The sequence below is a fragment of the Ochotona princeps genome, chromosome 5 (genome assembly GCF_030435755.1).
Source record: "Ochotona princeps isolate mOchPri1 chromosome 5, mOchPri1.hap1, whole genome shotgun sequence".
Lineage (NCBI taxonomy): Eukaryota > Metazoa > Chordata > Mammalia > Lagomorpha > Ochotonidae > Ochotona > Ochotona princeps.
In genome coordinates, this window is record NC_080836.1 from 45,865,005 (window position 1) to 45,986,900 (window position 121,896).

The window sequence follows — 121,896 nt, forward strand, 5'->3', positions numbered from 1 at the left end:
AGGTATTTCTAAACAATAAAGTCTATTTATACTTATATTTGAATGTTCCATTGTATTTGTGATTTTATTTTATTTTTATGTGAATTTCTCAAATTGGGTGCAAGGTATCCACAATACTTATTTTTTAAATCTCAGTATCTCTGATATTTGTCATACATCAGGCATTCTACTGAAGTGCGAGAAATATTGGAATTCTGGAGGTAGAAGGGTTAGAAGGATAGATAAATCATAATGATCTGTCGACAGACAGGTGTTATATGCAGCATTTTGAAGATGATACCTGGCCTAGATTTTCTGAATTCCATACTCTAACTTCAAGTTTCTTGCTTATATAATAATAGCTCAGAAAGAACTACCAGGGTGACATGGGCATGCAAAGGCTGAGACCAGCTTCTGATTGTGCTTTGGTCCTTTAGCAGCCCAATGTATTCCCTAGACCATTGCTCCCATGGACTATACTCATTAGTTATACAAGTGGGAGTTAATGGTTAGAGTGGTCCAGCCGTTCTGAGAATAAGCTTAGAGATCTTGGAAACAAAATGACAGGAGACAGTTAAATATTTAGGCTTAATGAAAGGTGGAGGGATTATTCGTGTAATAAAATGCCATTAAACTTATTTTTCATTAGATCAGCATATTTTTGTGTGGTGTTTGCAGTTCATTTTCTATGCCTTGATCTGAAGGATGAGAATTGTTTCTTATGGGAGACACTTCACCAAGTATACTAGAGTTAATTGCGTTTAGTTACTTTAGATTGTGAAAAGAATGCACATTGAATATTAAATTGTTCATATTACAGTCTTTTGCAGAAATTGAAAAGCAAAAGGGCTTATTCCCACATGTTTGTTTAAATTTTAATTGCATTTTGAAGAAACCCAGAAGCTTGTAGCCAAGATTTGTAGAATCTAGGTCATTAAGCTAGTGTCCAAATTCTATCTCTAGGATTATACAACAGTGGTTTAGAAGAAAAGGTTTAAGTGGTTTGTTTTTCTATTGCCTAGCAAGTGAATAAAACTGTTTGAGAGAATTATTATAAGTAAAAATGTTAATTCTGGTCATCACATTCTTTGATTATTTCTTTTCAGTGATTGCTCAAGTGCAGGTGGTTTCTAAATCATGCTTCATTAATAATTTTTGGAGCTATTAATTGAAAATGTAGACTTTGAATTCCTTTTCTTCCTAGTGTACTGCAGAAGCTTCTAGCTGCTTCTGGCAATATATAAATCTAGTCCAAGTTTTTAAAGGTTTCTATATTTTCTTCTACTTGAAAGGTGACAAAGAAGTAGGAGGAAATAAGGCAAAGAAAGAGAAGGAGATAGAGATTAGTTTTCCATTACCTACTCACGAGTAACCACCGCAACCAGTGTTGGACCAGGATGAAGTTAGGAACCTGAAACTCCATCCAGTCTCCCACCAAGGACAGTAGTCCAAGCACTTGAACCATCACCTATACATTAGTCAGAATCTGGATTGGCCGTGGAGAATCAGAATTTAAACTGTCATTCTGATTTGGAGTCCTATATAGCATATGGCAATTTAACCTGCCATGAATTCAGGCTTTATTGACTTTTTTCTTTCATAAATATCTATTCAGGAAAAAGGAATAAAATAAAAAGTTTCTCCAATCTCCATTAACCTGAACCAAACATGAATTCTTGTCTTAATTGCTTATTCGTTTTCAGCATTTCTTTGGTTTCTTTTATTTATTCATGTGTAAAATTTAAAGCAAAGGCAGGACAGTGTGAATTTTCTAGGTTTCCTGTTTGTGGGCAACATCATTTCTAGCTTTGGCTAGGCAACCCTGCACTGTTATTTCTTCTGTGTGCTATTGAGATATTTGCATCTTTTTTTTTTCAGAGAAAAAGAGAGGGTACAGAAGGTTGTTAGGTACATTTTAATCAGATATTCAGAAACATTTCTGGTTTGCATTATAAATTATTTCAAAGAAAGTCTACTGAGCATCTAATATGTGACATCCATGTGTCAACATGAGAATTACCAATTCGAATAAACCTACGCCTCATATTTATGGGAAGATCTGAGTCTGGATTTTATTCTTAGTTATTGGATTTTACAAATGTGCCCTGTTAACTAATTGATGATGAAGGGACCAGTTCTTCAAGAACACATAGCAATCTTTACAACAAAATACTAAAAGATAGGCAAAAAACAAAAACAAAACAAAACAAAAAACAGTAAGCTCAACAATAAGTGAACATCCTGATGATAAAAATGAGCAGAAGTTCTAAACAGACACCTATCCAAAGAACTACAAAGGCCAAGTAAGCATATTAAGTGTGTTCAACATCCTATGTCCTAAAGAAATCACAAATCAAGGCAGTCACATTTTATTACATGCCTATTAGCATGCCCAAAATCCAAGACACTGACAACCGTGTAAGTAGTGAGATGGAGCAGTAGAAATTCTCCTCCATTACTGGTGAGAATGTAAAATGGAACAAACACATAGAAAACTGTTCATCAGTTTCTTACAAAACTAAATATTTTTAACCCATGTATCTGGTAATTGTATTCCTTTATATTTACTCAAAATAACTGAAAACACATTCCTACACAAAAACCTGTTGATGGATGTTTAGCGCAGCTTTACTTAATGTCCAAAATTACAAATAACCATGAGTCTTCCCATAGATGAATGGATAAGTAAATCGTGGTATTACCAGACAATGAAATATTAATCAGCATTAAAAATATGTAAACTGTCAAGTCATAAAAAGACATGTGAAAAAAAAAACCACTAAAATACATGATACTCAGTGAAAGAAACTAGTCTGAAAAGGCTATAGGTTGTATGATTTCAAATATGTGGCATGTAGAAAACACAAAACTGTAGAGCTGGCAGAAGGGTCAGCGCTGGCCAAATCTGAGGTGAGTGGAGGGGGTTTGATGAACAGGTGGGCAGGGAGGGTTTGATGAACAGGTGGGCAGGGAGGGTTTTCCGGCCATGAAACCTTGCAGGATATTGTGCACTGGTGGACACATACCACTGAGTGTCCACAGCAAGCATGCTCACTGATGTGAGGAACAGGCTATGGGTGGATTCTGGGTGATTATGAGGTTTAAAAGGAGTCTCCTCAGTTGTTAACAAAGTACTGTCCTAGTAGAGATTGAGAGAAAGAGCAGGTATATTGGATCTCTCTGGGTTTTCTGTTCATTTTGCCCTGATATAAATAGCTTAAAAATAAATTGCATTCATTATAAATGTATTATTCATTTTGATTTTCTGGTAACAAATTAATACTCTTTATGTAGACAAAAATGATTTGACAGAATTCCCCATAGCCACTCAGAAAAGGAAGACAGATTTCAAATAACTTTTGAATTAGTAAGCATGTATGCATTTATATTAATAAAATGTGTCTCTGTTTGAAGTGTTAATTTTATGCCCCCTGACTCATAGAACTAGATACTATACCTATTTGCCATGGCAACACTATCTTGATGAAATGTGGCCTCCTTATCAAAGTGACTCATGCTTCTGGTAGTAATAGCATGATTCTTCCCGGAGCACTGCAGCAACTGATTCCTGTGCTAGGAAAACAGGGAATGCTTCATGAGTGTGTGGGTTGTAAATAGAACAAAGGGTTATCTGCTATTCAGACTAAAAATAAATTGCAGAGTTAGCAGCAGCATTCTCACTAAGGCCCTGCTCCAAAAAAGTTCCAAAAAAAGATAAAAATTTGCACCCAAAAATTTCCTATAGAAAAATCCAAGCACAACACAGAATTGTAGCTTTTCTAATATCTTCCTCTAATGATTTAATCCCCCCACATCCCAAATAAAGTCTATTACCAACAGATTTACTCTTCTCTCTCCTATAATAAGATTGTGAAAATTTCCTAAGGATGCTGTGACAGAGCATTCAATGTAAGAACCCACATAATGAAATCCACTTTTTAGCCTGGAACTGGCAGTCACACCTTTAGCATCCTTAGCTGTCAAGCCAAAAGACATTGCTATAAACATGAAGGAAAGCAGGTTTTTTTGTGTGTTTGTTTGTTTGTTTGTTTTTTCATTTTCTGGCTTAGTGAAAACAGAACATAGTAAATGTCAAATTTTCTATTAGTAATATATGACTAATCCATGACCTAACACTGTGTATTTTGTGCAGAAATAACAATTTGAAATCTTTGGATGTACTCTGTATAAGGAGGTTATCACTTACAAGAGAAGTATTAAATGCAACAACGCTACAGGTATGCCTCCTAAGAAAGATTATCATACAGTTATACCTGGAAAACGCTGAGAATTCCTCTTCAGATGCCATCTGTGGATGAGTTTTGGTAAAGCTGTTTCTGATTCTGGGCCTTCTTTGCTTCTGTGACGTGAGATCCTAACATCCTTGAGAATCGTGTAAACAGGCAGACTGGCAGTGCTTATTAAAATGTCATGTAAACAGACATTTTAGAGCAGTGTCTTTCAAATCTTTCGATTCTAGGACTCTTTAATACACTGAAAAATTATTCAAAATTCCAATGTGTGTGTGTGAGAGATAGCCATATTTACTGCTATTCACTATACTAAAGATTATAACCAGGCATAGCTGTTTGACCTAGTGTTTATGATGCGTGTAGAAGGGCCACATTTCATACCAGAGTATATGAGTCTATACAACCCAGACTCTGTGTTGTAGGGTGTTTGAGGAGTAAACTAGTAGATGAGAGTTTTTCTCTCCCCTAAAAATTAAAACTAAGTTTAAAAAATGTGTTCTTATTAATGGTAATGAGAAGTGTCTATAGTTTGGAAGTGACAGGTATTTACTTAACTCATTTTCAAGAAAAATTCCTGCCAGATACTTAAGTGCAAATAACAATAGTTTGTCTGTCAATTAATCTTTCAATCAAAACTAATGTTCTATGAAAAATGTGCTAGTAAAGCATACATTATTTTTTAATGCATTTTTATTTTTTAACAGTTCAAAACGGCACTTAGTAGTTAAAAATTTATAAAATCAACAATTTTCAGTGCTTCTACTGTCATCATTTTAAGTAGCAATTCTACAAAAATTATGTGTAGCAGTGTGAATATAATGCCTGCTCATACAGCTTGGAATCATCACCTTGATTCAGGCTAAGGCATGAGCAGTTTTATCTGCTCGTACGACAACTGCAATTGTCAACATAGTCATAGTGTTACAGCTATATGAGCTAACAGGTGGTCAGGGCCATCTCTCTATTGGAATGAGAAAAGGGACGTCTCTTTAAAAGTTTATGAAATGCTTGTTTCTGCCCAGAAGTTACTTTCAAGAGTACAAAGTTCCTTCCCATCCTTCTGAGGGATGAAAGGAGCTAGCAGTCACACCATTGGGATGGAGTTTTGAATTTCCCATCAGTTAAATTCTGCTTATGCCTTTAGGATTTCACTAGTTTCAGCTTTTTAGAGTTAAAACATCTTGCCTTGCTTAACTATATATTTTTTTAAACTATCATGCTTTAAATACTGGTTACTCCCATGGACACATAGCAGTGTGCTCAATGCTAAAAATGAGGCTTCTTTCCAGGCTATTTTCATTGTACCTGTGATCTCTTATTGACATTCAAGAGTAGATCAATCCAGAAATTGCTGCAGCTGGAGGATGTGGTACTGGGTCAGGTCCTGAATCATAGATGTGTATGTTTGAGATTTGCAGTGGTGGCTAAAGCTTTTGCATGATGATCTGAGGCCTCACGGGACAATCCTCCCAAGCTTGTCTGTTTTTCTCATGTCCTAACATAACAGTCATTACTGCATTTTCACTTTTACTATAGAGCTGCAAAATAAAAAAATATAGAAATGACAAGTCAGAAATCATGACCTATCTTGTCCATATTGACAACTGTAGGAAACAGCCCAATGGACTACCATTTTGCTGAATAAATCACTCTTTTTCATTTTAGTTGATATGTTTGAGTACTTCATCTCTCAATAAATTTGTCCCTCTTTTCTTTTCATGAAAATATAAAAACAGAACAGTGAACTCTCACAAAAAAGCTAGGTTTTCAGCTAGGACATAAGCAATTAAATCTGTATAGAATAAAAGTATAAAAGCAATTAAATCTGTATAGAATAAAAGTATAAAAGCAATGGCTTCTCTTAAACATAATTTTCATTGATGTTCTTTCCTTCATTAATTTCAGTAAAGGATGGAGAGGAGCATGTCTTATCTAGCCCCATTTCCTTCAGGTGTCATTCAACATTTAACTTCTAAGGCTAAAACCCTCTGACTTCTTGCCAACAGGCACAGCACCACTGAGCCTGTTGAAAATTTCCTTTCAATGAACAGAAGTTTACTGGAAATATTTGTATGTATCAGGTGTAACAGAAATTTGAAATTTCTTTTTTTTCTTATTTATATAGCAAAGGAAAAGCACAATTGTTCAAGAAAACATCCCATCAATGAAGTTGTATTTTAAAACATGTTTCCAGATTGTATTGATTTCCTTCTCAACAGTCTCATGATTACAACACTGTTTTTTTTCTTAAATTCTTCCAAAGTAGCTAAAAAATCTTTTGTTTAGGTGCTGAATTTCTGCAGTCAAAATTAGCTACAATCAGCCATAATCTGTAGCTGTATTCTACTTCTATCTTATGCTCCTGGCTGTTTAAGTGTCTCACTGAGATACAACTTATACTCAAGAAGCTGTTACAGGATAACAGGTGTAATGAATTTGAGCAGATGAAGGAATTTTCTTAGAAGATTGTTTCTGTTTTTCTAGTAACTTGTGCTGTACTGAACTATCTTCTAAAAATAAGGTTTGGCTTCCATTTAAAACACAAATCACAGATGACTTCATCTTCTAAGTCGGAGGACTGCCAACATTTGACTTCAAACTTACTATAAAGCTGCAGAAATCAACAGTGTGGTGCTAGCAAAAGAAGAAACAAATAAAATCACACTTTATAAATCACCATTTAGCAGCCTCTCTTCAACTGTAAACTCTTATCCTGGCTTCTTGCTCCTGCCTAGATTGAATTCAATATACCTTTCTATTCATTCATTAGATTGCTCATTTGTACAGTTGGATAAGGCACAACATATGATCTCTTTCTTAAGGTTCTATGCCAGGCACTGTGGCCTTAGGTAGTTTGTTCTCTTGAGTTTTTTCTTTCCCATTCCTTATTGCACCCTGCAATTTCAGAACCCATCACAGAGCACTGGCATTGCTTGTTTGCTTCCCATTTTTAGTTGGATTTTTCTTGATAGGTGTCATTTCTCAAGACAGTACAGCACCAGGCACAATAGGTGCTCAATAGATGTGTTATGTGTACATTTTTCTTCAACCTCTCGCTTGTCTCTATTTATAGACTTTTGTTTTTTTGTTCAGTCCAAGAATTTAATTATTCACTGTGTGTGTCAGTGCTGCCTGACCTTAATTGGGTAAGACATTGTCTATTTAATCAATCTTTTTCCATGTCCAGAACAGAATATTTCTTATGACCAAGCCATTAAACTCAAAATAAATTGTTCTGCAATTAAATTATTTTAAGCTCAAGGGCAGAAACTGTAGAGTTCCTTTCCTAATTCTCTAAGACCTTCTGATTTTCTCACAGAAACATATTCAATAAGTATTAAATTGTATAAAATGTGACTTCAAAGGAACATTGCCTAACCATACCAGTTGGAGAGCTAATGGCCTGATAGCTTTAAAGAGGAATTCTAAAATACAAAAATGACATTTAGGCAGGATTTGTCACCAGCTAAATTTGAATTTGAATACTGGTTCAGACACTGACTTTTTGGTGCCTGGTCTCAGTCTGTCTCTATATATATGCATATTAATTGCAGAACTATATATATATATATATATATATATATATATATATATATAGAGAGAGAGAGAGAGAGAGAGAGAGAGAGAGAAACGTAGAGATAAAGGGAGAGAGGAGAGAGAGAGCACAATGGTTAATGAGCAATATTTGATGAGGTTATTATAATAAAATCTATTTCATTTGGTTCTCAAGAAGGATAAATAGGATTTTATAAATTTTGGCCACATGGTACTATGGGTCACAACAGTTGTTTTCATATTTTTACTTCTGATCAGCGTATAGTCAATGTTAAGATAAAACTACACTGCACCTTCATTTTTTTCTACACACACAAAAAGATGTTTTTAACATGTAAAAGCCTCTGAATCTTTATAATTCTTGGAAAATAGGAGTACATGCAGTATGTAAATGAACTTTTGGCTGCAACTTCCAGACAGACAAGTTTGGAAGCAGACCCAGAGTGTCAGCATGATGCAACTCTGCCTATTGCTTGCTTGCAACTTGCTGAACACGAAGAAGATGATTTCCATGATACATTGCTGGAAGTACTCTTTAAATTAAGGATGGTTGATCACTATAAACTAAAATTCTGGATATATGATTTTTAAAAAATTATTGTTATTGGAAAGGCATATTTACGGAGAGCAGGAGAGACAGAGCAAGAGCTTCCTCCAAATGACTGCAATAGCTAGAGCAGAGCTGAGCTGATCCAAAGCTAGGAGCCAGTAGCTCTCTCTGGGTCTTTCATGTGGGTACAAGTGCCCAAGGCTTTGGGCTTTTCTCCACTGGCCCCATGTAGGATGCCTGCTTGCAGATGGTGGTTTAACTTGCTGTGCCACAGTGTCAGCCCTGAGCATGAGGTCTTTTATTTTTTAAAAGCATGTTATTTGAAGTGAAGACTAGAGTTTGAAATGAGTTACCTCAAAATCTGGTTTTCGAACCAAATTCAAATTCAAAATAATTTAGCAAATTAAGGCTAATATTAGTGTTCAGGATTCTATGACATTCTTTAATTTAGAGTTACTTTAAAAATGTAGGTGGAAGAATTGATTAAATTGTCCTATTTTATTTCTTGCATGATAACCACAAATTAAGAAATCATTGAATATTTGAAGCTGGGTTAACTTCTGAATGAAATTTGAAAATGAAAGCTAGAAAACTACATACATGGACACACAGAGACACATGCCTACCTATGTTGGGAAAGGACAGACTTATTCATCTCAAATACACAATCTACAATCACATTCTTCTGTGGGAGTCAAGGCGGCACACAGGGACAACTGCAACTGACAGGCTGTCTAAATGTCTCTGTATGAGATAAGGCCTGGGATTCCATCGCAGAAAGCCAGAGCCAGTGCTCATCATCACTTTTACTAATATTTGCTATCAGGAACATTACTTCACCTCCTCTGGGAAGAGTAAGAAGGTGAACAGAGGCTAGAACTGTTCTTTCTTTTCTTTTTTTTAATATTTATTTATTTATTATTGGAAAGTCAGATATATAGAGAGAAAGAAAGACAGAAAGATCTTACATCTGTTGATTCACTTCCCAAGTGGTGGCAAAGGCCAGAGCTGAGCCGATCCAAAGCCAGGAGTCAAGAGCTTCTTCTGGGTCTCGCTTGTGGATGCAGGGTCCCAAGATTTTGGACCATCCTCGACTGCTTTCTCAGGCCACTAGCAGGGAGCTGGATGGGAAGTGGGGCCATCAAGATATGAACTGGCACCCCATATGGGATCCTGGCGCAAGTAAAAGGAGGGCTTTAACCACTAAGCTATCGTGCTGGGCCCATGGCTAGAACTGTTCTTTCTACACTTTCCCCTCTGAAAAATGGGATTGGGCTAGAAATTTCCTTTGTGAAAGCATAAGAGTGCATGCACATGGTGTGTGTGTGTGTGTGTGTGTGTGTGTGTGTGAGAGAGAGAGAGAGAGAGAGAGAGAGAGAGTGAGTGAGAGACAGATTATTTTCTTTCTACATATATGTATATTTACTATATTAGTATATATGTATATATAGGCAATCACACATGGATACTTTAAAAGGTTCATGAAAAAAATCAAAAGATAAGTTTATTTTGGCATAGAACATTGATTTAGAGAGAGGGAGATATATCTTTCACTCACTGATTAACTGTTCAAATGTTTGGCAACAGGTAGGGTTGGGAAGCCAGGAAGGGTTGTGGAAGCCAGGAGCCAGGCATTCCAACCAGGTTTCCTGGATGGGTGGCAGGGATCTAAGTACTTAAACCATCACCTGCTGCTTTCCATTCCACTCATTAGCAGGAAGCTAGGTTAAAAAGCAAAGTATCCAGGGCCTGAAGTGGAAACCCCCAAATGGAACCTGGGCATTTCAAGCAGCAACTCCCACTGCACCAAAAATCCACTCAACTGTTAGTAACTTTAGAGTGCAAATAATTCATGTGTACTACTAATGGTATTTGAACTCAGACCTGACTGAGTGATACCTAAACATATAACTGTTATATCATTTCCTCTTGGAATATTTTTTAAAGTAAGCTGCAGTAACACAAAAATAGTTTACATGTAATTTGCTATTTTATTAACCTTATTAAATGTTCAGTTACACACTTTTTTCCATTTGCATTCTCTGCTGACAAATACAGAATCTCAATATAAACTGAATCGGTCACCATAGATTTTTCTAGACAAAGTAACTGTGATTTGAATTTAATAAAACTATTGAATAGACAAAAAGTTGTTTCTATTTCACCCAGTCAAGTGAAATACAAAGAATACTATTTTAACACCATTGGCTATTGTTTTCACTTTTAATCTCTTTTCAAATTCTAGTTAAATTAATTTTGCATTTTGTAATAGAAATAAGATGTATTTATAAAATATAAACATTAGTAGGTTGTTTATTTCTCTTTGTGTTTGTTTGAACCATTCTTAATTTTACCAAATTTGCTAGCTTGTGCTTTCCTTTCCGTAAACAATTACAGTTATTTCATTAAGTAACTACCCTTATGTGTTACTTTAGATAAAAGTTAGAACAGTTTTGTTATAATGTTAATCGATTATTCTTATTGCTAATGATGCTTTGCTTTTATATGAAAAGAATGAATTATATTGGAGCAATAGCAGATTTGTTTTTATTGGACCTTAAAAGAAATGCATGGCTTTTCTCAAAACAGCCCTTTGATCTTTTTCAATTTTATTTAAGCAAATAAATGAAAAAGAATGTCTTTATTGTCTCAAATGTTACTGTGTCAGGGTGTGTGTGTGTGTTTAGGGGTCGCTTTCATTTTTCCCTTTTATGTGCACTAGGTAGTCAGACGGAGCTCATCATTGTGTTCCTGCTTGCTCCCAGCTCGCCCTGCTGTTTCTGCTCTGAGGAGGAGTGCCCCCGCGTCTCCATGACAACAATGTGTCCTCTGGGAAGCTGCTCACAGCTACAGACCACCTGAGAGGCTGGTGGGGAGCCATTTCTAAGCAAATTCTCATCTCATTCTCTCTTCCAGTGCATTTTGCCAAATTGTGTCTCTGTTTAACTGTATTGCTACATAATGGTGCCACCCAAATGTCACACATCTAAAAATGATACTTCATAAACAAAAGGCTCGTACCATGAGGATTTTTCTAGCAGTTGGCCTATGGTTTTGTATGGCTTCCCCATTTTGTATGAACGTTAACTTTGTACTTCTCCAGTTCCTTGAAATAATTAAAATATTCACAATCATTAGAAAGCCAGACAATCCCTTACATTTGTGATACAGTATTTGTAAGAAGAAAGTTTCTTCCTTGCTTGTGCCTAAACAAACTGACTAGTGAAATTTAAAATTATGGAATTAAAAAGTATTTTGATATTAGGCGACATAGATATGCACAATACGTATAAAATCCCAAATTTACCAGGTTATAACTGCTGCAAAATTCAGCAATTTTTTAAACACATAGTTGTTGTTTTAAAGAAACTGTATTCTTGATAGGCTTGTCAATACTCTTGAGGAACAGTGGTTTTTCTACTTACTACCTGATGAATTATTTACTTAGTGGAAGTTTGTGATTATACAGTAAGTTGCAAGTACGTCATTGCAAAAATGAAAAGAGGGGAAGAGTGGGAGCGATAGAGGGAAGAAGGGTGGACGCTTTTAAAACAACATATGTGAAATACAAGAAATTTGTTCCCTTTCTGTAAATAGAGTAATAGTAATAAAGGGGTTTTCAGATGTGCTGTGACTGTTCCTGGAATAGTCAGTGAGCAGCTGTACTTACCCTCCCTTACTTCTCTCCCGCAGGCTCCTCTGGCTTCGCGGCTTCAGCCAGCATCCTGAATCAGATGAATTACCATTTGGTTCAAGGACGTTTTGGGCCCTGCCTCAGCCTGGATGAAGACTTAACAAAGACTGAATTTAAACAAGTTGGAACTACATTTCCCAGAATTCTGTAGCATTGGCTTGGGTTCGTCCAGCACACCTAATATAAACGGCAGCCATGTTGTTTAGTGTTTGCTTTCTGCACCAGGCTCGGGGCCCTAGACAATGTGCTAAGTTGCCCCAGCTGCTCTTTACTTTGTAGCACATGGTAGGGCTGGGGAACTTTCAGTCCTTCAGCTCCTGCCGTGGCTTCTGCTTCACCGTCTCTGAGTCCTGGGTCAAACCAGTGTTGTTGCAATCCTAGAAAATCGATGGCAATTTTTCTGTATGGATTTCAGTTCTTTACATTGTGATATTAAATTAGGACTGACTGTCTTGGCATCAAAAAATGGAGCATATGTAAAATTTGATCCATTTGAAAATAAGGACAATGATGTTCCAAAAACACATGATTTTGTACACCACACATACTCACATACAGTACATGTGAGATGTCTCCTTCCCACCTCAGTTTGGCTAATTAAATGTAGACAGGATAGGACTTTAGATAAAGGTTGCTTTGTCTTACTGTTTTTGATATAGCTGTGCTTGCATCTCAGTATACATTGCTTAGCTTAGTCTCATGTAACGCAAGACATTGTCAATTTGCTTTGCCAAGGATGGCAGCCAAACTCACACCTGCCTACAATGACACACACTCCAAAATTGTTCCTGTTTTCAGCAAGTCCCCAACGATTCCATTATTGTAAGTCAGCTAAAATTATTTTAGAGATAATCTACTGAAATAATAGGAAAAGTATTTTTAGCTCCTCTGACTTTAGATTATCTAGCCTGGTAGTTGATCTCACTTTGAAATCAAAATGTTTAACAGCTATTTGAATCATTGCTACTATTCTAAAAAAAATGAGAATTTTATAGTTATTTTATAGTTATTTTATCTAATTCTCTTTTATTATTTTCCTCCCATAGGCCCTGAAATTTCCCTTATCCCCTCCTCAAATACCCCCTCAACTGAGTTCCCCTATGTTATTACAACAGTATAGGTCTTCATAAATAGTCCTAAGTCCATCATCACGGGCTTGAACAATGTCAGAGAGTCCAGCATCCTATTGTCAAGATATACTTAGCAGTTTCATTGAAAGTTAATCTTTGATCTGGAAGTAGAGATGCATACTAAATGGTATCCTCACATCTGGATATGATAATCTCCATTACAATTACTATACATCCCCTTAAATGAAAAGCCACAATACAAAATCAACAATAGGAAGAAAAATAGAAATTTATAATGCAATGAAGTTAAATAATATGCTATTGAATGACTAATGTGTCACTGAAGAAATCAAAAAGGAAATCAAGAACCTTTTTGAAGAAGATGATGATCTATGGGTCAGGTAATAATTTAATGAGAAAGAAAGCGTTTTGGAGAAATGAAACTAAAAAAAAACATCAAAATCCATGAAATATAATTTCCACTGATCTTTGTTGGTTAGCTGTGTCTCTTGTAAGCAACAAAGAGATGTGGTTTTTTTTTTTTAATCTGGTCTATTAATCTATGACCTTTGATTGATGAATTTAAGCCAGTTATATTCAGGGTTAATATAAATAAGTGGTAATTTGGTTCAGTCATTTAGCAGTGGGTTGTTCATTGATTAAGTCTTCTATTGCTATTTTACTGGGATATTCTTCATATTCGGTTTTGGTGGGTGCTATTCCTGTTCTCTGTCAAGAGAGCATCTTTAAGTATCATTTGTAGGGCAGGTCTGTAAAATGTATATTCTTTTAACTTTTCTTTGCTGTGGAAGAATTTTGTTTCATTTTCGAAGGCAAAGGAAAGCTTTGCTAGATATCACCCTGGCCAACAATTATTTTGCTTTTAGAGTCTAGAATATGTTGCTCCATTCTCTTCTAACCTGTAGCATTTCCAGTTCTAATTCTCTTATTTAAATTAAATAAGTGAAATTTTCTTTTCATCTTATGAATACCAACATTGGAAATAAAAAATAATTGCAATTTCTCGAATGCCCAAACTAGGATATACAGCACATTGCCTAATTTAATCTTATTAAAATATTGTTCTTGTTTTGTTGATGAGAAAATCAAATTTAGAGAGTAGCTAGTTTAAGTAACTGGGAACTTGAAACCTTTATTTCTTTGAATATTGTTCTTCCACTAACTCTTGTGGATTGTAAAACAAGTACAGATAGCAAATGGGACTGTGGTGCTTGTTGATCACTATAGCCAGTAGTGCATTAAGTTTGTGATTATAGAGCGGATTGTATAAAAACTAATGAAACAAGGGAAGCCGGATGGGGAAGGAGAGAAAAACGATTGTCAGAATTGCGTTTATGGTTTGTATCTTGGGGTTGGGGCAAATGCAGCTCCCTGCAGGGTGGTAGCTGTGGGGGGTGTCCCAGCCAGGCCAGAGCCAATGCTGGGGACTCAGGCCAAAGCCACTGCCAAAAGACAGCGACTGAGTCCTAGCCTTTGGGCAGCCAGTGCACCAAGTGGTGCCAAGCTCTGCCTGCTGGCCACCTGGCGGCAAACTCTGAGGTTTTTAGGATATGTAATTGCTGCCTAGGGACACCCATGAATAAGACCAGTGTTATTGTAGGTGAGGGATGAATTCTGGGTGACTCCCAGTAACGGGGTCCCGGAACTTTCCAGCAAGCGTGGGGACTGAGACCTGATCATTTAGAGGGGAGTGTCCATAAGACCTATTTGGGACAGACTAATTCACCAGCCCAATTAGGAATCCTGAGATGGGCTCTTAGCATAGAGCATCACTGACTGCACATACCAGTCCAAACCAAAGCTATGGATGGGGGCCTGTCTGGCAGGGCTAGGTACTAGTACCTGACTGGGTGGTGGAATAGTGGGCTGGTCACACTTGGCAAGGTCAAGACACTAACCATCACAGGAGAAAACTAGATCTGGGGGTAAACTCTATGGGGAAAGTGTGGGCCCAACGCTGTGGGAAAACAAGTCCCACAGGTTAGCTCGCGACCTGGGGTGGTGATGGGCTGAGCTAGGCGTGACCATGGCACCTGCCATCACTTACGGGTAAAGGAACTGATAGCAGTCTAGGCAGGTCAGGGCAGCAGCACCCAAAAGTGCATCCTAAAATAGGATGTGGGGTGGGCCGAGCTGCAACTGGAAGGGGGCCGATTGGGCAGGGCCAAGCAAATCTCAACTCACAAGAAAGAACAGAAATCAGGGTGGAGCACATGTCATGCCAAACTAGACTCTTACACTGACTGGTCTGCATGAGCCAGGGATACTAGGCCACAGCATTGAAGGAAAGGCTGAGACAGGTGAGGGGCTAAGCCAACTGGGTCAGAGTAACCACTGGCATGTGCATAATCTAGGACTGAGAATAAACTTGGTTGGGGAGCTATGGAGGTTTCTAAGGGAGAGTAGGGGGCCGGAGTGGGGGCTGCATTCTGGTCTGGATATGGCTGCAATCTCCTTTGGCACAAGTCTGAACTGGGGCTGGGTGCACCGAGCTGGGCTAGCACCATCTGGTGCTATGGAGAACCTGGGTAGATATAGGATGGACTAGGCTGGGTCTCTGCCCCTACTGAGCCATGTGTGAGCAGTGTCTGGGTATGGACAAGCCTTGCTTGGGCTGAAACATCCAACAGTAAGAACTGGAATGGATTGAAGGCTAGCAAAGAGGGTTGGCCCATGGAACCACCAGTATGTGCAAGATCTGACATAGGGAGAGGTTCTGATGGAGGAGCTTGGGAAACTCCTTTGTTGAGACACAGCCCGTACAGGTGAGCACAAGAACCACAACATGGAGCAACCCAGGGCCAGAGAAAGATACTCACCAGCATGCATATGGCATAGATCGGGGGCAGACCAGACTGAACCCATTCACATCACCCACTGGCGAATCTGAGCACCAGAATAGAGTGTGGGTCGGGCCAGGTTTCATTTGTGACACAAACCAGTGCACATTACAGCATGCCAAGGTGGAGTGAGCCATACCAGATGTGGCTGCAGCACCCAAACAGCACACATGAGAACCAGGGAGGGAGGGGGCAAAGCCAGCAGGGGGAATGTGGCCTCCCCTGCTGGACAACCACTCCCACTGGAGAGCATGAGTTGGGATGGGGTCAGACCAGACCAGGCAGGGCTACAACGCCTGTGGGCCTCATGTGAGCTAGATCAGGGAAGGGCCAGGTTGGGCTGACTGTTCTGACTGATGCAAGCAAAAATTAGAGTGGGTGAGGATTGGTTGGGCTTTGCCGCAGTTGGCAGAAGCTGGGACTGGGGCTTAATCTGTCAGGTTAAACTCCAGAACCACCTGGCGAGTGCATAATCAGGGAGTGGGAGTGGCCTAGTAGGGAGATAGTGGGCACCTCCCTCTTGGGTTACCACTCCCACCGGAGAGCATGAAAACCAGGACAGGGGCAGGGGTGACTAGACAGAAAGGCACTTGCCAGTATGTGTGCAGGCTGAATGGTAGGGTTGATTGGGTTGAACTGGGCTTCAATGCCCATTAACATGTATGAGAGCGAAATGGGATGTGGGAGAGACTGAACAAACCTGCAGTACATACTGGCAAGCATGGGAACCAGGGTAGGGGGCAGGCCTGGTGGGGCTTATGGGGAGTTGCCCCAACTAGGCTGCAGCTCCCACTGGTTTGCGTGAGGGCCGAGTATGAAGTGGGCAGGAACGGGCTGGACTTCAACATCCATCGGTTTGCATGGAAGACAGGGCTGGAAACACAACTGACTCAGCAGTTGCAATGACCAGCATGTGCATAACCTGATTGGGGTGACGGACTCTGCTGGACCCTGTACTGGCAAGCACACATAAAAATCAGGTCTGGGATCACCTCAGACGAAGTTTCTTTGGAGATCTGTCCAACTGAACTGCTGATCTCAGAACTCCAACCATGAAGAGACTATGTCAGCCAGTGGATTCTGAATAGATTTCATCGTGCTTGAAACGGCGAGATTGGCAGCCATTCAGAACTCTGAAACTATTAAAGCTGCTTGAGCAGGACCCTCAGAGTGTGCCTCACATCGGGAACCTGGGATGTGTGGGAGGCTGGGTGGGGTTTCTCCCCTTATTTCTCCCCTGACTCCAGATACAGGGGAAAAAAGTGATGAAATTAGAGTGGAAACAATGATATTGCCCACTTAAAAAAAAAGAATCACGTTTACATAATACATTCTCTTTTTAGTAGCAAATGGTAAATCACAAAAGTTCCTAGTCCACAGTCATTTCTCTGTATTTGTAATTAAATGACAGAAGACCTCTATGTTTGGGACCATGGACGATATGGAATTAATCCTGTGTATTTTCCATGTGCTCTTTTCACCTCCCTCTTCCTTTTTTAAGATTCATTTATTTTTATTGGCAAAGCAGATTTACAGAGAGAAGAGGTAGGGAGAGAAAGATCTCTCATCCACTGTTCAATCCCCAAATGGCCGCAGTGGTCAGAGCTGAGCTGATCCAAAGCCAGGAACCAGGAGCTTCTTCCAAGTCTCCCACATGGGTGCCATGCCCCAGGACTTGGGTCATCCTTTTCAATTTTCTGGGCCTCAAGGAGGGGGCTAGATGGGAAGTGGAGCAGCAGGACAATGAACCAGCACCCGTAATGGATCCTGGCACATGCAAGGAAGGATTTAGCCACTAGGCTATGTCGACAGACCCCATCATTATTTCTATTTTAAGCTCTCTTGTATCTATTTAATGGCATTAAACTTTCTTTTATTCTATATCACTTGTAGGTATATCTCCCCCTCTCCAGCTAATTTCATTTTGTTTTCTCATTTCCTTATCATTTCTCATAATGTAAGTTCATATTTCTTGTACTTTGTGAAACTCTTGAGAGCTGGCTTGATGTGTGGGTTCTCAGCAAAGACATCTGTGCATTTCAAAGACCTCTAACCATTTGCTTCTAAGTGAAATTTTTGATTCGAAATGCTTTGTACTAAGCTGATAATATGACTTTTGGCTTGAAATCAGGTGTGTGAGTGGTATCAGTATGAACTTTAAGCAAAGTTTTTCCACAAATCCCCTATAAAATTTTGTTGCCAGTTTTATTTTGTCTTACTTCTTAATTAAAGTATAATCTTTAGCTCCTGAACTTCTGCAGGGCTTTAACCCATACATAGATTGGAAGCTTTGTCCTCTTCCCCTTGTGTGGGCAAACAAAACAAGTCAGCTCACTGGAGTTAGCAGAAACCTAGGGAAAACTAGCCTCTGACTTCAGTGCTGGATTACCTTTCCCCAGCAGCCCCAGAAAATTCACTTGCATTCTTCTGAGTTAAAATGACATTTAAAAATTTTTTTCTCTTATTTTATTGTAGGATGGTTTTTGGCTGAAGGTTACATTGTATGCTTAAGTTATAAGTAGGTTACCAGTGTAACTGTGAATTAAAATGGAGAATGTCTCCTCATTAAGGCGGTGAAATGAAACCTGACTGTGCAAAGTATTTCTGATATTACACAAATGATTAGCCTATTTTTTCATTGAGAGAAATAATGCAGGGTTTTTGATGTGATGGTTTCTGTTAGGTAATCCACATTACTTGTATACCACAGCGACAGGATATACAGTAATGATAAAGGTTTTTACATATCTTACTACTGATTTCTAAGGCCAGTTCTCTGGTTATGGATGCTAATAAAATTTGTTGAACATTTCCAGTAGGAATAGGAGATTTTACTGGTATTTCAATTTCATGTGCAAATATTTTAGTGTGATTGTCCAAGAAGTAATAATAGTAGCGTTGTATCTTAGTACTGAAAGTCACATTATCTTCCGGTGCTTGCTTATACAGGCAGGAGGAGGAAGACACTGATGCCTGCAGCTTGAATGTACTACAGCCTACTAGAAGAGATAAATGTGTGGAGGATTATTATAGCAATGTGATAATCATCATACATGAAGAAATCCATGGAGCATCTTAGGGATGATGACATTGGAGTCAGTTTTAGAAAGGCGAGCTATTTTTTCTTCTTTGCAGATAAAAAAGCATAGCGGTGTAGCAAGGCAATCCTCTACCCAGGGCTCCAAGACCCCATATGGGTTCCAGTTCTGGTTTTGGCTGCACTACTTCCATCCAGCTTCTCGCTTATAGCCTAGGAGCGCAGCAGGGGATGGCCCTTTCACCCACGTGAGAGACGGGAAGAAGCTCCTGGCTTCCTACTTCTGAGAACTTCAGATCAGGCTGTTGCAGCCATTTACGGAGTAAACCAGTGGATGGAACTTTTCCTCTATCTCTCTGTGTAAAATCTGCCTTTCAAGTAAAAATAACTAAATCTTTTTTCTAATGTACCATTGTAAAGGAGAGATTATAGCTACTTTTATTCAAAGCTGTTATTCAAAGCATCCTTCCCATGTGATATAAAAGCTTTGAGAGTATTTTTTTCTAATGAGACTGAAGATTGGCATTATGTTCTAACCTATTTAATGCTATCTGAGTACTTTTTAAAAGTATATTTACAATAGGCATATTTATCAATAAGTATTCCCCATGGATAGGAAACTATTTACTGTTAATTGGCAATTTGATTTTTAAAAGTAATGTTTTGAAATTAAAGGTATTCTTTATCTTTGAAACTCCCATTCAGCATTTACTATTAGCAGAAGAGGAACTTGAGGGGCAAAATTTGATTTACCTGAGTTGTGTGGCTTACTGGATGCCAAAAACTGAAGCTAAAAGACAAGTGTCAAAACATTTGTTCCTTTTTAGTATTTATTCTTTGTACAAAAATGTTGAGTTTGACCTTTCTTATGATTATAACTGAATAGTTAGACATGAACAAATATGATTTTGCTCTTGTGAAATATCCTGACTATTTGAAAATTAATAAAATGTATCCACACATATAATATTTGAAATACAGAATATTCATTTTATTTCCCCACAATGATTTTTCTTCATTAAAAATAAATCATTTAAATTGCCATCATATTACCAGGAATGAACAGAGTAAGAAAACTTGATGTTGGAAGAAGTCCTGTACATATAAATAAATATCGAGAATAGGGCTGTTTCTTAAATCATATATCAGGGACTTGTCAAGTAATGAAATGGACTATACATAAATATATCAATGTATATCTTGTCCTACATTATGATTTCCCATTGCCTTCTGAATAGTGAATAAATGCTTCTTGGAAAGGAAAAAAAAATAAATCATTTAATATCATTTATTAGTCACATTGATAGACGAAAGAACAAGTTATTAATGAAACTAAAATAATAACTTGTTCTTTCGTCTATCAATGTGACTGATTCTACCATTATATACATTATATATATACTATTATATAGATACATTCTACCATTACATATAATATAATATTATATATCATATAACACATATTACATTATAGATTATAATGTACAATATAATAATATATAATATGTGACATTGTATTATTAATATTATAATATTATATTATAGTATTCTATAATAATATTATATATTATTATAAATAAATCACATATTATTATAAATAAATAAATAAATCACATATTATAATATATTATATCATAGATTACATATTATTATATATAATGTTATATATCTATATCTATCTATCTATCTATCTATCTATATATAAACTTGTGGAAGTAGTTTTTTAAAGAATTTTTCAAAGTACAAAATCAGGGCCCAGCACAATAGCCTAGCAGCTAAATTGTTGTCTTACATCTGCCAGGATCCCTTGTGGGTGCTCGTTTGTATCTTGGCAATTCCATTTCTCATTCAGTTCCCTGCTTGTGGCCTTGGGAAATCAGCAGAGGATAGCCCAACACTGTGGGACCCTGCAACCATGTGGGAGACACAGATGCTCCTGGCTCCTGGCTTCAGATTGGCTCACTTCTGGCTGTGTGGCCACTTGGAGTGTGAAGCAGCAACTGGAAGATCTTTCTCTCTGTATTTCCTTCTCTCTGTATATCTGCTTTTGCAATAAACAAATAAAATAAAACAAACCTTTAAAATTGCGTAATCAGCTGTCTATTCTGAATGGCATTTCAGAATATTCTATAGCTAGATAGCCATATTTTGAAAAGCATTTTCTCTTGAACTAAATACTCTTACAACTGTTTTGGTAGATTATCTTTTAGATATATAATGGATACCAATTAATTGATTATTTAACAATTTTACAATGGGATGTATATTCAAGAACAATACTTCTCAATAGTATCAATGGAATCTTTTAATTGACCTGAGGCAAAAAATGTCACTGAATTCTGATTAGCCACATTATATAATTTAGATCTAGGTTAACTTTTAATATTTATATTTATGACCAAGTTATGTTTTATTTTATTTTTTAAAATTATTTTTTATTATTGATACAGTTCCATAGGCTCTGGGATTTCCCATCCCTCTCCCCAAGTTCCACCCCCGCCACTGATTCTCCCTTCAGTATTATAACAGGTTGTCCTTCATGAGCAGTCATAAGTCCATCATGCTGCTTTATGCTATATTTTAAAATCTGCTTTATAATTTAGAGTTTCACTGAGAAAAATGAATAAACTCAAGGCACTCTTAAGATAAAGTTAATTATAAATTTTCAATAATGGTACCATTAATAATTTATGTACAAATAAGGGTTCACAGAGTGAAATTAAAGGAAAAACATAACATTTGCTAGCTCTCAATAGTTCAGATGATGGTATCAGTTATGTTGACAATGATAATAGCTGGGCCTGGCACGGTGGCTCAGTGATTAAATCCTTGCCTTGCAACTGGTTGGGATCCCATGTGGGCGCCACTTCATGCCCCGGCTTCCCAACCTCTCATCTAGCTCCCTACTTGTGGCCACAGAGAGAAGTAGAAGATGGCCCAAAGCTTTGGGACCCTCCATCCATGTGGCTCCTGATTTGTGATCAGCTCTTGCCATTACGGCCACTTGGGGAGTGAACCAGCCAATGCAAGACCTTCCTCCTTATCTCTCCTTCTCTCTCAAAATCTGCATTTCCAATGAAAAACACATCTTAAAATAATAAAACAAGAGCAATAATAGCCAAAATAATTTGGGTGACAGCCATTATAGGTACCTACCACTTTTACCTTCAAACCTGAAAACTGCATCAAATAGGCTTGATTTTTTGCACATGTGAAAGTTTACAAAAAACTACTTTTAATATATCTTTATTGTATAGTACCACTTTGTGGATCATGTACTAAGTTGTCATAAAATCAGTGTGAACTTTTATGAATCAAAATGTCAGGCAATGTACAGTTCTAGGTATATATCTATATCTATATCCCTAGATATATCTGTATCTGTATCTACACCTATATATATATACCTATAATAAAATATTACATACATTAAATTGCCAATAGTAACAATAAAAAACAGAGGCCAAGAGATGATATACAGTAAAAAAATGAAATATTTATTCTTTTGGCTCAATAATGGCGTAGCTTACCATTCTTGTTAACAGCCATTCCCTGCATGCAGCTCATCAGTACACTACAGTGATAGTTAAAGGAGTTAACATGAAACTTCTGGTTTGTGCAAAAACCAAACATTTAGGTAATTTGCACAACTTTGCCACTTTATTAATCTCTAAAAAGGACAGAGTCCATGTTATATCTGTAATAGCATTTGTGCTGTAGGAATTAAAAAAATAATACTAGTCTGCATACAGAAATACTACAAAAGTTGAGTTAAAAAAACAAACTTCTATGAATAAAGGGTTATAGTGAGACAATTGTAACCAGTAGAAAATGATCTACATTTTAATTTGTGACCAATGTATCTCCTATTGGAATGGTAGAAAATATATTATAACAAAGAAATCCACAAAACCCGTTGTCTAACTTTTATTTTAGGAAATTATTCATTGAAACTTCTTATGGATTCAAACTTTTTGAATTGTGATTAAAAATAAAAAGCAAAAGCATAAAGTAAAATAAATTGCCATGTCATCAACTTGAAAATAATTTTCTTATGTACAAAATGCTGACAAATAAAATTGATTATATTTTTACATTATTTATATTTAAACAAGCACTAGAAATATTTGTAACAAGATATGAAGTATAAGTTTTAACAATAGGCAGTATGCAGTGTGTTTCCTTGTAATCAAGGAAGACACCTTATGACACTCAAGTTGAGTTAAAAATGCAAAATAAAGATATTTTAAAAATAACTTTAAATTATTCGGTTTGACATACAGAGAGACAGCTGATCGAAGTCATTACATCACCAACCATTGACTTCAATCAAAACTTGTGAGGAATGGATAGAGTAAAATAGAGCAGCATAGGCAATATTAACATGCATTAGTGATAGCTTTTAAATTCTTTAGGTTTAATGAATGGTACAGGATACATTCCTGTTAAAAGATTGCAAACGACACATACACTGTGGTACATATTTGAATTTTAATAGAAGTTGTTTATCAGGCTATATATATGTGTATGTATATTTATATATATATATATATATTTGCCCAAACATGCACCACAGGAAAAACTAACTATTTACAACAACAGAGGATACGGGATTGATATAAACCATCAGCTTTGATGAGAGCAGAAGGTGGCAAAGCAATATTGCAGCCCCAAAATGGAGCAACTTTTAAAGCAATATTTAAATATACTTTTCTAGAACAGGTTTAATAGATTACGTTTTTGGAACGCATTTAACCAAAATTAAATATAGAGCTCTGGAACTTAAAATAACATTTGCACTTGCTGAAACAGAATACTTTGCATAAAAATAATTCTTTAAATATTAGAGGAGAATTTACAGGCACATAACTTTTCAAATATTAAACAAACATAACAGATTAAAACACTTTGAAAATTAAAGCTGTCTAGAAAATGGAAGTATTTGAAATTGCCTATAAATTTGTTTTCTGATTTTGAGAAAAAATTTCATTTTCTAGGCAACATCTGATTATTTGAGACTCGTGGAGTGGGGTTCTTACATACTTTTCCTCAACATAAACCTCATTTACAAAAATAGTGACATAGTATTATGAATAAACTATGAATTAGGAACCAGGGAAATCCACCAGAACATATTTTGTAAAAATATGGCAGATATGAGGTTAAAAATACAGTAGATGCAAGTACTGTACTAAAGGTGTTTGGTGCAATGATAATGATCACTTAGCACAACTATCCCTAAAGTCTAGGTTGCCATTGGGTTCTCCTCAGCAGTGTCAGCTGGTAATGAAAACAGCAGCCTCTTGTCAATGTTGATACCCTGTCGCACAGAGTTGCAGTGACAGAGAGGTCACTGTCTTGTATAGGCACTGACCTTGAATATTTGTTAAAACAGTCAGTTTGGCATGGACCTTCTCTGAGAGTACAGTTGACACATGCACGGTACCTCATAGGCTGTAAACAATTGGTCACAAAGATGGAGCGTTCCCAATTTCTTTTTACTTTTGATTTTCCCTCACCTCTTTTCCTTTGCTTTCTTTTTCTGTTTTGTCTTTCTCAAACTTTTCTTTGTCTGGTTTTGTTACACTGTCATAGGAAGGAGGAGAGGTGGTTGAGGAACTCCCATCTGTTTTTTCTGGGGTGGTGTTGCCATTTAATTTGTCAATAATCATGTCTTCCTTCAGGGGTAGGTCAATCCTCCCTTTGATTGCCTCCTTGTTGTATTTATTTGACATCCTTTTTAACCTTTGTTTTAAGAGATAGCATCTGTAATTTCGCTGAATGATAGCAGCAGACACCTCCTCCTGCTTGCGTTTCAGAGTGGTTGTGATGGGCTCATAAGAAACTTTGGAGGGGTTTGATGCCATGAACCGGTCCTCCATCTGTATTCTAAGGGCGTCCATCTCTCCACTCTCACCCAAAACACGCTTTGTAAAAGCAAACAAAATGTCGAGGCAGTGGATCCGGTCGCCACTGACCATGGGCAGGTCCATGGCAATGAGCTGTACTTTGTTTGGTTTTGCTATGAGAAGAGGAGGATCCAGGGCAGCGGCAAAATCAGAGAGCTTGGAGAACTCTATAAACTGGGTGGCATCTGGGTCAAACTTCTCCCAGACCTCGTAGAACATCTCAAAGTCATCCTCACTCAGGGGCTCTGCACTTTCCTCGGTGGCAACACTGAAGTTCTCCAGGATGACAGCGATGTACATGTTCACCACCACCAGGAAGGATATGATGATGTAACTGACAAAAAAGAAAATCCCAACGGATGGGTTCCCGCAGTCTCCTTTAACAGAGCTTCCAGGATGAATTGTATCAGGGTCACAGTCGGGTGGGCCACTATTGAGGATAGGTGCTAGCAGTCCATCCCAGCCAGCAGAGGTGGTTATCTGGAACAGGCAGATCATGCTGTTGCCGAAAGTCTCAAAGTTGAACATGTCATCAATTCCAGCTTCCTTTTTAACATAGGCAAAGTTGGACATCCCGAAGATGGCATAGATGAACATGACCAGGAAGAGCAGGAGGCCGATGTTAAACAACGCAGGAAGGGACATCATCAAAGCAAAGAGCAGGGTACGGATCCCCTTTGCTCCTTTGATCAGACGTAGGATTCGGCCAATCCTGGCCAGTCGGATCACGCGGAACAGGGTAGGTGACACAAAATATTTCTCTATCAGCTCAGCGAGAAACATGCCTGTAGAAAAACGCAAAACACAGCTGAAACAGAATCTTTCAGTCGCATGGTCTGTGAATATAACAGATACTGTATGTAAGCAAATCTGAGTGAGATATTTGGATCCACTCTAACATTAGCAACAAAGGTTATAAAGTTCTATTGAATGATTCTATACTGCTATAAAATTTTCATAAAACCCAAGATAACCTCATAAATTAACATGCATTTTAATACTATATATAATTAATTACTATGAATAGTTATTTTCATAAACAAAATAGTGACAACTGCAAATAAAATTTATTTTTTAAATATTTGAATATGATTTGTACTTTGAATAATAACATAACATAGTTGGAGGAAAATGGAAGATATTTGATACAAAGATAATGTTGAAATTTCTAAATCTGAAATTCCGTCATAACTTATCTCTTTTCTGTGCTATTAAACCTTTTTTGTATGCTATTAAGTATTATTGCTTATTTCAAGACTTAGCTCAGATATTATCACTGTGCTAACTCATTGAAGCACAATTGATCAGCTCCTCCTCTGTGCTTCCTCCAGTACTAATTTTATTGGATGAAAACAAATTTTTAAAGCAGTCTACCTCATTCCTCAATCTGTGCTTTTGCTTATCACTGAGAGGTGTCTAATGATTTTTGTTTCCTGTTCTCATCATTTATTCCCCAAATCCAGTATTTCTAACCCAGTTTCTAACTTGTTCACTTTGTAAATAAACCCAGAGTTGAATGTTTCATATAAATATGTGGGTGTTGAACTTTGGCACACACTTAGAATTATTTCCATATCTAATTTCCATTGTCAACAGGTGGTAGGTATCAACGGATACATTTGCACACAAATGCACCTCTTTGGTGGAAACATTCTTACCTACAATGGAAAGAATCACCACCACAAAATCAAAGATATTCCAGCCTATCGTGAAGTAGTAGTATCGCAGGGAGACGAGCTTCAGTACAAATTCTCCAGTGAACAGGACAATGAAGACAAGGTTGATCCGGGACAAAACCAGAGTCATGTATTTGCTCTGGTCGTCCGTTTCCACCATCATGGTGACCATGTTGAGACAAATGAGGATCATGATGCTGATGTCAAAGACTTGTCTTGTGACAAAATCGAAGACCATCCCCTGAAATTTATTCTAGAAATGGAAAGAAAAGGGGTATTCATGATGTCAAATAATGGTTCTGATCCAGAGCAGTGCTCAATATTATTATATGAAAATACAGCTTTGGCATATTCAAGATGAGTAGTTCTTACTGATGGCCGGGGAATGGGTTTCTGAGGTTTCTTGGAACCAAGTTTCTTCATTGCATTGTAATACTTTTTCTGTTCCTCTGTCATAAAGATGTCTTGGCCTCCAAAGTGAAAACATAGTATAAAACTGTTTACAATCCCAGCATGTGTTAAGATAGCACTTTCAACAAAAAATTGAGTCTTCAGTATTTTCTCAACTTTTAAATGTCATATAAACTTGTTCTGCTTTTCTCACTTCTATGAAATTCTGAATACTTCAATAATATCCAAAATTCTCTAAGTATATAAAACTCTGGTTAGTGGAGAATCTGAATTTGTTTTTACTGTGTTTTTAATATATATTTTTGTGAAGAAAAATATACCTTCTTAGCTCATTTAACTATTGACAGATTTAGTTCCTTCCTCAAGATTTCTGAGCATTTTCAACGTTACAGGTCATATTTATCATACATATGGTGCAGTGTCTTGCTGCTGACAGGGAAAGACATTGATAACACAGAAGGTATGTAATGATATGCTGGGATAACATATGGGCTGCTGAAGCAACAATAAATTTAGAGACTTAGAGACAGGCTTTTCTTGAGAGCTTGTTTGGAGATTCTAGCAGGGGAGCACAGCTACTCGTATACTCTTGACCGAAGACCGGTCCTCTAGCGGGGATGGTCCTCCTCTTCGACCAAGTGCGCAGCTTCGGGAGGGACGCACATGGAGCGGTGAGGGAGGAAAGGGACACCCGACTAGCCAGCCAGATCAGCCGAATCAACCCTGGCGATCAATGGGGTGACAGATGTCGCAGCCAGATCGCCCTCATATCCGAGACAGGCTTTTCTTATAATGGTGCCTTTCAGCGAGGCATTAAAAAGTTCTTAAGGGTGTGTTAGGCAAAGCATACAGAAAAAGCAGATATCACATGTAAAGTTACGCAGATATAAGCACAAAGCTTGTTCATCGAGGACAAAATGTTCATGCAGCTGAGTGCCAGTGGTGATTCTTAGAGGGTGAGTGGAGGTGGGGAAGCAGATACAGAGAATGGGAGTGGGTGAACATGCAGCTGGGAAATTGGTACTGAACATTTCTGTAACCTAGACTCAAATATTGGAGACATGGTGGGTGTCCTGATGCCATAGACACAGCTCAAGATCAGAAGGACATTACAGCATCTCTGCAGTGGATGAGCCTGGACAGAGCCACTAACTAGAGGCTGGAATCCACCGCAGCTGAACTGAGCATGAAGGCCATCTAAACCTGTTGTGAGTGACTGTCCTTTGGAACCTCAGGAGGCAGAAAGGTGTAAGTTGAGGAATACTTATCTTCTTTTTCTGCTGATTGAAGTTATCTATGATGACACCAATGAAGAGATTCAGAGTGAAGAATGACCCAAAGATGATAAAGATGACAAAGTATAAATACATATATAGATTTTCTTCATATGCAGGCTGAAGTTTAACCTAAATAATATTAAATATCAATACAAATTTATTAATATTAAATATAATTCAAATATTTTAATTATTAAATAATAACTAATAATAAGTAAAATTAAATGCCATTCCAAAACCACAATGAATATTTAAAATACATTAATAATATGGTGGGTACCATTATTTGATATGGAATTAATTTGTCTTGCCTTGAAGTACTTTTAACTACAAAGCAATTTTTTTTCAAACTAGCATGCTCTAATGTAATGAAGGTTTGCAACTAATACGACTGTTCTTGAATCTATGTTCCTATGAGACTTACCTGTAATGTTTTATTTTGTGTAAATAACAATGGCATAAACAGATTTATTTGACCTTTTCTTACAATTACTCTTCTTACAATTTTTTGTAATATTTTAAGTATGCTTTTGGAAATGATCTTAGAAATACATCTTCAACAGCATAACATTGACTTGTAAGAGGAAAGTTCGGCATATACTTATGCATTCTACATAAAATAGTTTAATTTCTATTTTCAAAAACAATGTTTTCTTGAAACTCATTTACTTTTCTATATCATGACATACTTGCACATTGCTTTATGAACTCTGTTAACCACACTCCTCAGGGATGGGGAGACCAATTAATTCCCCACTGACTACCTTTCTTACTCTGAATAGTCTCACTAACTGGACCAGTCTGATATCGTGATTCATGCAGTTAGACTCATACTGCATATTGGATATACATTAACCATCGCAACTAAAGCTTATTGGGTTGAAGATCATCCCAATATGCAATGGTAAATATTCTGATATCATCTAAAGAAAAAAATGTAATTTATAAATTTTTCAGTTTTCACCAATATTCTTCATCAAAAATTTAGTAGATACAAATATTAATTTAGTAATACTTACATCTCGGGAATCAACAGCTGCATACATAATATCCATCCAACCTTTAAAAGTGGCCTGTAAAAAACACAAATTTGAATTTTGCATAAAATCGACATCCGATAATATGGCATTACATTAACTTAAAATCTGACAGCATTATTATAAATAATTTTTGTACAAAATTGTGAAATTTTCCATGAAGAGCCTGAAATAAAATTCATTAAAATTAGATTTTAAAAATCTATATTTACAGTTGAATTTTTTTCTTTCAGAGGATATTCTATTTTCTTTCTACACTAAAATTCAACAGGGGTCTTGATTCATGTAAATTTCACCTCAATCTGAATTCCCTTTCATTCCCAAATGTAAACACTTTGATGCAGTCCAACAGTCGTGACCACACAAAAACAATATTAGAAGTGCTTTTTCAGTGGTTACTATAGTATCAAGCGAATGAAAATTACACTTCATACATTTTGAAATCCATCCCCATAATATTTTAATTTCTATACAGAATAGAATTATACTTCTTAGACTTTAGCACAGATTATCTAGCAAATAATTCATATGTTAAATTCAGCACTGCAGTATAAGCATTCTTACAACTTCTTTGGCAACAACATCTATGGTGAACTAAAAGTGATCATAGCGTTCAATAATATGACAAGGAAAAAGTAAAACAAACGTAAAACTACATTAAAACATGCTGAAGGCTTATCACTGAGAAAATACAAAAAAACACTATCATTTCCTTTTCATATCAAGTAAAATTAAAACAGGTGTCATCAGCAAGTAGTTTTTCTACTGTGAAACACTAATGATTCAAAGAACAGATAAATAATCTTACTTGAAACACTTTGAAAATGTAATCAAATCTGATACTCTAGCCGCTTACCACTTGAAGCAACGCAAGGTATCCAGCTCCAACATTATCAAAGTTGACTTTCACATTTTTCCAGCGAGCTTGACTGCCAAGAGCCTGACAATCACTCCAATTGTTGACTTCCCTAACATCAAACATTTTGCCCGTTGTCATGTTGACACAGTGATAGTACTTGCCGGCAAACAAATTCACACCCATGATGCTAAAAATCAGCCAAAAGATGAGACAAACCAGGAGCACATTCATGATAGAGGGGATTGCTCCCACCAGAGCATTCACGACCACCTAGGAAAGGAATGAGGGCCAGGGAGCTTAGGGATGTTTACCATGGAAATCATTTCTTCATTGATTCATTAGATATTTTAAAAAATTTTCATTTCATTTCATTTCATTTTATGACACAGTTTCATAAGCTCTGGGCTTCTCCCAACCCCTCCCCGTGCCATTCCCCCATGGCGGATTCCTCCACCTTGTTGCAGTATTACATTTCAAATCCAGTCATGAATCCTTCATTGCAAGCATGTACCATGCATAGAGTCCAGCATCTTATTATCCAGATAAGTTGAACAGTTTCTTGGAGAGACCATATCTGGTCTGAAAGCAGAACTGGCAGAATATCATCCCATCCAATGAAAAGCCACAACATAACATCAACAACAATTTACAACATTATGGAATTAATTGACATGGTATTGAGTAATCAATATGCTTAAAAAAATGCATGTTCTTAACCACAGCCTGTGATTACTTCATTGACATTTCAATTTTCGTTTATACACAGAACCAGCTGCTATACACCTTAAAATGGCTATAAGGTACTATTCATCTGTCTCCTGTCTATTTTCATTTTAGTATTTAGCAGTTTATAGTGTTGAAGCATAATTTTCACTGAACTTGGCAGCTTTTAGCATAGTCTAAACAGGCTTATAACTGTAACAAGGCATATGTCAACAGTTGAGGCGCAGGACAGTTTTAGGAGGCGTGTGCAGATAAATCTTCAATACCTTAGTGAGGAATAACTAATCTTTGCGGGAAAAAGGGAACCCTACTCCACTGTTGGTGGGACTGCAGGCTGGTACAGCCTCTATGGAAATCAGTATAGAGAACACTCAAACAACTGAAAATCTGCAAGAATTTTCAGAATCAAGAATATAACAGGTAACTTATAGATAACAGATTCGAATCAGCATCAGACATTAGCATAACTATAAGACATACAGGGGGACTCTTGGACCCTCACCAAGGACTATCAGTATGGGCACCAAGGACTACATCCCAACCGCCAAGAAGAACACAGGGAATTGGAGTGCCTTTGGAGACCGAGAACTCTGAGTTCACCCCTCCCCCCGTTTGGATCTACCACATGGGATGGAAGAAGCCCATATCCTTCCTCGCAGGATCCAAGGTCATTGGAACAACAGCCAGGAGCCCTGAGTGGTCCGCAGAAACAGGAGAACAGTAAACTTCCTTTGGTACTTGGGAGGGGAGCTTTCTCTGGTCCTTAGCTCCAACTTTGGATCCCCTTCCTCTGTTGCAATGACCATCAGGGTCGCTCCGGAGCCCCGCCCCCCAAAGGAAACAAACAAAAAAATTAGAATAGATAGACAGAGAACAACAAGGAAAGCTTAGAACCAGACAGGAAATGGTCAGCACGGATCTATATATACTTTGCTAGGCAGGACAAAAAGATTAGTTACTCTTCACTGGGGTATTGAAGATTTCTCTGCACACCCCCCCTAAAGCTGTCCTGCACATCAACTGTTGACATATGCCTTGTTAGAGTTATACGCCTGTTTAGACTATCCTAAAATCTGCCAAGTTCAGTAAAAATTATGCCATTAATGTGTCAAGCACATTAACAGTGAACTGAATCAGAAGTGCTGAATTCTGTACGTGAACAGATATTATCAGAGATGGTTGCTTAACCCCTTATGCCACAAACTTTGGAGAAGCAAAACATTTTAGTTTTCATGAGTCTTGACAAGTGGATGGTGACTCGAAAAGTGGGCAAGCCCTTTATGAATGCATAGGGTATTAAAAATATCTTAAATCTACAGCCTCAGATAAAGTTAACATTTTGTGATGAAGAAGAATATGATTAGGAATTCACATAGACCACTCCCCTTTTTTTTTGTCCTAGATAGGGAAATTGCAATCTAACAAGGTCACATTCAATTAAGAAAAGAGGTGAGAATGATGTTTGAACATGAGAGGTTTGAGTAGAAGTGCATTACTGTTACCGTGCTATCTTTTAAATGTTCACTTTGCGACACATGCTACTTTACAAAACAAGGCTGATCCAATGTATGATGAACAACTTTAATCACCATTCATCTCAATAAATTCCAAAGATGTTGAGGTATTCTGAAATATCTAAGGAGGTCAACAGTAATATTGAATCTAATCTACTTGACATTTGAGTATTTTGTTGAACATTTATATTAAATGGAACTATTGATTTATTTTTAAAAATACTTTCTACATTTGTTGAAAAAGCAAGAAGTTTTAAACTGAAATCAAACCTGAATTTCAAAATTACAAAAATTCTGTTATTGCATTCTATTTCCTTAAAATTATATACATCATGTTTATCAGTTTTGTCCCTACTAAAATTTGTATAAAATAAACTCCATGCCTCCACGAATTATTTTATCCTCAAATCAGATGACATAATACTTTTGTCATATTTCACAGCTGACATGTTAATTTTCTCATATGACTGAATTGAAAATACTTAACAATACTTTTCAGATCAGAACAAATTTGTAAGTTTTCAGTTTTTATTTTTAAAAATTGCACTCTGAAGCAGGTGGTGCAGTGGTTCAATTGGCTAATCCTCCACCTCCAAGTGTTGGCATCCCACATGGGCACTTGTCCTGGCTGCTCCACTCCCATCCAGTTCCGTACTTGTGGCCTTGGAAAGTAGCAGGAGATGGCCCCATGCCTTGGCCCTTTGCACACACATGGGAGACCAGAAAGAAGCATCTGGCTCTTGACTGGCTGAGCTCTGGCCACTGCAACCATTTGGGAGTGGACTAGCAGATGGACTTTTTTTTTTGTCTCTTCTCTCTGTAAATCTGCCTTTCCAATAAAAATAAATAAATTGTTAGAAAAAAATTGCTCTCTGCAGAAAAAAAAACTATTAATGTGAAAAAAATGTAAAACCATGTAAACAGATGAGTGCTGACGAGCATCCATCATGGTACAAGAATGATTTGAAAAAAATTATATTATTTGATAGTTTGTATAATTATCATCTTGGTTTATTACTACTGGCTATGATTAAATACAGTTACAACATAAAGACCAAGTAATCATTAACTTACAATGTTTCTGGGAAAGCTGATGGATTCTTTCATTTTCTCTGATGAGTCAATTTTGAAGTCAATATTGAAGCTTATTGCCCCCAAATAAGTCACCTCTGATATAAATGCTTCATGGAATAGATTAAATTCAATATCCGTGTGCATTTTCAAGCCAGATTAAACAAAGCTGGGCTTTGTGTTAAGCACTATTGAGAAGGGTGTGGAAGTGGCTGTGTATCTATATAACTGTTACTTCATGTTTACACATATAATATACTTACAATGTAAGAGCTCTGGAAAGGAACATCTAAGTGCTATGAAAAAGTCAACCTCAGAATATTCCTTTAGAAAGGAGAGCTATAAAACAAACCCCAAGAGTAACCTCAAATAGATGGAAAATTATCCTAAGACTACTCCGGTTGCTCACAATGTACAGATGTTGTTAGAGACTTCAATTTAACACTGTTTTCCCGATAGTAATTCAAGCAGTGAAGCACATAAAACAATTGTGTGTACTAATTCAAGAAGTAAAGCACACAAAACAATTGTGTGTTTTTATTCATCATCAGTAATTTTACACTAAATATATTTTTAATATTTAGTTTGAGAGGAAGAGAGAAAGCACTTCCACACTCTGCTTCATCTCCCAAATCTGAAGCAGATTGGAATGGGCCAAGGCTGAAGCTAGAAGCAGGAAATCCAATCCATGTTTCCATGGCGGTTTCAAGGACAGAATTACATGAACCATCACCACTGGCACCCAGATCTTGCATTAGCAGACAGCTGAAGACAGCAGTCAGAGCTAACTGTGGAACTGACACTATCTGATGTGACTTAACCCTGTCTTGATTAGAAGGCTAAATGCCTAACCTCTTTGAGGAATCAAAGTATCTATAGAGAAGTTGAAGAATTTCTTCCTGGGATGAATGTGAGAAATTCATAGTCACTTCAAAGAGTGGCAAGAATGGAGAAAAACAAAACACGAGCCAGCCTATGGTTTTGTGGATGTTGTGGGAACAATCCCACAGTGTGATCAGAACATTTGAATTCTAGTGGTAGCTCTGCTGTAATTTCTAAGGGCATGCTGAAACAAATTCCAACTTCTTCTGGAGATCAGGCTTAGTAACATCCAAATTTCTGCTCTCAGATCCTATAATTCTATGAGACAGAAGAGTATGGCACTCTTCAATTTGCAAATCATTCTCTGTATGCAATTTTGGCATAAGTCATTACAGAGCTTCTATTCTTACCCGCATGCCTTCAAATCGGGATAAGGCTCTTAGAGGTCTTAAAGCTCTTAGCGTTCGTAGTGATTTGATGGCACCAAGTTCTGAATAGCCAAGAGCAGTGGCTACCAAACTCACCAATGAAACCTATAAAAGATTAAAAAAAATAATTAGTGCACCAGGATATAAGCTGTTGCTAAAGACAGGAAGTGGCATCTATTATTTAAAGTGAAATCAGTAAATGTTTGCAGATAGCTTGGCAACCTTTATCTTCCAACTAGTGGAATTGTTTTCTATTGTTAACTTCATTTCATACTATGTCTTTTCTTACCAGTGAAACTGGAATGAATCCTACCTGTATCTATAAATTTGTAAACCCTTTCAAATATTTCACGTCATGAATCACATTTCAACCTATGTGTATACTATGGTTCAAAAGACAGGTCTTCATGAATCTCTACTGAATAATATTGGTCAGAATTCATGTTTTCTCCTGAATAAAGGTAGCATATTGGATGTGCATTTTGGAGGCATTTACTATGAAACAGAGCTAATTGGTTAGATATTTTCCCTTTCAAGCCAAAAAGACTTTTTTAATTGGTTGGGATGAAACATTCACTTCTTCACTTAACACTATTTGGGGATACTTCAGTCAAAACACATTGGTTAAAATAAATAAAGGAAAGATTTTATTTGGAAATACTGTATTCAAATTACTTAAGATTTATATTACAGTAACTTACATTTAGAGGGATTGTACATCATTCTGTCTGTTATTTATTTAAATGTTAAATTTACTGAATTATATGAAAGATGAAAGAACAGATGTTTTTCCAGAGGACAGACCTCATTTAATTTCACTTTCTTTTTAAATTTATTTTTGATTATGTTTAAGTTGTTTATCATGATGGAAAAGAACAAGGGTCAGGAAAAAGTGGGTGTGATCATTGTTTCCAAATTTTCCATCTCTTCTTCCTGTTTCTGAGGAAAGGATGAAGCCATACCCAGCCTCCCAACCATCCCAGTAGCTGGGGATGGAGATCTGCCACCCAATATCAACCCAGGGTACTTCTGTGGCGCATGCTCCGAGTGTTCTGCCTAGGTGGTTTCAATAGTAGTAAAATGTTGATCTCGATGATCCAAGAATGAAGAAAGCATTCAAATGTCCATTGGTTGACATAATCGAACTTAGAGTCTCCATTTGTCCAGATTTTGCTGTCATTGTTTGGCTGGAGTAGTTGTCCTCTGCTATGGTACTAGTTGTCCTCTAAAGGTCCCAATGGGCTGCCATATCTTCCATGTGCATCATTGTCGGCCATCTACTGCTCTGTCTTTTCTACTGAGGAGGACCAGTTCTCATAGGTGGGCGCAACGACCCGGACCTTAACTTTCTTTCAATACAATAACCTACCTATATGTGTAAGTCCTGAGAAGCAGGAATGCTTAGTATTGAGTTTTTACTGATGAAGAAATTGAGTTTCTCTCTCTCTCTTTCTTTCTTTCTTTCTTTCTTTCTTTCTTTCTTTCTTTCTTTCTTTCTTTCTTTCTCTTTCTTTCTCTCTCTCGCTCTCTCTCTCTCTCTCTGTCACACACACACACACACGCACGCACAGAGAAAATGGCTAACAAAAATAGAGCTATCCACATGAGCTCCAATGATTTGATCTTTAAAAAGCAGTATCATAACATTTGGTTCCATTATAAATATTTTTTCCTTCATCTAAACTGAAGAAATGGCCACCCAATCAAGACTTGCAAGGAAGATACTTAATTAGTGCTTTCCTTGATGCATAGAATAAGATTTACTTATTACATCAATGGAATGGCTTATGGACATTATGGATTAATTTTTGTGTGTGAAAGAGGATTTGCAAGTGATTTGTTGAAAATGGATCCACCAAACAATCTCGTGAAGTAAAATGAAATCAGTGGTCTTCCCAAGAACATAAGGTTTCAAAGGTGACACCAAACTTGGAAGCTAAGTTAGAAAGTCAACTGGAGTTCTGCACCCTCATTGTTTAAATTAGGTTGTTTCACAGAGTTGAATCAAATAATACATGACTTGAGAGTTGAAACTTGATTTCTGGCAGGATAATTTATGGAACTATTCGTTTCTGTCTTGGCTTTGCTGCTATAGAAGACTGGAAAGATTGAAAAGGTCATTAGAGAACACAGGCTTCCATCTTTCAGGCTCTTTTGCTTTAGGAGTCACTAAGTATTCCTTGATATTTCTGGGATTACTATCTGAAGACTTTCCCTTTCTCACTGAAATCCTTTATTGGTTATGTAGGCTCTTAAAGAGAAGTGGATGAGATTTCCCATGCCTCTTAAGAAAACTCATGCTTTGAAAGGACGTGAAAGATAATGTCCATAACCAAGTGCTTGAGGGACAGAAAGCTGGGGGTTTCAAGGCTGAGAGACCTGATTGCATAAAACCACCCTTCACAGGGATAAAAATGGGCTTTACAGAAAGGTTGACCATCAGTGAACCTGCACTACTCATGAACTTCGTGGCACAGAGACTCAAACGGCTACTCTGTCCATGATAGGATCAAAGCCTGCATGTGACTTGGATTTTCTTCAAGTTCCTAAGTGGAGTTGATCAAAAACTGCCTGATATTGTGATTACTGAAAAACCTGAACTGGAAACTGCAGAATATTTGATTTGTTAGAAAAACAAAGATGTTTGGAATTTTGAGAGTATGGATGACAGATTGTTTTTATCATATAAATTCAAATGATTATTTTTTCCATAAAACCACCATTCTAACCAATCATACAAATATATGCCTGGTTTACATTTGACTTGAGTCAAAATATCATTTTGTATGGTATACAAATTCATTCCACTGGGTTAATGAATCTAAAAAGCTTAATTTGATCTTTAAGGTGATTTTAAAAATGAATCTCTTTTACAAAAAGAAGCTTAAAATTTTGTAGCATGTTTAAGGTTTGAAGATAAACACTAAATTAAATCCCACATTAAATTCCACAATGTGATATTTAGCACATTGGAAAGAAGAAAAAAATCAAACTTAGTGTTTTCTAAATCAGAGAATATTTGGCAGAAAATAATATTAGAACCTTATCTCTTAAGCCAAATTACGTTTCAGATAGCTAAAAAATTCAATATGAAAGAAAAAAAAGCACTAAAAGATAGAGACATAACTCCCAAACGATAAAGCTGCCAAAAGACAACACACACACACACACACACACACACACACACACACACACTCCTACTTGAAAAGCAGACAGACAAGACTGGCTCTCCTATCTACTGGTTCACTCTCAAAGCTCCTGTGACAGCTAGGGCTGGGCTGGAGCTGAAGTAAGGGTCCAGATTCCTCTATGTCAGGTAGGGACCAGTGACTTGGACCGTCACCTGAAGCCCCTTGAGTCTGCCTCAGCAGAAAGCCGGAGTCAGAAACCAGAGCTGGGAGTTGAACTAAGCACCATAAAATGGGAGGCAGAGTTTTAAACTGTTAGACTAAATATCTACCTCCAAGAATTTTTTTTAATAGTGTTGAAGTACGAGGGTCTTCACAGGCATGAGAAAACCAAGAATGAAGAAACCAACTGATAAATCTGATGAAATGGGTATAAACAGTTTCTACATGTCAAAACAAACAAACAATCTTAAAGGCCTAAAAAAGAAATATATTGTGTCTCATGTGACAAAATATTAGATTTTATTAATACAGAAAAATTTCTTACAAAAGATTAAGTAAAAGAAAATTAACCAAGCAATCCAATATACTAATTTAAACAATTGAAATCTGTATATAGGAAACCTGGGAAGTTTTTGAGTCACTTCACTTATCCTTCTCTAACTTTGTATAAGAGCTGAATAATATTCATATTCCCAGCTTATGGTTTACTTCACAGAGAAAAATCTATATTGGCTACAGAGGGCAGAACGTAAAAACAAACAACCCATTTGTGGTTGTTGTTTCTGTCAGACCACAAAAGCCTCATCAATATATCAAACAACTGAGGTTTTCCTATTAATAATACCAAAAGTTAAATAGCATGTGGATTAACAGTAGATGTTTGGGCAAAGACATCTGGAACATTGGATTTCTAGTTGCACAGCTCTCCACTTTCACTTGACATTAGCCTTTTTTGCTATTTGCTAGGAGTGCCTAGAGAAGACACATACATGGAAGTCACAGCAGACGTGGCAAAAGTTTGTTGCTGAAAAGGATTCTTGTATGGGGATATTTGAGCTTGAGGTGGAAGAATCTGGGTGAGTGAGGCACACAAGAGGAATGAAGCAAAGGATTCCAGCAGAAGTAATGGAGGGCTCCTAGGCAAAATCAGTTAGACATGAGGTTCATACTTTTAGAAGGGGATTTTGTAGCCCAGCTGGCCTCTTTGCCTTGGACATTCTTTTTTTTTTTTTTTTTAAGGCTCTCAGTTTATCAATCTTAGACTTTGTGCATATGATTTTAAAACACATAATGCTTACGATATATGTAAAAGCCAACATGTGGACACTGAGGTATTGCTCATGGAAGTAAAAGATCCAGGAATTCACCTCTGGGAAATCTGGCGGGTGCCTCCCTGGGCAGTATTGTATAACCCATGAAATTCATGGGCCCCATAGGAATTTCAATTAAACATTACAAAAATAATTTGTTTTAAAATGAGGACTTTGGATCAGTTTGATCTAAGTTAACCTCCTTTGGAATTAATTCAAAGGTTAATTCAAGATGATGAAAGTGAAGTCACACCATATATTATGTGTGCTCAAAAAGAAGCCACAGCATCTTCGTTAATGGATTCATCATCTTTAATCAAACACACTACTGAAAAAAGTATGTTAGGTACTGATTTGATTGATACTGAGCATGATTACTTCTGTTTATGGGTTCAGTTATTATGAGTATAATTTCAGTTTTAATTATCTTTGAAAATATGATTTCTTTGAAATTTATATGATGAGTGCATATTGTATTGTTACTTGACAGTTAAGTGATTATTCTATGCCTTGATTTCCTCATATAAAATATTGAAATAATACTACATGCCTCACAGTTTGTAGTATGTATTAAATTAATTAAAACACATCGAAGTCCTAGAACAGTTTATAGCTTGATAAGGGATATATAACACATCAAATTCTACAGCAAACTAAGGCTTGATAAAAGATAGGTGTTGTTGGTATCACAAATGATAACCCTGATTTGCCTTTGTTGTCTCCTTTTAGAATCCTGCTATTAAGTTATGTTTCACTGGAAGGTTTCAAGAAAGATTAGTGGCCACCTAGATGTTCTGATAGGAGATTTTCAATGAGGTTATGACTGGAGATAATTACTGGGTGCTGTGGTCATGAAAGGAAACAAATCAGACTTACAACTCATCTATTAGTTGGTAAGATGGAGAATTTGCTGACTGGTTATAAGAAGAGAAAGAGGTTGAAGATGACATTAGTTTGGATTTATAGGTTTGATCATCAGACTAAGAGCGGAATGATAATGAGGGCATATAGAATTAGAAACTAAGATTCCATGTGCCAAAAATCCATCTTTGAAAGAACTTTACATAATAATTTATAGCAGAAATAGTTACAATATTTGTAAGCCTCCTATGAGAAATTTCTTCTTCTTAATAATGCTAAAAATGAGTTCAGTTCTTTAAAATTTTGAGCAGAATGTATTATTTCTGAAGGATATTTATGTAAGAATCTATAAGAACCAATGAGGTTCTTGCTTTCATTAAAATATTTATAGATTATATATTATTATAACAATAGCATCTGCAATACAATTTCAACACAATTACAATAGTAGTATAATATTTTTGTGTTGTATATGAAGGTAGTATCTTCTTGGCCTTCAGATAGGGAGGAAAGAATCATACAGAATCAGAAAAACTAGTCCATTCAGTTTAGTATTCTGACAGGGCATGGGTTAAGCTATGTTCCTTGGTGTGAGCATAAACTGTTACCATTTGCTGTCTCCATTTCTTTATCTCCCTTCTAGGCTAAGTCTGTTCCATTAGCACCTGATCACCATCATCTCCATGAGACATCTCTTATCCACAACACCATGACTTCGATTTTACCAACCCAAGTGTTAATTTTCTGTGCTTATGTGTTTTGATCTTCCTGAAATCTTTGTCAAAATTCATCATTGCTCTTTTGTTAAGAAACACCAATCTTATCTGGACTTCACTAATGCCATGTATTTTCCATTTAACTCCCTTTTCCTTTTAACTACCACTTACTAGTTTAATGCACTGACCTGCTCTCTTTTGCCCAACTTCCAAATATTGAAATATCACCATATTTTTGTTCTGGATTCCACTGTGAATTCTCACTTTCTGTCTAGGTTAACTAAAATATGTTCATAGTTTCAGCTACTACCTCTACCTTAATGGTCCAGCATCTCTCCCTCTCCCTCAAGCTTTAGCCATGTATAAAATTCAATATCGCCACGTGAAGTCTAACAAGATTTGCAAATCTACTGCATTTCTCTTCTAACCAGCCTGTGCCTACCTTGCTATTATCTAATACCACAATTGCCTAATACAGTTTTACTTTTAGAAACAAATTTGACCAAATAAAAAATTTTTAGATACATTTTTTCAAGGAATTTATTTTTTTAAAATTTACATTTTAAAAGAGTATGTCATTTTTATTTATTTATTTTTTATATTTCAGTAGCTATTAAGTTTTGTTATGGAAATACATCCTATGGGTCTGAGATCCTTTAGAGTATATTCACTCATACTTTCAAAAATTGCTTTAACTTTATGCTTATCTGGTTTGGTGGATTGAGTGGTCTGAGAACAAGATGTTTCTAATATTATACTAATTCATGTGGTTTAGATCAGAAATTGACTCATTTTAGATAAAATAACTTCCACAGAGGTAGACTGGTTTAAATAATCAGGTTCAATCTGCTAATTTTGGCTCATTCAATGGGAAAATTTTTGAGGTATTACTCTTTTATTCATTTGCTTAAACATTATTCAATAGATACTTATATGTTTATGTTAGGTGTTTGAGGATACAAACATGATAAGGCCTTTTACTCTTAAGAAATTTTTGCACATAATCATATTTCACATATGAGAAAATTACACAGAAATTCATGAATTACAGTGCAGTAAATACATGTCAAAATCTTCTGGATAAGATTTATTACTCTTTTACGTGTACTTCATACATGTTGAAGTGCTTTTGAACAAAAAGACTTGTTGACTGCATTTGATGTGTCATCATTTATGGAAAAATGGAGATTTTAAGGCTTAATGCAATGCCCTCCTGTCTTCCAAATACGTATATAAGAGAATATTTCAAAAGTTAGTGGAAAAGCAAAATTAGAAAATAAGTTCACTGGGATAGGCACTGTGTACAGAGAGGTAAGCTGCTGTTTGCACCAACAGCATTCCTACAGAACTGCTGGCTCAGGTCCTGGCTCTGCTGCTTCTGATGCAGTTTGCACCTGATAAGCCTGGGAAAACAGCAATATTCCTCTTGCTTGGATTCCTACTACACTCGTGGGAGGCTGAGCAGGTTTCTGGGCTCCTGGTATAAGCCTGGTCTAACGCTTGCTGATGCAGCCATTTATGGAACGGACGAGCAGATGAAGACTTAACTCTCCACCTCTCCCTTTCTCTGTCTTTCATATAAACAATGTTTTTAAAAAGATATTCTTTAGTACACAAAAGTTGTGAAATCCATGCATACATTTTCCTTCTGATGTGCATTTTCCATGCATGAACTTTCTTAAGATTTCATGAGCATGTGCATGTATGTAGAGGGTGGTAGTGGTTATGGTGGGGGATGGAATTCTATTGAATAAACCCACAAAAATGAAATTTAAAAATAAGCTAATTTGGAATTCTGGAATCAAGATGGTGGAATAGGGTAAGGACATGTTTAAACAGACAGAAAGACATCTAATAAGAATGAAGTAGAGAGGACATATTCCAGGAAACAAGAAAGGACAGAACAACAGCAAAGGGGTACCTGGAGACTGACAGACACAGGAAAGCAGCAGACATAACGGTGTGGTGTTGCAGTGACTGATACTCCAGCGGCATTCAGCTAATGGCGATCTGAACTCCACCAGCAGCCAGGTGGGAAGGGACTTTCACTGGGAGCTTGGGAGGTGAACCCAGAGGAGGAACTGTCTGTCCTGCTGGTCCGTTTGATTTGACCAGGAGCAGACAGAGCAGCAGATTCCAGACGGGCAGTGTGAGAACAGGGTGGATTTCACAGCCCAGTCAGCCCCCTTGAGCTGAATTGGGTGCCACTTTCCTTAAGGAGGCAAAGGCAAGGAAAAAGACTGAGCATACGCTGAGATGGGGGTGAACTCATTTCTGACTCAGAGAACTGCAGCAACGTAGCATTCTACAGGTTCCACCCAAGACAGGTCTGGGTAGCCCTCAAACCTGATGACCAGCAGATCAAAAACTCTAGTAGGAGCACGTCAAGTGCCATTTTGCACACTGTGGCAATAGCTTTAGGACTGCAGGGACAACAGTGAACTGCGCATGTGCTGAGCTCGCGAGAACTCACTGAGGTCCGTGGATTGCACTGGTCCCGCAGGAAAATAATACTGACTGTGGCATTGTATGGGTCAAAATAGGTCTGCGTGGCACGCAGACCTAACGTCCAACAGGTTCTGACAAGATCATTGCCACCAACAACCTAATTATCTAGGACACCTGGTGTCTCCCTAATCCTGGGACCTGCTCCAACCACAAGGGGCAGAAAGGTTGCAGAGACAATGGTGCAGCCACAGCACAGTATCACAGGAGGTGGAGAGTGGTGAGCCAGGAGCTGGGGCTGTGGAGACTACAGTGGAAATCTAACATAAGAACCCAGACCTGGAACTCGCTAGAGGGAGTAGCACAATTGGCTGCAAGCAAAGTGTTGTGTACCAACTGCAATAAGTAAAATCACATTGTAGACCTGTGGGTGACACAGCTTAGAAACCTGCTCCAAGGAATTCAAGACTCTGCTAACCAGAAGTACAATGAACAAGGGCAAAAGAAGAGACAAAAACACAATGAATATTATCGAAAACTCCCCTGCCAAGGAGCAAAACCCTATGCCAACCTCAGAGCTAACTGAGAAAGACATCGAGAAAATGGGGCATACAGAATTCATAAAACTCATTTTAAAGCTTCTGATAAAAAATGAGAAACACATACAAGAGTTCAAAGAATTTAAGGAAGCAATAAAGCAAATCAAAGCTAATATATCAGAAATTAAGAACACAGTAGAGCAAATTAAAAGTACAATGGAGAGTCTCCAAAATAGAATGAAGCAAGCAGAAGAAAGAATCTCAGAATTGGAAGATATTTCCTGTCACCAGGGGGAAGCAAACAAAAAGCTGGAAGCAGAGCTGGATCAGGCCAAAAAAAAGTATTCAAGAATTGAAAGACACTATTAAGAGGCCAAATATGAGTCATGGGAGTCCCAGAAGGTGCAGAAAGAGAAGCTGAGCTTGCAAATGTATGTAATGAAATAATAAAGGAAAACTTCCCTAATCTAGAGAAAGAATTGGGAAACAAGATCCCGGAGGGGCACAGAACTCCCAACAGGCTTGATCAAAAGCAATCTTCACCAAGACACATGATCATCAAGCTCTCTTCAATTGAACATAAGGAAAAGATCCTTAAATGTGCACATGAAAAAAAATCAATTGACATATAAAGAAATGCCAATTAAACTCACAGGAGATCTCTCACAGGAAACTCTATAGGCCAGAAGAGAATGGAGTGACATATTCCAGATTCTAAAATAAAAAAATTGTCCTATGATAACATATCCAGCAAAGCTTTCTTTTGTCTTTGAAAATGAAATAAAATTCTTCCACAGTAAAGAAAAGTTAAAAGAATATACCTTTTACAGACCTGCCCTACAAATGATACTTCAAGATGTTCTCTTGACAGAGAAGAGGAATAGCACCAAACAAAACCAAAGGCAAACGGGAAGAACATCCCAGTAAAATGACAACAGAAGACTAAACCAATGACCAGCCCATTCCTAAAATGAGAGGACCAAAGTATCATCCATACATATTAAACTCTGATGTAAATGCTGTAAGCTTAATCAAACCTCATAGATTAGTAGACCAGATTAAAAAACAAAATAACATCTATTTATTGTCTAGAAGAAACACATTTCACCAACAAAAATCAGCAGAAACTATATTGCATGGGTTTTATTGTTTTCTGTTAGTTTCATCTCTTCAAAACACTTTCTACTGATTAAATCATTCAATGACTCGTAGATCATACAGTAGCATCATTTTCTTCAAGAAGGTTCTTGATTTTCATTTCTTCAGCTACACGTTAGTCATTTAATAGCATGTTATTTAACTTTTTGGTGTTGTTAATTTCTTTTTCTCCCTGAGGTTGATTTTGTTTTGTGTCTTTTCATTTAAGGGGATGTATAGTAGCTGTGTAATGGAGACTGTCATATCTAGTGATATATCATTTAACTTTATGGCATTGTAAATTTCTATTTTTCTTTCCATTGTTTTTGTATTGTGATTTTTCATTTAAAGGGATGTACAGTAACTGTGAAATGGAGACTAACATCCAGATGTGAGGATACAATGTAGTATGCATTTCTACATCCAGACAAAGATGGACTTACAATGAAACTACTCACTATATCCTGACAATAGGATGCTGGACTCTCTGCCATTGTCCATGCCCGCAATGATGGACATATGACTGTGTATGAAGAACTATATTTTAGTAATGATATAGAGGAACTAGGTGAGGGGGACGGAATTGGGGAGGGGATAAGGGAAATGCCAGGAGCCTATGGAACTGTATCATAAAATGACAATAATAATAATAAAATGTAAAAAAATAAGCTAAGTTGGCTGTAAACATTTTTTCGAAACCTATGTATTAGTTTTGCATAGTATGCATTTTCTATGAACTTTTTTGAAGATCCTCATATATTTGCCCACTAAACCTAATTTATTGATACTGGATAATTTAGACAACTAATATATGCATGGGTGTAGCAGAACTGAATCGAGAATCAGAAAGTTTGAGCATTGGTGTAGATTATAATTGAGCATTTTTGCCATTTCACAAATTTGTTTTAAACTAGGTTTTACATTTCCTAATGTCTAGAAGTACAATCTGAATATTGCCTTTGACCCAATTCAGCTGCAGAATGAGAGAAACTAAATTTGCTTTTGTGGGTAGCTTTTTGGGATATAATTAAGAATCCTTCTATTACTCTGGGGAGGTCAGTCATGGAAACTGGAGGTCATTTATGATCCATTAAAAGCAACTAGATACAAATTTCTTAGCAACTCAAAGGGTTAAATATATTTTGGTTATCTAATTATAAACCAGTGCAGGGAGGAAGACAGGAGCAGAATTCAGAAAGATCCAAACTAGCCACAATGATTAAAAAAAAGAATGATTGCAGATATTGAACAATTATTGGTTTATATTGGCAAATGTGTGAGCTGAAAAAATCACAACACTTTATGGTTGGTAGGAAGCTGCTGGAGATAGGACCTAAAGCACCGAGTGTGTGTGTGTATGTGTGTGTTTCTGGTAGCCTATGAAGCCTTGTGTAACAGACTATTAAAGACTACAAAGAAGCAGTTAACTGTCATTTTTTACCAACACCTCTTCATCACTTATAATTTAAAAAGTGTGACACCATTGAGTTTCATAATTCGCAACATTCCCAGGACTCCTTGACCAGACTAATCAAATTGAGATCTACACATTTACATGTAAGACATCAGATTAGCTACAGAATTATCTACCTTCTGGTTTAACATGCTTTTTGTTATCTCTGTGAATATGTTGATGATGAATACAGCTATTAGGTTAAATTAACATTATCCAGTCATATGTACGCTACAAGAGCTTCAAATATAATTTTTTAATTTGTAGTCCCAACTTTGTCTTGATTTATCTTTTGAAGATTTGCTTTAATTAACAGCTCATGAAATGATGTTTAGCTGTTCCTTACTTTGAGATCCTTAGTTTTCAGAATAGCTTAGAAAAGCTCACATCCATGTCCAGTTTTAGGTGACTTCTACTATTTCCATTGGATTTAAATTTTTTAATTAAGCTTTTGTTTTACTATTTTTGTTTATTCGAACTACAGAGAGATAAAGAGAGAAATCTTCCATCACTGGTTCATTCTTTAACTACAGGGCATTCCTGGACCTGGGCTAAGCCAGAGCTTAGAACGTGGAATTCAGTTTGGCTTTCCTTTATGATGGCAGGGATGCAAGGACTTCAGCCTTCAACCGCTACAATTCAGGATGCACAGTAGCAAGAAGCTCCAGTTGGAACTAGAGCCAGGATGCAAAGCTAGGCACTCTAATGGATGTGAGCATCCCAAACAGTGTCTGGTTTATTGAGGATTTATTTTATTTATTCGAAAGGCAGAAAAAGAGAGAGGGAAAGATAGGAATACTCTCCATCTGGTGGTTTACTCCCTAATAGCTTCAAAAGCCAGAGCTGCATCACACTGAAGCCATGAGCTAGGAGCTTTCCCTGCGTATCCCAGGAGGTTACAGGAGCCCAGCGACATGGGCCATCATCTGTGGCTTTCGCTGGCACATCAGTAGGGATTTGGATTTGGATCAGAAGGGGGAGCATCTGGGTCTCGAACCGTCACCCATATGGGATGCCAGGTTGCAGGCAGCAGTTCAATACAGTTGTGTCACAACGCTGTCCCATAAGCAGTGTCAACTTCTGACCACCTTTGTTGTAATTTTTTTAAAAAAAGAATAACTGCTTAATTATGTGAACATTAATAAAACTAAGTCTCAAAGTCAAGTTAAGGTTTTAATTACAGAAAATAGACAGAAAATAGATGAAAGGTCAGTCTTGTCCCTTAAAAACAGTTTCTTAAAAATTATTGAAGATACTTACATCAACTATCAAGAAATCTAGCCAGCACCAGGCATTAGTGAAATATGCTTGAAATCCATAAGCCACCCATTTGAGAAGCATTTCCAAAATGAATATATAAGTGAAGACCTTGTCAGCATATTCCAGCATGGTTTTGATAGTTTTTCGCTGTTCAATGTATATATCTTCAAAAGCCTGTGAACCAAGAAAAAATTATTTTTATTGGAATGGCTTCTCTCCCTTGAACATTTGAAGAGATAGTTCAGTAAAGGAAGTAAGTGACTTGGCAAATATTGGGTAATATCCACTAAGCATCAAACAACAGAAAATATCTAAACTGAAACAAACTGAAAACATGCTGATGGGAAAATGGGAATGTCTTGATTGTTCAGTAAGTTCTGTCTTCCCTAATTCTCACTGCTACTCTCTATCTCAATTACTGTTGCAAAGACACAATTTTAGTAAAATATTATAAACTGAGAAAGTAAGAAGACATTCACTGACTGAGGGAGAGAATTGGACTATTCTGTTATTACTTTGTATGACTTCCTGAATTGCTTGGCTTATTTAAAAAGAGTAGTTGATTATACATAAAAAAACAGGATATACTTTAAATCTATAAATATTGATATATTAGGGAACACTGGATAATGTTTACCAGGAAAGGTAACATAGTTACAGAACGTCTCTGGGTTTCTCAGCAAGGAAAACATCTGTTAGATAAACCCCAAATGAGAGATCCCATCTGTCGGTCTCATGGTTTTGATTTGTTCTGAACAGAATTTTGCAAAGTTCATTCCTGGGTACAGGGATGCAGACATGCCTCCTGTTTTGATTTCCAAACTTGGCTTATGCTGTTGGGGTTTTTGTAGACTGAGATATTTCACTAGAAACTGGTTCTTGCTAATACACATTCCACTCACCAAAGCACCGCTACTAAGAAGGATCATGAAGACAATGAATGTCTCAAACCAGTTGTGTTCAACAATACTGTAGCAAGTTTTGCGAAGATTCCACCAGATCTTCCCCTTCCCTTCTTCTGTACTTACTTGACAGAATGGAAATTTTTTAATACATCCTGAAAGACAAGATTAAATATGAACAAACAGAAAAAAAAATACTTGATCTTGAAACAAGTGAGAGAAAAGTTAAACTTTCTTGCTCCCTCTTGTGTCCAGTCTTAGTTCATCACTTTATAGGCTATTTCATTCTCTAGTTATCTTCAGCCTCCATCCTGCAAAATGAATACTTCTGACTTATATATTCATCAAGCTAGTCAGAACTAAAGGAACTTTAGTTTAATCTGGTTTGCTTTGGTAAAAATGAATTCATTCTTCAATACCAATCAAGATCTCTTTGTCTCAAAAATCCTTACAGAAATAGGTTCCAGGAATCTCTCTTACATAGGGGAGAAAATACTTGCTCCAAATTGCTTATTCATAGTTTTATTTTATCCTTCATTGTTATGCCAAATTGTTTTCATGACAGAAAAATCCTGCTGTCTTTTCAGGTATTAGCCACTTTCAATTTTTCCAAGCTACTTTATTTAGAGTGTTGGTACTCCTCTTACTCACAGAAATGACTCACTGGTCATTATCTCTTACTTCTTTGCCCACCAAATCCTAACTTTCATATTATTTCTAACTTCAATCCACTCTTCCAATCACATTGAATCCATAAATCCTTCATGGTTTGTGGGCAAAACACTGCACTTGCTGATGTGAGAATAGTTTTTGCTTTCTCTGCCAACTCTACAATGTAGCTTTGTCTCAAATCATCTCAGGCCACAATGAAAAGTGTTTATAGTTGAAACTCTATGGAATGGGATATATTGATCACAGCGTCTATAAATCATATCACACCATTGAAATGAAGAAATTTAGTTGCCAATGAATGTCATGAAATGCCAGAGGCTATTTATCTCACAAGATCAGATTTCTCACATTCTGGAGAGGGAGTGAAAAGGACACGTTACATTATACTATTTCTCCAGGCATAGTCAATGTTATAGTATAACCCAGTAACATATATAAACTCTTCGGAATCAAAGCAGAAAGCAATGTAAATATTCTTTCACCATTTCTTCTAACTTTCCTTCAAATGAGTTATGGGGGTGTTTCAGCTATTTGTGAAAAATGTATACAATGAAAAAACAACTGCATAGATTTCAACTTTCTCACAACAAAATAGAAGTATCTTTTCATTGTTTCTTCTCATGGACTTTCTGAAGTACCCTTGCACGTTCAGGTGTGAGAACGAGGAGTGCTGTGTTGAACTTGTATCTGAGCTAGTTTACCTTCAGTGAAACAAGCTTCTGGTTTAAGGTCTTCCTCGGGTTCCATTTCAGCTTGTTCACCTTCTCGGGGTGGAGCAACATCAACTGTGCTTCCTTCAGATGAGCTGGTTGCATTTAGTTTCTGAAAGCAAAATCCCATTTCAAATATATGATTTTTCTTCTCTTTTATTCAATTAACTGAAAACATTCTGTCATACTGTGAAAAAGCGATAGTGATCACATTTGACTCTATTGATGTTACTGGTAATTATGTACTATTAAGTTAATATGGTTAAAGTCCTGTTATTTACAACAATGTAACTGCTAATCCAATTCAGATTAAAAAATTAGCATTTAAGATCGGTGATTTAGAAAGGATAGATTATACTGATTAACTGATGAAGAAATACTGATTAACCTGCAATACATATAAATATATGAAAATATTTAATATATTAAGATGTAAGCAAATCCCAAAAATAGTTTTGTAAGTTTGGTATGCTGACACCTCCTAATGATTATATTAAGATGCATAAAATCAATGTCATTTTCTCCTATCCAGATGGAAATTTTCAGAGGGCAAAGAACATTACCAGTTGTTTCTAAGTACTGTCCATGTTTCTGTAATTTTAGAAAGGAAGAGCAGCAAATTAACATTAGTCACAGTCACTATATTTCAACTTTGAGCTATATTTTTCTCTGGCTTATGTAATTTTCTTCTGACTTTACTAGAAAAATGATGGATCTCTTTCTCTTTCCTGAACTGCATAAATGAATTTAATACTTGCCAAAGAATTCTAAATGAAATGGAAATTTCTTCAAATGGCATTGTCCAGAATCTGATAGACTGTCAGCGGAAACACATCCTGAGTTCACCATGTGATCAGGCAGGGGATATGTTTCCCATTAAATAAATCGTTGCCACATGCCACGTGGCTAACTGAACTACTCTAAAGTTGCAAGAGCAAATATCTAACATATTGCATGCAATTATTTGGGGAGACATTATGAGTGTTCTATGTTCATGAAAACTAATGTGAAGACATAACATACAGCAAAATCTCAGTAAAATAAAGCTTTAAAGATGAGAGAACAGTACATGGAAATGTTAATGGTTTCAGAGTCCCTATTATCTTTAATAGCTAAGTTTTAAGGCCACATTCCCATATCCTTCTGAATGAGTTAAATTATTATTAAAAGCAAGTCATAAATGATTTAGTAACTGTAGATCACTTTTGGGGAAATTTGACTCAAGATTCCTAACTTACAGAAATCATAATGCAAATGTACTTTAATACTGTAGAATGTGAACGTGGTCAAAAGTAGTATCCAGGTTGTGCTTTCTGTGGCAATACTTGGAAGGGGACATTAGGCAGGCTCAACTAAATATATCATAAAAACTACTCTGATGAAAATACTCTTTATAATATAGTACTTCCTAGACTGCAGAATGCAAAAAGAGAACTAGGTCACCATTTCTGGATGATGGTCCTTAGGATCATAATGATACAAGATCTTTTATAATTAAAATTTGCTATATTTAGGAGAAGTAGAGATATATTTTGTTAACTAAAGATTTTCCGTTTTTGACAACCATAGAATCCTTATTCTAAGAAAGGCCAGGAAAGTTTGCTATGTAGATCTGTGATAGCTTTTGAAAATCCCATTGAGCCAACTAGTTAATATACCCACATTCCACATGGGAGTACCTGAATTCCATTTCCAGTTTTGGCTCCTGCCTCAGCTTTCTCCTAATGCAGATCCTGGGTGGTAGCAGTAATGGCTGAAGTAATTGTAAGAGAACTGGACCAAGCTTTCCTCTCTAGCTTTCTGGCTTTCCTGGGTTTTGGGGGAGGGTTTCAATGAATGCTAATTCTCTTTATCTGTCCTTCCAAATTAATCAATTTGAGCAGAAGCTGTGGTACAGCAAGCTGCTGCTCTGGCGCTGGCATCAAATATTGTGATCTAGCTTCCTGCTAATGCTCCCAGAAAGGCAACTAAAGATGAGCATAGTTCTTGGGCCTCAGCAAAGTCAGATGGAGTTCTGGTACTTTGTGTTAGATTGGCCCAACTATAGCTGCTGTGGCAATTTGGGGAGTGAACCAGCAGAGGAATGAACTCTCTCTGTCTATGTCTTCTTTATTCTGTTCATTTGCCTTTTTAAAAATTAAATTAATCTTTTGTAAAAAAAAAACTAGCTAGTTGAAGTACATGAAATCTGTTAATTTTACATTAATGCAAATAATAAGTATAAATAAACTTTAATTAACTTAGAGTCCTCTCTCCTCCAATTTTCTTTCTAAAATAATCTAAAAGCAAAAAAAAAAAAATACTAGGCAATTGCTTTGTTTCCATGGTTAACACCTTCTTTCCAATTTCACTGTGGTTTATGGGTTGAGCACCATGGTTTTTGATGAGTGACAGCAATAATATCCACTAAAGAAACAACATCTGTGAGAAACCAAATTATTTTTGAGATAAATTATAAACAGCTTAATGTATCTTCTTCTTCTTGGTTAATTAAGCTCAATAATTCTTTCTGCATCTGGTCATGGTCCACCTTCTCCATGAAGCATTGTTCCTTAACTTAATGTTAAATTTTATAGAACATTCAATCAACTATACTTGCTTCCTTTGACCAAATATTCCCATAAATACATGTATATATGTACATATATACACATATGTAGCAAGTACACACATAAACACACACACACACATATATAGCAAAAGATCTAGTATATCACAAAGTACAGACTATACTGTAATTGTAATATTGGTTCATGAAAAATGAATACATGAATGTCTGAAGGCATACTTTTTTCATGTGGAGAATTACATTTAGACAACTTCTCGTCTTTATGTTTATATAAAACAAAATCTTGGCCTTGAAAGTAGTCTATATAATTATTCTAGAAAATACATTTTCTAAGTGAATTATTTAAAACTGTAATGACAAAACATATTTCTAAAATGTTTTTCTAAAGTACTGTCAGATGTTTAATAATGACATATGAGAAAAGTAAATAAGTACATTTGTCTAAACACATATGCATATTTTGCTAATTTGAAAACTTCAGAAAATATACTCACCCTTTACTTTTTATTTTACCATTGTTAATATAATTGTGAAATGTTTAATTTTTCTGTCTTATATTCTACAGGTGTCTTACTTTATACAAATACTTATTTGAAACAACTCTTGACAGCACAATTACAGCTACTGATGAATTATAACTAGTAATGAATATCAGTTGAATCAACTGATTACCAAATAAGTATCTCTGGATGTTGTATTTATCATTGGTGTTATACTCAGATTATAAGCATTTTTGAATGCAGTTAACATGCTCATATATTAATGGTCTCAATATTTTAAGTAATCTCATAAATTATGCATTTATTCATCTTAAGATAGAGAGGCACAATGCTAGTGCACCTTTGTCTGACAGTATGAAACATAGCATATCTTAGGAAAGAGGACAAGGAAAAACCCTGTCCTCATTACGCTTCTGTCCTGGAAGCAGAACCAACTGACATGAAGAATTGCTTCGGTCTTATCCAGGAATCTTTCTGAGGGTAAGGATAAGATTTTAATTTTGGCTCTGAAGAGCTCCTCAAAAAATGTTCTGAAGAAGACTGTGGGCAGTGACTTCAAGCCCATTACCTTCATGAACCAAAGCTCAGATGATGGTGGGCTAATGTTCATTCACTTTATTTCCCTCCCTGTGGAAGCTGACACAACATCAACTCTCCCAATTTAAAGAATCAGGCCTAGTCATATCTTATTCTTAATAGTCAGAATTGTCAATACATTATATATTCAAATACACAGGCTCCATCTCTATCATATGAAAGCATAGTGCTCACTATTCATTATTCTGAAAAGCAAAAGATACTGTATCAACTTCACAAATTTTCAAAAGTTGTGACTTATCTACATTAGTAAATTAAAGCTTGAATTAAATTCTTAGTAATTTATATCAACTTACCAATTATGATATTTTGTATAATACCCTTTAGTTACTGGATGCACAAGGAAGCACGCTGCAGTATTTTTAAAAAATAATTTTCATGCTAGAAAACTAACCATATTAATTTCTATACATTTATATAATGTGAAGTCAATGAAGCATTTTGTAACTAATTTCAGTACTTTGGTATTTCATGCTCAGGCAGAGGGTAGTCTGTACTATATATTATCATAGCCATTTTGAAATGACTTACAAATTTATTGTAAAGCAAATAACTGATTGAAAAGCAAGTGATTGAGGAAAAATGCAAAGAGCAACTTACTTTATATTGCCATAGCTGTGATACTACAATGATATAAAAAAGAAATCTGGAATGAAATTTATTATATCAAGGAACTTAATGACCATACTAAATTAAAACCCATTAAATAATTAAAATTCTTACTTGTTCTGGAGTAACTTAAAAATGCATTTGGAAATATAGATGCAACAATACAAAGCTTCCATATAAAGCCACATAACATAGTACAAGTTCAAGCTTGTTTTCTTGTACTAATGTCTCCCTACTTCTTTAATATGGCACTGAAAGTTTAGATTTCTCCATCCCTTGTAGAAAATATTCAGTCTACAGAAGGATGATGATTTATGCTCTACAAATGCACGCTGGAAAGCAGGTTTTATGATGCAACATTCTCCAGGCCTATTTCAGCCACAGAAAACATGCCTGGCTGGAGCAGAAGCCCGGCGCAATGCTGTGGAAGCTGCACACCCATCCAAGAACCATGTCTAAAGACATGGTCCCCGAACAAGAAGTTATCGAGAGGCGTAGCTATAAAACCACTTAGAGGAATGGGTTGGTTCATATCAGAAATGACAAAATTCACACCCAAATTGGCCATGAGACCATTCCCCATCCCACGATATCTTGACCTTATGGAGAAATTCCCCCTCATGATGAATATTGCTCTTGATTTTTATCAAAGTAAATAATGAAATTTAAGTTCCAAAGATAGAAGAGAATGTTAGCAACTGGCCTACTTCCACTGAAATGCGCTCACATTTCATGTGTTTTTAGTTAGCTGTCAAATGTTTGACTCTCACAAATTGCTGTATGATCAGAGGCAAAATAAAAGATTCAGCCATTACAGATTGCCTTCAAAATCTAATGATTTCTCTCAGAAATTCTGGATTTTTGCCTTGTTGATAGAAAACATTTTTGATCAGTCATCCTATCAGGGCCTTAGTCTGATTTTTTGGATATGCATATTCATATCTTGACTCACATTATTTCAGTTGAAAAGCAGGCAGTCACACAGTGAGGCCATTTGGTTACTTGTACAAGGCAGTGAGAGCGCGGCTAAAATCTGAAGCTCTCTTTTATTCTGACCACTTCTTAACCAGAAATATAAACAACCAGCATCTGGTTGTGCCTTGCCATACATGGAGTGTGAAACACTCCTAGTGATCCCTTTATTTTAAAATAACTGTAGTAAAAACATGATACGTAAGAGAAAACTTAATACATGGTAGTTGAAGAGTATCAAGAAGGAAAATACAAAAGGCCATTCATAAGCAGTTTAAAAATTTCCATTCTGCCTCATTTGAGGAGTTTCCTATAACTCAGTTTTGCAACTTGGGAGCATCACAGAGAAATTTAAAGCCGAATGACTCTCCATTCCTCTCCAAATTCTAAAAAGAGAGCACTAGAAGGACACATGCTCAAGAAAGAACCAAGTCAAGTATCTACTTTCAGAGATTCCAGAAGGACTTTACTAAGCAATCTTGTGGTTAACATGACATGCATAATTTGCCAGTACCAAGTAGTTCTATTCTGCTTGTGACGACAAAAATAAATTAGGCTTTCTTCAATGAACATTATGCTTCATATTTCATCAGGGATTGTATTGTCCCATCTTTCATTAATAATCCTATTTTTAAATTTGATAAATTGTATATTTTACTATCAATTATATCTTTAAAAGAACAGAATAAAAACTAAACTTACAGGCAAACCTAAATTCTACTTAGATATTCTTTTTTACCAATATCCTTAAAAACTGCTGATTTACATGTACATTTTACTTTTTCATCATGCTTTCTCTCCCAGAACACACGCATTAGCTGAAATATCAATAAACAATGACATCAGCAGGAGGTAGTTGAGTCAAACAATAAAGACTCAGCTAATCTACAAACCTACAATCATCTTGGGAGATAACTTTTCCTCTTCATAAAACCATAAATAATAAGTAACCAAAAGCGGTACATTTCCCAAGTCTCTTGTTTGTCTAGTTATGGGCAGAACATTTAGGGAGGAACTAATGTTGATCAGGGAAACTCTAAACCAAAAGTGAATAAAGTGGACCAATTATTAGTGATCAACATGCAATGAACTTTTCATCCATATCATGTACCCTCCCCCTTTTTAACTTTATAATCATCACTATGGTTTTGCAAATCATTGACTTAAGCTTTCTGAGCTATACAACAATACAAGATCACAAGATATGTGCAGCAAATGCAAATGCAGACTATGGCCCTTCATCTCCAAAAACTGATAATCACCCTGTGCTTTTTATTTTCTTTACAGAGCTCTTCCCAAGAAACATACAAACAATCTTCTCCATCTAGAACACATGGATTAGAGATATGGTGATTATATTCAAGGATTCAAATATGACAATCTGAAAATGGCCATAATATCAGATAAAAAATCCTGTGAGGCTCATTTTGATAATATAATTTACTTATAAGGGCTGAATCATCAACAAGAAAGTTGTGGTCTTATTTTGAATAAAACAGAAGCAGAGAAATTAAAAAAAAATGCATGCTCTCTTAATTCCTTGATCAAACTAATCTTAAAATCTATTATGTTTTAAAATAGATATTATAAATCCTGTAGAGCATGCAGTTACTGTTTTTAAACACCTGAAAGACTAAACTAGGAAACTCATTAGCAGAATTAGGTATGTGGCACTGCCCATCTCGCCTGGCCATGCTGTGATATGTCACGATTCAGCAGAGAGCAGCTGGGCCAGTCTAGCACTTCCTTGCCATGGCAGGGGAAGGATCAGAGCTGAATAGCATGCAGGCCAGTCAAAATTCATTTAGAAAGTGATTGCACATGTAAAACTTGCTTGGGTAACCTGGGTAAAAGTGGTGGCACAAGCTTCTGGCTGGGTAAAAAACACCAGAGCTGCGTTCTTGATGACTCCAGCTTGATTTTACTCCTGTGAGAAGAATGGTAAGCAGTGAAGGTGGGTTATCGCTAGATTGTGTTTGGAATTCAGTTTCACATATGAATGTTAAAGCACTTACTTCATATCTTTCACTTAGAAAGAGACGTCGGTAATTGTTTAAATTATAAAAATCAAAAGTTACACAAAAGTTTGAAGAAATCACTATTACAAGAACTTTAAACATATGAAAATAAAAGTACTTTTGGAATTTCCCAAATCTTCTCTGTAACAATAAAACATGACACTTTCTGCTTTTTTTAAAATCCATTTTTAAAATCTAGTTGTGAGCATATATTTAAGAATTGTCCTATCATGTTTTGGGATTTCCTAGTACACATTTTTATCAAATTTGATTTTATCAAATCAATCTCATAAAATATATCATCATGCTTAATACTATTGTAGAAGATAATCTGGAGCATAGAATAATTTTATATATCAAACAAGGATGAGTATTAGATGTAGAAGTTAAGACTCCCGCATCCTGTATGCGAGTCAAGGTTCAAATCTTGGTTCTGCTTCTGAGTCCAACTCTCTACCAGCCTGGGAGGCAGTGGTGATGATTCCAGTTGTTGAGTATCTGACAATGACTTGAGAGAAATGGGTTGAGTTTTTTCTCCCAGCTTTGACCTGGCCCAGCCTATATCTCATCAAGCCAAAATTATAAAATTTCAGCCATTGAAAAGATGACAATTTTGTAGTATTCTTCTGAGCAGTCATTTGTGATACTTCTCTAAGTATTTTGGAAACAAATATTTTCACCGAAGTGAAGTTATTAATTCTCTATAAAACTAATGCTATTACTCTCACAAAGTTCTCTACTTCTCTGGCTTTTCCACCATTTCCAGATCTTAGCTATACATGCTATTTTGTCTCAAGACTTCTTTCCGTTTTATAATTACTTCAATATTGAGCTCTCTCCTACCCCCAAGGAATCAGGTATGCATTATCAAAGCCATTTTTAAAACCTTGACTTGTTATTCAGGTTCTGATTTCCAATATTATCACTTATAATTCAGTATATTCCAATTAAACTATCCCCACATAAATCTGCTATTATTTTTGAATATATTATTTCAGACAGCAGCATTTTTTTTCGATTTCTCAGACACTTCAGAAGTTTATCATATTTTCCATTTGTCTCAATTTCTATTACATAGTGCTATGGCCCCAAATTTCACCACATAATTGTTATCAAATGATCATTATCATAATTATCGCTGTAATCTCTTGTCTCTCCCCTGAAACTGTTTTGCTCTTTGATATTAAATAAATGTCCCTAAATCATCATGTTCATTGCTTTTCCCTGATTTAAGCACACACAATAGCTCCTTACTGACCATGGCAACAACTGCAAACTCTGACTGGTTCAACATTTCAACCTTGTGGCAGGTGTTTAGCAAGGCTGAAAGAATGCTGCTTTCATATCAACATGCTGCATTTGAATGTGGTGGCTCCACTATCCACATTGATGCTGATACGCACTCTTGGAAGCAGTGATGACAGCTCAGGTAGTTAGATCCCTTCCATGAATATATGAGACCCATGTTATGTTCCATGTTCCTGGCTTTGGATTGGCCTGGCCTCAACTGCTTTCAGTATTTGGGGAGTGAGCCAATGGAGGAAAGATCTTGGTTTGTCAGTCTCTCTGCCTTTAAAATAAATAAACTTTATAATCTGAAACTATCATAAACACCCAAATATATTCTCCATTATCTTTTAAACCATTATTCTCAATATCCTGATTGTTCCACTTCCTTGAATACTAACTTCACTTTCAATTCTGATTTTCCTTTATTAGGTTTCAGCTTTTGACTTTCAGTTCATTTATATTACATCCAAATTTTGAGATGTATTTCAGCTTTATCTGAAAACTTTAGCAAACAATCTTCCTGATTTCAACAGCTACACACTTATCTGCTTTCCTGTAGAATTAAACTTTGGAAAACATCAATGTCTTTCTCTAACATCTGAGGTTTCCCTGAATTGCAGTCACTGTGCAGTGGTTTTTAAATTCTGCTTTTCTGCTTGTATCCATTAGAGTACGAATTCACTTACTAAGCTCAATAAAAGCTTGGTAGATCAGTAAATCAGTGTCAAGCGATGGAAAATAGGACTGATTTCTCAGTTTATACAAATGAGCAAAATGTTAGAATTGAACTCACTATGCACCTTTAGAGTGGGAATCAGAATAAATGTTACCATTTCATTTGGTATAGGTCTTTACCTTCTTAAAATACTTTCAAATTTATTATTTGAGTATCTTTCAGTTGCTCAAATGTTCCTGAGAAAAATTAGGAAGATGCAAATTGTAGCATCGTCACCTACTTATTCTTAAAATGCTTTCAGGTCAAATTCTGATGTTATATTCAACAACAAAAAAACTGGCATAGGGTGTAAGACCATGCCAGCTGCAATACCAGGATTCCATATGGGATGCAATTCAAGTGTCAGTTCCTCGTCTTCCAATTCAGATCTCTAACATGTGCCTAGCAGGGCAGCAAACGATGGCTCCCTGCACCCCTATGGGAGACTCAGAAGAAGGTACTGGTTCCTGGCTTTGGAACAACCAACCCCACCCTGGTCATTGTGATCATTTGGGAAGCGAACCAGCTGACAGATTTTCTCACTCTCCCTCTATATCTGTAATTAATTTACAATTAATAAATATAAATAAATATAATTAACATACAATTAATTTTTTTAAGTATGAAAACTATGCTCATGATTCCCAATGTGTCACTATTATAACCTCAGGTTAAAACATGTCTTTTCATAATCTCATCTCTGCTAGACCTATTCCCTACTAGTATATTAGAAGTCCATAAAAAATAATAGTAAAATATTTTAACCTTATTCTCACAATACATAAATGAAGAATTAGTGTCATTAATTTACTATCAAAGATACTATGAATTCTTATTAAATATGAATAATTTCCTTTCTTCCTATTACTTTAAAAAGTCACAATTTCTGAGAGTGTAAGTAGGTTTTGTATCTACAATTTAATCATGATAATCTTCAAAGTAGTTTTTCAAAATAGTTCTTAGTATTTTCAAGTTCATGTGGAAGATTCCACAGATTTAGTCAATTTTAATGGGAAAATTACATTCAATCCTACTTGGGCCTTCCTAATATTAGTAATACTTCCAAACATTAAATGCACAATCATAATGAATAAATTTGTTAGACACAAAAAATATACATAGTTTTTACATTACATCATTGCAAAAATTTAATATAGAATAAGGAGACAATACTTTCTTAATTATCAAAATTGACTTCCATGATTTTTCTACAAAATATTTTATGCTATAGAGTAAAATATATTTAATAATACCTTTTCTTTGGGAGACTAATTTTTAAATGATTACAAATGATAGGAAAACAAATATGCTGCTAAGGATGATTATTCCCTTTGGCCAGATGAAATTTTATAACTAGACCACCCAGTTTTTCATGATTTTCCAACATTACTACATGGCTTACCAAATCACTTTATTAGAAAGCACATACATGCAATAAAACACCATTAAACCATAGTGTGTGCTTCCTACAGGAAATGCAACAGAAACTTGGATTTTTCTTACCTCTTTGCTTTCTTCTAGTTCTGACTCACTGCTGAACTCTTCAGTGTTTAGATTTTCAAAGTCAGATTCTCCAACAGCAATTGGCACTGTTACGGTGAGGCTGGGGTTGTTTATGAATGACATGTAATCATTTTCATCAATTACATATTTTTCAACACTACTTCCAGTACCTACACCACTAGTGGTTCCGTTTCCATCTTTAAGATAATTAAGCTCTTTGCTTATTTCAATTCCAGTATTATTAGACATGCAGCTGTCTATTTTGTTGCCTTCATGGACTTCGAGAACCTTTGACTTTCTAAAAAAGGCTTTTCGAAAACATTCCCGTATCTTATTTTTCACATAATCGATTCCCTTTTGCATTCTTCCTACTGCAATCTGGAGATTGTTCATTTCATTATCATCATCTGTAGCAGCAAGGTTGTCAGAGCTAAATGAACTCAGCAGTAAGGCCAGAAAGAGGTTCAAAACCTATAAACAAGCAAATGTGTCAGTGTTGAAGTATCTATAAAAATAATAGCATACACACAGGCTTTGCAGATCTTGGCTAAAATTATTTCAACAAAGGCTCCTTGCATGGTGACTGTATTATAAACAACATGTTTAAAGTACACACTACTTAGAGAAGTAGACAATCTTCTAGCTGTTTATTGTAGAACAAAAGAGCAAAAACAAGTAATTTTTATTTTCTAGAAAATGTAACTGGAAATTTAAGTTTCTAAGAGTTAAATTGTGTCTATTCAGGCTTGTGAAGGAAGCCAAAATCCTCCCATTATGCTTTTTGCCATTGAGGGAAAAAAAGGATATTTTCATCTTTCTTATGGTTCATCATTGAGTTTGTGTAGTGAATGTCTAATTTCATGTATGTAAATAATGAATTTACTTACCTAAAAACCCACAGATAAGTACAAAAAGCAATTGAACTTGAAATACAAACTGTCCTGTATAATAGTAGAAATTTCTAAATAGAAATTATGTAAGGCTTAACACATTTTCCATTAAACATACTTTGAATTTTATGTGTTCAAATAGCTCAACAGATGGAACAAAATGTAAAATTATATCAAGGTTTAGACTAAATCCACATAATGTAAATTTTTTCTTTAATTTTTTTTGTGGAAAAACTGAGCTAATCTTAAATCTCAGTATATCAGTGGACTACATGGAGAAATTATTCAATTAAGTGCTAAAGCAATGTAAAAATAATCCACTATTTCTGGTAGAAAAATGAACCATATTTATAGAAATAATTTCAGCTTGAGATGTGGTGATTGAATTTCAGTTTATGCTATATGGAAGGAAGACAAATATGAAGCCAGGACCCAAATTTGTTCCTCATTTTGTATTAGAGTTTGTTTAGACTCTAGATTTCCATAATTTACTTTTCTGACAAAAATAATTACATGTTTACAGGACTCGCACAGCATTCATTTGTACAATCACTTTTAAAGTGTTCTTTTGAGAAGGAAGGGCTGGGAGGACTGCATAGAGAACACTTTGCCTATGCCTGACTGAGAAATTTAAGCCTTAATACAAATAAATATACCAATCATGCTTTTACAGTAATACTTCTAAGTCATAGCTAAATATCAGTTTTTTATATCTGGTTGGTGATATCCTTATGAATAATGTACATTTTAATACTTTATTTGCTTTAGTAAAGCAGAGAAGAAAATATCGTTTCCTTTTAGGATTCTTACATCATGTTATCCATGATTAATGCAATGCTCTGTTTCATTGAAACTTAGTTCCAAAATCTGACATGCCTGAGAAAGCAAACACTATGAACCACACACATGTAAAGGGTAATTTCGATCAATAGTTGTATTTTCAGAAACAATAGAGAGCATTATTTTATCAATGATAGGGCAAAATTAATCTTGCTGATAAAATATATCTTCTTTGATGAAGAAGAAATACAGGAAATAGAGGAAAATCCATGTTCATGCTTTACAGGTTTTCATAAATATATCTTATATAAATCTTACATTCAATTACATACAATTTCAGCGAAGTCAGCAACTTGATCAAGCTCAGAGGCCAGTTAGGTGATTTCACTCTGAGTCATTCACTACAAAATCGCTGCTCAGGAAACTTTTTTCCCTTTCTGTTATTATTCTCATTTGTTAGCATTTAAAATACATACATACCACTAGGTTTCCAATGACCATGACCAGCATAAAAACAATAAGGCACATGGTTTGACCGGCGACCTCCATGCAGTCCCACATGGTCTCTATCCACTCTCCACACAGCACGCGGAACACGATCAGGAAGGAATGGAAGAAGTCATGCATGTGCCAGCGAGGAAGCTTGCAGTCACTGGAGATCTTGCAGACACATTCTTTGTAGCTCTTACCAAAGAGCTGCATGCCGACCACGGCAAAAATGAAGACAATGATGGCCAACACCAAGGTGAGATTTCCCAGCGCCCCCACGGAATTGCCAATGATCTTAATCAGCATATTTAGTGTGGGCCAGGACTTTGCCAACTTGAAAACTCGGAGCTATAATCAAGTGAAAAGACATTCGTAGAAGTGATCACAACATGATTTTGGAAGTTAGACATTGTTAGTACCCCATATTGTAAACCTACAGCTGATGTATGTGAAAAACCAAAACATACTGAACTACCTTAATTTCAAACCCAGAAATAGTGTTAATAACATTGGATTATTAAATCAAATCATAATATCTTTTGAATACAAAATTTTAAAAAATCAAACAAGTCTAAAGCAAGAAATAAAACATTTTGATGAATTAAAAGATACAGTCATGTAAACAAGTTAATATTCTCATTGGAGAATTTTTTAAACTGGGGTACTGTGTCTCCAGACTATTTTAAAGACTAAAGAAAATTATTAAAAGAATGAATTACAAATTGTAACGGAATATTATAAAATAAACGAATTTGACAAAAACACAAATGCTTTCCTCCAATATGAAAACATTTGCTTAGTTTCCACTAAAATTGTTTTTAAAAAAATTTTGTGTTGTATTTAAGAGACGTTTGTTATAATATTGCTTAAAATGCAAGTGATATCATTCACCAGCAAATTGCTATATAATAAGACCTATTAGTACAAGCAATGGCACAACTAGTTGGAAACCGATGCCTTTTATTTGCATTTACGTATAGGTTATAATGTAAAAATTTCAAGAGTTTAATCTACAACTTCAGAAAATGCCTGCAAGTTTTGAAATATGTGCTTAGTATCTAATCATTATAAAATGCCAAAACTATTTTTCATTATTTTTAGAAAACAGTCTGTTTTCTTAGATTGAATCACCAGCCAATGTAAATTTAAAATATTGTTAAAGCTATTGTAAATCCTGTAACTGCAAATTGGTTTCATTTTGAAATAGGATATAAACATAGTCTATGAAAATACCAGTCTGAAGGATCGTAGTACAGACAATCCATCCACATTTGCCAGACCAAGTTCCATTAAACTTAGACTGACAATGATTCCATCGAAGATATTCCAGCCCTCTTGAAAATAGTAATAGGGATCCATGGCAATGATCTTGAGAACCATTTCTGCTGTGAAGATCCCAGTGAAGACCTACAGTAACAGAGAGATCTGCACTTCAGGAGCATGAAGACTACAATGTTGCAAGAATTTACAAAGAGCAGTTTTAAGTAACATTTAAAACAATTCAAGACTGGCGTGTTTCCCCAAGGGAATATTTTAAATGCATTTATCCTATTTAACTACTTTCTGGATTTCTAGGAAGAATAGTAATTTTAAAACATTTTACAGCCTGAATTTTAAATCTAATACTGAATAACAAGGACTGTTTTATTGCCCTTCTACTACATCAGGGTTCTACCATAAGCAGAATGAAATGCATTCTGGATATATGATTTGATCCAGAATGAATTTCCCTATTACCAGAAATTTCTAAAACTTACTTAAAATTTGTGAGTTTTCTGTTAAAGCATGTCAGTCACAAATATTCCTGAAACAAGAGTGCATCTGATGCTGCTTTTCAATAATGAAATTTGAACGAGTGCTCAGATTTGTGGTTAATGGATTAATAAAACACGGAACTGTAAGCTTAATTGAAATCATCAGGAGAGTATTTTCAACATGCACAATCCCGTAATTAACATTAATGAAGTATTTGAGTGGCAAACAATGAAACATACTCAAAATTCACTTTTCAACTTGAAACCATTTGCTAAGACACACAATAAATAAGAGTTAAAAAATTGTGTTGAAAAAATCTTTTAAAACAGTTCATTCAGTTTTTAAAGCAGTAGCTGCAGTTTGTGACTCTAAAGTCAAGCCTGTGATTTACCAAGTTTGTGGCCTTAATCTTGAAGGAACTCTGTCAAAATAATAGTTAAAATTAGTAGATTTTGTTTAATTAAAAGAAACCTGCATCCACTTTTTAAATTCATAAATGAGGATAACATCTTATGTTCCTAGTCATTGTAATAGCCCGGAAAAGTTAGCTTGTTTTATTCATACATGAGGTAATATTGAAATGTATTTTAAATAATCCTAGAAAATAAAAATCCAGAAATATGATAGCTTGCACACTGAAAAACATTTTTTAATCTGATAGAATAAGTCACCATAGGACTTTTTTTAACCAGTAAATTTCCCTGGTGACTACAAAGTAAGTTGTAACTTAGGCAAATTTAATTTGTTATATCAAACCTTCAGAGATTACTATTATTCAAAATAGGCACCCTGAGATAGAAAAATATTAGCAAAAGTGAGCTAGAAGCATCCATGTAAATGATCTACAAATAGCTCCTCCTACAAATAATCATACTGTGATGTTTTCAAATCTTTTGAAAAGAATCAATCTCCTCTATTTAACAATCTAGGTCGCCCAAATGGGAAACCTGGATTGCATACCAGCTCCTGGGTTTGGTTCCAGTGATCACTGGCTGCTATGGGCATTTGGGGAGTTAATCTCAGTGAACAGGAACACTCTGTTTTTCTCTCAAATAAATAAAATAATTCCATAAATACACAGAACAGTTTGGAGAAACTCAGCAGAAATTCAAAGGCTCTTGATACATTTGATGAAACAAACCAATAGGAAATGTTGTAATTTTATGTACTGCAGAAGCAGAATACAAAAGATGAGAATTACAAAATATTTACATTTTTTGTGTCCAATTCAAACACATCCCCCGTAAGTAAATATGTAATCATGAATTTATCAATTAACTAATCCGTAGAAATTCTGTTTATTTTATGGTTGATATGGATATTCAATAGGATGTGAAAGATTGCTTTATAAGTGCTGCAATGTTTTACAAACACCATGCCATTATTAATTATAATACAGAGTTTTCAGCCAATAGTTACAATTTAGGTATTCTATACCTATGGGTATGTTATCTAGGTTCTCCATCTTGATGAGGCGTGTTTCCCCCACAGTAACCTTAACCTAACTCTGGTTATTATTGAAGTCATAGGTCTGAGAACTGTACCAGGTCTAGTAAAGTCATTGTTTATGTATTTGTTGAGCAAATACAATAAAGGATGTGAATGAGTTCTTCAGGAACAAATAGATAACAGAACAATTTGGTGCTTATATCAAGTGTTTTCTACTCAGTATTTCCATAATTTAAGTTCTCACATCCTGTACTACCATTCCCAACTGCTTCAACATTGAAATTTAAAAGCCACAATTTCCTGCTGCATCCTGACAAATTTCCAAAATCTTCCTTCACCTGTTTAATTTCCCTAACTCCAATATCCTGGGAAAAATACAAGAACTAGAGCAAAATATATCCCATCACTTTCAAAGAAAGGTGCAAGAGGTTAATTACATATTATTAAAGGAAGGAAACCGTTTATTGAGAACAAGCTAGATGCTGGGCAAAGTGCTATGTGTTTTTGCATTATCGCATCTGACCTTCAAGACCATTCTGGGAGATGGGTATTATTACATCCACTAAAACAGCATAAAAACATTTGGATTGTTTGCTGCATTTTCCCAGAAATCAGCATTATTAGTAAGTATTGACATCTGATGTCAAGCTTGGTTTGACTTGTGTGCAAAGCCCGTGTACTGTCACAAAAACACGCTACCCAAAGCAGCCCTTTGGGAGTGGAAATAATCAGTAGTAACTTATTGTGTGACCACTATGAAAACAAAATTAGAGATGAAGCAGAAAAGTGAAGCATATTCTCTGCTATCAAGGGTATTAAGATGAGTTTAAAAAGTAAGACTCCTACAATAAGAAAACACTGAATATTCAACTATTATTCAAAGACACATTATAGAATTAAAACAACACTATTCAATACTGGCTGGGTTTCACACTGTAAGAGATGCAATCAGAGTTGCATTTGAAGAATATGAAGAATAGTGATGAACATTCTAAGCCAGAACATTCTAGATGGGAATGAAAAGAGTAAACAGATAGTTTCCTATACATAAATACACCAAAAACTCTGTGGTATAGTGACAAGGTTGTTCTGAAATCGTTGATAATGATTGGTGAGGAAGTATTGGACAGTAAAATGGATAGAAGAAATGGGTAAGATGAGTTATCTTTAAAACCAGGTAAAACGGGTGTGTCACAAATGCAGACATTAAGTATTTTAGTCAACTGAAAACATACATGAGAGTAGGATACAGGAAATATTATTTTAATAATAGTTTCAGATAGAAAAAGGGTACATCAAGAGAGTGAATAAAGGGTATACTTTGGAATAAGGGAAAGATAAATAAAAATGACTATAATATAAATCATGATAATATTTTCATCTTTGAATCCAGAAGGTCAGTGCAAAAGGCAACATAAGGATGAAGTGAGATTAATAGGACCTTCCCTAAACTGGAAGAAAGATGAGCTAGATATACGTCTATATTTACAATAATTCTTGAGCAATGATCTGTAACAGTTGCAGTTTTAGTGCTGGGGACACAAACTGACAGCACTGTAGTATATGCTTCCTAGAATTGCTGAGTATATACTATTCAGTGAAAAAGCGACCTCAAAGAAATTCAAAGAGGCAGAGTTTATGGAAAACCAATCAGAGAGAGGAAAAAAATGCCAACATAACAAGTGGCAAAGCTGAAGGCTGTGTGGGATTGTTCCACTGAGTCTACTATGGCAGATAAGTTGAGATCACTTATTTGGATAGACAGTTAAGCAACTCTCCTCCAAGTATTCCTTCTAACCGAACAATTTGCTCTGACACCTACACAACATCTCAGTGTTTCACTGTTTTCACATGATCCCTGTTCCTGGCAAGAATGACTGAGCCAGAGGTGAACATCCACCCACACTCTGCCAAACCAAGTCCTATTGCTAAGTCCGAATGGAATCTAATTTTCTGGCTATTTGTTTTACTCTTATTTCTTTTTTAATGTAAGTGTTATAATATTTAAAATCAGTATCTGGTGACAAAAGATACCATGAATATTTGGTCTATGTCTAAGCCCGTGATTAAAACCTGTTTTTCAAGAACAGCTGTAGTGCCACTCTTTTTTAAATTAAAAAATTAATGAGGTTGAAAACTATTAGGTAGAATCAAAAGGAATGCAACTAACAGTTCTATGTGTGAGGCATTTCATTCATAATCAGTAAGGTAGCTAATCCACTGATTAGAAAGAGGTTTAAAGAAACTAAACACCTCAGAAAAAGCTACATGGTTATTGAGAACTTTAGGACCATGATCTTTTGGAGGTTTCCTCTTCATTAACCACAATTGAGAACATGAACTTGTGAAGGTGAAGTCGGCGTGTTTTCACATGTGTATGCCCTTGTCCCCTTAGATGTGTATGGCTACAGCATTACTGTTGTCATGGTAACCAATACCTCTCCACCTTGTGCCCTCTTTTGGTTCTGGGCCATATTATCTGTAAACACATATAAGCAGTTGGAGCCGGGGAACAGGGGTGCATGGTTACAGGCAGCTCCTGGTGGATGTGACTACTTGTGGTTGGAGTGTATGTTGGGTGAGTGGCTGTATGTGGCTTTGCAGATGAGTGTAGATGTCACCGTGTAAAGATGTCACTTTGTATCCCGACTGCTGCCATGGATACAAAGACACTGGCTGTTCTTGTGCAGTTCTCACTGTATCATGGTTAAGGAAGAAATAAACTGACAAATGGATCCGAGTTGTACTCTGAACTGTTGGATTCTGGATCTTTTTGTTGGAACCCTAAATTCTGGGCATACAAATACCAAACTGATATGAAAATAAGTTTCCTTATTTGTCATAAGATACATATTTCTAAAAATAAATTTTATAATCACAACTTTAACAAATACCTGAGCCTAGAATTCCTGATTAAGATTTTTAAAAAAGACTAATTTATCTTTATCGGAAAGTCAGATATACAGAGAGGAAGATCTTCCATCGATGATTCACTCCCCAAGTGGCCACAAGGGCTGGAGCTGAGTCAATCCAAAGCCAGGAGCCAGAAGCCTCTGCCAGGCCTCTCACATGGGTGCAGGAACCCAAGGATATGGGCCATTCTGGACTGCTTTTCTAGGTCACAAGCAGGGAGCTGGATGGGCAATGCCACCAGGATTAGAACTGGCACCTTATGGGATCCTGGTGCGTGCAAGGCGAGGACTTCAGCCACTCAGCTATTGCGCCAGACCCATGGAATGCGGCTTTAAATATATATTTTTTTTACTGTGACTAAAGAGGATGTAAGTTTTTAGTTTCACTCAGCAAACGAAGTTTTCTTTGGTTTATCTTTTCCCATCCCTGCCAAAGAAGATAATTGTCAAATGAACTTACCTGGTTGCCTACAGACAACACACTGCTGAACTGATCAGTCATGGGGTAATGTTCCATGGCCATGAAGAGGGTATTTAAGACGATGCATATAGTAATGGCAAGATCAATAAAGGGATCCATAACAACTAAATTCACGAGACGCTTTACTTTTAACCATGCCTCACAGCAGTCCCAGATCAAGAACACGTTGGCAAATCTATACCAGCATGGTGGACATTTTTGTCTGGATTCTTCAAGTTCTAACAGAAAAACAAAATGAGAAAATAATAAATAATATCAAAAGGAATTACTGCTTATGGATTGCATATTATTTGATAAAATTTATCCTTCATCCTGGGAAAAGAAATTTATATTTATTTAGCCCGATAAACTTGAGAAGAAAACTCCACCAAATATTTTCATGAAGTGCTCATTAAACCTTATCAAGTAACTACAGAAAGACATTTTGAACTTAATACTTTATTTCAAAATAACTGGGTAATATTTTAGTAAAATATTATGTTCTCTTTATTAAAACTCTACACTTAAACATGATTTTTAAAAATCTTAAGTTTATTAAACATAAATTATTTTTAGATACCTTTGAGAGAATACTGTCTAAAGCTATAATGCTCATTGAAGTAAATGTGACTCATTTTCCTTTGAGAGTCTTTACGTCAACATTGATCTGCAATAAAATGAAAACGTGGCATGGCCTTCTTTTTATGAATTCAGACTTGTCTACTTCTGTTATCTACAAACTTTTCCTAGAATTTTAACCTCATATATAAATAATTTACTGTTAAATGTAATTGATGAATCTTATTACAGCTATTGTATGACTGCACATCTAATGCACCAGTAAGAAAATGCAAGATATAATGAATATTTTCTACAGAAGATGTCCTAGAATTTGCTTTCTACTTGACTTGCACTATTACAGGACAGATGTAATATTCCTCAACCTGCAATCAGGCAGGATTTGTCTATGATATGAACAAACAAAGTAATATAGTTGTTGTCTATTCCGGTATGCTAGAATCAACAAACATTTGTGTTAGCCTTCCTTTGGAGGAATGTAATGGTAATTGTCTATGTAGAAGATGGGGTAGAGATCTTCTTCTTGCGTAGCTCCTGAAGTGATGTGCTGGTTTTGATTTGTCCAAATCACTCATTCATATCCCCCTTACAATCCTATCATTACCTCCTATCTGGAGAGCCAAATGAAACCCTTTGAAAAAGACACTTCCTTGAGTTTCCACAGAAGATGCTTATTCTATTTACATAGTGGGAAAAGATGCTATAAAATTTTTTATGAATACCTGGATGCTTTTAAAATTTGTGAAAATAGTGAAATACATGCTGTGTGCAGAAATTTATGAAGTCCATGTATTTGAGAGTGTTTTCACAAAGTTTATGGGAAATGAGTATTATAAAAAAGTAAAATTTTTGCACAACAATTAACATTTTAATCCCATTTCCCTCATTTTATAGCGTGTTCTTATATGATAAGCAGGAAAATACTATTCAAGAGATATGATACAGACTCAAGTCAAAAGGGAAATTTGATATTAGTTTCAGTAATGTGATTACAATGTACTTAAATGATCACATATACTTATATGTTAATCATATATTTTTGATTCTGATAGATGTAAACCACTCTACACAAAGAAGGAGCAGTTGTGCAGGGCAGGTAATCCATAGAATACTATTCCATAGCTTACACCTTACCTTCCATGGTGTTAGTCAGGATGCTGGCAATGCTCATGGCTCTTTGCCTTCCAGAGGAATCTTCTAGCATTTCCATTGAAATCTGATAAGAACTTAGCCTTCTTTTCCTTACATCAGTTTCAGTGGTGGTACCCTACAAACCAAATACTGATGGCTCAAACCACCCTTTTCAAAGAATTATACAATATCACACATCATTTCTTTGGAAAAACCATGCTGCATGCAATTTTTTCTGGGTAACAATTTGCGTGTGATAAAAAAGTATTTACTGTTGTTATAAACTTGAAAGAAATGATTATGGGTGTTACCCCGTAATACAAATGTACTGGTTGGATACAATCATACAATGCATTTATGTATAGAAATCTTTTAACTAAATTGTCAGAATTTTCAGGAAGGTTTTAGGTGTATTTTAAAGCCATTTTATTAAATAAAATATAAATTACATTTTCAGCTTATATCCATGATTAATCAGAAAATCTTCCCCCCAAATAAATACAATTATATAGTTTCAAGGATGAATTATTTTCTTTGAAGCTATATTTACAATACTGACATATATGGGCCAATGTTTCCATGCACAAACACAGATGTACAATGAAATGTGTGTGCTTTCCTGAGATATCTTCAATTATTCTTTTATGCATCCTATTAGAAATCAACACATTATATTCTTGAGTCATTTTATAATATTGACAATTATAGTAGAATCAACTATAATGCTGATAAGTGTTTGAAAATTGCCCATTATCAATATAATGTTCACTATGATAGTTGATCTTAAGAACATTAAATTTCAGACTATAAATAGATAACTACATAATTCTAAGTGAATATGTATCTATAACAAATATTTGGTTGTCAAAGGCTCATGGTTTTGTTTGTACCTCTCATGATTTTGCAGATATGTGTTTCATCCCAGACTCTCAACCTGGACCCTTTTAACTTGAAGCATTTGAAAGCTTCATGTGCCACAAAATTCAGTGGGGGGAGGGTCTCAAGAGTTTATTATTTATTATTTAATTGGTCATGTCTTATTTTTAAGGACTTTCATATTAGGGAAGAAAAATAGTACAAGAGACTAAACTGCCCAGGTTTTGATAAATTCAAATTGGTAGAGAATGTCAATGGTAGCTAGCTTATCTATTATCACCTCTGGCTGAAGTGGTCCAGTAGGTGATGTTAGAGCAGATGGTCCACCCACCAAGGAAACCACACCATTGCAATCCACAGTGCTGTGCATCTTCCCATTTGCTGGAAGCCCTGGCACCATCCTGGATGACATACTGGCCTGACTAACGTTACTGTTGCGTCGCTCTCCATGTCTGTGTGGCACAAACAGTGAGTCTCTCCTGCTCTCGCTGTCTTCAAAGGTGCTGTGCTCATCATCAGCAAAGTCATTCTCAGATCCCACATCCTTTGCTCGGCCTCTGAAGCTGAAAATGCTTGTTTTGCTGTTGCGTCTTGGGGAAAACAAGGACCCACGGATACTCAACAGCGACTGAGGAGAAAGCAAAGAAGAAAAGAACTGGGTGGAGGAGCAAAGGTGTGCACAATTATTTAATCAACTCTTAATATCACAGAAATGGTTTCCTTTGAGGTTAAGATCATCTGGCTGGTAAATGTAGGTACTCAAGTTTATAGAGAAAAAAATGTATCTTGACATTTTTATTCAAGGCTGCAAGTTAAAGAGAATTCTGACAGACTCCTGATATGCAATTTATTCAGTGTCTGAACACTTCATTTAATCTTCACTCTGGTATTGTAGGTGGTCTGTGTTATCACAATGCGATTCACGAAGAGCGGAGGCTGCAAGGTATGAAAGAGTCTGGTTGGTTGGAGTGATTGCTGAACAATCAGCAGGTGTTTTCCACCTCTCAGTAATGTAATGTGAGAAACATGCACTTTGGAGAAGGTTTGGCTCAGGTGAGAATGTTAGCTCACATTTAATACATTATTATCAAATAATTGACTTCTGTAAAGTTACAGTGCCTTTAGCAAAGCACTACTTCTCTGCTGTCTTCTTTAGCGTTGCAAAACAAGATTTACTTTCCTTTCAACCTGTATGAAAATAAAAGTCATGAATCTTACCTTTGATTCCACCTTCCAAATTTTCTAGCATTTTCTCAATTGGCAAGCAAAGATGCACTTTGAGACTACATGTCACAGCAAACACAGGGGAGATTTCTAAACTATGCCATCAATTTCTATTCTTGTTTAACATGTGATGTAAGCTTGTTCTACCTGTGGTCTAGTACTCAAAAGCATCCCTCTGCAGTCTGTAGGATGTTGGTTTACTTCTTTGATCATTAACTGACTCATTAACAATTTATTTCCCTTGTTTCCTCTCCTTGGTCTCTCATTCACTTTCCTACCCCAAATGGCCAAGATAATAAAAAGACATGCAAACACACACACACACACACACACACACACACACACACATACACCTTCACCCATTTTTTTTTCTAAGTTTCAGTACAAGTTGACCAGGTAATGTTAGTGGGAAAACATGACAACATGGAAACAGCAGACTCTTTCAAATTTAGTGTTGATCCCTTGGCCTCATTAGGTTGTAGTGATTTTATCAGGACCCCCTTTTTTTGCATTTTTAAAAAAATTTAACTTTATGTTACAATTCCATAGGGTCTGGGATTTTCCCACCCTCACCTAAATTCCCACCCCTCGACTGATTTTCCCCATATTATTACAATAGTATAGTTCTTCAGACGCAGTCATAAGTCCACCAGTCTGTTATTTAAGTGTTCAGACCCCATTTTTAATGTTACTTTTATGACTCTTTCCAGCACAGCACCAGAATAATTTTTGTTACCTTCTGTCATGGTCGCAGTTTTGAACGGTAGTGCTCCCAAAATAGGGCAACAAGAGTATGTATTTAGGCAGAAGTCAAAACAATGTTTTTTTATAACCATGTCCCATAACAGAATGCCTGGGTTTGATACTTCACTCTACCTCCTGATTCCAGCTTCTTGCTAAAGTTGATTATGGGATGTAGTGGTTATGACTTAAGTAATTGGGTTCCTGATTTGCATATGGGAGCTTTGTTTGGATTCCAAATTCTAGTTTCAATATCAGATCACTCAGACCTGTATGTGTGGTTCTGGGCATTTGGGGAATGAATAAGTAGTTAGAAGTGTTTCTCTCTCTCTCTCTCTCTCTCTCTTGCACACACACACACACACACACACACACATAAAGAAAGAAAACCATTTTAAAAAGAAATACAGGTCATTCCTTTGGATTTCATCAGGCTCTCCACAAGGACACTGTCTGTCCTGGCCAGATTATCTGACTTGAAGCTATGTCTATGTGATGACACCTACAGTAGTTTGTCTATACTTTTGTCTGTTACAGTGCTGTTTACCCAACAGTGTTTACACTGATTTCCCAACAAAGTGATGCAAAGATTAGATCCTATGAAAATTTAATTTACTCTCTCTAAAAGTAATGCTAATGATTTTGACCTCTTCAAACTCCATTTAAATTCTCATATAAAATTTGTTACATTTAGGGCTTTTATTCTAAAGAAAAATTATTTGCTTTTATGAGAAAGACTTACAGAAAGAAGGAGAGACAGAAAGATCCTCTGTCTACTGTTTTACTCTCTAAGTGGCCATAATGGCTGGAGCTGAGCCAATCTGAAGCCAGGAATCAGGAAATTCCTGTGGATCTCCCACACGGGTACAGGGTCCCAAGGCTTTGGACCATCCTCCATTACTTTCCCAGACCATAGGCAGAGAGCAGGATGAAAGTGAAGCAACCAGGACACGAACCAGCACCCTTCTGCGATCCCACTGCTTGCAGACAGATTATTAGCCAATTGAACCATTGTGACGGAGCTAGTATTTTGAAACTTCAGTGTGTTTCTATGAACACTTTATGTGTTAAAGATACACATTTTAGTGGTTTCTTTTTTGAAAGTATGATTCAGCTGGTAGTTGTTATGTGTTGTCCCAAACCACTTGTGCTGGAACTTTAAATCCCCAAAGTGACAGTGCAGGGATTTGAGGCCTTACTGGGAGCTGTTTGCCTCACAGTCAGGACTCTCACAAATGGATCAATGTTTACCTTGTTGGAGTGGTTGAGCTGTTACTGGGGATGGGGCAAGAAGTCTCTGCTGCATGCTCCCCCTTGGCCTTGAGTTGTTACTGGGGATGGGGCCAGAACTCTCTGCTGCATGCTCCCCCTTAGCCTTGGATATTCTGCCACACAGGGCACTCACCAGAAGCCAAGCAGATGTCAGCATCATGCCCTTTGACTCCCCAGTCTCTAGGCACGGGTTTGGATATTTTTTTTTTTCTGACAGACTCTAGAAGTCTTACGTTAACAAAAAAATCTGTTTATAAAATTGAAATGTCAATGAGGTGGTCACAGAAGGTGGTTAAGAATTCGCATTTACTTTTAACATATTGGTTACTCATTACTATGTCAATTAATTCCATAATGATGTAAATTTTTGCTGATGGTATGTTGGAGCTTTTAATTGATCAGGATGATACTCTGCTGGCTCTGTCTTCAGACCAGAAAGGGTATACCTAAGAAGCCGTTGAACTTGACTGGACAATAAGATGCTGGACTCTATGTTTGGTATATGCTTGCAATGGGGGAATCTCACCTGAACTTGATCTGTGGTTATGCAACAAGGTGGAGGAATCCACCATGGTGGGAGGGTTTAGGGAGGGGTGGGGAGAATCCCAGTACCTATGAAACTGTGTCACATAATACAATGTAATTAATGAATTAAAAATAATAAATAAATAAATTTTAAAAAAAATCTGTTTATTCTGTTTAGACATGAGGCCTTTGGGGAATGATTAGATTGGATTAAGTCACTAAAGTGGAATCCCAATGACTGAATCTTGGTGGTTTTATCAGGGGAGAGATAGAGGCAGGCATGCATGTACTCTTTTTTACCATGTGATGAATACTGCTGCTCCAGGGCACTGGCAGCAAGAAAATGATCACCATCAATTAAACAGAGAGGAGTCTCCCATTGGAGATTGTGAATCTCCAGGGATATGAACCAAAATAAATCTCTTTCCTGAAAAAGGTCTCAGTTACTCTGGTAAGACAATAGAACACTAAGTCAGTGAAAGAAAGGATCCAGTAATTTGAATTTTTAATACAGATTTCAGGTGAGTATGATGGACATTGATCTCATTCTACACTCAGACTGAAACTTGTTTTTTTTTTTTTTTCCAATCCCTAAGATGGTTTGAGATAGTCATTTTACTGTGCCTATATTCTTGAACTATCTTTAGGAATAAAATATCACCCCAGGTGATATTGGTTGGAAGTATGATGTATGGATTTACATCCAGAAGGTATTTGGTATATGCCTTTAATTTGCATGTTTTTATGCCAAGGTATTGCACAGGCATTCCAGATCTTTGAGTTTATTTGAAACTTCTATTCACTCTCTGGAAAATATAATAATGAGTGTGAACACAGCTCTCAAGGCAACAGAGACCAAAAAAGAAGATAACAAAAATAGCATTCTGAGAAAATAAATCAGAAATAACACACTAGAAGATGCTGTAGAGGGAAGGGAATACCCACAGCGGTAGCTAGCCTTCTTCCAGGGAAAACAAAATTCTATGTTTTAAGACTGAAAGGCTTTATCTTTCTTTACTTCAATCATGCTAAAATATAAATCTCACTTTTTTGAGTAAAAAAGAAAATCCATTATAAGAAGAGACATATGAACCCTGTCTCCACTAATTTTTAGTACTGAAAAGGGAAACCAGAAAAATGTTATGTCTGGATAACACAGTTCTGCCTGTTGCAGGTCACAGAACCAGAGTGGGTGAGGAATGTCAAGATGGAGGAAGATACAGGGATATCATGTTGTCCCAGTGCAAACAATAAAGTGAGTATTTGTTGGAGATGGGTGCTCCAACAGCATTTAAAGTAAGAAATGTGTATATTCTCAATATCTCCTACAATTACACTTGGTTGTGGCCATAAAATTTTTTTATTCAAAATAAATTGCTTCTATCCAAACAAACTAGACAAAATCTTAGGAGACATTCAATTTTCATTATAGACTTGCTCCTACTTTTCCATTTAGAACTATGAATGTGTATTATTTATTTAAATAATGAAAAATACAATAAAGAAACATTTAAAATTTATGTTAGTAGAAAACAGTGTATCCATAATTTATGGCCTCTGTACCTTGGCATTTTCAGAAGATGTTCTTGTTTGAGCTGTATGCCCTATCCATTCTATGCTTCCTGTTCCCACATTATCTAATTCGTTTTCTCTTAAAAATCATTCTTTTCTGTTTCAGAACAAGAACTGGCGTATTTCCATTTATGGGTTGTTTTAATGTCCTCTGTGTATCATTATTAGGATATGTAAATTCAATGCTAATGAATTTTTTAAATACTTTTTTCTTTCTGTATTCTTTTTATTTATTTATTTATTTTTATTGATTACATTGCATTATGTGACACAGTTGTATAGGTACTGGGATTCCCCACCACCCCTCCCCAACCCTCCCCGCCGTGGTGGATTCCTCCACCTTGTTGCATTACCACAGTTCAAATTCAGTTGAGATTCTTTCACTGCAAGCATCTACCAAGCATAATGTCCAGCATCTTATTGTCCAGATAAGTTAAATGGTTTCTTGGGGAGACCATCTCTGGTCTGAAGGTAGAGCCAGCAGAGTATCATCCCGATCAATTAAAAGCCCCGACATTACATCAGTAACAATTTATAACGTTATGGAATTAGTTGACATGGTATTGAGTAACCAATATGTTAAAAGAGAAAAAAAAAAGAATGCAAGTTCTGAACCACATCCTGTGACGTCTACATTGACATTTCAATTATTAGTTTATATACAACCAGGTTCTATACACCTTAAAATGGCTATAAATTACTATTCAGCTGTCTCATGTCTATTTTCATTATAGTATTTAGTATATAGTATTATATAGTATAGAGACCTACCACCTGTGTCTCACCTGTCCAGCTATATCTCAATCTACAAATGAAAGTAACAGAAAGTCTGTATTCTATACACACACATATATATATGGATTCTGTTTTTAGTATTAAAGCTTTGGATGTCATCTGCCTTGCTCTGGTGCCTCTCTGATCCTCAGCATCTCCCACTCCTGGGGCTACTTCAGTATTTCTTCCATGCAACAACATCAGACCTGGCATTTTCCTTCTCAGTTGGAGTGCTTTTCCCTAAGATAGGCTCTTTTGTTGTCTCCTAGGAATCTCTGCCCAAATTTCTCATAAACAGTTAGTTCTTTAACTGTTAATAATGTTACCTCTAATTATGATACTTGTTTCCATTTTTCTTCTTTGTTTGTATCCAAAGAACTGACTGCCCAACATAGCCTACACTAACTTTTGTTTAATATCTGCTCCTTGTTTCCTCATGAAGTAGGTGAAGTGAGTCTTTTCTGTTCATTGGGAAGTAGTAAACATCTGTTGAAGGACTGAAGGATCTAACCTATGGGTTCTTACTTGAGAACAATGATGATAAATAGAAGAAATGATACCATTTTCATAAACATGCAAATATATTAATTTAATGATTTTTACGCATATGCATTTGTGAATTAACTATTAAATATTTTGGTTTCTTCATTTGGGTTTCATTCAACAATTTTCAGAGTTATTCTGTTGCATAGGTCTCTATCTATGGCTTTTTAAAAAAAAGATTTATTTATTTTTATTGCAAAGTCAGATATACAGAGAGGAGGAGAAACAGAGAGGGAGATCTTCTGTCTGATGATTCACTTCCCAAGTGGCCACAACAGTTGGAGCTGAGCCGATCTGAAGCCAGGAGCCAGGAGCCTCTCTTTCAGGTCTCCCACATTGGTGCAGGGTCCCAAGGCTTTGGGCTGGGTCTACTGCTTTTCCAGGCCACAAGTGGGGAGCTGGATGGGTAGCAGGGCTGCTGGCACCCACAACGGATCCCGGGTGCATGCAACATGAGGATTTTAGCCATTAGGCTACTGCACAGGCCCTCTATATATGGTTTAATCTTCCACTGCTGTCTGAAATAGAAATTACTATCTCATTTTACAGAAATCCTGCAATCTAGAAGTAATTTGATTAGGGTCACAGAGCTACTTTGAAGTAGCAAATACAAGCTCTTGTTAAATTAATCATATATTTATCCCATCAAAAAAACTGAATCCTGATGACTCTTGTTTTGCCTAAGAAACCCAAAGTATAAAGGCGACTCTTTAGCTGGAATCTGGTCTGATTATCTGATATTCCCTACAGACTTCAAATTAATTCTGAACTTGCTAATACTGAAAAAAGCAGCAGTCATCAGAAGATGGGCATACCTGAGGTCCCAAAATGTAAAACTGTCTCATCAAAAAATGTGATAGGTGGTACCCCAAATTTTTTAAAGATTTATTTATTTTTGTTGGAAAGTCAGATATACATAGAGGAGGAGAGATGATCCATACGATGATTCACTCCCCAAGTGACCGCAACAGTCAGTGCTGCACCAATCTGAAGCCAGGAGCCAGGAACCTCTTCCAGGTCTCCCACGCGGGTGCAGGGTCCCAAGGCTTTGGGCCATCCTTAACTGTCATCCCAAGCCACAATCAGGGAGCTGGATGGGAAGTGAAGCAGCCGGGATTAGAACCGGCGCACATATGGGATCCCAGCACATTCAGGACGAGAACTTTAGCTGCTAAGCCACAGCGCCGGGCCCAGTACCCCCAAATTCAAAAGTTAGGGTTAGGGCTAGGGTTATACTTTATTTATATTATGAACAAATACAATTGCAGTACATAAGATAGTAGTAGTTCAATCTGTTTATGTATATTTATTTTGTCCTAATATGAGGATGCATTATATATTATTAATATGGTTTCTTAAAGATTCTTATTTATTTCTTCAATATAAATTATAAAGTACTACCTAGAGTATAGGAATATTAAGGTTAATAACGTTAAAGTTGATAATATTAAGGAATATAATGGTTAAGGTACATCTTCCCTTTGCTCAGAACCAAGAGCTAACGCTGTAGTATGCCAAATTTTGTGTTCCTCAATGATACTTTTCTAGAAAAAAATTTTTCTTCATAAAGAATCATACTCCTTGTTTGATTTACAGTTTCTTAAAATTAATTCTACATAAAAATTAATTCTACAAGGTATTCCTTGGAGTATTAATATTTAGGATAAAATTTTGACTCAGATTAACATAATTAGAAGATTTTATGTATTTCAAAAGATATGGAATTATAAGGAAACCAAGTGAGTGTTCAAAGCCAAAACTGTACTTACCAAATATTTTGCATCTATTTACTCTTTATGTTATACAACCAAAAACTTGATTAGCACAAAAACTAAAAACTATTCCAATCTGACTTGAAACTATGCCAAAAATCTGGATAACTGGCATTACATCAGACATAAAAATTGTTTTCAATATTGTCTTGTGAAGAACATTTAACCCATGAATTATACTGTAACCTGCAATGACCCCTTGCCAACGTGATGGACATTCACTCCAGTGCATTTCTTGTATCCCCTGTCAAAGGCAAAAATTCCAAAAGGCACATGTTATAAGCCAACATCAGCTGAGAAAAGCAGAAGTTGCATCCAGAAGATAGGCGTACCTGAGGTCCCAAAATGTAACAGTCTCATTGAAATTTTTGATAGGTGGTACCCCCAAATTTAAAAGTCATTATTTGTTTAGTGAAAATTCCTTTTAAAGGTGATTGTGAAAGTTCAAAAAAACTGTATTAAATGTTTCCAGTCCCCTATATAATCATATATTATTTGAAAATATACCAGAACAAAAAATGTAGTAATTAAAAATAGCAATAACAAGAATGGCCAGAACTCTTAATATAAAAGCATACCTGATGGGGTGAGCAGAATTCCTTGTCACCAGTCAGCCGGTTCCCGTCCATAGAGAAAAGGAAGCTTCTTCTTTTGACACTATCTTCAGATTCAGATTTGGGAAACCTGTCGCCTTCTCCTTTGCTGTTCCCTTCCAAGTGATCCCTCTGTCTTCGTTTCTTCCTGCGGTTCCTCCACTCCTTAGCACTTTTGGAGCTTAATTTCGATGCTTCTGAGGAGCTTTCCAAGAGCTCTCCTAGCCCGCCTATTCCACTGAAATCTCTTGAAGCTGCAGAGGCCGCTGCTACTGCCTGTTTTAACAAAACCAGTCACTCTTTGGAACATACAACCTAGAAATCCATGACTACACCACATTGTTGCCATTTTAGACCATGGACTAAATGTGAAGACAGTGTCTTTTAGCCTCTTATTCTGTTTTATCACAACAGTTTACTTAATACATTTTAAATACTACAAAGTAACGTATGAGGCTACGAACTCAGCAAGGAAAGTCTGATTTAGTGTGTTTCCTACACTGTTTCTCTCACTTTCTTCTGGGGAAAAAAAACCAAAACACCTTAGTTGGGTATAAACTTCAGTTCAAGAGACAACTGCTCTCACAATTGCATTGTTCCTCCTGGGTACAATTGTGATCAACTGAGTGAAATAGTTTTCCTCTAAATTCAGGACCAAACTCCAAATATTTCAGGACGTAGTGGAATCTACTGACTGGTTTATTGTCCTTCACCTAAATTACATCTTATCAAATGTATTCCAGAGCACTTGTAGTTTGCAAATTTTTATGCTTATAAAGTAGTTACAAATAACAATTTATTTATGTAACAACATAAATAAATGAAATAATCATTCAAGATAATGTGAACTTATTTTCTTTATATGTTTCAGTGCTAATTATTCTTAAGCCTGCTGGATTTCTATACCCATTATTGAAAACAAGGCCAAGTAGAAATCTGGCAAATGTTTTATATTTTCATATGGCTGGACATCATTTTGGGCATATAACTTATTTAGCCATGTTTCATATGTTGACTAGGATGTGAAACAACAATATAGTACATATCAGAGCCAAGTTTTCATTAAATGTTTTCCTATTTTTAAATATGATAAAAGAAGAGGACACAGCTAAGTTACAATGCTATTAATTACATTTTTCTTTATGTGATTACTAAATATAAATAGCTTTGTTGTGTGCTGTTGTTTATAATCTTTCTTACTGACTACAAGCTAGAAATGTTTTCAGTGTTTCTTTGGGCGTTGCCTAGGATGTCACTTGAAAGAAACAGGACACTGTAAACATTTGATGAAGCGACACTTTAAAAGGACACTTTCTGTCAGTTTTCTAAGACAATAGAGAGGCAAGAACTACAATATTTAGCCCTAACTTTCTAAAATCTCAGAAAAAAGACTATGTGTCAAAATATTCTATGCAACATTTTAAGAGTGGATGAAGATAAAGTTATTTTAGGAAGCCATGACAAAACTTTGTATTGTTTCTCGCATTCTGAGAAGATGAAAATTCTTAACAGATTCCATTTTTTGACCTCATCTCAATTAAAATAAAAATTTTCAAAAGATTTCAAACTAAATGTGCAGAGCTAGAAAATCTCTAGAATTAACATGACCTCAGAAACATAACTACAATCTAAACATATTATTGAATTCATGTTAGGCAATGCAAAAAAATGTAATATTGATATTTGAATTGGGCAATACATTTTTTACAGAAACACAAATGTAAGGTTTGGTACATGTTATGTAGCTTCAGAAATAGGCTTCCTTTTTCACTGTATTTATTCATTTTACTGTGTATTATCTATATTTGATATTCATGAGGGAGGCTATGTATGCTCTTTGTTGAATGAATGAATGTACAATTACCCCCATTTTATGGGGATATAGTCCTTAATTCTTATTTGAATATGCAGACAGTATTGCAAAACACAGAGTGCAAATCACTGATTGACTTGTTTGTCTCTAGAAACAATGAAAGTGATGGTGATATTATCTTACCATAATTCCCAAACTCATGTTCATTTAAATCACTTCCACAATTTGTTTTGTGTAAGACATGATTTCCCTATCCTGCGTAATAGTACAAATAAGTCAGGAAAAACAATCATTTCTGAAGCAATGAAGGGAACCTCTGACACACCACATTTTCTGTGTCACTCATCAACTCAAATCTCTCACTTGTTCCATTTCCAGTGATTTGCCACTACCCTCACAGGCAGATGTTTCCTATCATCTCTCAGGCCGGCATACCTGTTTATACCCAGCTCTGTGACACTGTCAATATCCTTGCTTACTTTGGGTAATAGAGCTATTTGCTGAATTCTGCTGGTAACCAACAATTTTGTACTTCTTATTTACACAAGGAGTAACATTCCATGTGGCTATACATTGACTCTGGACCTTACTATCTCTGTGACTTTAATAATATAATTCTTATACTTTATGCATTTGAAATATAAAAGCATTAATTAATTTTCTTTCTTATACGTAAAAATTTATCTCACAGAATCTGAGATAGAATGGTAGTTACCACAAGCTTTAGAGAATTATGAGAGACTGAAGAATGGAGAAAGTTAGTCAATGGATATAGATCTACAATTAGAATGGAAAAATGGTGAGATTATTTGAGCTGTATATGTGATTTTTCATACCTATCCAATGACTAGTACTAGGAGGACCTTAAAAAAATAATAAATAAGGCATGGCACAATAGCCTAATAGCCCTGTGGCTAAAGTCCTTGTCTTACATGTGCCAGGATCCCATATGGGTGCTGGTTCATACCCCGGCTGCTTTGCTACCCATCCAGCTCCCTGCCTGTGGCCTGTTAAAGCAGTTGAGGACGGCCCAAAGCCTTGGGACCTTGCACCCATGTGGGAGACCTAGAGGAAGCTACTGGCTTCTGGCTTTGGATCAGCTCAACTCCAGCCATGATGGCCACTTGGAGAGTGACTCAGTGAATGGAATATCTTTCTCTCCATCTCTCCTTCTCTCTGTAAATATAACTTTCCAATAAAGAATAAACAAATTTTTAAAAAAAGGAAAATAAATAAGAATGTAGTTGATACTTAGCTTCATAAAAACCAATGGCTAGTTAGTAATTTTTGAAATCACATGAAGTTGGAAAGACTAAAGTTATACTGTAACAAAATAATCTTACAAGTCTGTTATCTATCTGTCTATCTATCTATCTATCAATCATCTATTGTCATTTTCTCTCTGCCTTTCTCTGTTTCTCTTCCCATCTCTCTTTCTTCCCTTTCTGCTTCAATGTTGACTATATACCTGGTTGGCAACAGGCAAAATCTGTTTGGTACCATACTATCCCAATCAATAATATAAAGCATTTCCTTGGACAAATACTAATCTTTCACATATGAAGTTAATGCTGATCAAATCATGATGATTTATCCATGAATATTGACTAGAACAGATGTTTTTTTCTAGCTGACCTAATCATAGAGTAGGTAATCAAATTTTAAAGTTTTTTTAATTAGACACAGTAAACTTAATTTCAAAAAGTTTGTAATCTTTTAATTGCTGCCATGCCATTTTTTACTCTAGGGATTAGATGAAAATAAACCTAATCTTATACTATATTATCTATTATGTAGCCTTACTTCATTAAATTCTAAAATAATACTTGAATAATCTGAAACTTTAAAATATAATGCAATTTATAAATAGTATTTATACAGCATTTATTTAACACTTATAAGAAAACCCTTTCATTATAAAATTTATCTTGCAAAAGCGCTTCAATAGTAATATGAAATAAAGCTCTGAAATGACAGAAATTGACTAGAACTTTCTGATAAAAACAAGGACGTGTTTATAAGACTTCCAAACATCACAAGCATCACAAGAATCACTAAAAATTTGCTTTTAATTTTCCTGATAAAACCAACAAAGCGTAATATTACAACTTGGCATGCAATGGTAATATGAAAAAAGCAAAGCCCGCATATTCAGCAAATTCTGTCTGCAGTTGAGTTTAGCAACTATATATCTTACTGCTATTAGCCTATTTTTCTAAAAAAAATAAAATCAGAATATTAAAGACTTAAGATCCAAACCTACAAATTCAGAATATATTACTATTATTAAAATAGGCCAAAATGCTTTCAATAAAGTCAATATTTTAAAATATTTCAAAAAAATTCTTATACTTCTGTTTCTGGTCAAGATACATTAGCAGGGATTAGTAGTGCTCATTTGCTTGCTTGCTTGCTTACTTACTTCTGAACAACTAAACTGAGAAAATTCATGAAATATTGCCATTTAAGGCATGAGGCATGTGGTCAGGATATCTTCAGACACATGAATCAGACTAGAAAGAAAGCAGGGTCCCTGGTTTTCTTAGTTTAAAGCTTTACAATTCCTAGCTGAGTGACAGAAAAAGTATATTTCTGTAGATTCCAATATTGGAAGAGGAGAAGCTAACAGAATAGGGAACTTCAAGTGGCAGAGCAGAGAGCTGATCAAGGATAATGCTGGAGACTCCCCACTGAGATTCCCCATTGTGGGTGTTGGGGAACTACCAGCAGTGGAGGGCTGGAGGGCCTATCACCCAACACCCAGAATGTGACAGATGGTACTTATTCCTCCCAGCTTTGTTAGCATGTGTTTTATTTTAAATGAAGGTATTTGAGTAGAAGTTTTGGATGAATCCTTATTTTCTGAGTGGGGAAATCTAAACCCTAGACTAAATGATACTCTGATCCTACTTACAAAGTCTTAAACATTTAGAAAAAGCAAAAGTATGAAACTGCTTTTAAATGAAGTAGCATTACCATGGGAATAAAAAGCATCTAGCATCCAACAAAGTGAAATTGAAAGTGTCTTGATTTCAACTTAAGACTGTCAGAAAAGTAAAAATACTACATTATACGATCCATGATAAAGAGTAAAATTAGTAAAGATCACAAACTTGAAGACATAGGAAAAATCACTCTAAGGTCAATAAACTTGTTTATAATTTATATGAACTACAAATGATTTAGAATTGCCAAAATAACTGATTAAAGAAGCAAAGTTGAAGAGCATCTACTTTCTGACTTCAAGAATTATAATAGGTCTTTAGTAATAAAGACACTTGTATTGGCATAAAGAGACATGATAAGCGGATAGAATTGAACCCAGGCACTGAATTTCTCACAAAGGGTTGTAGGCAAAGGGATAGTGCAGAAAAGACATTTTGCTCAATAATTAGTACCAGAATAATCAATACCTGCATTAAAAAACAGTCTCTACACATAATATGCTTCTTACATAAAAATGCACTTTAAATGATCAATTGACCTCAATGCCACACACGAAACTGTAGCTCTTTTGGGCATGGGGCGGAGGGAGGAAGCAGTAATAAATATCTGGTGTTGGTTTGGCAAAAAATTACTTAAATGTGACACCAAAATCACAACTTTTAAAAGCCCCAAATTACTTAATAAACTATAATTTACAAAAATTAAACATTTTTGCTTTTAGAACTATTCCCAGAGAAATGAAAAAACTAGTAATATACTGAGAGATATTTCCATAAACAGGATTTTTTAAAATTCACCACCGTGTCTGTATTTCTGCCTCAAGACAGGAATGCCCCATTCACCTTATTCCCTATTCAGATACTCTGTTAATATTAACAACAATCTAAATTTGGCATCTAATGTCAGGTGCCTTCCTGCATTTTTCTCCCACAGAATAGTTAAGTGAAGGTATGTCTAAAGCTCTCTTCACATTTGAGCTTAACTAATTTCAGAATAAAATCTCAGAAGTTGAATTAAGGTGGAACACCAGTAATAGAAAATTGTGCCTTTCAAAATTAAACTAAAAATGAAATTCCTCCTAATTTTGCATTGTCTGATAATTCCGTTTTCCATGATTACCTGCAGCCTCTTCATGTACTAATGAAAGAGCTGCTGGAATGTCGGCAGAGCTGGTTTATAATGAACCTTCCTCTGTATGTATCTCTACCTGTCAGTGTATGTGTATTTATGAAATTCAATTTCCATGAGGTAAGTACCTATTCACCTATTGCTAATGTCTTCTCTATGTGCTATTTAATTTCTTCACAGTGTGTAATATGTCCTGAAAAGCCAGGTCATGGAAATAAATTAGATGAAAAAATGATGCATGGACTTTCGCACTAAAATAAATGTATCTTTTATTCTCATTCTCCCATGAACTTCAGAAACAATTTCAGGCTTGAGTGATTTTTATATTCCTCATGGGAATTTCATATACAAAGTGAAGCCCCAGGTGCAATTTAAACTTTATGGTATGAAAATATTCTTACTTAAAAAATAAAAATAAAATCATAAAGCTGTGCTTCCTATCACATAGTACCTGGGCTTCCTCCTGTTGTTTTTTAAGCTGTTCGAGCATCTGCTGAAATTCAGCTTCTTTCTGTTCAGCCTCTTCCAGGGTGGCCTGATTCTGTTCCTCATAGGCCATGGCCACCACAGCCAGGATCAGATTCACCAAGTAAAAAGAGCCCAAGAAAATGACCAGCACAAAAAATATCATGTATGTTTTTCCAGCAGCACGTAAGGTCTAGGGGAAAAATGGATAACTTCATTAGTATTTTGGCACAGTGTCCTCAAGTAAAGATTCATTACCATAGCCAGCAAACCATCAATTTTTTAGTATTCAATTTTGACCAAAATTGATTTTGTGTTGATGTTAAAAATGCACAAGTACACAAATATGCACAAAATGATGTCATCTGAAGCTTTATTGTAATGTTATTTGATATAGAAATAATATTAGTGCTCATTGAATATAAACTTGTGGTCAATAAAGTGTTTTTATTAGGGTTCATAAAGCAAGACAATATTACAAGCAATAAAATTATGTTGTTAGTGGGGCTTGCTTGTCTTTCATTTGAAATTAATTCTTTTTTTCTTTTCACATGTTGTTTATAATGTCTATAACCAAACTGCAAAGTCCCTGAAGTTGTGAGCATTCCTTGAATCCTCCACGGGTCCTGGCACTTATATGTCTTTCATGTAAAAAGTGCTCTCTTGTATGTGTATGTGTGTGTGTTTACATCAACAGGAGGCTTCGAGAAGGTAGTGGTAATTCCATTTTTCCATAGTTATTTGAAGCCTCTTCACATACTGATGAAATAAGCTACTGGGATTCAAGACACAACTACTTTATAATGAACCCTTCTCTATATTCTACAGTGTTACAAGTATCTGTACTTGTCATTGCATATGTATTTATAAAATTTAGACCCTGTGCCTGTTAATTTGGACCTTACCAACTGATAAAGGTTTTCCCAGTAATCTTGAGTCATGAGTCGAAACAGAGACAAGAAAGCCCAGCTGAAGGTGTCAAAGCTTGTGTAGCCGTAGTTGGGGTTTTGACCAGCCTTCACACAGATGTATCCTTCTGGGCACTGGCTGGAAGAAATGGAAAAAAAGCTAGGGTCAACACAGAAATTATAGAAATTTCCACTGGATTTGGACTTGTAGGAATGCTGAAACCCGAGTCTATAACAAATTTTCTTGTCTTCATTTTTGGAAACACTTTAAATGATTGCTCAGAGTGGAAATTAAATGCTATTTAGCGATGAGCAGAGATTAGGATGCCAGTTTTGACCCCCTGCATCCTGCACTGGAATGTGTAGGTTCCACACCTGGCTTTGCCTACTGACTACAGTGCAGGCCCAGGAACCTTTGGTAAAGGTCCAGGTCACTGGGTCCCTGCTACACACTTCTGAAATCAGGAAAAATGTCCATTAATATGCCTGGTGTATATTTTCATCAACATTCTTACATTTCAATACCACACAAATTTTCAGAATGACTTTAAATATGTTTAAGTTCTGTAGCCTGGAAATAGCATGGACTCACACATACCTTACTAGGTAGGACACAAAGATTAATTACTCCTCACTAAGGTATTGAAGATTTCTCTACACACCACTCCTAAAACTGTTCTGCACCTCAATTGTTGACATATGCCTTGTTAGAGTTATAAGCCTGTTTAGACTATCCTAAAAGCTGCCAAGTTCAGTAAAAATTATGCTTCAACACTATAAACTGCTAAATACTAAAATGAAAATAGACAGGAGACAGCTGAATATACCCTATAGCCATTTTAAGGTGTATAGCAGCCAGTTCTGTGTATAAACGAAATTTGAAATGTCAATGAAGTAATCACAGGATGTGGTTAAGAACATGCATTTTTTTTTAGCATATTGGTTACTCAATACCATGTCAATTAATTCCATAATGTTGTATATTGGCATTGATGTTATGTTGTGGCTTTAAATTGGTTGGGATGATATTCTGCCAGCTCTACCTTTAGACCAGAGATGGTCTTTCCAAGAAACTGTTGAATTTACCTGGACAATAAGATGCTGGACTCTATGCTTGGTATACTCTTGCAATGAAAGACTCTTGACTGAATTTGAAATGTAATACAGCAATAAGGTGGAGGAATCCACCATGGGGGGAGGGTACAGGGAGGGGTTGGTGGATTCCCAGAGCCTATGAAACTGTGTCACATAATGCAATGTAATTAATAAAAATACATATATTAAATAAAAGCTATCATGTTCAAAAAAAAAGTTCTATGGCCTAAGACTCACTCTTGCTATTCCTTTGATTTAAAAAAAAAAGTACCTCTCTTGTTTTTTTTTATATAAATGACCATACCATTGGGATGACTATATATTATATATTATAAATCTCACTGAGGAATGTGATCAAAGTGAACTATGAACTAAGCCTGGCCATACTCAGGCATGCCTGCTAGCTTCTGTGCACACAGGGATCTACGTTATTTTATGAGCTTTACAAAGCAGTTCACCAGGTGGGCTTCCACTCTGAAGATGATGCTATGCACTGGATCTTTTTTAGAAATAAGATACATCCCAGTTATAATTTGAATATTTCCAGCCTCAATGAGTCCCATTCTGTCAGTACACACCAGTACCAGTACAAATAAGCCCATTTTGTTTCCTTCATTGTATTTCTACCACAGCTTTGATAGGTTAACAGAAAACACAGACTACGAATTTTCACAGATTGGAGCATTAATTTAGATATTTCTTACTTGGGCAATTTTTGGAGCAATGGAATGATTTACTCAAAGTGATAATTTTCTTGAATGAGTTTAGGGTCAGTAGCAATCTGGTAAGGCTGCTGAAGCATGGTCCCAGGTAGGCAACACCACTGTTTAATTTCAATGTGTAAAGCTACACTTACAGTTTGCACTACATACTTTTTAAACTTGCAAATTGTACTGTATTTTCTTTTCAAAAATGTGTGTCTCACCCAGCATCAGAGCCATTTCCACAGAGTAAAGGATCATTCTGTCCTTCCAAAACATAAAAGTGACCTGTTGATGTAAAAAAGACTATTTAGCTTCATGTTAATACAATTCACATCAGGTATGAGTAAGTTTGATCTCCGATGTTTTCCAAAGAAAAATCAGTAAACTGTATTTGCGAAGTTGGCCTCACACACAGAGCCTCAACTATTTATAGCTGAAGTCTCATTCAGAACACTAAGATCAACATAATATGGCAATAGTTCTTACTGTCATCTCCTATGTAATCCTTCCAGTCAAATGTGTTCATTGTTACATTAACAAATGTTCCATTTGAATCCATTGTGCTATTCAAGTAGGAAGTGGTGTTGGTTTCAAAGGCAGAATCGCTTGGGGGCCACTGCAAACACTTGTTCCTCAGGTTGCCCATGAACAGCTGCAGCCCTATTAGAGCAAACACGCTCAGACAGAACACAGTCAGGATCATGACGTCAGAGAGCTTCTTCACCGACTGGATCAGGGCCCCCACTATGGTCTTTAATCCTGAGGAGAGAGAACTGTGGGTTAGTTGAGGAACAGTGCCGGCACTTACCAGTCACACATAGCTCTAGGCTCCCCCAAATGCTCACTTGACTCCAGAGATACTAAAAGCTTTATAGTTGCTAGCTTTACAGATGGCCAGGCAGCCTGGGGGATACAGGAAGAAGAGATTAATATTTGAACTGTGTGCTTCCTGTAGTTTCAATATGAAAGTTGAGTTAGGAAGTTTTTGTTTGCTTGGTTTATGCGCTACCATGAACAGGTACAGACTAATTTGCAGTTATTTTTCATTTCAGCTTTTGTTCACGAGGCTACTTCTCTCCAACCTGTTCTTTTCACTCGTCTCTAGGTCATAGTGACTTAGAGGCGAAAATTTTAATGTAATAAAAATGCCACACCAAATACATGCTGGTCAACAATATTTTCTCGCTTAAATGAAGAGGATTCATGTTTAAAAGCAGTCTAAGATAAATTCCAATAGCAAAGTCATGGCAACAAAGGTCTATCCAAGATAAAATCTAAAAAAAAAAAAGCTTTTTTATGTCATAAATGCAATGGAAGTGGAACAGAAAGAAAGAGAACAGAACAGCACAACTAGTATTTCTCATAGGTGTTTCATGCAATTTTCTGTTAAACTCAAAGGCTGACTTTATAAATAAATGCAAGTTTTAGGTTTCAGAAACTGAACTGACCCTGGAACATCATTTGACATTGTTGACTGTAATGAACACCAGTAACAAGCCACAAGGCCAATGCTTTTAGTCTCAACATCACTGCAGTTCAAGTCTGTTGAGAGTCAGCCTCTGTGTTTAACCTAGCTCTCACCTGGAATGACTGAAATTGTTTTCAGTGCTCGGAGAACTCTGAATGTTCTCAACGCTGAGACATTGCCCAAGTCCACAAACTCTGTCACATATCTGTAATAGGGGATTCACACACAAACACAATAACACACAAGAAAAGTTGGAGAGAGAAGGGGCCTACCGCCTTACACCAGTGTCTTCTTACCTGGGATTACAGAAATAGTTTTCAGAGCTCTCAAGACTCTGAAAGTTCGAAGAGCTGAAACATTGCCTAGGCTTACAAATTCTGTTACATACCTGCAGAATTAAATCAGAGTTACTGATAGCTTCCACAATGCTTTTAGTAAAAAAAGAATTTATGCTGGATTTGGCACATAGAGCCCCTTGTGTTTTGCAAATGGATTGCTTTGGATCTCAGGGCACCATATGCTGTCAGTTGCTTTTAAGGAATACAAATTTGTTGCTTTCCTTTAGTGCAATTTATACTAAGATGTGCACACCTATTTGGAAAACTAGTCAAAAAACACTATTTCAAATTTTAGTCAATAAGTGACTTCATTTTGGTAAAGAGAAAGGCTATAAGATAGGAAAGTAATTCCATTTCTTGGTCATTTATCGGACATGCTTATCTTGTATATGTATTGTCAAAATGTGTGCGGCCTATGGTTTGACTAACAACAGGAAACTTCATTTCTTCTGCATTTAAAACATGTCACAGTCTCCTGGTTCATGCTGAGACTGTTCTAACTTCTTTGAGCTTATCAAATTTTCAAAATTACTCACGCCATCACAATGACACTGAAATCCAGCCAGTTCCATGGATCACGAAGGAATGTAAAATCTTCTAAACAAAAACCTCTTGCTAAGATTTTTATAAGTGACTCAAAGGTGTAGATTCCAGTGAATGTATACCTAGGAGAAGGACACATGCCAGAATCAATGATTTCATTGACATTTGAAATGGATATTACCAAACACAACAAATCCTATTCTTTTGTGGCTTTTAATACATTAACTATTTCTGCTTACTTGAAAGTGTATCAGCTAAATTAGTCTTATAAATCCAAATTAATGTGGAAATATATCATTTAAGAATCTGTTCTTGTTAAAGTACTACTAGTTTTTAAATAATTGTCTTCATCTACAAGATGCATGTATTTTATGAGTAATATTAGTTTCAAGTATCCCACAAAAATTATTCCAACCTTGAAATTGTAGAATGTCAGTGTCTAATAGAAATATAATTTAAGCCGGGCTCAGCGCGGTGGCCTGGTGGCTAAAGTCGACTTGCACGTGCCAGAATCCCACATGGCCACTGGTTCTAATCCCTGTGCATCCACTTCCCATCCAGCTTCCTTCTTATGGCCTGGGAAGGCAGTCAAGGACGGCCCAAAGCCTTGGGACCCTGCACCCACGTGGGAGACCTGGGAGAGGGTCCTGGCTTCAGACTGGCACAGTTCCAGCCATTGTGGCCACTTGAGAAGTGAATCATTGGATCAAAGATCTTCCTCTCTGTCTCTCCTCTCTGTATATCTGACTTTCCAATAAAAAAATAAATCTTTAAAATATGAAATATGAAAATACAAAGGGACAAGGGAACTTAATTTAAAACAATATGTCAAGAACATTATCATTTCGACAACTGAAATGAGCCAAAATTCACATTTCATAATACATTTGTGCATTTTAAGTCCTTCATTGTACCGTATGTTCTAAATGTAACAAAGCTTGGATTTATTTCTTTGTAATGAAATATTCATTCAAATTTTTTAACCATCAAATTCATTTAAAAGTTAATCTACATATTTAATGTAAAAACATACTGTATTTTTATTCTTAATATTCACTTATAGAGTTATAAAGCTAATTCTCTCCCTACTCCTCTCTCCCTTTCTCTCTCTCCTCCACTTCTTTTTACTATCTCTAACACATGTTTTACTTCCCTCATATTTTATGTGCTGGTTTACACAATAACTAAAGTTGAAGGATAAATGAAATACTTGAATCATTTTTATAATTTATTCCCTATGCAGTTGGACCAAATCAGAAATTAGAAGGTTAGCCTCAAAATGGTTAGAAGGCGTTTTAATGTAGGATATTCCTACCCTATTTTCTTTCAATGTTGACAATATAACTTATTTCTGTTTCTTCCAAAAATAGTTAAGAGTACTTGTTTTTAACATTGTGTGCTCTAAAAGTATCTATTTTTTTGGAGTTCTTAACCCAAGGCACAAAAAGTTAATTTATTTTCCAGCCTCCAGTCGTTTATCTGTGAAAAACGTTAGGGTAGTTATTTTTGATCCACTTTGTGTAAAAATTTATCTCATGTGAGACTGCCTCAAAGAAAACAGAGGAAATTTTTCTTAGGTATTTTCTTTCTTGTTTTTCTATTGCAACAACTCAAATTGATTTCACATGGAATAACAATAATTAGCATCTTATGAAGTAGCTATGTAATAGGAAGAGACATACTTTCCAATGCTAGGTTTAAGCTCATTGATGATTAAATTTGGATATTTTGCATTATACATTGTTGCCATAACATTTCCTTTCAAAAGGCCTTAGAGCCACCTGACTGGTATGTTCTGCTCATTATATCAGCAGTTAATGCCTTATGTTCTCTATGCCTAAAGAATTCTTTGCTGTCCCTAGAGTTATAGAAACATGATTTGTGTCTTCTATTCCTGTTCTGGACAATCTGTGTAGGCTCTATCGGGAGTGTACAGAATCATTGGTAGCTGTCCAAGGAGGAGAGGCCTAAAGCCTAACAGATTGGACAGGTCAATGGGAACTGGGCAGCTTAATCTTCCTTGGCTCTGTCCCAGTAGGCTCCTGATTATGCTGTCACTTCTATCCATGTCACAGTTTTCTTCCTGTAATTATGGTGTCTGTGGAAATGCGCAGCCTTACATAATATTCCTGTTACTATATGATCTGTTCCTCAGGGCATTTTATGCCTACTGCATGTTTGTACAGAGGTTTTTTTTAAATTTTTTCTGCTGATAGTGGCTTGTATTTTCATTTTTTTAGCTGAATTTTTTCTCTATGTAAGGGATTCCGGCCTTTTTGGCAGTATTCACTACTATTTTGCTGTTGTCTGGTTGTTTTGTCAAGTTACCAGACAAAATGGATCATGAAAACCTGTGTAGAAATCTCCACCTGGAAGATCCAGGTTAAGACTTTTGTAAAGTTAAGGTCATTTTTATAATGTGTTTCTTTGAAAAGAGAGACTTACATTTTCAATTACTCCCTTTGCCTATCTTTTAATTATGTTATGCAAATAAGTGAACATCATACATATCCAAGCACTTTAATTATTTATGTTAGGAAAAACTCATAATAGTTTTATATAGGTTTGTCAATTTTGTTAACTTAAAAATTTTAAACGGAATCTGAGCATTCAGCAAAATGGCCTTCCTCAACATACTAATGCATTCTATGCTCCAAGAATTTCCAGGGAACATTTTCCAGCTACTGTCTTTTAAATTTTTAAACATATTAAATGACTGAAAGTTTAGAATGTTGCAATATATCCTCCTTGGAATGTTCCAACATACAAATAATAAGGTGAAGTGTGTGTTTTAATATTTTCTACTTTTAAAAATGTAAGAATTGAGGAAATACTAGATTTTTTAACTTCACCAACTATGTGATCCTCGTGTCATCCTCTACACAAATACAACCTAAATATCTTCTGAGTCTTTACAAAGTATGTAGATTTGACTCAACTGACTGACAAGTAAGGAAATAATGTTGTTGTGATGGAGAAATTGTGTATTTTTCTTGAAAATTTCCCCAGATAATTTGAAATGAAGGGCATTTGTTTCTCACATTAAAACTAAAACTCCAGCAACATACCTAAGATTTTAAAGGAAAAAAAAAGAGAAAGTTTCTTCTTCTTTCAGTACAAATGTGGACTGTATTAATGCCTCAAAAAGTGCTGTGTTTGACCTTTTCTCCTGTGTTAAAATACTCAAACATTTTGCTTTGATGGCATCATACAAATGCCCCAAATCTCCATCTTAACAGAGAAAAGGGCCAGAGTCTGACACTGCTAGGGACTCAGTGGCTGTGATTTTGACGTATAAACGGCACACGAGATTTAGTTGAGCAATTACAATTATTATTGGGATTGTTACCATTTGTTTTAGTGTGCTGGTAATAGAGTTTCATGAATTTTGGGTGATCTGCCTTTAATCAAGTCTTCTTCTTTGTTTTTTTTTTTTTTAATTTTATTTTAAATTCATTAATTACATTGCATTATGTGACACAGTTTCATAGATACTTGGATTTTCCCCAAGTATCTTCTTCTTAAGCAGTTTATTTTTAAATAAGATTTATTTATTATTATTGCAAAATCAGATATACAGAGAGGAGGATTGACAGAGAGGAAGATCTTCTGTCCTATGATTCATTGCCCAAGTGGCCACAAAGGCCAGAACTGAGTCAATCCGAAGCCTGGAGCGAGGAGCTTCTTCTGGGTTTCCCACACGGGTCTCCCATGCGATGTGGGTGCAGATCCCAAGCCACAAGCAGGGAGCTGGATGGAAGTGGGGCCACCAGGATTAGAATCGACGCCCATATGGGACCCTGGTGCATGTAAAGCAAGGACTTTAGCTAGTAGACTACTGTGCCAGGCCCAGCACTTTATTTTTTAAGCATGGTTTTGCAGAAGATGTCTTATTTCTTTTCCAGGACACATCTGTTATGTCTAAATTACCTACATGCATAGATATAACTTAGATATCTAAAACATATCTTATTTCAGTACCTAAATATAAAAATACACAATCAAGATGCCAACCACAATAATATAGAGCTAAGCATCTAAATGCATTTTGCCAGAATGTGATAACAGCATACTAAAGTAGAAAAAGTTTAATTCATCAAATACTCAAATGATCATTATATTTTATATAAAATGCTTATTTTTTTATTACCTTATCTCTTAGAATAAATGATTAAGTTGCTAAATCATAAGTGATTAAGCGGCATGTAGCTGGTTATAATCCAGTTTGAACAGATAGTATCATAAATTTGTTGGAACAAATAGTTACCTCAGAGATAAAAATGCCAGTCCCCCAATCTCCTTAGTCTTTTTTTATGTGTAATGGAATGAACCTCTTAGAAAGAAGTATTTAGTCTGATTTTAAAATGAGGAAATCGTAAGTCATAATCACAAGAAAATGACAGAGAATTCATCCTGAGAAGTTATTCCTACTTACTCTACATTCTTTGTCCAGTCGGGAGGGTTACTCAAAGTCATAAACACGCAGTTGGTCAAAATAGTGCACATGATAAGCATGCTGAATAAAGTAAATTATAGTCAAGGAATACACGTCAGTATGATTTTGTGGCCATTTGCAAACGATCCAATCATAAAATCAACCACAAGTTGACTGTAAAAATTAATCTTATTTATTCTAAAACAATGATAATCATAGAAACATAAGCTTTTCATACAGTTCTGGTGTACTCTTCTTTCATTTCAAAATATACACTCATAAAATCTAATTTAACAGAATGAGATTTGCATTTGAAGGAAATGGGAATTGTTCTGCATTCTAAGCCGCTGTGCAAAAATATTAATAGAAGGAAACTCACCATTCTTTAACCATCTCATATGACATACATGTGGAAGTTGTATTTCAGATATAATTTAAAACATGACAGAAAAGTTTAGCAGATACAACATAAAATATCTGAGATTGTTTAGCCTGTTGTACTCAAAGATTACATTCGTTCAGACTGAGAGGTAGCTCATGCCTTTATAATTTACAACATAATGAAAGAAGATGGAATTTTCTTCTGACTAGATCATAATACTTTCTTTTTATTTCACTTTAGATAAATGAGCCTCCTGCCTTTTTCTTGAATCTAGTCCCCAGCATGTCTGAACAGGTGAAAACCATTGTGAAGCCCTGCTGAGAGTTAGCTGCAATGATTTCTCTCAGGATTTCAGTCCAGACTTCATCATAAAAATAAATTATGGTTATTCTGAGGTAGGAATTATATTTTAAAATATACACGGGGTGAACATTGTAGCACAAGGTACTAAGCTGCTACTACTTGTGACACTCATAATGCACCAGAGTGCCTGGTTTGAGCCGTGAGTACTCTGCTTCTGATTAAACTTTCTACTATTGCATTTGGAAGCAGCAGATCATAGTTCAAGTACTGAGTACCAATTTCCTGCTGTCCACATGGGAGACCTAGTTTCTCACTCCAGGTTTCAGCCTGGCCGAGCTCCAACTGCTGAGTCCTTAGAGTAAATAAACTAGTGGATGGAGGAGCTTTTTCTGTTACTTTCCCATTCTCTCTCTCCTTATTTCTCATACCTCCCCTCCCCCCATTTTTTTCTGTGTAGCCCCAAGAGTAACTTTCCATAACTTTACCTTTCAAATAAATCAATCATGAAAAAAGCATAATTTCAGAATTAAAATGCACATCAAAATGTCAATTCAATTTACTTTATCTCTAGGATAACCCCTGTTTTAATAAATAAGACAGCTTTTGGCCAGCTGATATAAAATGCCCATCTTCGAGTCCTGGCTCACCTTTCTGTTATATCAATTCTTGAGAATTTTCTTGAAACCCATCTAATTGTGAATTTTCACATGAACTTTTTGATTATTTTTGCAAATAGTTTTATATTCAATGACTTTTGGATAAATATTGTCAGCCAGCTACATAGGCAGATAGAAGCAGTCTGATAAATATTTGCTGAAGAAGGAAAGGTGAAGGAGGGAGAAAAAAATAGAAAAAAAAAGTAAAATACAAGCAAAGATAGATTCAGCTGCTGGCAATGCAGAACCAATGAAGGCAAAAGAAGTGGATCATTTGATCATTCAGATTATAATACTAATCACAAGAGACTGTCATCCTTCAGTAATGGTTATGCATGATCCTCTGGAGGTAAATGAAAGTGTGACACAGATTGTTGCTTGTTCCTACTATACAATGTATGTCATTTACATATCATTATCATACTTGTACTTTTACTTATAGAACAAAAAAGTCATTGAGCATAATCTTGTCATAGATAGCAGAAAACCAATGATAACAAGCAAATTTAACACATAATGTTACTACTAAGCTAAATAAAATTTGAATATTAAGGATAGTTTTCAGATAGATACAAGAAAAATACTTTTTAAAATTCCAGAAAGAAAAATTTTAAAATCAATCATTAAAGTAACATTTAGGCAATTCACATGAAAAGGATATGAATGTACCAAAATCTTAATAGCAATTTTCCTAACAGGATTTAGTGGAGTTAAAATATACAAGGCAGAGGTGGCACTGAATCGAAAAATTGCCTTCCCTTTATTCAATACTATAAAAGTCTGAAAAACAAAATAAGATAAAGAAATTAATAAATTGGACATGTGATTTATTTGAAGGTTTTGCATGCATGAATATTTTTTCTTGATTTGTTTAAACGTATTTGTATTAACCATTTATATGTTTTAGCTCTAACTGTGAAGCAACTATAAGGATATAATTTACTATTACCCCTGCTGTCTTTAAAGCTCCAACTTGCCAACATAACCAGGTAGTCCTACGCAAAAATTTTGACCAATTTACAAAATACAGATTAAAATTCTAATTTTACCACTCATCCCTTAATCTTTATAACTTTTGAGATCACTCTGTATATATTTCTATTAAATAGTCTTCCATAAATATTTTTTGTATATCAAATCTTTCAATGCCAAAGTTTATGGTAGTGTCCTCATGGCTCTACTGTAGTTTTCCCAAGGTAAAAATGCTGAAAAAGATTGAATTATCTGGTTTTGCCTATTCTTTGACTCTGCTGTGAAGGGCTCAGCTTCTGTTCATAGAAAAAAGGACAGTACCATTGAATGCTAGCCTGGAATACTTGTGAGGCAATTCACACCTATCCAGTGATTACCCGCAAAGCTAAGGGTACCTTTTTTATATTCTTAAGATATTGTAACTGATATATAAAATGTGTGCATGTTTATGGGATACTGTATGAGGTTTTGATACATGTATACATATGTAATGGTCAAATTAGGGTAAATATATCTTTCCATTCAAATATTTTTCATTATAATAAATACATTGAAAAACCTTCCTTCCAGTTTTTAAAAGATATTCTCAAAATAGTATGGCTGTTTTGTAGTCACTCCTTGTGCAATACAGCCCAAGAAGTTCTTTTCCTTATAGAGCTATAACAGAGTGCATTAATTGCAATGTCTACATCACCCTTCCACACCATGCTCCTTTGTCTCTGATAATCATTATCTGTTTCTCATTTTTTTCTGCCTCTCTTTAAAAAGAGAGAACCTAATATTCCAGAAAAAAAGTGGGATCATGTGCTAGTTTTTCAGTATCTGTCTTATTTCAATTTGCATAATTACTTCTGGTTTCATCCATGTATGCAAAGGAAATGAAATCATTCTGTTGAGGAGACAGTTGTGCTCCCTCATTTATTATAGCACTATCCACAATAACCTAGAAATAGCAGCAAAGTGTCCATCAACTGACAAATGGATAAAGAAAATACAAGTACGTGGCAGAATATTATTCACCTATAAAAGGAGTGGAATCCTGTCATTTGTGACAATACAAAACAAACAGAATTATGTTTTATTTTATCCCAGTAGAGCCATTTCTGTCTCTATGATTTCAAATCACTTGTCAGCTTTATTTAAATTTCCCCTCTGACTCTGGAAGTGAGTGTCATGGAATCAGAAAGACGAAGCATCTGAGAGGTCCTCTGGTACAAATCCCCTCCCATATGAAGAAAACAGCTCCATAAAACTCCTAATAAGGTCTTACAATATTCATGCTATGATATCAGACATTCCTAGACTGGTCTGAGAAGTGGCATGCTTGGAGGGGGGGACATTTTAATTGTATTAAAATGTATTGAGCATGCATTGCCGAGTAGTTTACATTGCCGATAATTAGTTCTCATAACAAGACAACTGAATCAGAATTTCTGGGATGTAGACACAAACTTGAATATATATTTCCAAATATTCTCAGGTGATTCTAACATACAAAAACTGACAATGTTTATGCCCGGGTAATGTTCTGAGCTGCCAAAACAGCATTCTTGATCAGTTTTCCAGATAAATCCCACTGCCATCCAATCACTCCTTAATTGCTTCCCTTTACCAGTTACCTTAATTTGTGCTATTTTACATTTTGTCTGTAATTACAGTCATGTTGCAATTTACACATAGCATTCATCCCAATGAGAACTAGGTTGGAAGTTGTTCTAAACCATAGAGCATAAAGAGCCTGTAAATTGCCATTTCTCCATTTTTTCACAGTGTTTAATAGTGTGGTTTGCAAATAATACTTTGCTTTCATCAAATATGGGTTTACCTTTAAAGCACCATTTACCTTTGAAGCACCTATTCTATGTACCCATTTACCTAATCATATGTTTTTCCCCTTTAAATAAGGGCTATATCCCATACATTCATGTTCACTGACAATCAACTCTATTTAAATAGGCAAATATTTATATTGCGGGCATAAAAGACAGGGAAAACAATTTCTCTGTACTTGCCTCAATGTGTTTAAGACCATGAAGCACAGTATTACTTAACTAATCATTTTCTGTAAATAGCGCTGTATAAATTAGAACAATTAGAAGTAGAATTATCTGCTCGGAACATTGGACCTTGGGAAGTCTGTCTTGCACACATAGAAACATTAAGAAATTGCCTTGAATTCACAGGACTAGATCATTTGGTACTATAATTAAGCAATCAAGGTCCATGTGGGTATTTGACAACAGCAGGAACACGTCAAAGTTCAATATAATTTAAGGTGCATTTACTGATGCTTTTTGGAGAGAATTTTTCTGAAGAAACAATTTCTATTGGTGACATTTGGAGAGGATTTTATTTTGAAGAAAGCCCAAACAGAAGGAACAGGGATGAACAATCCCTTTTTAACACACAGGTACTCTTTGCTCCTCCTGCCAGAGCAGCTTTTGTACAGCTTGTGAAATTAAAGCTGACACATCAGGGCATCTTCCTTGAATTCATGAGTTGTGGTACACAGCAGGCTTTCAGAACACAATCCCAGGATATGTCCAGAGAACAGCAGCTGGCACAAAGAAAGCCTCTGAATTTTGAGAGCTGAAGAATAAAATACTAGTGTCCTATGTATTGAAAGAATGACAAGGAAGACGTCTAAATATTATTTGAGAAAATGAACATATTTAGGAGGTACAAATAGTGCAATTCTAAACTCAGTTTTTCAAGTAATTACGTATTTGTTTCAATTTCCTCTTTCTATCATTTTGTTTCATCTACACCTCTAAGTTTTTTTTTTAATTTTACTTCTTTTTATTATTATCGTTTTATGATAGAGTTCCATAGGCCCTGGAATTTCCCTTATTCCCTCCCCAATTCCCTCTCTCAAGTAATTATAAAGAATGAATAAACATGAATAAAAAAACTAGCTGGAAGTATACCAAATTGGTTATTTTATTCCTTGGAATGTTTCTTGGGTTTATCTAGTAAATGCACATCTCACAAGTTCACTTCTATTTGGAGCAAAAATAAGTCTTATATCTCCATGATATTTAAAAGGATCTAATTTTAAAGGATCAAATCTAGTTTTAATCATTGTCTTTTATTGCATGAATACACATTGAATAGTTTCACTTAGTGGTTATAAGTTCTGATGCTAAATCTCATCTGCCTGGCCTCATATTCTGGATCTACTACTCGTGAAGCATACTATTACGCAAATTACTTGGGTCCTCTGCAGTTCCTTTCCCATTGGTTAGCCGTCTGAGGTCAACAACAGTTTCTGCCTTATGATTCCACAAAATATTAAATTAAGGAGTAAAGTCCTCAAGCAGTGTCAGACACCAAAGGAGCACAACAATGCTAGCTATTACTGCCACTGTTTCTATTCTTAATATATTGCCCCATCAACTTAAACCCCATTAAAATGCATTGTGATCATGCTCGTTTGATTAAATTAGAAGTTTAAAATGCATCTTTACTTAATGGCAACAAAAACTGCATAATGCTTTATACTTAAAATGCCTTCAATAAGTGTGCTGCAAGAAATAATTTTAAATTCTGGAACCTATTCCATTAACTTCTTCACTAACTCCTTGCATTCCGATAATTACACACTAGCTTTTTCTTTAATAGCTCCTCAATATTCATCTTCATAGATGATTGATAAAGGAAAGTAGTGCAGTCAAATTTAAAAAGGCTGGCTGGTTCACAGACACTACAAATAAATCAGGGTCTAAGCCTGGCTTTCAGCCAAGGAGACAATAAAAGCAGACTGTGTTGGCACACAGAGAACAATTCTGTTTCCTAGTGGCAAACTCACATTAACTAAACTCAAAAACATGGCACATAAAATCAAAATGCCACTCCATTTATAGTGAGAAATATTACTTTCACATGGACCAATATAATTACAATGGTATAATGAGAACATTTTTTGTCCTTTAAGCAGATCAATTGGAATACAAATCTTGCTGATCATGGAGCCTAAACCTGCTGATTGATTCAAACAAAGAAGAAAGTTGAGTAACATCTGCTAGGCAGTCCAGTGTAGTTCTCTCACTTACGAAGTGGCCTGACATTGGGAAGAGGATGCTTTCAGTGCTTACCCATGATATCTATCTTTCTTGGAAAATACTAATGTTTGTTTTTACCATTCTCCTTTTTGCTTCCTTAACCATAGCAAGCTCATCAGTTTCTTTCCATAGAAACATTTTTCTTTAAATATCCATTATTTTTTATGATATCAGAGTAAATAATGCAACTATCTCTAGAATAGTTTTCCAATTATTTGAAAAACATTTCCAACTATTTAGAACAATAGTTTATGGAAGAGCATTTGTTACCAATCTCTCATGAGATGTCTATCATTACCAATCCGTGTAATAATATAGTAACTAAATTAAAATTTTTCTATAGTAAAACATTCAAACAATTTTTAGCAACATGTCAATATGTATTAAGTGCCACTTTTCATGAAAGTGGTTAAAAAGAAAAAGAACCTGTTCAATGATTTCAATTTTGTTTGATTTCATGTAAAACATTTTAGAGCTTTCTGTTCAGTACCATTTATGAATTAGAGGGATGGCTATCACCTGAAAGTTTGCAAAACCACAGAATCTCTGCCACCAGACTATGGAGTCAGAACCTGCTTATGGGAAAGATCTCAGAGACATCACAGTACATAGGAGAAGCTCTCTTTTATAGCAGCGGATCTCCATCTCAACGGTTGGGATGTTCATTAGCATCATAGATCTGATAGAGCTGAACTGAAGACTGATCATCCCATATAAATTCTTTGGCCATTGCAACTACAAATGTAAGTTGCCGGCATCCCATGTCAAGATATCAAATTAATAAGAGTAGAATGTACCATTCATTTTTAAAATACATCCTATAAAATACTATCTTGCTGGCATAACTACAGAAATGAGTTAGTTCTGACAAAACTGTGGTGTTATTTTCACATAAGGAAGACAAAGATACAAATTGATTTAATTCAAGTATAGGTGGGGAAAATATGACAGTTCCGCCCAACATGTGGCTTTCTAATCTTGATATTTGTTTCCTCAGACTCAAGTTTTTTAAAAAGCAGCTGTTTCAGAACCTAACTTACATAAACTATGTAGTTAGGAGAAGTTTCTCATCATATTTTACGACAGTAGACAAGCAAACAAAAGCATTTCTGAGTGATTATGCATCTCCAAGTATCATCTGCCTGAGGAGGTTTGATTTTCCCATTGGCAATATAAATTATTTTGAAGACATTTCAAGTAAAACAAGAGCTAAAAATTAAGAAGTGTAACATCTGCCCCATAATTTATTTCAGGCATAGATATAACTCTATTGTCTATTGGGTACTTAAATAAGTTGGCAATAAACAGGTACTCAGCTTTGCTGATCTCAATTTTAATTCCAATTTTCTTGATTACTGTGAAATTGCAGAACTTGTTTATCTATTCAGAACCTCACTGCAGACAAAGTTTCATTTCTTACACCTATCCTTTTATCTTAAAAGCAAGTAGACAGAATTTTTGACAGGAAGAAAAATGGGGCACAGTGAATACATGAGTTGCAAAAGCATATATTAACTTCAAATTGTTATATAAAGAGTTATTAGAGTTAGGAAATCAACACTCACTTTTTTATTAACATAGTAGGAATCCAAGTCCTCCAGAGGCTCCGACACCATGTCTGGAGGAATGTCTCCATAGATAAATGGAAGGTTCTTTCCAGCTTCCAAGTCACTATTTGGCTTTGGTTTGTTCTCATCATCATTGTCTTGTTCTTTCCTGGGCTTCTTGGCTTTCTCTTCTGCAGCACGCTTTTCGATAGCAGCAAGAGATTCTCTTGTAAAAAGACGGAAGCTTTCAGGTCCTGGGGGTACCAGCAGTGCCTGCGCCATCTTTTCATCCTGCACATTTAATTACGTTTAGCTTCTTGCATAAGAATTGCCTACAAAAAAATTTTTTTAGTGAGAACTATATATAAGAAAATCAATTGTGCTGATACAGTGGATATACAAGCTAATGCTTCAACTGCATCATTGCTACCTCATCTGGGTGTTAGTCCATGTTCCAGCTGCTCCACTTCTGATCCAGACCCCTGCTTTGTGGCCTGGGAAAGCAGTAGATGGCTCAAAGCTTTGGGTGCCTGTGCCTTGCATGGGAGACCTGGAATACATTCCTGGCTCCCGGATTCTAATCAGCTCAGGTCCAGTTTTTGGCAGCTATTTGGGGAGTGAACCTGTGGATGCATAACCTTCTCTCCCTATCTTTATTTTTTCTATAAAATCTGCCATTCAAACAAAAATAAATCTTATTCAAAAAAATAGAAATTCAACCAAAATGTTATTTTTAATAGATATTTATTTATTCGAAACTCAGAGCTACAGAGAGGAACAGAGAGAAAGATTTTCCATCTGCTGGTTTCCTACCCACATTGCAGGAACAGCAAGGCTGGACCATGGAGAATTCAAGAGCCAGGAATTTCATCCAGGTATCCCATGTGAATGATAGTCCCCCTGACAGTTAGGCCACCTTTGGCTGCTTTCCTCAGGTCTTTTGTGAATATGAATGGAAAGTGGAGCAGCTAGGGCTTGAACTGGTACCCATACAGGATGCTAGATTTGCAGGTGTCACATTGCCACAATGGTGGCCCCCACAAAATATTATTTATCTTTTTAAAAAGATTTATTTTTATTGGACAGGCAGATTTTACAGCGAAGGAGAGACAGAGAGAGCGAGAGAGATCTTCCATCCACTGGCTCACTCCCCACATGGTCTCAGTGGACAGAGCTAAGCTGATCTGAAGTCAGAAGTAAGAGCTTCTTTCGGGTCTCCAATATACATGCCTGGGCACAAGAACTTCCTCTGCTGCTTTCCCAGGCCACTAGCAGGGAATCGGATCAGAAATGGAGCAGCCTGAACTACAACCAGCGCCCATATGCCTGATATGCCACCATGCCAGCCCTGATCCTTTTTTTTTTTTTTTTAGTTTTGCCAAGCAAAGCGGCTTTCTTAGAGGATTTGACCTTGGATCCTTCAGACACAACACATAGTATGGTTATTTCTTCTTTCTGTTTACTACTGCCCTTCAATTTTTACAAGACAATTTTTGTCTTCTTTCTAAATCTTCCAGTTTCTGTAGTGATTAAAAGTCCTGCTTGAGGTATGACTTTCTCTATTTTAAACCCTGGCTCTGCCACTTATGGAGTGTGTGATTGAGGAGAACATAAACCCTTATTCCCCTCAAATAGAATATAATCCCTGGTTGTTTCATTCTCATCTATGAGCTTCAGATAATGAGGGACTAACCTTCTGATGTTGTGTAACAAGTAAGTGGGTTAATACTAAATGTCAAGAATAGTTTCTGGAAATAGTACAGATAACACCCATTATCATAACAGCTGCCTTCAGTCCCTTAAAGTTTCCTCCTCTGCTGCAGTCTCCAGCACCCTTAGAATTTAAACTCTAAAGAAGGCGTCCAGGTGCTGGATGGGCTAGAACCACAACTGATCCCAGAGGTCCAGGACAGCACAGCAGTATGCACATCAACTCTCACCTGCCTGTAACCTGGCAGGAACAGAAAAGGAGACAGGGTAGCATAACGAAGTGGCCTGACTCAATTTTCTAAAAAGTATCTGTAGAAATATGGAGACCATTTTTAAAAACACAGGAATTCAGCTACATGGATTTTTCAGATATAGCTAATAATACTTTTATTTGTGCATTATGCCAAAATTTCTTCCCCATCACAACCACCTTCCCACTGCCCCTGCATGGCCTTGTAATGCTTGGCAGTTTTGTATTGATATGCCGAGTTTAAAGGAAATGAGAAACTACTAATTTCCAAAATTTGCTTCAATGGAAAGATAGTGATTTTAGAAATAGGTCGGCCTTTGAATTTATATTTGTAATATAACTTTGTCATTATAATTTTTGCTACTGTAAAGGTATATTCTCAATAAGTTTTAAATTATCTGGCCTGGCAACACATTATATTATTTTTCTTTTTCTGAAAAAAAATTTGTGGAGTTCTTTACCTCTGGAACATAATATTTGGAAATAATTCTCTTTTGCTGAAAAATCGCTTAATCATTTGTTTCATGCCTACTAAATTCATGGTAGGCAGCACATATTAGTACACATGTTCTTAACCAATTTACGCTCATTTTAATGGCCACATAAGCAGTCCAAGTCTAAGCTATGTGGAATAGTCATACCTTTCATACTCTGAGTTCAGGATGCAGTTGAGAATTTTCTGCAAGTTTAAATATCCAGAGATGAGTCACCCCCTCATCTCACGCCACCTGACATGAATTCAATGGCAATGTTTCTTCCCAAATGCCAAGTGAAAATAAAACAGCCTGACAAATAGGTTTTAAGGAAATTCGGTGAAACATCGGTACTTTCTTAAAGAGAAGAGTTGTTTCTGTGGGGACCATTTTGTTGTTCAGACTTTCATTTCTTTATTCATGTTGAAATGATAGTGGTCTGAATATTAGAACTGAAGACAAGCTAGAACTGGGTCCACTCTGGCAGTTTTCCTTGCTTTTTCATCTGCCTCAATCCTAGTTTCATCCAAATGCCTTTTCATATAGATGACAATACTTTGCCATGGAGAAATCAGTCATGAATAAAATCTAATTTTTAGGTTTACAAAATAAAATCAGAATACCTAACAGGGATCTATCTAAATAATCTATGTAGGTCATACCAATTTATCTCTGAAATGAAACAGGACAAGGTGCTATCTCTAAACAATGAGCACTTATCTATAATTGTGGTCTATGTCCAGCTACTCCACTTCCAATCCAGCTCTGCGCTAATGACCTATGAAAAGCACCACGAAGTGGCCCGAGTGCTTGTGTCCCTAACACAAATGTGGGACCAGATCAATCTCCTGGTTCCTGGCTTGGCTGAGGCCCGGAGCTGGTGGCTACAGCCACCTGGGGAGTGAATCAGCAGATGGAAGATCTCCCTGTCTAGTTCGCTTGCTCTCTCTCTCTCTCTCTCTCTCTCTCTCTGAGTTTCAGAATAAATTGATGAATCCTTGAGAAAAACATCCCCACACTCTTATTTAAATACTGAGATGGGTTGATTCCAGACTCTCAGTTTCCCACTATGAGGATAATTAAGGTTTAACCAATAGTTGAATGGGCCAGAACATTGCAGAATGTAGTGAGTAGGGTCTCCTATCACCTCAGTAACTTGTTCGCAAACTTCTCACAGATTGCTGACGGTTCTCTTTTCATTTTTCTGCACTTTCTGATTCTTGGTGAGCTTATTATATAGAGCTCTTACATAACTTTATGTTCATATTAAAGCTGACTTTAATAATTAATTCTCACTGATGCCTTGGTGTGGAATATATATTATTAATGAATATATGTGCATTAAAGTTTATTAAAATACATCAAATTTAGTTTGCCAAATTTTATCTAGACCTACCTTTGCAAGGACAGAAAAGATAAGAAAAAACACCTTGGATTATCTCTTTCATTCAGCATCAAAGAGCTGATGTGTGTGTATCGATACGAGCAGAAAAAGTGCATCCCACTGTAAATAAATCTTACAAAGAAATGTGCTTCAGTCTGTTTTATTGTAGGAAAGGGGTCACTAATCTTGCGGTTTGGAAGGGACCTCAGGATCATTGTGCAGTAAATATTGATTGCAGGATTTCTGTGTGTGAACCTTCTGAATAGACCAGACAGCCAGGCCCTTTCTTCAAGAAGTTGGCAATGTAATCACAAAGACATATATTTACATAAGCCAGTGTAATGTAATTGTATAAAGTTGATTACTGTCTGAAGTTTATCAAGAGGAACAAGTTATTCTGCCTTGGACATGTGGGAGTGGTATGGTAGGAATATTTCCTCGAGCTGGAAATACTGGTATAGTTTGTGTAGACTAGGTGTAATTTGAAATGAGTTATTGACCACAATTGTTGAGGCAAGAATATTAGGAATACCTAATAGAGACATATTTGTGTGTATGGACACACAGGCAAAGATCAACATGAAGAGTTTGGGTGGAGTTGAGCACATTAAGCAGTTCATCATGGGTACGTGTTAACCTGAACAAAACAACAATGATTTGAGGTAACCCTGGGAAGTCAGGCAGGATAGATCACCAATTGCCTGGTGCAACAAACTAAAGTACAAGCCAGGCATGAGGAGTGAGGTGATTCATTGTAGGTTAGAAGGATGGTGGTAGTATGAATTATGGCCAGACTGAAAATGACTCTAGAGCAATATTTTCAAACATTTTGGTTTCAGGAGTCCTATATATTCTTAAATGATTGATAAACACAAAATGTGTTTGATTATGAGGAATTTGTCTATACATATTTAGCATATCAAAATTAAAATACAAAGTGTAAGCATGTTTGTTAACTATCACAGTAATATGTATATTTACATAAACACCAGATCTTTTTAAAATGTGTTACTTAAAAGGACACTGCAAGGGCATCAGATTAATTTCTCTATTCAATCTTATATTTTGTGTTTTTTATTCAATGTATATTCAACTATTTAAAAAGTAAAAGGAATTGAACTTGACTGGACAATGAGATGCTGGACTCTATGTTTGGTATATGCTTGCAATGGGGGAATCTCAACTGAACTTGAACTGTGGTTATGCAACAAGGTGGAGGAATCCACCATGGTTGGAGGATTTGGGGAGGGGTGGGGAGAATCCAAGTACCTATGAAACTGTGTCACATAATACAATGTAATTAATGAATTAAAAATAATAAATAAATAAATAAAAGAAATAAAATAAAATAAAATAAAATAAAATAAAATAAAAAAGTAAAAGGACCTGAGATAGGTAGGAAAAAAATCTCCCATGCAATGGTTCACTCCCAAATTCATGCAGTACCAGGTGCTGGGTCAAGCCAAAGCCAGGACCAGGGAACTGAATGTGAGTCTTGTATGTTGGTAGAAAGTGCTCAAGTAATTTAGCCATCCATCATCTGCTGCCTACCAGAGAACACATTAGTCAGAAACTGAAATTGGAAACAGAGCCAGGACTCAAACCCAGGCTTTGCAATATTGAACAGGTATCTCAAATGGCATCTTTCTCTGATATGTTCTTTTGATTAATACATATGAAAAAAATCATACGTATATGTAGTTTGCAAACCTATCAGTTGGATTTCTAGCTACTTTAAAACATTTTGCAAATGGGAGCTTTTTAGATTAATTTTAGTGTGGAATCTGAAATCATAGAAATGAACTTTTTAATTTATCCAGCCCTTTGATTGGATCTTTTAACCAATCCTGTATAATTTTGGCCCATCGCACATTGAATATTTGGAAAATATCAGTGTATTGTTTTATATATCTTCCCAGTTTTGAGAAATTTTGTTATAAAATCCTCAAAACCACATTTGTTAATAGTACTAGTAGTGTCATGTAAAAAGTTATACTGCACTGGAAAACTGTCAAGCTCCCAGTGGCAGCTAGAAGTTTTCCAAAATAACGATTTCCACTTGAAAGCACCAGCTTTAACACTGACAACAAATGCTGTCATTTACTTTTTCCTGCAGTGACACGTTTTTCCTTTGCTCAATTTTGAAAAAACAGGAAACTGCCAAATACCTACCTCAATAACAAGTTCCCTGTTATTCTTTTAAGTGAAAATGGTGTTCCATGGGAAAAACAAAGCCATTTATTTGGCTTCAACTACTTTTGCTTCATGATGTAGCACAAATATCTCCTGTATTCTTTCCATTTCACTAGAGGGAATATTAAAAATGCTTGCTCTTTAGAGTTGCATTTAACACAAATAACCTTTTTTAAAGATTTAAAAATTTTTTTTAAGATTTATTCATTTTTATTGGAAAGGCAGATATACAAGAAAGGAGGAGAGACAGAGAGGAAGATCTTCCATCTTGATTTACTCCCCAGGCAGCTGCAATGGCCAGAACTGAGCTGATCCAAAGCTAGGAGACAGGAGCCTCTTCCAGGTCTCCCATGTGGGTGCAGGGTCCCAAGGCCTTGGGCCATCCTCAACTGTCTTGCCAGGCCACAAACAGGGAGCTAGATTGGAAGCAAGACCACCTAGATTAGAACTGGCGCCCATGTGGGATCCTGGTACGTGCAAGGTGAGGACTTTAGCCGACAGGCTACAGCACTGGGTCCGACACTGTTTTTTGTACAGAGAATGTGAAGGAAAGGACAACCTTCCTTTTGAAGCTATGGCCTTGATTCCTACTGCAACGTTAATATTTTCATTGTCATGACTTTTTCACTATAGCAAATTCCAAAACACACAAAGTATTTTTACATCTATCTATCTATCTATCTATCTATCTATCTAGATATAGATAGATAGATCTCAGACCTCCTAACTTTCCTCCAAAAAGTGTTTGATACTCCTTTTTATCTAAAATCTATACTTGAAGATCTACTTGGAAGGTAGCAATGATTGAAAGGAGAAATCTGACTACACCCTAAAATGCATGAACTTGGCAGCTGGATTAGGATTCAAATTCTGGCTCTGTTGCATTCTAGCAGGGTTTTATTATTATTATTCTTAATTCTTTATAATCTTCCAGTTCTGTATGGAAATAATCACAGTAATCACAGTAATGACGATGCAAACTTCACAGAATTACTGACAAATTTAAATGAGGAAATGAACCTAAGCAGCCACACAGTACATGGAAGACACCTGTAAAGCAAAACTATGGCCAGAAGCAAGCATGTAAGCCAGAAAGAGAAAATCAATGAGATCATATGACTGATTTGATGTTTAAGAGTTCTCGCTTCAGCCACAAGTTGACAACTACATGTGCAAGTGGAAAAAAAGTCCCATAATGGGGGAAAAGTCCCATTAAAAGTCCCATTGACTTTTCTAGTATGAGATGTCATGGACACCTGGGCATGAGAGGCTGGTGTTCTGGTGTAGTGGATTAAGTTGCTGTCTCCAGTGCCAGCTTCCCATTGTGTACCCGGGAAGACAGATGAACCAAGTGTTTGGGACCCTGCTACCCTGTGAGAGACCCCGAAGAAGCTTCTAACTTCAGGGTTTGGCTTAGTTTTGCCCCAGTTATTGTGGCAATTTGGGGAGTGAACCAGTGGATGGAAAATCTCTCTCTGTGTCTCTTCCTCTTTCTCTGTGTACCACCTCCTTTCAGATAAATTATGTATACACACACATGCACAAACACACAAACACACATGTTTGAAACCCAGAAAGGCTATGTGTAACGGGAAAATGTTCATGAAGAACTTGCTGGCTTTGGCTGAAGCTAGGAATATGTATGATATTTTCCAACTGGAGGCAGTGGAAAACTGAAGCGGCAGGACTCATGTGACTACTGACTTCTCAGGCAGGGAACACGGAGAATATTAAGCAGTAAGTCAAAAACAATTACCTCAATGCCCAAGGATGGATTTCTAAAAAGCTAGTTAAGAGATGCATAGTGGATTTGACAATTAGTTCCACTCTTTGCGATAAAATAAAACTAGGAAAAGTTGCACAGAAGCCAAGTAATCTCCACTGAGAAAGTTTGCTTGAGGCAAGACATTTTCCACATACTCAGTGCTTCACTATTTTTACGTATTATACTTGACATCTTTGGCTTGCATCTTACAATCTTAAAATTTCTGATTAAGATCTGAGTTGTGTACAAATAACCAAGAAAACTAGATTTGTATGGTTCAATTCAGCTATCCAGGCTCCCATGTTATAAGTGTAAGATCATAGCTATTTAAGATGATGGAAATGTATGAAGCCAACTAATACCATGACTTCCAAATTAATATTTATTATTAAATCAGAATCTCAGGAATTGTGTAGTTGAGATTTTTAAGAAGCTGTGACATTACCATAGAAAATGTTCCCATTAGTCCCATTACCCATGAATTCTAATCTTGCCTAATTCTAAAACAGCAGAGAGTTTGGCATCTTATGCTGATCTATAATCTGCTAATGTTAGTGCTCTCACATTATTCCATCACCTCTCCCCCTGTCCTGCTTAAGAATTTTTTATAATTATGTTGCAGATAAAATTGATGGGTTCTCATCTGCTCCCATGGAATCAAATTACATCAAAGGGTATAAATTTGTCACTTTTGAGGTTGGAAATGTTTTTGTGTCACACAACTTGAGATAATGGGAAAAAATTCACAATTCACTTTCATGTCCTTGATGATGAGAGTGAATTGCTGGGAAAGACTGGGCTCATTACCAAGAAGAAAACTCTGTGTTTTCTTAGCATCAACCAAAGACAAAGTTACAGGAGGGAACAATCTGAAAGATAAGATGGACCAACTATTTTCCTGGTGGAGAGCACTATCTTTTTTCCAAAACCACTTTCATTTTACACTAATGACTGTTAGGTGTTTATCATATTTTCTCAGTTGGCATATGTGATCAACAACATAATATTTTTCCAAAATCATACATATAACATTCAGTATATTATAACGAAAACCAAACCAGACATTCAACACACTCCAGAGCAGTGTCAAACATTCTTTTTCATATTTAAAAAACTTTTGAAATGATACCTGATTATTGTGCTTTGTTAATCAATTTTTTTAAGATTAAATACTATTAGTAGATGAAGTTTCATTTGATGATTGCTATGTCTCAGATATCATCAACTAATTCATGTATAGTCGCTCAGTTAATCATGACATGCCATGGAGTTTTTACCTATTATCACTTCTATTTTACTTTTCAGGAAACTTGTGTGGTAGGTTAGATAACTTGTCTAAGTTGCAAAAGTAGTAAGCCATAGACACAAGAATTAAATCTTGATATTCCAAGGGGAAAAACCACCTCCATCCCTAAGTCTATGAAATCAGAAGATTCTTAGCTCATATTTGCTGTAGTAGTAGAAATAGGTAAGTCAGGTACTTTATTGGGAAGCTATACTGCATGAAGCCCTATCTTATTAAAGTAGTGAAATAATTCTCACCTTAGTTTTAATCTCAAAGATAAAGTAAGTGAACTAGTAGCAAGCATAAAACTTAGACCTGATATGTGTGTTTCTAAAGTCCTTTGAAATCATTTAAACATAAATTAAAGGCCTACTTAATGTATCACTTGCTCTCAGTGTGTGTCAACTAACTCAGCATTACTATTAGTCAAAAGAAACCTATCAAGAAAGTAATTTACAGCAAACATATAATTTTCTTTACTATTGATCCTTTTCCATTTGCTAACAAGATTGCCAAGACACGGGTATTATTTAATGATTTTCACTTGTTGAAGAAGATAATTTCTTTTTTTTTATTAATTATTTTGCATTATGTGACAGTTTCATAGGCTCTGGGAATCCCCCCTCCACGCCCCTCCCCCCTGGTGGATTCCTCCACCTTGATGCAGTATTACAGTTCAAATTCAATCAAGATTCTTTCCTTGCAAACGTATACCAAGCATAGAGTCCAGCTACTTATTGTCCAGATGGGTTGAACAGTGAAGAAGATAATTTCTTTATCACTTTTTCTTCCTGGACTTACTCATGCCTTGGGGCAGGGGCGGGGTTAGGGGGCAGAAAAGCTGACTTAGAAAGAGAAAGCAAAAGCTCAGCTCTGTCTCCCAAATAATTATCATGGAAATGATAATTAGCTTTAAGGGACTGATTATTTTCTGTGACTTTCTCCTTATTAGATAACTTATAAGATCTAAGAAATAACTGCCAACTAATAGCAACAATTAAGCCAATAGTGAAATAGGCAAAGCAGCATCATTGGTTTTATTAACTCCTAAATTCTTCTGCTACATGTTTGCAAACTAAAGTAAATCATTTCAGACAGGTGATCGAATTCTGGCCAGTGAAAGGTGAAGGAAAGTCTCTCAAGTACCATTTGCAGTAGATTTCTTTACTTCTTTGGAGGAGACAAAGAGACATCATCTGTCCTCTGGAGTCACCTACACTGGGAGATGCTTACACGGCACTAATTCACCAACTCACAAACAGAATGGAGGCATTTCTGAGTGTGAAAGTGACAGCAGGGTAGTGGACCTGAAAGACACATTTCCCCTGGGCCCTGGATGGATCGCTGGGCTTTTGGATTCACACAGCCTCTTCACTGCTTGTTATGTTCAATAAACATTCTTCTCGACCATTATGATTTTGGACAGTTTTTCTAGTTAGTTGCAGCTGATAAAACCAGATAAATAAGTACTCTGAATTCATTTCAAAACCTTGGCAAGTGCAGCAAGCCAGCTCACAACCAAATAATAATCACATATTAGGGTGCCCTTTACCCCATTCAAATAGGTGAGCTATGCATCCAATTACCAGATAAATAAAATAAAATGCAAAGTAAATACAGTCCTAGGTAATTTACTAAATACACAGGATGAATGTGGACCCTTTTTAAAAAGGCGAGTTAATCCCTTTTTCTGACATAAATAGCTTTTGGCGCCATTCCACTCCCTGAGGTCATCTCTGCTGTCTGTCCACTTACATGTTTGCCTCTTTGGAGTAATAAATTGCCAAGAGGGGGAAGGGGCAGGACTAAACACCCAGCCTGCTTTTTTTGTCCTGACACAGCTGTCCTGTTAACAGAGATTTCAGTTTACTTTTCACAGACATGGATTTATGACCAAAAAGCAGTTTATGTACCTTAGTCACAGCACCTTTTTCCGGAAAAGTGTCAGGCCCCTTCTTAAAAATTCTCTCATTAGTCCTTATAATAACCCTAGAGGAAGCGCGGTAGGTTCTCAGTAAACCACTCTGATACAGATCCTTGACAGAACTCTCATCACTGAACAGCTCTGCTGTGACTTGGCTTCAGCTTTCTGGCTCCATCATTTACGCAAAAAGAAAAGATAGGTAAAGTTGGCCCAATAGCTTCTGATTTGGATTCAGTGGGCATTTGGGCTCTAGTCTGGGTCTTAGGACATTGTTTACTTGCAGCCTTAGATCAAGAAATCAGAGTGAGTGCAAACAGGGCACTTGATCCTTGTAAGAACCATGCCCTGGTATGCTGTAGCAAGGCTGGGTCTCGGGTCTAGGAACCACTGCAAGGTCCCAGGGTAAAAATCGGGGCTACACTACCCTGTTTAGTAGCCTTGATTCTTTTACTTTCTGAAAACATACTGGCATTCCAAAACACACTAAAATTCTGGACTTCCAAGTTATTCATTGCCTTTCTCCTCCTTTTTTCTTTCCCTTTGCTTCTATTCCTCAAATAACTCAAAGACCAAAGGAAGTGGATTGGTGGAGAATGTGGTTTCTGTCACTGTGTGAGTCTTTATTCTAGTCCCTTTTCCACCGAAAGCCCAGATTGATGGGCTTATCAACAGAAAGAAAAATGCATCTTATTCAGTGGTTTCTAAGAATACATATTAGACAAACTGAGGTGAAAAGTTAGCGAGATAAAGCAGAATATAATATTACCTACTATAACAATCTATAACAGCTATAAGAATAGTGATGGCTTAACACAATTCAGGCAAAACATTATTTTACAGTAAAGGATATAGAACTCTAAAATTAGTAATGGGTATGTAACGCACTTACTGAAGTCCACTAAAAGAAAGCTTAGAAGCCAAACTGGTTGTTGCTTTCTACCAGTAAGTCTCCATTTTTTCATTTTTTTATGATAAAAATAATGAAGTCTGATTTTTTGTATTTTATTAATAATCTACTAAACCACATATTATTATGCCCTATTCAAGTCTGTCAGTGGCTCTCAGTGACTTAGACTTACATTAGCAGAGCATGTCAGTATTTTCCTGATCTGCCTCCTTCTCTCTCTTAGTCCTTACACCTTGGTAACATATATGACTCTGGCATTCAGAAGCTGTTGACATTGAACATGGTATTTAAACAATCCATTTTTTGCTTCCTCTATATTTTTAAATATATATTTATTTTAATTTGAAAGGTAGATTTACAGAGAGAAAGAGAAAGAGAGAGAGAGACATTGAATCCCATGGTCAGAGCTGGCCAGAGCTGGACTGATCTGAAGCTAAGAGCCAGGAACTTCCTCTAGGTCCCATGTGAATGTAGAACCCATCCTCCACTGCTTTCCCAGGCCAAAAGCAGGGAGCTGGATCAGAAGTAGGGTAGCCAGGATATGAACTGGTGCCCACATGGGATGTTGATGCTTGCTTACAGAGGATTAACCCACTGTGCCAGCATGCAAGTCCATTTGTTTCCTACATATTAATGGAGATTACACCCAACACAATAAGGGGTTTTGGGAAATTAAATTGTATTTTACATATATGTATGTGTACATGAATACATATACTTAAGAGAATGCTTCAAAAAGTTTCTGGAAATGTGAAATTAAAAGATATTCACTGTGGTGCAAAAAATTTTGAAACAAATTTTGAAGAAGATTTCTGAAATCCCTAACATATATGCTTTCAAAATTATTTGCACTAAAATAAATTTATGTTGGCCTTTACTTCCATGAGCTTTTAAAAATGCTCTTGTATATACAAATATATGTAATGCTACATATATTGTAGCATGTATAAAATAGTTTTTCCAGAAAAGTTTGATATTTGTAAAATGACCATTAATACTAACATTTATCAGACAGACCTATGCATCAGAAGATGAGGTGGGGAGGGTTGGACGAAGAAGAAAGGATAGGAAATAAAAGAAAGAAGGAGGATAGAGTTTGATAAATCATACTAGAAGATCCTAATTTGTTGAGTTCTCTCTTTTCTCCCTTTACTTGTGATAAATCACTGATTTGCAATCAATCAAATGAGTCAAGTGAAAGAGTTATCATTCTGTACTCAGAACTTATTGGAAATAGCAGTGATTTCTGTACACTGCCTTGAACTTCAATTAAAGCCTCTGTGGCTTTGCTTGTTTGTTTTTCATTGTAAGAGATCCATCTCACTCATTTTTAAAAGCAAGTAAAGGCTTAGAGGGCAACATAATATATAACTGAACTTTGAAAAAGCATGTTTGAACCACAGCAGAACTTGGCCATTTGTTGTGTTCAAGATGGAGGTTTCTGAATTCATTCTCAGACCATCCTAAAAATCTGAGGTCTGAGGCAGTTCAGGAATCAACATTTTAACATGCTCCCCAAGCTGTTAAGTGCAGGTGGTCTAGGGAGTATAATTTGAGAAAGAATGCCCTAAGGGAGTGGAGCCCAGGTTTTTTAGGGCACAATTGTAATGTGGGTGCTTTGCACCATTAAGATCAGAACATAGCTCTCATGTACCCCGAAGCTGAGGAAAAAACATAGGCACACAACAATCATATGGCGTTTATTCTGTTGCAGAAAAAAAAAAAAGAACCAAACAATTTTTAAAGACTGTGTGAAAAAAAAAAAAAAGCTTTCTCCAAAAACTAAACATAGGGGAGGAAAGCTTGCTTAGAACATGGCAAACCAGAGAGCATTCCCAACAGATCTTTAATGTCTTCTTTTGAAGACCATACAAGATTATATCCGGTAAGTTTTCCACCAATGGAAAGGATCAGTAAAACTCAATGAATTCCTTTAGAAAGTGACGGTATACAATGATTTAGAAATATTGATTTCAGATGACTTAACATAAGTATTGAATTTGGAGATTCTTAAAATATGTTGTCTTTGAAATTATCTATTAATTTCAGCATTTAGGGGGAAATTCTTTCACAAAGGAGGAAGTAGATGCTCAAACAGCATGATAGTGGTTTTACCTCCATAAAAACACTATAGCTAAGAAAGTATAAACAAAATTGCTTTCATTTTATTATTCTTAATTTTAAAAGAGGGATTTACTGATCTTTATTGGAAAGGCAGATTTACAGGAGGAGAGACAGAGAGATGGATCTTCCATCCGCTGGTTTACTCCCCAAGTGACCACAGTGGCCAGAGCTGAACTGATCCAAAGCCAGGAGCCAGGAGCTTTCTCTAGGTCTACCACACAGGTGCAGGGTCCCAAGGCTTTGGACATCTTCTACTGCTTTTTCAGGCCACAGGCAGGGGGCTGGATGTGAAGTGAAGCAGCCAGGACACGAACTGGTGCCCATAAAGGATCACAGCACACACAAAGTGAAAAATTTAGCCACTGAGCCATTGTGCTGGGTCCTATTCTTAAATTTTACATTTCTGATTAAAATTTATTAGTTTTATTTTTTCTTTACTACTAATATAATTTAATGACACTATAAATGGGAACAATCAAACTTTACAGAGGAAAGTTTACTTTTTATATTCTCTTTAATCTTGGGTTATCTTGGTTTTTTTTTTAATGTAAAAGGCAAAATGACAGAGAAAGACAGAGTTCTTGTATCTTTTAGTACACTTCTAAATGTCTGCAACAGCTGGGACTAGAACAGTCCAAAGCCAGAAGTCAATAACTCCATCAGGATCTTTCAAGTGGGTCGCAGGTGCCCAGGTGCTTCAGTCATCATCTGCCAACCTCTCAGGCACATTTGCTAGATGTTGCATCAGAAGCAGAGGCCAGTCTTGAACCCACTCTAATATGAGAAGAGGAAATTAGCCTTCTGGGCTGCAATGCTTGCCCCATCCTGAGAATCTGTTTATCTTTCAAGATTTTCTAGTTTCTGTTACATGTTTTCTACTATAGTTCTGTCCATTGTTTTACATCATCTTCCCTCTGTGCTTTAATTATTTGGGGTCCTTTAAGCTATTTTCCAACTCTTTCATTTTATCTGTCTTTACACTGACAACATGATATACTCACTTCCAGAACCATTTTTATTATGCCTCCTACTGTGCAACTCTGCTGGATGTTGGGCAAGGATGCAAGCAGACTTCCAGCTCCTCACACACAGAGGAAACCTTGCAGGCTTCCCCAATGTGTGACTGGCAGTGCTCCCTCTGAAGAAGGAGCAGCTTCCCTTTGCAGGGCAAGCCTGCTTGGTTCCTCATTTGGTTTTAATACTTGAAGTCCTTGCCAGAAGGTAATTTTAAGTGGCCAAATTATCAAGGCTTCATGCCATATGCTAAAGCATGCCATATATTAAAGCTGTCTACAAAGCAGCCCTATATCCATGGGTTGAGGAACTCCAAAGAGTATTCTGGCAGGACACGTGACCATGCACTGTCCTGGTTAACGTAAGTCTGAGATTTCTTTCTGTCTTCATACTAAACCGGTTGAGCTCAGGAAGCTCAGACTAAATGTGCATTCTAAAAGAGAAGGGAGTATCAGCTATATTTTCTCCATGTTCTGTTTTTAGATTTCATATTTACAAGGATTTATCAAAAATAATAAACCACTTTACACCACATTTTATAAATAGGTGGGGTCTAGTAAGTAAAAATCAAACTCCTCTAAGTACTTTGTTTAAATGACTTATTCATACTATGTTTCTAGATTTTTGTTTGTTTTTTTCCATTTATTTTAAATTTTATGACACAATTTCATAGGCTCTGGGATTTTTCCCTTCCCCCTCCCCAAATTCCCTCCTGTTAACTGATTTCCCCCTTATAATTACAATAGTATAGTCCTTCATAATCAGTCATAAGTTCATCATGCCGCTATTTAAGTATATCCTGACATTGCCAGTACAGACAATGGCAGACAGCTCAGCATCCCATTGTCAGGATATATTTAACAGGTTCACAGGGAATGCATCTTTGATTTGCAAGTAGAGATGCACACGGCACCATATATTCACATCTGAATAAGAAAGTCTCTATTATACAGGTACTATATATTCCCTTAAATTAAAAGCCACAAAACAAAGTCAACAACAGGAATAAAGTTTTAAAAATTTACAGCACTATGAAATTAAATAACATATTACTGAATAACCAATTTGTCAATGAAGAAATAAAACAGAAACAAAAAAACTTTCTTGCAGAAAATGGTGCTACTGTATGATCTATGAGTCAATGAAGAATTTAATAAGAGAAAAGAAAATATTTTGAAGAAATGAAAGTAAAAGCAGAAATATCAAAAACCCATGGGTTGGGCCCGGCGACATGGCCTAGCGGCTAAAGTCCTCTCCTTGAAAGCCCCGGGATCCTTTATGGGCGCTGGTTCTAATCCTGGCAGCTCCACTTCCCATCCAGCTCCCTGCTTGTGATTTGGGAAAGAAGTCGAGGACGGCCCAAAGCTTTGGGACCCTGCACCCACGTGGGAGACCCGGAAGAGGTTCCTGGTTCCCGGCATCCGATCGGCGCGCACTGGCCCATTGCGGCTCACTTGGGGAGTGAAACATCGGATGGAAGATCTTCCTCTCTGTCTCTCCTCCTCTCTGTATATCCTGCTTTCCAATAATAAAATCTTCAAAAAAAAAAAAAAAAACCCATGGGTTGCAGCAAAAACAGTATTGAAATGCTTCGTTTTTCTTAAAGATTATGCTTAATTTTATAATGAAAATATGTGGCAACAACTGCACTTTGAAGCACAGTTTCCTGATTTTACAGATAAGAAAGCATTAGGGTTCAGAAGGAATAATTATTTTGTCTGAAGACACATGGCTAGTAAATGTTCTGATTTAATGCAATGATTTGTTTCTTTGGGAAGAGCAACCAGGCATGATTTTACCCACCTACTTCTCCAACTTTATCTTACGTTTTCTGCATGTATTTTGCTCCCTAGTCAAACTAATTTGCCATTCCCTGAAAGTCCCCAGTCTCTGGCATCTGGCATTCAAGTATGTTTCCTAAGCCTGAAATAAAATTCACTATGAATCAAGGCCTGTTAAAATCCTTTGTATACTCCAAGGCTCATCATATTCCAATTCCAGGTTAGAAGTGCTTCTTCTGAATGCTATAGCACAGACATATTGTCTTTAAAATTCATACAATCATTATAATACCCTGACTTCTGTTGTTATCCAGGGGGTGCCTTATTGTATCTGCATTTATTATTAAGTT

General features: G+C 36.1%; 1 protein-coding gene across 7 annotated transcripts; it reads right to left on the bottom strand.

Annotated features, from left to right (window-relative positions):
- Positions 1 to 22,611: 22,611 nt before the first annotated feature.
- SCN3A (sodium voltage-gated channel alpha subunit 3) lies at positions 22,612 to 115,892 on the bottom strand. Of its 7 annotated transcripts, none has more exons than XM_058664573.1 (27): positions 115,710 to 115,892; positions 104,755 to 105,068; positions 98,818 to 98,936; positions 96,816 to 96,905; positions 92,374 to 92,502; positions 91,613 to 91,704; positions 90,518 to 90,790; positions 90,253 to 90,316; positions 88,230 to 88,371; positions 87,311 to 87,517; positions 80,958 to 81,248; positions 72,384 to 72,584; positions 71,084 to 71,216; positions 69,371 to 69,609; positions 64,028 to 64,201; positions 62,786 to 63,142; positions 60,636 to 61,106; positions 49,854 to 49,974; positions 48,481 to 48,635; positions 47,579 to 47,752; positions 34,709 to 34,831; positions 30,166 to 30,438; positions 29,292 to 29,345; positions 28,264 to 28,401; positions 26,957 to 27,061; positions 26,567 to 26,837; positions 22,612 to 25,693 (listed from the first exon to the last, which is right to left on the bottom strand). In XM_058664573.1, exons 2-27 carry the CDS (start codon positions 105,016 to 105,018, stop codon positions 24,498 to 24,500), a joined length of 5,856 nt encoding a protein of 1,951 aa, XP_058520556.1. In that variant the 5' UTR covers positions 105,019 to 105,068; positions 115,710 to 115,892; the 3' UTR covers positions 22,612 to 24,497. The 7 variants fall into 7 exon arrangements, with proteins under 7 accessions (XP_058520556.1, XP_058520555.1, XP_058520553.1 ...); XM_058664572.1 differs by having other exon boundaries at positions 72,288 to 72,584; XM_058664570.1 differs by having other exon boundaries at positions 72,237 to 72,584.
- Between the last annotated feature and the right edge of the window lie 6,004 nt (positions 115,893 to 121,896).

Bases quoted from the DNA above. Each gene is read 5' to 3' on its own strand.
- SCN3A (XM_058664570.1), bottom strand. From the start codon at position 105,018: ATGGCGCAGGCACTGCTGGTACCCCCAGGACCTGAAAGCTTCCGTCTT. The intron at 88,372-90,252 runs GTGAGACACACA...CATTTCTTCCAG, and splicing joins GGAAATGGCTCTGATGCTGG to CCAGTGCCCAGAAGGATACA. The intron at 27,062-28,263 runs ATAAGTATTCCT...CTATGTTTTCAC, and splicing joins TCAATCAGCAGAAAAAGAAG to TTTGGAGGCCAAGACATCTT.